The sequence below is a fragment of the Perognathus longimembris genome, chromosome 18 (assembly GCF_023159225.1).
Source record: "Perognathus longimembris pacificus isolate PPM17 chromosome 18, ASM2315922v1, whole genome shotgun sequence".
NCBI lineage: Eukaryota > Metazoa > Chordata > Mammalia > Rodentia > Heteromyidae > Perognathus > Perognathus longimembris.
This window is the reverse complement of record NC_063178.1, coordinates 43,943,910-44,088,088: the sequence shown is the minus strand read 5'-3', so window position 1 is coordinate 44,088,088 and position 144,179 is coordinate 43,943,910. Positions and strand designations below refer to the sequence as shown.

General features: G+C 41.0%; 1 pseudogene; it reads right to left on the bottom strand.

The window, feature by feature from the left end:
• Nucleotides 1–75,728: 75,728 nt before the first annotated feature.
• On the bottom strand, nt 75,729–124,566 carry LOC125366998 (annotated as a pseudogene).
• Nucleotides 124,567–144,179: the final 19,613 nt, after the last annotated feature.

Sequence of the window (144,179 nt, the reverse complement as noted above, 5' to 3'; positions counted from 1 at the left end):
ATGAGTTTGAATTCAAAGTAGGCCAAGGTCCAAACTGATATAAGGTCACAATTGATGTGAAGCCAAATGGGCATGAAGGTGTAATGAGTGTGAGGTCACAATGGATGGCTGTACAAAATAGACCTATGAAATTATAGTTGGTGTTAGGTTATGATCAACATGTCACAATGAGAAACTGTTACTAGTCATGATGAGGTCACATTAGGTACAGTAATTTTGAAGTTCTAATTAGAGGGTGCAGTGAGATACACACTTTGAGATATCAAAGGGTGTGAGCCACAGTGTGAGCAGTGCCCATGTTTCTGAGGTCCTAATGGCTCTGAAGTAGCAATGGGTTTGAGGTCACAATGTTCAAGAGCTTCTAATAGTGCTATAAAGCAATTGTATTTAGGGGTGTGTGATAACTATGCTTTAAAATCCTGATAGATATGAAATCATAAAGCATATGAGGGTCTAGTAAATGTTAAAAGATAGATTACAGTGGGTGTGAGATCAACATGTGTATGAGTACAAAAAGAGTATCAAGTTCTAATACAAGTATAAGCTCTGAGGGGAGTGGTCACAATATGTGAGACGTCATAATGGGTAGTAGGGCCTAATGGTGTAAGGTACAATGACTATGGGATCTAATGTCTGTGAATTATCAAGGGGTGTGTGAAGTCACAATGGGGGAGGTTACATTGGTCATGAGTCACAGAGGTATGAACCCATAATGGACATAAAGTCACTATGAGTGAGGTTCTGATGTGTGTGAGATCCCAATGAATTTTGAGGCCTTAATGGGAGTGGCAAATGTCATAGTGGGCAAGGTCCTAACAGTGTTAGAACATGTTTGGCAAGAGGGTATAATGGTCGTAAAAATAGGTGAGAATTTGTATAGGCAGAGATCCTGGCAGTTGTAAGGTCACAAAATGTATGAAGACACAATAAGTGTGAATTTCTTATTGGTGTGGGGTCAAAAGTGTATGAAGACCTAATGAGTGTTGTCATATGGATGTGAGTTTGCAAAGAGTATAAACTCCTAGTGTGGATTTGAGGTATAATATACATGAAGCCCTAATAAGTTTTAAAAGGTGTGATGTTATAGTGGGCGTGAGGTCCTAATGGATATGAAGTCACAGTGAGAGTAGAGTCATAATGGGGGCATGAGTTCCTAATAGGGTGTTTGTGGTGACAGTATTTGGGAGTTTGTAATGTGTGTGAAATGTTAATGGTCATGAGTTCACAAATGAATGTGATATCATAATCAGTGTGGAGAACTAATTATTGTGAGAATACAGTGTGTAGTCCTAATAGGTGTGACAGTGCAGTGTTGTTGAGAATATAATGGGCTTAAGGTTGTAGTGGATGTGAGTTCACAATGGATAGGAGGTTTAAGGTCTTCAAAAGTGTGATATCACAATGGGTTGAATTTCACACCAACCAAGAGATCCTAATGAGTGGGTGCTCACAATGGGCATATGGTCATGATTGGCATGTGTTGTTGATGAGATGTGAGGTGTTAATGGGTTTGAGGAACCAAGTAATGTGAATTCTACTAGGAAGTCTGAGACCACAATGAGTGTAACTCAAGGTGTTCAGAAGGTCCCAAAAGAGTGTTGTGACTGGGTTTCAGGTCCTAAACTGTTACAGGGAATGAGACCATCGTTGGGGGTAAAGTCACAAAGGGTTCTGTATGCTCCCAATATGCATAAATTCACTGTACATATGAGGTACAAATGGGCAATATGCATGAAGTCACAGTGGATATGAGATCACAATGAGTGTGAGTTCCTAATTTCTTTTAGTCCAAAATGGACGTGTGTTATTAACTGAAGCTGTGTATGAGGTGTGCCATCACATTGTCGTGAAGGAACATTGGCTGCAAAGTTCTATACAGAGTACGTAAAAAAGGTAATGGGGGTGTGATATCACAATGGGTGTGAGATTACAAGAGGTATGAGATTCTCACCAGTGTGAGGTAACATGGGTCTGAGGTATTAATAGGGGTGTGACGTCCTAATGTGTGTTAGGCTACAATGAGTGTTAGGTCATAATATGTGTGAGGTCACAATATATATAAGGTACGAATCAGCAACAGTACTAGCAACTGTTTCCTCTCAATGCATGAGGTCGTAACAGATATGAAGTCTCAACTGATGTGTGGTCACAATGGGTGTGAGGTTCTAATTTGTGTTAACTCATAGGGAGAGTTAGTTTGCAAAGTGCATAAGGTTACAGTGTGCAGGAATACTTAAAGAAGTCACAATCAATGTGGGTCACATTGGGCATGAAATCCTAATAGATGTAAAACCATAATTGGTGTGAAGACACTAAGGAATGGGGGTCCTAATGGTTGTGAAGTTACAATGGTATCAGTCCTAATGAGCATGAAGTTATAGCAGATGTGAAGGCTCAGTGGACTGAGGTAAGTTAGTATGAGATTCTAGTGAGCATGATGTTACAGTAGATATGAGGTCTTAATAGAGGTGTGAGATCACTATATAAATATTGAAAGTTAGTTCACAGTGAGACGGAAGGCACAATGAGTGTGAGGTCCCAATTGGTGTGGGGGTCATAGTGATCATGAGTGTAAATGTGTGTAGGTGACAAATGGTTTGTGAGGGTACAATGAGTATGAATATTGAATGTGAGGTTACACTGAGATTGAAGGCACACAGAATGAGAGGTCACGACTGGTGTGAGAGCCTAATGTATGTGAGGTCAAAATTGATATAAGGTCATAAATGTCATAAGATTTTCATGGATGAGAGGTTCTAATGAGGAATGTGAGTTTACAGTGTGTAGGGGGTCATTGGACATGAGAGTCTAGTGGAAGTTTCACGGTCACAATGGGCATGAGGTCACAATGGTGTGAGCTTATAATGCCGATACTAGATCAAAATGAATGTTAGTTCCAAATAAATGTTTAAGGTCAAACGATAAAGGGACATGAATTATTAATGATGATGAGGTCCCAATAAATGATAGATCACAACTCATCACAATCCCTATTCAGGTCAGATCACAGTGGGCATGAGATTAGAATTGTCATAGCTCATAATGGAGTTGGGTTCATACTGGGAAGGGACTAATAATGGGTGTGATATTATAATGGGGGTGAAGTTTTAGTGGCATATGTTCACCACTGGTGTGAAGCACTAATTGGCTTGAGGTGAAAAGGTGTATAGCACTAATGGATGAGTATTCATAATGTTATGAAGTCTCAATGTATATGAGGTGTAATGTTAGTGAGCTCATAATGGGTGTGAGTTCACAATGAAGATGTCATCATATTGGGTGTAATATCATAGTGAACGTGGAGTCACAAACATGTCATTCCACAGGTCAATGAGTTCTTAACAGATGTGAATTCATAATGCAGGTGAGGTCCTAATTGAACCCAAGGTTTCACAGGGTTTATATCTTAGGTGATGTAATGTTAACTCATAGAGTGTATATAGTGGGTGTGAGGATATAGTGTGTGTGAGGTCACAATGGGTATGAGGTCCAAATCCGCATAATGACACAGTGGGTATGAGGTTACGATGGGCATGAGATCCTACTGGGTGTGAAAGATCCTAATATTTATGGTCTAATGAGTATGAGATCACAGTGAATATGGGGTCAAATATTGTATGAGGTTCCTATTGGTGTGTGAGCTTCTAATAAGTGTACAGTGAATATGGTGTCATAATTGTTGTGAGGTCCCAATGTCTGTCAGGTCCTAATGTTTTGTGTGAATCCACATTGATAATAATGTCCTAGTAAGCCTGAGGTCAGTGGGGTTGTTATCCTAATGGATATGAGATCACAATGAGTGAGATCAAATAGGCTTAGCTGCTACTTGGTGTGAAGTGACATGGTTATAAAGTCACAATGTGTGTTACATCCTAGTGAGCAAGTGATCCTAATGGGTATGAAATAAAATTTGTGTATGTTCCTGATGAGAAGTATGAAGCCACACTGTATGTCAGGTCCTAATGGATTTGAAGGTAGAGTTGGCATTAGTCACAATGATTGTGAGGTCCTAAAGTGTGGGGCACACCTGCCCAGATGCCTTGCATCATTAAGAGGCGGTTCTAGCTGGCCCCGCCTCTTTTCCCAGCCTCGGACCGCATGTGTGCCAAGATGGCCACAGGTGATGAACCCAGAGACGGTCCTGGGGGCTGTGATGTAGATGTAGGCCACCCCTTAAGGAGGTCCCTCAGAGCTCCACCCTGATGGACATCTCAGGCATCAAATCCAAGCCCTACATAGGTGCCCGTATCGCTTCCCTTTTGCCGCCCTCTGACCCATGTAAAAGAATAGCTCATTGCTGCCATTAAACGAGTCTTAGCTCTGACTGGCTCCTGGATTGTCTGTGGGTCCTCCAACAAAAGGGGGGCTGGGGTGGCAGTTCGTCGGCCCTTTCCTCTTCCTGGCCTGCCCAGGTAGGGTGTGTTTTCCTGTCTCTCCAGCAGGACAGGAGAGCCTGGGAGGCTAAAAACCCCTGACACTAAAGTTCACAATAAGTAGGTATCTTACATCATAAAGTGCATAAGGTTGCAGTGGGTGTGTGGTCCTAACAGGCTTGTTGTCATAACTGGCTTGAAATGACAATGTGTGTGACAGTCTAACAGTGGTTGTAATGTCATGCATATAGTCACAATGACCAATAGGACCTGGTGGGTGTAAGTCATTACGCATGAGGCAATATCAGGTATTTGAGGTCCCAATGGGCATGAGGTCAAAATAGGTGTGGAATTTGTAATGGGCATGAAGTCACAATGGGTATGTGTTTCTATTTTGTTTGTGGTCCCAATGGGTTTGTAGTCCCAATGGGTATTATATCATAACAGGTATATGGTATACGGCTTAATTGGCCTGAATCTTAATAGGTAATTTCATGGAAGATATGTCCCAACCTTCCATATAGGGGATACTTAGAGGCCACTCAGAGGTGGGTGACTCAAGCCTCTTAGGAAGTCACAATGGGCATGTGCTTCTAATAGTGGATAAAGCTACTGTATTTAGGGGTGTGAGATAACTATGCTTGTAAAGTCCTAATGGGTATGAAGTCATAATGCATATGAAGGTCTAGTAAATGTTAAGACAGATTACAGTGGGTGTGAGATCATCATGAGCATGAGTATAAAATGAGTATGTGGTTCTAATAGGAGTATAAGCTCAGAGGGGAGTGGTCACAATAAGAGAGAGGTCACAATGATACTAGGGTTTAATAGTGTAAGGTGCAATGACTATGGGGCCTAATATCAATGAATTCTAGATGGGTGTGTGAAGTCACAATGGTGGAGTTTACATTGGTCATGAGTCACAGAGGTATGAACCCATATGTTCATAGAGTCTCAATGAGTTATAATCTAATGAATGTGACGTCCCAATGAATTTTGAGGCCTTAATGAAAGTGGCAAATGTCTTAGTGGGCAAGTTCCTAATGGTGTCAGAACATGTATGGCAAGAGGTTATAATGGTCATGAAAACAGGTGTGAGATTTGAATAGGCAGAGATCCTAAAATTTGTGAGGTCACAAAGGTATGAGGATACAAAAAGTGTGAATTTCTAATTGGTGTGGGATCAAAAGAGTACAAAGACCTAATGAGTGTTGTCTTAGTGGATGTGAGTTCATAAAGGTTATAAAAACTACTTTTTTGTGAGGTAAAATAAACATGAGGTCCTAATACTTTAAAAGGTATTATATTAGAGTGGGCGTGAAGTTCTAATAGACATAAAGTCACAGTGAGTGTATAGTCATAATAGGGACATGAGTTCCTAATAGGGTGTCTGTGGTGACAATATTTGGGAATTCCTAATGGGTATGAGATGTTAAAGGACCTGAGTTCACAAATCAATGTGACATCATAATCTGAGTGGAATTCTAATTAGTGTGAGATTACAGTGTCCTAATTGGTGTGACAGTGCATTGTGGTTGAGAATATAATGGGCTTAAGGTTGTAGTGGATGTGAGTTCACAATTGGTATGAGGTTTGAGGTCTTCAAAAGTGTGATATCACAGAGCCCTTCACTCTGTGTACCTAAAGCATACAGCAGGCACCAGGGAGAAATACTCCAGATGGCCACAGACAGACAGGGATTACAGGCTAAGCATGGAGGGGCTGAAATTGCATGGAAAGCTTGAGTACCCCACAAAAGATATTCCTACTAATGCCGCTAGAGCAGCTTCTCAAATTTAGGCCTTTCCCCCACCTCCCCCTGGCTCGAGCAATGTGCCATCTTTGACTGTGGCATAGGGTCAGAACAGACTGGAACTAAAGCAAGCCTAGGTAAAGTGTGGACAACGGGGGGAATCTTTGAAAAGGGCAAGAGGGACTGACCAGTGAGAGCCAGCTCCGCCCGGGAGAACAACCCCTGCCCAGGATGGTGGCTCATCCTTGGCCGTGGCTCACACACTCAGGTGAACTCAGTGAGCGGTGTCCCGCCCTGCCTGCCAGAATTTCTAAATTAATACTGAAAGGGGCAAGCAGCAACAGGTGGCCAGGATAAACCAGACGGGAGAACAAACAGTTCCCAAGACAGATTAATGATCCCATCACAGAGGAAGCCCAATTCCCAGCCTGAAACAGAGCTAATTCCATAGCCAGGTCCACCCAGAGGGCCACCCAGCCCATAAAGGAGGAACCTCACCCAGGCAAGTGATTCTCAGCCAGGTAAACCAGGCTAGAGGCACCCTCCCTGCTGAGTCCACAGCCTATTCAGAACCAGGGGTTAAAGGCAGCTGTCCCACAGCAGATGAGAAGAACCACAATTCTCCAGACTGTTCACATCCCCCAACTACAGAGGACACCCAAGTCCTACCTGCAAGCTGTGCGAATCATGGAGTCCCAGGATTTCAATAACAGGGGAGGAGGGTCAAAGTAGTTCCACCCCCTGAAAACTGAAATCAAATCAAACCAGCAAAACAGACTGCAGACTATCACAAGGACACCAGACTGTAGAAAGACCACCCAAACAAGGAAGACTCCATTTTTCAAAACATTTCTTTTACTTTTTTTTCTCATTTCTGAGAGGTCATTGGTTTTTGGTTTTCCATTTTTATTTGTTTGTTTTATGAGGTGGTTTTTTTTTTGGTTGTTTGTTTTTCTATTTTTTAAGACTTTTTATCAGTTTTGTGCATTTGTCTTTCGGTATTTTTTTCTTTATTTCTCTCTTCACATTCTCTTTCTTTAAAATTACTTTCCTATGAATAACACCTTCACTTTATTTCTGCTAACTTTCCATTGTCTATCATTTTAACCTTGTCCTTTATACTGATTAACTCTTCTCCAAATTTCCAGGTCACTGAAACTAAACCAAAATCATAACCCCCCCCCCCATACATCTTACTCTATTTTCTTTTCTACCTCTAACTTACCCTCCTTATTTACTTCCAGGACCTCCAGATTCCATTGACCCCTGGTTATTAGATACAGGGTATCCCTGCTCAACCCGAGTGATTCAAAGGGGTTCAAAGAGAAAGCCAGCCAGTCCAAAAAGAACATAATATATGAACAAAAATTGCTCATAGGGTTGTAACAGTAAGTAAGTAACTACTGAATACAGGGCACAGGATTGGTTGTTATATCAAAATTGAATTCTTTAGGAACACCAAATCTATTTTTATATACAAGTATACAAGGTATTTGTATATAATTGTGAACTTCTAAGATTTACACAATAGTGCTTAGTAAGGTCTGCTTTGGGTCTTAAACAGTGCTCACAGGTGCTTGGAGATTGGCATTTTCAATCCAAATGGGTAGAAGAAACACAAGAATGATGGCAAAAAAACGGAGTCTCATCTCCCTCTCAAAACAAGAAGGAAGCAGAGCAGTCAATCAAAGACATAGAAGAGAACCCTCAAAATGCTCTACAAAGTCTACTGATAAAAATGTTAAATAAAATGTTTTAATCCCTTCACTCAACTATTCTATAGCGTGAGAAGGCAAAGCAAAAATTAATAGAGAATTTCATGGCCTCCACAAATAGAAAGATAAATGAACTTCAAGAGTCAAATGAAAGATTTGAGAGACATCACTCAAAACCAAATTCATGAAGTAAAGAAGTCCATGCAGGACCTAACAGATAATTATTGCAAGGACATGGAAATCGTCAGGAAAGACCAGTCAGAATGGAAGAAGAGCCGAAATCAAGTAGTTAGCCTACAGTCCCAACTGGCTGAAGCAGAGGATCAAATCTCAGGAGCTGAAGATTCCCTAGAATCTATGGAGAAAGTTAAAAAATCAATACAAAACCAATCTAATCAACAAAACAGATCACTCCAGGAGCTCAAGACACAATCAGGAAGCCCAATTTAAAGCTAATCGGTGTTGAGAAAAAGCTAGACGAAGAAGTTAATGGAACAGGCAACCTATTTAAGAGAATATTAGCTGAGAACTTCCCAAATATACAGAAGGATAGGCCTATACAGATACAAGAATCATTTAGAACCACAAACTGACCAGACCAGAATAGGACATCCCACTGACAGATTGTTATCAAAACAGGATCAATAAAATCCAAGGAAAGAATTCTTAAAGCTGTTAGGGAGAAGAAAATAATCACATATAAGGGAAAAGCAATCAGAAATACCCCAGACTTCTCAGCAGAGACCATGAAAGCAAGGAGAGCCTGGAAGGAGGCATGCCAAACCCTAAATAAAAATAAATACCAACCAAGAATACTGTACCAAGCTAAGCACTCATTCATAGTCGAAGGTCAAATAAAAGTGTTCCACAGTAAGGTAAAATTGAAACAATATTTCTCCACCAAACCAGCTTTACAGAAAATAGTCAAAGATGTACTATACATGGAAAGTAATCAAGATCACAATACAGACAGAGAAATGAACCTTAAATAGAAAACCAGAATATTAGATTAAGAAATGGGAAGACACAGCTTTTAACAAGACAGAGATAATGAAAGGAAGAAACGATCATCTCTCAATCCTAACTCTCAACATTAATGGACTTAATTCTCCAATCAAACAACATAGGCTCATAAGTTGGATCAAAAACCAAGATGTATCTTTTTGCTGACTCCAAGAGACACTTCTATCCAATAAAAGTAAATATCTTCTAAAAGTGAAAGGCTGGAATAAAATCTACCAAGCAAATGTCCCCCATGAGCAGGCTGGAGTTGCAATCCTAGTATCAGATAAAATTGACTTCAAATTAATAATGGTAAGAAGAGACAAAGAAGGTTACTACATACTAATAAAGTGATCTCTCCTACAGGAAGATATAACCATCCTAAATATCTACACACCAAATACAGGAGCCCTGCTTCTTCAAAGAAACACTATTGACTCTAAAAACACTTATAGACCCTAAGACATTGAAAGATGGGGACTTTAACATTCCACGGTCACCACTGCACAGATAAACACGCCCAAAACTGAACAAAGAAACCACAGAAATAAACTACTGCATAGAAAATCTAGACTTAACTGACAACTACAGAATATTACATCCATCAACAACAGAATACACATTCTTTTCAGCAGCAAATGGAACAGTTTCCAAAATAGATCACATCTGAGTGCATAAAGAAAATCTGAACAAATTCAGAAGCATCAAAACCATTCCTTGCATTCTCTCAGACCACAATGGAATAAAATTAAAGCTCAACTCAAACAGCCACCATGGAAAATCCTACAATACATGGAGACTAAACAGCAAACTGCTGAACCATCAGTGGGTCATTGAAGAAATTAGAACAGAAATTCAAATGTTTATGGAATTCAACCAGATGAGTACCTAAAGTACCAGCTCCTTTGGGACAAGGCACAGTCAGTACTCAGAGGGAAATTCATATCTCTGAGTGCCTACACCAAAAAAATGGAGAAACAGCTACTGAACAACTTAAGGAAGCACCTTAATCTCCTTGAAAGAGAAAAACAAGCCAAACCCCGTCAATAAACAGAATCAAATAATTAAAATCAAATCAGAATAAAACAAATTAGAGACAAAACACCATCGAAAGAATCAACAAAACAAAGAGTTGATTCTTTGAAAAAATTATCAAGTTAGACCCTAGCAAACTTGACCAAAAAAGGAAGGCAGCACACCCAAAACAAAATCAGAGATTAAACAGGTAATATCACCACAAAACAACCAAAATTCAGAACACAATAAGTGACTATTTTGCAAATCTTTATGCCAACAAATTGGAGAACCTGGAGGAAATGGATGATTTCCTAGAAAAATTGATATCCTCAAACTCAGCCATGAAGATTTAAACTTCTGAACTGACCCATATCCAGCATTGAAAGAGAAATGGAAATAAGTGCTCTCCCATCCAAGAAAAGCTCAGGTTAACACTGATTCACAGCAGAATGCTACGAGGCCTTCAAAACAGAACTCACACCAATATTTCTCAAAGTCTTCAATGAAATTGAAAGACAAAGTTCACTACCAGACACATTCTTTGAAGCCAGTATAACACTCATCACAAAACCAGGCAGGGACTCATCACAGAAATAGAACTATAGACCAATTTCCCTGATGAATATAGATGCAAAAATCTGAACAAAATTCTGGCCAATCGACTTGAACAGGTCATCAAAAAAATTATACACCATGATCAAACTGGATTCATCCCAGGGATGCAAAGTTGGTTCAATATATGCAAGTCAATTAATGTTATCAAACACATCAACCAGAGCAAGGTAAAGAACCACATGGTTTTTATCTCTGGATGCGGAAAAGGCATTCGATAAAATCCAGCACTCTTTCATGCTAAAAGCCCTGGAAAAACTGGGATTCCATGGCACACTCCTGAATATAATAAAGCCAGTTTATGACAAACCAACAGCAAGCATAATTCTACATGGTGAAAATCTAAAGCCATTCCCTTTAAAATCAGGAGCAAGACAAAGATGTCCGCTCTCCCTCTTCTCTTCAACATAGTTCTAAAATTCCTAGCCAGAGCAATTAGACAAGAAGAAAATATAAAGGGGATCCACATAGGAAAAGATGAAGGTAAACTTTCTCTCCTCGCAGACGACATGATCCTATACCTAAAGAACCTCATTGACTCTACTCCCAAGCTACTGCGGCTGATCCAAAACATTGGCAAAGTTGCAGGATATAAAATAAACCCTCAAAAATCAATGGGCTTTCTATATGCTAATGACCCAAACGCTGAAGCTGAAATGAGGAAAGCAATTCCTTTTGCAACAGCCTCAAAAAACATAAAATACCTAGGAATAACCTTTACCAAAGAAGGGAAAAACCTCTATGATGAGAACTGTAAAAATATGAAAAACAAAATTAAGGCAGAACTAATGAAATGGAAACACCTCCCATGCTCCTGGTTTGGGAGGATTAACATAATCAAAATGGCAATATTGACAAATGCTATCTACAAATTCAATGCAATACCCATTAATATCCCAACGCCATTTTTTAATGAAATAAAGGAAGCAATCCAGAAATTCATATGGAACAATAACAGACCTAGAATAGCAAAAACAATCCTAAGCAGAAAGAACAGTGCTGGAGGAATTACAATACCCAACATCAAGCTGTGTTATAAAGCTATAGTTATAAAAACAGCTTGGTATTGGCACCTGAACAGGCCTGAAGACCAATGGAACAGAATTGAAGACCCAGAAATGAACCCACAGAACTACGCCTACTTAATCTTTGATGAAGGAGCTAAAACAATAGTATGGAAGAAAGATAGCCTCTTTAACAAATGGTGCTGGCAAAACTGGCTCAACACATGCAACAAACTAAAAGGAGATCCTTATATATCACCCTGCACCAAAATCAATTCCAAATGGATTAAAGACCTCGAAATCAAAACAGACACCCTTAAAACACTAAAGGTGGGCTGGGGATATAGCCTAGTGGCAAGAGTGCCTGACTCGGATACACAAGGCCCTAGGTTCGAGTCCCCAGCACCACATATACAGAAAACGGCCAGAAGCGGCGCTGTGGCTCAAGTGGCAGAGTGTTAGCCTTGAGCGGGAAGAAGCCAGGGACAGTGCTCAGGCCCTGAGTCCAAGGCCCAGGACTGGCCAAAAAAAAAAAAAAAAAAAAAAAAAAACACTAAAGGAAGGAGTAGGACAAACACTTGGGCTGCTTGGCACAGGACGGAACTTCCTTAACAAAGACCCAGAAAGGCTACAAATCAAAGAAAGGATGGACAAATGGGACTGCATCAAACTGCAGAGCTTCTGCATGGCAAAGGACATAGCTTGCAAGATAAACAGAAAGCCCACAGACTGGGAGAAGATCTTTACCAGCCATTCAGTGGACAAAGGCCTCATTTCTAAAATGTATGCAGAACTAAAAAAATTACCTTCTTCCAAAACAGAATCGCAAAGATCCAATAACCCCCTCATCAAGTGGGCTAAAGACTTACAAAGAGACTTCTCTGATGAGGAAATGAGAATGGCCAAGAGACATATGAAAAATGGTCTACATCACTGGCCATAAAAGAAATGCAAATCACAACATTGAGATTCCATCTCACCCCAGTAAGAATGTCATATATCAAGAAACCTAACAATAACAATTGTTGGAGGGGATGTGGCCAAAAGGGAACCCTACTTCATTGTTGGTTGGAATGTAAACTGGTTCAGCCACTCTGGCAAGCAGTATGGAGATTCCTCAGAAGGCTAAATATAGAACTCCCCTCTGACCCAGCAGCCCCACTTTTGGGTATCTATCCAAAAGACCACAAACAAAATCACAGTAATGCCACCAGCACAATAATGTTCATCGCATCACAATTTGTCATAGCTAAAATATGGAAGCAACCCAGATGCCCCTCAGTAGACGAATGGATCAGGAAAATGTGGTACATATACACAATGGAATTTTATGCCTCTATCAGAAAGAATGACATTGTCCTATTTGTACGGAAATGGAAGGACTTGGAAAAAATTATACTAAGTGAAGTGAGCCAGACCCAAAGACACATGGACTCTATGGTCTCCCTTATTGGGAACAATTAGTACAGGTTTAGGCAAGTTATAGCAGAGCATCACAAGGCCCAATAGCTATACCCTTATGAACACATAAGATGATGCTAAGTGAAATGAACTCTATGTTATGGAAACAATTGTTATATCACAGTTGTAACTACTTTCAACGTCCCATGTGTATCTGTAGCTTCTATTATTGATGATGTTCTTGTATCACCTTCCTGTGGTTGTACCTGCACTATCTTTGTAATCTTATCTGAGTATATTGGAAACCGTGTATACTGGTACTGGAAGTAGAAAATTGAAAGGGAATACCAAAATTGAGAGACACAGGGTAAAAAAAGAGAAACAACTACAAAAGCAGTACTTGCAAAGTTGTTTGGTGTAAGTGAAGTGAACACCTCAGGGGGGGGAAAGGGAAAGGGGGAGGAGGGGTATGAGGGATAAGATAACAAACAGTACAAGAAATGTATCCAATGCCAATGAAACTGTAGCCTCTCTGTACATCAGTTTGATAATAAAAATTTGGAAAAAAATAAAATACAAGACAAGGAGAAAAAAATATGAAAAAAAAATTAAAGCAGAACTGAGGAAATGGAAAAACCTCCCATGCTCCTGGTTTGGGAGGATTAATATAATCAAAATGGCAATATTGACAAAGGGTATCTACAAGTTCATTGCAATACCCACTAGTATCCCCAAACCATTTTTTAATGAAATAGAGGAAGCAATCCAAAAATTCATTCAGAACAATAAAAGACCCAGAAGAGTAAAAACAATCCTAAGCAGAAAGAAGAGTGCTGGAGGAATTGCAATACCAAACTTCAAGCTGTATTATAAAGCTATATAACAGCTTGATATTGGCATCAGAATAGGCCTGAAGACCAATGGAACAAAATTGAAGACCCAGAAATGAACCCACAGAATTATGCGTACTTAATGTTTGATAAAGGAGCTAAAAAATGGTGTGGGAGAAAGATAGCCTCTTTAACAAATGGTGCTGGCAAAACTGGTTCAACACATGCAACAAACTATAACTAGATCCTTATATATCACCCTGCACCAAAATCAATTCCAAATGGATCAAAGATCTCGAAATCAAAAGAGATACCCTGAAAACACTAAAAAAGCAGTAGGAGAAACACATGGGCTCCTTGGAACAGGACGGAACTTCCTTAACAAAGACCCAGAAATGCTATAAATCAAAGAAAGGATGGACAAATGAGACTGCATCAAACTGCAGACCTTCTGCATGACAAAGGACATAACTTGCAAGATAAGCAGAAAGCCCACAGATTGGGAAAAGGTGTTTGCCAGCCATACAATGGACAAAGGCCTTATGTCTAAAATATATGCAGAAATAAAAAAATTACATTCCTCCAAAACAAAACCGCCAAGAACCAATAGCCCCCTCAACAAGTGGGCTAAAGACTTACAAAGAGACTTCTTTGATAAGGAAATGATCATGGCCAAGAGACATGTGAAAAAGGTCACAATGGTATGAGTCCTAATGAGCATGAAGTTATAGTAGATTTCAGGTTTCAGTGGACTGATGTAACAGTTAGTATGAGATTCTAATGAGCATGATGTCACAGTAGATATGAGGTCCTAATAGACGTGTAAGATCACTATAAAATTATAGAATGTGAGTTCACAGTGAGAGTGAAGGCACAATGAGTGAGAGGTAACAACTGGTTTGAGAGCCTAATGTATGTGAGGTCAAAACAGATATGAGGTCATAAATGTCATAAGATTTTCATGGATGAGAGGTCCTAATGTGGAATGTGAAGTTACAGTGGGTAGGAGGTCATTGCACATGAGAGTCTAATGGAAGTTACACGAACACAATGGGCATGAGATCAAAATTGTGTGAGCTTCTAATGGGGCTACTAGATCAAAATGAATGTGTGGTCCAAAGATATGTTTAAGGTCAAACTATTATTTGGAATGAGTTATTAATGATGATGAGTTCCCAATAAATGGGAGAGCACAAATGATCACACTCCTTATTGAGGTGAGATTAGAGTGGGCATGAGATCAGAATGGTCATAGGTCATAATGTAGTTGGGTTTATACTGGGAATGGAATAATAATGTGTGTGAGGTTACAATGGGGATCAAGTTTTAGTGGGTTATGTTCATCACTTGTGTGAAGTTCTAGTTGGCTTGAGGTCAAATGGTGTGTAGCCCTAATGGATGAGATATCATAATGTTATGAGGTCACAATGTATATGAGGTATAATGTATGTGAGCTCATAATGGTTGTGAGATCACAATGAGATGTGGTCATATTGGGTGTAATGTTATAGTGAATGTGGAGTCACAATGATGTAAGGCCACAGGTGAATGTGGTCATAATAGATGTGAATTCATAACGCAGGTGATTTTCTAATAGAACCTGAGGTAAAACAGGGTGTAAATCTGAAATAATGTGATGGTAAGGCACAGAGAGTATATAGTGGGTGGGAGGACATAGTGTGTGTGAGGTAACAATGAGTATGAGGTCCAAATCTGCATGATGACATACTGGGTGTGAGGTTACGATGGGCATATGATTCTATGGGGTATGTAAGATCCTAATATATGTAAGGTCTAATGAGTATGAGAAAAAAAGAATATGAGGTCAAGAGTTGCATAAGGTTCTTATTGGTGTGTGTCTTCACACAGAAGTGTGAGGATCTAATATGTGTACAGTGAATATGCTGTCACAATAGTTGTGAGGACACAATGGCTATCAGGTCCTAATGGTGTGTGTGAATCAACAATGAGAATGAGATCATAATAATACTGACATCAGTGGGGTTGTATTCCTAATGGATATGAGATCACAATGAGTGAGATCAAATAGGCTTATCTGCTACTGGGTATTTAGTCACATGGATATGAAGTCACAATGAGTGTTAGGTCCTAATGACACATGATCCTAATGTGTATGAAGAAAAAATGTGTATGTTCCTGATGAGAAGGATGACACCACCTTAGATGTCTGGTCCTAATGGGGTTGAGATCACAGTGGGCATTAGTCCTAATTAGTGTAAGGTCCTAAAGGGTGTGAGGTCACAATAAGTAGGGATCTTAGGTCATAACGGGCATAAAGTTGAAGTGGGAGTGTGGTCTCAACAGGCTTGTGGTCATAACTGGTTTGAAATAACAATGTTTGTGACAGTGTAACAGTGGGTGTAAGGTCATACATGCTGTCATGATGGGCATGAGGCCATGATGGGTGTAGGTCAATAGGCATGAGTTCCTGTTAGGTATTTGAGGTCCTAATGGACATGAGGTCAAAATGGGTGAGGAATTTCTAATGGGCATGCAGTCGCAATGCGTGTGAGTTTCTAATGTGCATGTGGTCCCAATGGGTTTGTAGTCCCAATTGGTATTAGGTCCTAATAGTTATGTGGTATACTGTCACTTTGGCATGAATCTGAATAGGTAATATCATGTGGGTGTCAGGTCCAAATGAGGGTATGGGTATGATATCCTAATGAGTGAGTTCCTTATGTGTTTGAAAGCACAATGAGTTGTGAGGTCACAATGGGTGTTAGGTGTTAGTACATATGAAGCGACAATGTGCACAAGGTCACTATGGGTATGATATACTAAGGGGTGGGAGGCCCTAATATACAATGAAATTAGAGTGAATCAGGGGGTCACCATGGAAGTGAAGCATGAATGTGGAAAGTGGTCAAAATGGGCATGAAACCACATGGGAAGGAAGACACAATGGATGTGAGATCCTATGATTGTGAGGTCATCGTGGGTGGGAGGTCATAATGGATGGAAATTTGAAATAAGTGTAAGGTCACAGTGAGTATGATATCTCAAAGGGTGTTTTGTAATAGGTGTATGCCTAATGGATATGTGGTTCAAAATGGGAAAGATGACAAAATATGAGTGACATTCTGATACTATAAGACACAATGATAGTAAGGCCCAATTGGTTGTAGTGTCACAATAGGTTTGTGATCACAATGAGCATAAGGTCCAAATGGATGTGAGACCCTAATGGGATATGAGGTAAAAATATGCATGAGGTCACAATGATCACAACAAAGTCCTAATTGGCGCTACATGGTCACAATATTCGTGAGGTCACAATGGATCTGAGGACTTATTGGTATGAAGTAACTTTGGGTCTGTGTTCAAAATGGGTCTGATTGTCTAATAGGCAGGAGGTGAAAATGTGAAGGGCCCAGAAGGAATGAAGTCCTTGTAGGTGTGAGGTCTGAGTGGGTATGAGATCTTAATAGTGGCATAAAATTCTAATAGCTGACAAATACAAATGACTTTGAGCTCACAATGAGTACGAGCCCAACCCCACATCTTGGCTATGAGGTAAAATGAACTTGAAGTCTGAATGAGAAGACTGCAGTGACAATGGGCATGATGTCAAAATGGCCATTAACTCCTAATAGGAAAACAAGGGGTGTCAGAGTGGGTGTCAAATCCAAAGGGGGGTGGGAGGTCAGAATACATGTGATATTGTTATAGGCATGTGGTCCTAATATTTAGGCACAATGAGTATGAGATTACAATGGGTGTGAGATCCTAAATGCTATGATGTCACAGTAATATTGTAATGTGAGAAAATAGGGAAGCCACATTTTGAGAGATAAAAACTAGGAGTCTTTATTAAAAGGCGGCAACTGCATGGTGGAATCTTCTCTCAACGACCAGGAGTCAGAAAATACACTTAACATGGTCAACAAACTGAGCCATGAAAGCCAGAGAGGAGAGAAAGACTAATTCAGCTCCATTGGAGAACTGAACTGGGAGAAGAGCCATGAGACAGGACACAATCATGGAGACATGTAGCATGCTGAGCTGGTGGGGGCTTAAATAGGTTCAGGTCAGGAGGCAGAGTCACAGGAAACTCCCAGTCTCAGGCTCTGGACTGACAGGTTTAGTAACCTATCAAGTATGCCCATCATCTGAGGGGACGGACTCCACCTTCCCACACCATGAAAACATGATGCCAGAACTTAAATGGACATGATCAAGTACCAGCAGAACTTTTCCATCTAGTGAAGATAGGCCCCACCCTTCTACATAGGGTACAATTAGAGGCCACACAGAGGTGGGTGAATCAAGCCTCTTAGGAAGTTAAGGCAGAATCAGAGAGTTCTCTACATGCAAAGCTTTCATAAGGCTATGAAATCTGCACTTCTATGAAGCAGAGGCCTCCTAGCTCACCTTGAGCTGGGCACCTGCATTCAATGATTTGCCCCTCTCATCACTAGGCTTTTCATCACTGAGAGTAGAATTCCATACACCAGCAAGAGGCACTGAGATAGCTGCAAGAAGTGACATAGACTCAGCCTCCCTACATCATTAGGAGGTCCTGACAGAATTGAGGTCATAGTGGGTGTGAGTTCATAATGCATTGAGATCCTAATCGTTGTGATATGACAGTGAATTTGTGTCTAATGTGTGTGAGGGGACAGTGAATGTGAGAACATAATGAGTTTGAGTTCACAGTAGGCCAAGGTCCTAACTGATATGAGCTCACAATTGATGTGAAGCCAAATGGGCATGAAGTTATAATGAGTGCGAGGTCACAATGGGTGTGAGTACATAATAGAGCTATGAAATCATAGTTGGTGTTATTCTATCATGAACATGTCACAATGAGAAACTGTTCCCAGTCGTGATGAGGTAACATTAGCTATAGTTATTGTGAAATTCTAATTAGAGTGTGCAGTCACAATTGATGTGAGGTACACCCTTTGAGATCTCAAAGGGTGTGAGCCACAGTGTGTACAGTGCCCATATTTCTGAGGTCCTAATGGCTCTGATGTAGCAATGGCTGGGAGGTCACAATGGGCATTAGCTTCTAATAGGGGTATAAACCAACTGTTTCTAGGGGTGTGAGATCACTATGTTTGTGAATTGCTAATGGGTATGAAATCATAATGCATATGAGCTTCTAGTAAGTGTAAAGACACAGATTACACTGGGTGTGAGATCATCATGCGCATGACTACAAAATGAGTAAGAGGTTCTAATAGGAGTATAAGCTCACAATGGGAACTAGGGCCTGATGGTGTAAGGTGCAATGACTATGGGGTCTAATGTCTGTGAATTCTCAAGGGGTGTGTGAAGTCACAATGGGGGACGTTACATTGGTCATGAGTCACAGATGTATGAACCCATAATGGGCATTAAATCACAATGAGTGTGTTTCTAATGAGTGTGACATCCAGTGAATTCCGAGGCCTTAATGGGAGTGGCTACTGTTATAGTGGGCATTGTCCTATTGTTGTCAGAACATGTTTGGCAAGAGGTTATAATGGTCATGAATATAGGTGTGAGATTTGAATAGGCAGAGATCCTTACAGTTGTAATTTCACAAAATGTATTAGGATACAATAAGTATGAATTTCTAATTCGTGTGGGGACAAAAGAGTATGAAGACCTAATGAGGGTTGTCATAATGGATGTGAGTTCGCAAAGCCTATAAACTGCTATTTGTATGTGAGGCATAAAAACATGAGATGCTAATAATTTTAAAAGGTGTGATGATATAGTGGGCATGAAGGCCTAATGCACATTAAGTCACAGTGAGTGTAGAGTCATAATGGGGGCATTAGTTCCTAATTGGTTGTTTGTGGTGACAATAATTGGCAGGTCCTAATTGGTGTGAGATGTTAATGATCATGTATTCACAAATGAATATGACATCATAATCAGTGTGGAGTTCTAATTAGTGTGAGATTACAGCATGTTTTCCTAATTGGTGTGACAGTGCAGTGTGCTTGAGAATATAATGGGTTTAAGGTTGTAGTGGATGTGAATTCACAATGGGTATGAAGTTTGAGGTCTTTAAAATTGTGATGTCACAATGGATATAAGTTCACATCAACCATGAGATCCTAATGAGTGGGTGCTCACAATAGGCATGTGGTCACGATTGGGATGTGGTGCTGATAAGGTGTGGGGCATTAATGGGTTTTAGGTACCAATGAATGTGAGTTCCTACTAGGGAATGTGAGACCACAATGAGTGTAACTCAAGATTTTTATAAGATCACAAGTGAGTGTTGTGACAATGGGTCTAAGGTCTTAAAGTGTTACAGGGTATGACATCATGGGTGGGGGTAAGGTCTCAAAGGATTGTACATTCTCCCAATATGCATTACGTCACTGTACATATGAAGTCCAAATGGGTAATATGCGTAATTTCACAGTGGATATGAGATGACGAGTATGAGTTCCTAATTTGTTTTAGTCCTCAATGGGACTATGTTCCTAACTGAGGGTGTATATGAGGTGTGACATCACATTGTCATGAAGGCACATTGGATGCTAGGTCTTATACAGAGTAAGGAAAAATGCTAATGGGGGTGTGATATAACAACGGGTGTGAGATTACGAGGGGTATGAAGTTCTAAGCAGTGTGAGGTAACATAGGCCTGAGATATTAATAGTGCGTGTGAGGTCCTAATGTGTGTTAGTCTACAATATGTGGTAGGTCATAGTATGTGTGAGGTCACCAAATTTATGAGGTCCTATTTGGCAAAGGTACTAGCAAGTGTTACTTCTCAATGTGCCTGAGGTCATAACAGATATGAAGTCACAATTGATGTGTGGTCACAGTGGGTGTGAGGTTCTAATTTGTGTGAAGTCATAATGAGAGTGAGTTCACAAGGTGCATAAGGTTACAATGTGCATTAACTTAATGGAGTCACAATAGATGTGAGGTCACAATGGGTGTGAGGTTCTAATAGACCTAAAGCCATAATTGGTGAGAAGACACTATGGAAAGGAGGTCCAAATGTTTGTGATGTCGCAATGGTATGGGTCCTAATGAGCATGAAGTTATAGGAGATGTCATATCTCAGTGGACTGAGGTCACAGTGAGTATGAGATTCTAATGAGCATAAAATCACAGTAGATATGAGGTCCTAATACAGGTGTGAGATGACTATGTAAATATTTTATTGTATTTTAAAAGGTGTGATGATATAGTGGGCATGAGGGCCTAATGCACATTAATTCACAGTGAGTGTAGAGTCATAATGGGGCATAAGTTCCTAATTGGTTGTTTGTCGTGACAATAATCGGCAGGTCCTAATTGGTGTAAGATGTTAATGATCATGTATTCACAAATGAATATGACATCATAATCATGTTTTTATGCCTCACGTACAAATAGGAGTTCACAGTGAGATTGAAGGCACAAAGAGTGTAAGGTCACAATTGGTGAGGGGTCATAAGAAGCATAAGTGAAAATGGGTGTAGGGTTCTAATTGGGTATGCGCGTACAATAAATATGAATACTGAATGTGAGGTCACAGTGAGATTGATGGCACAATGATTTTGAGGTCAAACCTAGTGTGAGAGCTTAATGTATGTGATGTCAAAATGGATATGAGGTCATAAATGTCATAAGATTTTCATGGATGGGAGTTCCTACTGAAGAATGTGAGGTTACAGTGGAAGTCATTGGACATGAGAGCCTAATAGAAGTTTACGGTCACACTGGGCATGAGATCACTATGTTGTTAGCTTCTAATGGGGGTACTAGATCAAAATGAATGTGTGGTTGAAAGAAATGTTTAAGGTGAAACTATTAATGGGTGTGAGTTATTAATGATGATGTGGTCCTAACTAAATGAGAGATCACAACTAATCACATTCCTTATTGAGGTGAAATCACAGTTGGCATGAGATCAGAATGGTCATAGGTCCTAATGGAGTTGGGTTCATACTGGGAATGGAATAATAATGGGTGTGAAATTACAATGGGGGTGAAGTTTTATTGGAGTAAGTTCACCACTGGTGTGAAGTACTAGTTGTCCTGAGGTCAAATGGTTTGTACTCCCAATGGATGAGAGATCATAATGTTATGAATTCACAATGTATATGATGTGTAATATATGTGAGATCATAATGTGTGTGAGTTCACAATGAGAATGTGGTACTATTGCGTTTAATGTCATAATAATGTGGAGACACAATGATGTGAAGTCCCAGGTTAATGAGGTCTTAATAAATGTGAAATCTTAATACAGTTTAAGTCCTAATAGAACACAAGGTTACAGAGGGTTGAGATCATAGATGATGTTATTTAGTCATCCAGGGTATATACTGGGTGTGAGGATATAATGTTTGTGAGGTCCCAATGGGTATGAGGTCTAAATCTTCATGATGAAACACTGGGTATGAGGTTACAATGGGCATGAGATCTTACTGGGTGGCTAAGACCCTAATATATATAAGGTCTAATGAGTATGAGATCACAATGAATATGAGGTCAAAAGTTGTATAAGGTTCTTATTGCTGTGTCTGTTCACCCTCACAGGTATGAGGATCTAATAAGTATACAATGAATAGGCTTTCACAATAGTTGTGATGTTGCAATGGCTGTCAGGTCCTAATGGGGTGTGTGAATTCACAGTGAGAATAAGATCCTACTAAGCCTGAGGTCAGTGAGGTTAAATTCATAATGAACATGAGATCACAATGAGTGAGTTCAAATAGGCTTAGCTGCTACTGGGTGTGAAGTCACAGGGGTATGAAGTAACAATGAGAGTTAGGTCTTGATGAGCATGTGATCCTAATGAGTGTGAATAAACAATGTGTATTGTCCTAATGAGAAGTATGAAGTCACAATGGCTGTCAGGTCCTAATCTGTTTCAGATCACATTGGGCATTAGTCCTAATGAGTTTGAGGTCCTAAAGTGTGTGAGGTCACAATAAATAGGTAATTAGGCCATAATGGGCATAAGGTTGCAGTAGTTGTGTGGTTCCAACAGGCTTGTGGTCATAACTTTTTTGAAGAGACAATGTGTGTGACAGTGTAACAGTGGGTGGAAGGACATACATGCTGTCATAATGGCCATTAGGCCCTGGTGGGTGTAGGTCATTAGGCACAAGGTAATATCAGGTATTTGAGGTCCCAATATGCATGAAGTCAAAATGGGTGTGGAATTTCTAATGGGCATGAGGTCACGATGGTGAGTTTCTAATGTGTATGTGGTCCCAATGGGTTTGTGGTCCCAATGGGTTAGGTCCTAAGGGTGATATGGAATATGCTCACAATTGGCATGAATCTTCATAGGTAATATCATGTGGGTGTCAGGTCAGAATGAGGATATGGGTATGATATCCTAATGAGTGAGTTTCTTATGTGTGTGAAGGCACAATGAGTGTGAGATCACAATGGGTGTTAGGTATTAGATGATGTGAAACCACAATGGGCACAAGGTCACTACAGGTATGATATCCTAAGGGGTGGGAGGTCCTAACATGCATGAAGTCGCAGTGAATGTGGGGTCACTATAGGAGTGAAGCATGTATGTGGAATGTGGTCAAAAGGGGCATGAAACCACATGGGCAGGAAGACACAATGGATGTGAAATCCTATGATTGTGAGGTCATCATGGTTGCGAGGTCATAATGGATAGAAGGTAGAAATAGGTGTGAGTTCACAGTGAGTGGGATGTCACAAAGTGTGTTTCAAAATTGGTGTATGCCTAATGGATATGTAGTTCACAATGGGAAATATGACAAAATGGGTGTGACATTCTGAGAGTGTTAGACCCAATGATAGTAAGGTTCTATTGTTTGTAGTGTCACAATGGGTTTGTGCTCACAATGATCATGAGGTCCAAATGGATGTGAGACCCTAATGGGATATAAGGTCAAAAGATGCGTGAGGTCAGAATGATCATAACAATGTCCTAATTGGCGCTATGTGGTCACAATGTTCATGAGGTCACAATGGATCTGAGGTCTTATTGGTGTGAAGTGACATTGGTCTGTGGTCACAATGGGTATGATTGTCTAATAGGCAGGTGGTCAAAATGTGAAGTGCCCAGAGGGTATGAGGTCCTTGTAGGTATGAGGTCAGAGTGGGCATAAGATCTTAATAGTGGCATGAATTTCTAATGGCTGTTAAACATAAATGAGTCTGAGGTCAGAATGATTATGAGTGATGCCCCTCCCCGCCATGGCCATAATGTAAAATGGGTTTGAGGTCTTAACGAGAAGAGTGAAGTGACAACAACATGATTTCAAAATGGCCATTGTTAGCATTTCCCTACCTAGCCTCGGGGTCTCAGCTCCTCCCACTTGCCCCCAGATCCACCCATACCTAATGACCCACTCCTCTTCACTACCTAGCTACTTCCCATTTACCCCTAGATGAAGAAGCTGCCTCCTGGATAATGTACAATCGCCATATAGCTCCCTCTCCCGTGTAAACTATGGCCCCACTAATAAACCTCCTTATGAACCTTCTTCTCCTGTCTGTAACTATCTCCACATGGTCCTCTGTGATGGCCAAGACCTGTTCTTCCATTGGTTCAGAACCTGGGATAGCTTGCCCGGTGGATTTGCTCCCCCTTTTCTGGGGGGGTCCAAGCTGCTCTGACCAGCTCCACCGCCATTACGCCCTGCCACTTGTCTGTGTTCTGTTCGTGTCCTGTCTCCCATCTCCTGAACCTTCTCTGGTCATAGCATCCCACTTCAGTTTGCCATTGGAGCTAAACTGGTTTCTCAAAATTTGGCTTCTTCATTTCCCCGCAGGATAATCTGTGAAATTTTTGTTTGCTGCAAAGTTTTTGTTTTCTAGCTGACCACGTGGTTCTAAAATATGGGCAATAGAATATCATTTTGCCACTGGAATTCCAGAAAACTTAAATGGCCAATAAAAATATCTAAGCGCACCCCAAAGCTTGTGCACAACTGTCTGTCTGTCTGTCTGTCTGTTGGTAAAACATGTAAAAAGTGGCATCATGGTTTCAAATTTACTTGCTTTTAAAATTACTATTTTAACTTAGTTTAAATCTTGTGTTAAGCTGATCTTTGCAGACTGTGGGTGGAGTCACAGTGAATAGCCTTGAGGCATTCCTGACTCTTATCACCAGACTCCAAGCCAAAAGAAAAAAAAATCAAGGTTTTAAACCCAAACTGATCATGTTTGGGTGCAACCAAATGGGTCTATAAAAAACTCCAAAAGGTTCAAATATGCATCACATGGTACAAGTACAATGATGTAAAACAAGTGTATTATTCTTTATGTCCATCTATGCTAAAAGTCAAGTGTACATCTGTTCCTGACAATTCTTTGGTATAGACTGAGTGGCTGCTAACCTAGATTTTCCTCATCCAGGATTAATATTTTGCTTTGTAGGGTGCAGGTCAACATGTGTGGCTAGCTGCATGCACTGTGGCAGTCGTGGCTACAGGAAGCTGCCTCCACAGTCTGCTCCCAATCTGGCTGGTTTCACTACTAGTGATCTCTCTCTCCTCTCTCTCTCTCTCTCTCTCTCTCTCTCTCTCTCTCTCTCTCTCTCTCTCTCTCTCTCTCTCTCATGGGAAACTGCTCAGGGAATGTAGGAGTCCTGCGAACATTTTGACATGCCCAGAGTACTCCTGCCCTGGCTCTACCTCCTTCCCCCACCCAAGATTAGAGTTGGCCTTATTGCAGCCCTATCATGACAGAGTTGCAACCGAGAATTACTCCAAGCTTAAAACATCTGAGTTCTGTTTGGTGGCCACAGGGTTTCATTGGGTTAGCTATGGTGTCTTCCCTATCTAAGTCTCAGGAACTGTTGTGGCTGCTGCAGAGAGCAGACTTGGTTGGCCTTTGGTCTGCGTGGATTTTGTGACTAGGAAGATGGTTAAAGGGCAAAGCCTTCTAAAATCTTTTTAAAGTTGTCACCCTGCTTATACTGTTAGGGTACCAGCCTACAAAAGCCAGAGTACTCAGAGTAAACAACCAGGGAATACTGGGAAATTTCGAATGTCTTTAAACAGTCTGTGTAGAATTTTGCAGGCAGCCCAGCAGCAGGTGTGTGAGGCCTTCCTTCTGTTGTTTGTGTGTCTTCTAACATTTGTTCTTATTTCTAAGCCCTTGCCTTGTAAAATACCTGTCAAATTTTATCCAAGGACACATACACAGGTTCACCAAGGAATAGTTGCCACTAGCTACATTCTTCTGGACCAGCCATATCTCTCTCCTACCCCAACGTGCCCCTTGCCAGCAGGAAGTAGCCAAAGAAAATCAGCACCCCTTTTCACTTTATAGTTCAGAAGCCTGGAATGATATGCTTGTCTAGGAAGGCCACCATCTCTCTATGCCAGTCTGCACATAGGCTTCCTCATCCCCTTTGTTTTCCATGCAAGAAATCTCCAATCAGCATCTTCATCACCTAAATAATGGGCACACCTGGAGACAGTTACCTCCCCTTTCTCTGAGGGCACATCATGGACTGCCCCAGTCATGCCTCCTCAAATTGTGGGAGGTTCCAAGATGCTGAGGTCACATCTGCATTCACCGTGGCCACAGCTCCTCAATTTCCCTTCCTACTTAATTCCAACCCTGCCAGTGGTGAGCACATTTCTGTGGGCCTTCCACTGCAAGGTGTGCTGGCAGTTTGCTCTCCTCCAGTGAACTCTTTTCTGCCTGAGCCATGGGGTGGTTTCACTTCAGCAAACCTTACACAGAGTTCAAGCCCCAGAACCAGCAAAAAAAAGTCCTCTCAAATGAAGATTTGATTTCCATATAAGTATTGCAAATTTACAGATATGAGAGAATAAAAAAACCAAACTTCTCAGAAAGGCTCTGCTGCCTTTTCAGATGATGTTTTAAGATTGATAACGTGAGGAAAATGAGGCCTAATGAAGGATTCTTAGAAAGATCATATGATGAACGGAGAAGTGCCATCTTTACATCAAAGAGAGACAACAGGATACACTCGTTCCTAAGGATGCATGTCTCATCCCAATAAATAACACTTGTCTGACAGCATGTATGCCTTTCTGAGAGACTTGATTCCCCAAAGCTTAAGCAACCCCATACCCAAAATGCAGATAACAGGACGCCTTCCTTGTCTCAAGGGAAAGGACCTGTTTCATGGCAGGATGCATTCTTACTGCAAAGAGTGCCCCAAACACCCAGAAACTCAGAAAGTAACACCAGGAGTGATTAGAGCAAAGATAATCTGTCTTTACATAACTTTGTAGGTAGACCCCCTGCCTTTACCATCAAAATCTCTCTATCTCATGAGACCATGCACACTCTGTTATAGTGGGCTCCTGCCCTTCTGTTTGTCTGTCTGATTTTTGTCTGCTTCTCTGCTTGCTTGCTTGTGTGCTTACCTGATAAATCTCTGCCATAATTTTTCAACATCGTGACTTTTCCAGAAATCTTGTTCTGCAATAAAAGAACTCTAAGTGTGAAATGGAGAGGCTAAGTCTAGTTGGCTTCATCTTGGCTGTGTGGTAGTTAAGGAATTGAGGTTACCTGTTGCCATCTTGTCTTCCTGGTAAAGTAAGGTGAGGTCCTACCTCCCAGGTGAGGAGTACACCTGAATTCTGAGAGACAGGACAGGGACTTGGACAATAGTTTACCAGAGGTGCCAACCTTGAGTCAGAACCTCTCACGCTATCTTTAACTCTGCCTCTGACTTGACTTCATTTATGCCCATACCTGCTCAGATGCCCTTACACCATGCCTCTTGCCCTGTGTCTTCTGTCTGTCCTCCAGTCACCATGGCATTCTATATCAGCTCTCCATTTGAGTTGATCTGGTTTGTTGAAATTGTTTTTCTGTTCTTTTACTTTTGTTTTACTAATGTCATGTATCCGTTTTCTAGCCATGTTAAATGTATTTAAGGGACATGCAGTTCATTTCTTTGACAAAAAAAAAGCCTACCTGAAATTGTTGCTCTTCCAATAAAGGCTCCCAACTTGACTTCTCAAAATGTGAATTATCTGTTTTTGTATGTGTGTGACTGACTTGCCTTACAGTTGAAGACTCCCTACTTTTGAAGAAAAACGTCCTGAACCCTCACCTGGATCCAATGACAGTTTGACTACTAGATTGACCAAACTTGAACATAAACCGCAGCTAGGAAAACAAAAGAAAAAAATGAAAATGATTCCACAGAGAAAACCAAGGTAAATTTAATTTTATTTAAACACATTTTTTATCTAGAAACTGAAGTCAAACTTGGTTTGGGGATAACACTTTACTATTAATGATTTGAAATGGGTGATAAGCAAACTAATTTGAAATAAATTATGAACAAATGCCATTGTATTATAACACTATGAACTTTCTTGACAGTTAAATTAAAAATATTTTATAGCAAGTGTGGTTTATGTTTATAGTGTACACAGTAAATAAAAATGTGTAAAAAAAATACCCTTAGAATTTGCCTGCAATGGGAACATTGTTTACTTTCCTTACTTTTGGTAAACAATAAACTGAGACACTAAAATCCCAGGATGTTTTCAGAAGACCCCACTGTTGTGTCTTTTACAACTGGCTCTTCTCCATACCCATGTTCTGATAAATAAAAAGTTTGGGTCATTGGGGTTATTTTCAGGTTGGAGAAATTGTCTTAAGAGAGAAGCTTGGAGGATATTTCTTTTTTCCCTTTCAGTGATACAAGAAAAGCTGGGGAAAATGCATTTTTATTAATGTGGGGGGGCGGGAAATATATTTTCATTAGTGTGTGTTTGTGTGTGTGTGTGTGTGTGTGTGTGTGTGTGTGTGTATTACTCAAGAGACTGAGAACTGAGACTCGTCATTTGAAGCAAGCTGGGACTTGAATGTACATGAGACTTTCCTACAAGTAATCAAGTAATTATGGTAAAATAAAATTTCTACTGGGATATGTTATTACATTTCTCTGCTATTTTTCATTTAGGAATCAGAAATTAAAGGCAATCAGGAGCTTTTCTTAGTTCAGATTTTCTGTTTTAAGTCTCAGATTTATTTACTTCACCATGAGATGAAGCAACACCCATTCCTGAAGAATATCCAAGTTCACAATCCTGCTGAAGTTCAACGGATTTGCACGAAAAGAGGATGACATAACTGTTTGCCTTGATCACCAATCACTCAGAAAACCCAAGCTACAATAAACTGCTCAAATTTCTGTTTATTGTAGACTGGGATTCCTATGAGAAGGGTGATCATGACAGGATATAGGCTGTTCCGCCTAATATCTGCCTTCCTGTTTGCCAGCCTTCCTGCCAGCTTGCCTTCTTACCTGCTTGCTTTTGTGAATGACAGCCTGTCATCACCCATTTCTCAGAAATCACAGGCTACAATAAACTGAAAAGAATTACAAAACAACATAGCTGCTATTATGTCATAATTGATATTATTTGGTCAAACAGTCAAGCAAAATGTATAAGGGATTTGGGGACATGGTGTATTAATTATTACAAAGGCTTGCCTTCCCAGATGTTTTGCGAAAGTGCTCAAAGTTCTGGTTATTGTAGCCTGTGATTTCTGAGAGGAGGGTGATCATGAAAGGGTGTTGACTGTACTTCATTATGCCTGACAGTCTGCCTGCCTGCCTGCCTGACGACCATGATCACCCATCTCTCACAAATACCATGCTACAATAAAAAGAAAAAAATTATAACTAACATAGCTATTATTATGTCATAGTTGACATTATTTGCTCAACCCATCTGACTGCCCTTTACCACAATGTATAAATGATTTGGGTCATGTTGTATACATTGTTAAAAACCCTTGCCTTAGGGGCTGTGGATATGGCCTAGTAGAAAGAGAGCTTGCCTCGTATATATGAGGCACTGGGTTCGATTCCCCAGCACCACATATACAGAAAACGGCCAGAAATGGTGCTGTGGCTCAAGTGGCAGAGTGCTAGCCTTGAGCGGGAAGAAGCCAGGGACAGTGCTCAGGCCCTGAGTCCAAGGCCCAGGACTGGCAACAAAACAAAACAAAACAAAAACAACAACAACCAAAAAAACCCTTGCCTTAGCTGGGAATGTGGACTACCGGTAATGTGCTCGCCTCTTATACATGAAGCCCTGGGTTCGATTCCTCAGCACCACATATATAGAAATGTAGTTAGCGGAGCCAGCAGTTACTCTCACTTTAATCTCTGGCTGTGTTGCTATCACAAGGATATGCTAAGTGCAAGGACATTTGTTTACTAGTATCTCTGCCACTACTCGGAATTGCTTTGCTATGTCCGCTTTACTATGTCCACTGGAGTACATTCCAATGATAATCACCCTCATCCTGTCTTTACTGCCATCAAATGTTGCGAACTTCAAAGACTCTTTGTGTTCTTGAATTTTAGCAACCCCATGCTATTCCCTGGTTCCAAAACTGCATGTAAACTGGAAGTTAAGAATAAACTTGGGGCTGGGGATATAGCCTAGTGGCAAGAGTGCCTGCCTCGGATACACGAGGCCCTAGGTTCGATTCCCCAGCACCACATATACAGAAAACGGCCAGAAGCGGCGCTGTGGCTCAAGTGGCAGAGTGCTAGCCTTGAGCGGGAAGAAGCCAGGGACAGTGCTCAGGCCCTGAGTCCAAGGCCCAGGACTGGCCACAAAAAAAAAAAAAAAAAAAAAAAAAGAATAAACTTGCCTGCAGTCTTGAGTTACAATCTCGAGATGCAGACCTCCTAAACCCCATCTTTTGTCTCTTGTCTTCTTTTTTCTCTTATCTACCTTTCTTTTTCTTTAATCCTTGCCCCCTCAGTCAAGATTTCTTCTTCTCTTCCAGCTGGCTCGGCAGCGTGGTGGGATCTGAAAACCTGGGACGAAGGCAGAGGACCCTGATGAGGTAAGAGGACGTCCAATCACTTGGGAAAGAGAGAAGGAGAGAGTATGCAAAAATATAGTAGGGAGTAAAATATAATGGGACAAAGTAACAGTCGCACGCTGTACATGCAAGCCCTTAAAGGGACACTTCATGCCCGAGGAGTGAAAGTGGGGCAAAGTCAATTGGAATATTTCTTTCACTTCATTGAGGAAATATGCCCCTGGTTCCCAGAGGAAGGAACCATTAACTTAGAAGTTTGGCAAAAAATAGGAAAAAGGATTCAGGGACTTTATGACACAAAAGTCCCTAAAAAAAAAACCCAGTGGATGCCTTTACTCTTTGGGACTTCGTCAGAGATTGCTTAGATCCTAAACATGAATGGATTAAATTCAATCAGTCGACTGGAGAAACTGAACAGGGACCTGATGAGAGTTGCCCAGCCCCAGGAGCGTATGCAGCTGCCCAGGAAGAGCTGAGGAAATTAATAAGGTCTGGACCCACTGGGCTAGATATTAAGGAAGAGTCAGATGGCTCAGCAACTGAGAAAGAAATATACAATGAGCCTACTAAAGATAGATTGACCCATGTTGAGAATATGTTTAAAACAGTTATGGCTCTATTGTCACAGCTTCATCCAGAACAACAAACTCCTTTAAAGGTAGATACTGGTGAGCCCCCACCGACAGTCCTGGCAGACTTACAACTCTCCTGGGTGATGGCTGCTCACAGAGGGTAGGGACCTGAGTCTAGGGAAATGCTAACACCACTGAGGTAACTTCTCCTGACTGAGTGCTCTACTTCCATCCACCACGACAACAGATTTGAAACCCCAACCAGGGTGAGTGACCAATACCAGGGACTTGGATCAGATTTTCCAAATCTTGGATCCAAGTTCTGAGCCCCACTCCCAGGGAAGGCCACTGGGCTGCTGACCTTAAGCCACTGGGCTAGGTAATTGTGGGTGTTTGGAGTCAACTGATCTCTAGTTCAGCTCCGCTGATCACTCATCAAGTGAGGGACAATCTAAATTGCTTCAGGAAAGCTGTTCAAGTTTGAGCCCAATCTTACATATTTGGAATATTTTGAAGGACTTACCTAGCTTCTATGAGCGCTCAAGCAAATGAAGTTCTCTCTGTCTCTTTTCTGCCTCTCTCTAAACTCTGCCTACCTGCCTGCAACATAGGATAGGCTGGTTCTAGCTTCCAAAGGTACCAATATTTGTTTCACATCTGCTTTGAAAGACTCAAAGCGTCCTTTGAGTCTTGTTATTCTTGCTATTGATGGTAAGTTTGGAGACTCAGTTAAATTCTGCTTGTTTGGCGAAATCGTAAGTTGTCTCTAGCATTGAGCACATAGTCGACAATAGGATTGGTTGGAATGGAAGCCTGCCCATCCCCCAGGTGACAGGCATGCCAAATTCCTGGAGGCTGGGCAGGGACTTGGAGTCTCCAGCTCCTGGTAACCCTGCCCCCACTCTGAACTCTCTGTAACTGTGGCCTTGCAGTTCAAAAGTGCCTTGCAATTCAAATGCAGGAAGATGAAGGTGTCTTGCTGTGACCTTGCTGTTTGTGTTCTGTTCATGCCCTGTCTCCCGTAAGTTCCCCATGGGAGCTGAACTGGTTTCTCAAAATGTGGCTTCTAGGATAATCTGTGAATATTTTGGTTTGCTGGAAAAGTTTTTTTTTTTGTTTACTATTTAACCATATGGTTCTAGAATATAGGCTATCATTTGCCACTGGAGTTCCAGCAAACTTACATGGCCAATTAAAGAACAATTCTAAGCAACCCCAAAACTTGTGCACACTGTCTATATGTGTATGTCTGTCTGTCTATGTCTATCTGTTGGTAAAACTTAAAAACAAAACAAAAAGCAGGTTTTAAACCCAAACTGATCATGTTTGGGTGCAAACAAATGTGTCTAAGAAAAACTCCAAAATGTTCTAGTCAAGTGTACATCTAATCCTGACAATTCTTTGATATAGACTAAGATTTTGCTTCTCCATTTTTTTAAAATTTTATTTCCTATGCGCTCATAAACTCTTTAAGATGAAGGGACCAGAGTCATTTAGGATCAACTGCACAAATGTGACTATTAACCTAAATTTTCCTGACCCAAAATTAACATTTTGCTTTATAGGATGCAAGTTAACATGTGTGCTAGCTGAGTGGACTGTGGCAGTCTGTGGCTACAGGAAGCTGCCTCCACAGTCAGCTCCCAAACTGCCTGGTTTGCTCAGGCAATCTAGGAATCCTGTGAGGATTTTAACAGGCCCAGGCTGTCAAAGGCTACTACCCTGTCTCTGCCTGCCCCAAGATTAGAGTTGGGGTTATAGAAGGTCTATCATGACAGAGTTGCAACCGAGAGTCATTCCAAGGTTAAAAGCATCAGAGTTGTGTTTGACGACCACAGGGTTACATTGGGGTAGCATTGGTGTCTTCTCCCTTCATGACTCACAAACTGTCCTGGCTGCTACAGAGAGCAGACTTGGTTGGCCTTCAATCTGTGTGCATTTTGTGCATAGGAAGATGGTTAAAGACCCAAGCCTTCTAAAATCTGTTTAAAAAAAATGCCTTTAACCAGTCTGTGTAGAAATTCACAGGCAACCAGCAGGATGTGTGACAGCCTGTCCAGAAGACTTTCTGAGATGCTACCACAGCCTTACTGAGATGTAACCCATCTCTCCTGCTGGCCTGCTAATTTGGGAAGGAAGACACAGCCACTTCAGGTCCACTGAAGCTGAGACTTCTATTGTTATTCATTTGTTTTCTCTTTCACGTACCAGTAAGGTAAGGTTAAATAATAGGATTTGATTTAATGGCATATGGATCTCATTCAGTCTGCTGTTCTCTAAGTGTTACAACAAAATTCTGGCAACTATTTGTTGGTCAGTTCTTAACAACTTACGGGTAAACTCTACTCCTTTTGTTCTCTTGCTGCTTTAATTGGAAATAAAAAGGGCTTTTATGGCTAAGACTCTTTGGATTACAGTTGAAAGCCAGCCCAGGCAGAAAAAAATAAAAATCCCTCTTGGTCGTATTTTAGGTCTTTATTTACTAGTCAGAAATTACAGATTAAGACTTCTCATTTGCGTACCTTGCATGATTTTCAAAATTTCTGGGAGATATTTATTGGCTTTGCCCTTATCTAAACTTATCCACAGCTAAATTAAAACCCGTATTTGATCTATTAAAGAGAGACCTGACCCTACATCTTCCAGACAAATGACATCTGAAGCAGCTAAAGCCTTAAGCAGAGTAAATTCTGCCATTTCTTTTTTTTTTTTTGGCCAGTCCTGGGCCTTGGACTCAGGGCCTGAGCACTGTCCCTGGCTTCTTCCTGCTCAAGGCTAGCACTCTGCCACTTGAGCCACAGCGCCGCTTCTGGCCGTTTTCTGTATATGTGGTGCTGGGGAATCGAACCTAGGGCCTCGTGTATCCGAGGCAGGCACTCTTGCCACTAGGCTATATCCCCAGCCCCAAATTCTGCCATTTCTTCCCAACATGTAAATTATATTGATTACATATTCCCTTTGGAAGCACATATTTTAACAACACCACATTCTCCAACTGGGGTCCTCTGGCAGAAGGGACCTCGTTTATGGATTTCCTTGCCTGCTACTCCTTCAAAAATGTTAACTCCCTATTATGAATTGGTAGCCACCTTAGTCCATATGTGCCGAGTGGAATCTTGTAAGTATCTTGCATGAGATCCACAGGTTATTTACATTCCCTATACTTTACAACAGCAAGAATGGCTTTATATTCATTGATTCCTGGCCCATTGCTTGGGAAAATTTTATGGGCATAATTTCACATAATTATCACTCCAACAAATTACTTCACTTTGCCTCTTCCTACCATTAAGTGAGGGCAATGCTATTACAGATGAGGCTACTCAAATTTTTCTCACTCAAATTGACTTAGAAAATCAATCACATGCTGCCCACCATCAAAACAGTCGTGCCTTATGTCAGAATTTTCATATCACACGTGATGTCAAATTGTAATAACTTGTCCCAACTGTACTACCTTCCTACCTGTGCCCTCCAATGGCATTAACCCTCAAGGCTTAGTGGCCAACCATGTTTGGCAAATGGATGTTTCCCACATTCCCTCTTTTGGATGGCTCTGCTTTGTTCATGTTACCATAGACACTTACTCTAATTTTATTATGGCTACTCCTCTTAGCTGGGAAGCTAGCTAACACTGTATCTCCCGTTCCTTACGCTGCTTTGCTACTATGGGATTTCCTAAACATATTAAAACTGATAATGGTCCAGGATATCTTGGACGAGCTTTTCAAACTTTTTGCAAATCTTACCAAATTGTTAAATCTACAGGAATTCCCCCATAATCCTCAAGGTCAAAGAATTGTTGAACAGGCCAACGGTTTGTTAAAACACCAAATTTCTCAATTAAAAGGGGGGCAATTATACCCCTTCTCTCCTGTTAATATTCTTTCTCATTCTTTATTCGTACTAAATTTTCTAAATTTGGACTTTAATGGCCTTTTTGCAGCACAACAGTTCTGGGAAAAGAGACAGCAAAGAGCTTTTGCCCAAGTTAAGTGGAAAGACTCTTTAACAGGTGCTTTGCATGGGCCCGATCCAATATTGACATGGGGTGGAGGACATGTCTGTTTTTTTTTCATAGGATGAAAATGATGCCCGCTGGCTACCTGAGCATTGCATTTGGATTGTGGAAGCTCATCAGAATGGTACAAGCGCTGACCCACTGGGCTTAAGTGCCAGATCCCCCAATTGTGCACCCTGCGACTTAGGAAGGAGCTGAGGTATTCATCCATGTCAACAGATCAGCATACGGTACAGCTTCAGATCATTTTGTCCAACACATTTAAATGGGAGATATTGCAGCTTCTGTGGAACCCCTTTATGTTTTACAAGTGACTCCAACAGTTATATTCCAGGCTGTAATGTAATGCAATCCATAAATTATAGAATTTGGATTCCTGATAATAGTCAAGTTTATAACATACGAATGACTTCATTGCCTACTGGTTTCCCTGTACATGCTAATTCTACATCATCCTTCATAACACCTCGCTTCATCAATTCTTCTCAAATTGTAGAATCCATGGGAGAACTACACCCCATAAAGTTTAGACATGAACATCCTTTTGTAACCAATATTTCAGGAACTAATTCTCATTTGATAGACTCGTCCGGAGCAAATCTCACCAACAAGTACAACCCAGGTCAGTGGTGGATGAATGGACACATTCAACGTCATGTCTGGATGTTAGTGGCTTCCCTAAATAATATCTCCTGACCCACTTCTTCTTCTTTAAAAATATTATGAGTTGTTTAACACCTCTTTATGCCATTATGTATGGACTTTTTAATATTTTTATAGGAGCCATGTATTTCAATGTTACTTGTACTAACTGTTCTTTTAAAAATTGCTAGTATAGGGGCTGGGGATATGGCCTAGTGGCAAGAGAGCTTGCCTCGTATACATGAGGCACTGGGTTCAATTCCCCAGCACCACATATACAGAAAACGGCCAGAAGTGGCTCTGTGGCTCAAGTGGCAGAGTGCTAGCCTTGACCAAAAGGAAGCCAGGGACAGTGCTCAGGCCCTGAGTTCAAGGCCCAGGACTGGCCAAAAAAAAAAAAATTGCTAGTATAGTGATCTGACTGATTCTGAAATTGTTATTAAGCAGCCTCCGTTTGTCATGCTTCCTGTGAACATATCTGATGCTTGGTATGAAGAAACAAGTATTCAAGTGTTAAAACATTTAAAAGAGATCATGCGCCCTAAATGATTTATAGGGCTATTGAAAGCAAGCACTGTAGACTTTATTTCCTTAGCTGCCTCTGCTGTAGCAGCTACTGTGGCTTTAACAAATTGTACAGACAACTCATTATGTTAATCAGCTTGCTCATAATACTACGCAAGCCCTGCACTTTCAAGGCAGGATTGATGATAAGGTAGAACAAAAATTAGAAGCATTGTATGAGTCTGTGTTGTCTCTGGGAGAACAAATTTGTGCTTTACAAGCTTTGCAATGGGTGAGCTGTCATGCTTGGTTTGACTTTATTAAATCCATAAATATATTTATTTAAATTCATAAATATAATGGGTCGAGCTATCCTTGGGAACAAGTTGTAGGTATTTGGCACCATAATACTTTGTCCTTAGATCTCTTTCAACTCCATAGGCAAATAGCTGGACTAGAACAAGCTCCACCTCTGGATTCTGAAGTGGCAAAAACAGCAAAAGAATTGTTTGAACAACTTCAACAGTATATCCCTTCCTTGACTAATGTTAAGGGGTGCTAATGACATTGCTCGGACCAGGTATACTTTTGCTCATGGTTTTCCTATGCCTTCCTTGCATTGTATGCATATTGCAAAACTCTTTCATGAGTTTAGCCAGCCAGCTGCATAAGGTCAAGCAACAAGTGAATGAATTTTCCCCTGAGAGGAACCGCAGCCAGAGATAAGTACGAGGGTGTCTCAGTCTGCCCAACCTATGATACAGCCTTCAGCTTTGCTCTGAAGTAGATCCTGATGACAGGTAAGGAATGCTAGGTGACCCACGAAACCTAAAACAGGCAGGTTCGCTTCTTTAAACAAAGAGGGGGAGATGTAGGGACCGGAGCAAGCAGATATTCTCACTTTGATCTCTGTCTGTGTTGCTATCACAAGGATATGCTAAGTACAAAGACATTTGTTTACTAGTATCTCTGCCACTGCTCAGAATTGCTTTGCTATGTCCGCCTTGCTATGTCCGCTGGAGTACATTCCAATATATTAATCAACCTCATCCTGTCTTTACTGCCATTAAATGTTGTGAACTTCAAAGACTCTTTGTGTTCTTGAATTTTAGCAACCCCATGCTATTCCCTGGTTCCAAAACTGCATGTAAACTGGAAGTTAAGAATAAACTTGCCTGCAATCTTGAGTTACAATCTCGAGATGCAAACCTCCTGAACCCCATCTTTTGTCTCTTGTCTTCTTTTTTCTCTTATCTACCTTTATTTTTCTTTAATCCTTGCCCCCTAAATCAGGATTCCCTCTTCGCTGCCGGCTGGCTCGGTAGATAGAAAAAAGCCAGAAGTCGCACTATGGCTAAAGAGGTAGGGTGCTCGCCTTGAGCAAAAGAAGCCAGGGGCAGTGCTCAAGCTGAGCCCACACAACAGGATAGGCAACAAATACAAAACAAACAAGCAAAAATCCTTGCCTTCCCTGATGTGCTGAGAAAGTGTGCGAAATTTGGTTTATTGTAGCCAGGATTTTCTAAAAAGTGTGATCATGACAGCCTGTTAACTGTACCTCCTAAAGCTTCCATCCTGCCTGCCTGCCTGTGTGAGTGACTGCCATGATTTCCCATCTCTCAGCAATTCCAGGCTAGAATAAACAGAAAAATTTACAACATACATAACTACTATTATTTTATAATAGACATTATTTGCTAAACCAATCTAACTGCCCTTAAGCACAAGGTATAAAGGATTTGGGGTATGTTGTATATATTATTTAAAATGCTTGCCTTCACTGATGTGTTGAGACAGTGCAGGAAGTTCTCTTTATTGTATCATGGAATTTCGCAGAGAAGGGTAAACATGACAGTATGTTGACTGTACCTCCTAATGCCTCCCTGCCTGCCTGCCTTCCTGACAACTGCCTGTTTGACTGCCTGCATGCATTCCTGACTGCTTGCCTGAATGCATGCCTGCATACCTGCCCTCCTGCCATGATCCCCCACCTCTCAGACATCCCATGCTACAATAAACAGAAATAATTTCAAAAAACCATAGCTACTGTTATATCATAACTGGCATATTTGCACAACCAATCTGGCTGCCCTTAAGCACAATATGTAAAGGATTTGGGAGCATGTTGTGTACATTATTAGAAATCCTTCGCTTCCCAAAATTCTGCACAAAGTTCTATTTATTGTAGCTGGGATTACTGAGGGAAGGGTGATCATGACAGGATGGTGACTGTACCGCCTAATGCATGCATGCCTGCCTTCACACCTGCGATGATCAGCATCTGTCAGAAATCTCAGGCTACAATAAACAGAAAAAAATTACAATAAACATAGCTATTATTATGTCATAATTGACATTACTGCTCAACCAATATGACTGTCCAAAATCAAAATATATAAAGGATTGGGTGGCATGTTGGATTCAATAATAAAAATGCATGCCTTCCCAGATGTGTTGAAACAGTGCACAAAGTTCTGTTCATTGTCTCCTGGGATTTCTGAGAGAAGGTTTATCATGACTTGATGTTGACTGTACCTCCTAATGCTTGCCTGCCTCCCTGACTGCCTGCCTGCCATGATCACCTATCTCAGAAATCTCATCCTACAAAAAACAGAAAAAAAAATTTACAAAAAAAAACCCCAGCTACTATTTTGTCATAATGGACACTATTTTCTCAAACAAATTGACTGCCCTTAAGCACAGTATATAAAGGATTTGGGTAGGTGTTTGTACATTATTAAAGATGCTTCCCTTACCAGATGTGTTGAGACTGTGAACGAAGTTCCATTTATTGTATCGTCATAATTCTTACAAAAGGGTAATCATGACTGAATGTTGACTGTACCTCCTTATGCTTGACTGCCTGACTGCCTTCCTTCCAGCTTTCCTGCCTGCCTGTTTGCCTGACTGCCTGCCATGATCACCCATCTCTCAGAAATCACAGGCTACAATAAACAGGAAAAAATTGCAACACAACGTACCTACTATTATATCATAATTGACATTGTTTGCTCAGCCAATCTTACTGCCCGTAAGAATAATGTATATATGATTTGGGGCACATTCTATACGTTAGTAAAATTCTTTCTTTCACAGATGTTTTGAGACCATACATGAAGTTGTTTTTATTGTAACCTGGGATTTCTGAGAGTGGGGTGTTCATGAAAGATGTTGATTGTACCTATTAATGCTTGCCTGCCTGCCTGCCTGTCTGCAATGATCATCCATAACGAAGAAATACGAGGCTACAATGAACAAAAAACATTTACAAAAAACATCGTTACTATTATGTCATAATTGACATATTTGCTCATCAAATCTGATGGTCCTTAAGCACAGTTTATAAAGCATTTGATGGCATTTGGTAATAGTGTAATTAAAGCAAGATTCTATAGAAACATATTGAACAGCTATTTCTGCAACATCAACAAGAACAAGAGCTCAAATATCAGATGAGGGAATTTTATTTTTCTTTTCTTTTATTTTTTAATTTTATTTTATTTTAAAGGTGATGTACAAAGGAGTTACAGTTAAATATGTAAGGTCGAGAATAAATTTCTTGACAAGTTTGTTACCCCTCTCTCATTTATCTTCCACTTTCCCTCCCCTTTAGCCTTCCTCCCCAAGTTGTTCAGCTCATCTCCAACATAATGTCTTATTCCTGGGAATGTGGTTGATGGGTAGAGAAATTGCCTATCATGCATGAAGCCCTGGGTTTGATTCCTCAATACCACATACACTGAAAAAGCCAGAAGTGGCACACTTGGTAGAGTGCTAGTCTTGAGCAAAAGAAGCACAGGGACAGTGTGCAAGACCTGAGTTTAAGTCCCAGGACTGGCAAAAAATGGAGTTTTATTTTCATTTATATAAGAAAATAAAAGGGATGCATCGAGCCTTGAGTACCTTTATGGAGAGAGGAGCCTCCAACATATGTGATGAGGAGAGAATTGTATGTAAGCTTTACATTGAAATTCCAGTTCCAAGGCCAACATCATAAAATGTAGTGATTACTACTATCTTTTGAGCACATTTAGATTGAGAAACTGGAAAGAAGGGAACATAGGGGATGATAGAGGATGAAAGTACCTTTGTTTCTCTCTGCCATGTCTGTGAGTGTAAGGGTGAGTGTGTGTGTGCGGGCAGGCATGTGCATATGTGTGTGTACACACACATTCTGAAGAAATTCATATGAAATCAACAAGTCATTATTCAAAAAAGCATGGAGGCAAGATGGAAATCCAAATGAGGGACAAAGTGGTTCAAGAAAAGTATTTGTATGTGTGAAATAACACAATGGAAGTCTATTATGTTAGTTATGTCTTCTAAGGAGAAGAAAAAAGTGAGGTTGAAGAAAATCTAAGTGAACATACACAAACTAAGCAGTAACCTGCAAGTAACAATGAAGATATATTGAAAACGTTTTGCCAACATTGGCAACAATGTTTCAAAAAGCAAATATTAGCATTTGAGAGATTCAGTAGATGTTTATGAAAGCCAAAACGTAGAAATGCTTGTTCTTATATGTAATGACAGAATGTAAAGTTCCTAATGTAGACAGGAATGCAAAGAAGATATCTAAAGGCAATATATATATACAACAAGTTATTCCCAGACAAGCTCAATTAAGAGAATATATTTCACAAAACCTATTCTACAAGAAATACTAAAATATTCTGGCCAAAAGGCAGAACCACTAATGACCTGAAAAAGTATACATGAATATGTAAAACTTACCCATTAGAATGTGCACATAACGGGGCTGAGAATGTTCTAAGCATGTAAACATGTTAGCAAACCAATACACAATTCTAATGCAGAAGGAAAATTAAAATAACTTTACGTCATAATTACTGTAAAACAATGTAAATTTAGATCTCCAATACTAAATATGGTGGGAGGAATACAATGCAGTTGCAATTTGTATTTGATTTTAATATTTCATTTAAAATATTAAAAGATTTCATTATACATATCTGTACATTTTTACTCATGGACTGTGATCTATTACTTCTGTACGTGTTTTTTCTTTTTCTATCATCCGTATTACTATCCCAGGTGACTGTAATTATTCCAAAATAGCTTTCTGAAATCTATTTTAAGGTCCTTAATTATGAGAACATCTGTAATAGAGAAATGAAAACCCATAATTCAGAAATAAAAATACATTACTATTGGACTCAATAACCATGGAGGTCTCTAAAATTAGAGAAAGAGTGGAAGAAGTTTCTATAAATCTGGAGAACAAGTTACATAATGGCAGTAATGAGACGTGCTCTGTCAACAATGACTGGGAGTGGAAATGCAGAAAATGCTACCTGTGAGAACTAGAATGGCTGAATGAACAAAAACTCAAATCCAAATGATAGCTTGATTCCAAGATACTCACTTCAACACCAGAGGTCCTCAGTGATCCCAAGAAAAGAGTGGCATAGGCAGTTCAGGCCAATAAAAGCCAAAAGTAAACAGGAGATTCTGCAGTATGTCACACAAGTAGACTTCAATCAAAGCAATGAAAGTGGAAAATTTGTTATGCAATGATAGAAGGTATCAAATCTACAAGAGGAAATAGAAAGTCAGAATATATATTTCCACACTGTCCAAGCACTGAACTTTAGTAGAAGATTTTGAGATAGTCCTCAGTAGAATAATAGCTGAAGCATTTATGGAGAAATCATTCAGACGAAATCAACAGGGAAGCATCAAAGTTAATTTCCATGCTGACCAAGTGATTTTTCACACACATTAACATAACATGTCAACCAACTTATAAGTAAAACTTCTCTCTTAAACATACACAATGTTCTCAGTAGGGATCATGGAATGTGATAGGAAAAAAGAAAACAGCCACAATTTTTAATTGTCGAAAGTAGATTGAGCACACATGCAGATCACATGTAATAAGGATAGAAATTGATGTGGAAATTATGTATATAGCACAGGTATGGATTATTTATCAACCATAATTCAATAGTTAAATTATAATTACAGTAAAAAATTCTATTTAGTTAAATAATACTGCATGATAACGTGAATTGTTTTTCATGCCAAATTTCAAGATATGAACTGAACCTAGGAACAAATGAAAATAAAAAAAATTATCAGAATCCATGCATATAGTAAAGGAAGGCTTAAAAGGATAATATAATACCTTTTATTAACTCAATAGGAATGATATTGAACTAGAAAACCTACACTATATCTAAAAGAACCAGCAAACCAAACCCCAAATTAGTAGAAAGAATGAAATAATCAGGTTGAAGAAAAAGAAACAGAATCAAAACACAGCAGCATGGGCTGGGAATGTGGCTTAGCAGTAGAGTGCTTACCTAGCTTGCTTGAAGCCCTGGGTTTGATTCCTCACTACCACATACACAGAAATAGCCAGAAGTGGCTCTGTGGCTCAAGTGGTAGAGTGCTAGTCTTGAACAAAAGAAGCTCAGGGATAGTGTCCAGGCTCTGAGTTGAAGACCCAGAACTGGCAAAAAATAAAAATAAAATCTAGCAGCAATAATCAATAAAATAAAGAGGAGATCCTTCAAAAACAAAAGCTCAGGGAGAGTTCCCAAGCCCCGGGTTCCCAAGACAAGCACGATGGAAAGAAATATAAGCAAACATAGATGTGACATGTATCTCCTACAGCAGGAAATAGATTAATTCCTCTCCGGTCCATCTTGGCTCTTGATGGTGGAAAGCAACCTCAGGCTACAATTATCACACCAGCACTTGAAAAATAGTACAAATGATAGGGGCATTGACAATGTATTGGGCAACTGGAATCAAATAAACTTCTAGAATTTCTTGAAATGCCTCATAGCCATTTTTTCTTTTTCATACTTTTTTCTTTTCTCTCTTATTTTGTAGTCATTTATTAGTGATGCTCTCTAGTGCAGATCACAAGCCAAGGACACATATGTGCATAAGAAAAGTAGATCTTGTTTTGTGCAGATAAAATTGTTCCATAGGGATCATTGATACTGCGTGCCAACACCTGGATTTTGGGGTATATGTCTGGCACGAAATAATGATACAGTACCTAGTTTGATATGGTAACTACATGCCTACACAAAGAGAGAGAGGATAAACAGAGAGCCTAACAGAGAAAGAGAGATGGAATGTGTGTGAGCATGTACACCTGTGTGTTATGGTTTGAAATCAAGAGCCTGAATTCATTGTCCTCAAGGTTTTTTGCTGAAGGTTTGCACTCTGTCACATGAGACACAGCTACTGTTCCAAAGTTTGAGTGATTAATTGGTGATAAAATTCTCATGTATTTTCATGCCTGGGCTGGCTCCACATCTCAGTCTTCACCTATCAGCTTCCTGAGTAGTTAGATTTACAGCCATAAACCACTAGAGTGGGAGAAGAATTTTATCATGGTCCTCAAAATATGAGAGTAACCAAAGAAATCTTCTCAGATAAGTGAAATGCAGAGTAGGAAATGTATTTAAAGCCTTCTAGCTCTGAACTCTTGCTACAGACTTGGGTTGTTTGTCATAACGTCGCTTCATCATCCCTGGTGACAGCTGAGATGGTGGAGATTCAGGAACGTGGACATAAAGTGAAGAGCTTAACAGAAATGGAAAGGAAAAGCTATGTGAAAGGAAACCAGAGTCCTATCTGACTAGCACGCAGGAAATTACTCAACAACAGTTACAGTATAATATAATTAAACTGAGCTCTTTCCGTTGCACTAGGGATGGGAGGTTAGGTTAGAGAAGACTGACAGCATTCATGTGTGAGCTAGAGTTCCCTCATCTGTTGCCCAAACAGGAAATGGAAACACAACAATGTGTTACTTAGAGCATATTCTCTTTGTAGTTGGAATCATCGCTGTTACTGTGATCTGTTCCCAAGGTGGTGAGAGGGAAAACTCAGCAATCATCATATCGCCAACCATGAGTATTCGCTGCTTCATCTTGGAAAAGCAGCTAGTGCCGGCCAAGGACCTGACAAGGAGGGGGAGGTGGAGAAAAAGGATGTGAAAATGAAAGGGCACATCCCTGAAGCATCTGCCAACCTGAAATTCTCTCTGGAAGTGAGGCCCACAGTGTCTGGTATGTATATTCGTATATCTTTGTATAGGTGTACATGTGACTTTTTATTGACAGAGATATACACCGTTGTCCATCTTTCATTGTAGCATCTTGTGAATCCCCAGGAATGGGGCCCTCCATATGAGGACTTGCATCGAAGAAAAAATATTTTTTGGAAAACATGCTTGCCATTCTCCTTCTTCATCGCAGGTACTATGATTTCCTCTAAGATCACGGATAGTGAGACTTGGGATGAAGTTATTTTTTATATATTTTATTCTACATCTGTACCCAGAAACTTTTTGCATGAAATCTATTTGGGATCAAACAACTGGATTGCATCAGATGGTGCATGGAAATGGCCAGAATACAATCTGTGCAAATGAGATATCAACCAAAGTTATTAGTACATTGTATCCACAGGGTGAGTTCACACACCCAATGTCCATTACAGCCATCAGATATTAATAGTTGATTCAAGCAGGTTTCAATAATAATTCTATGTGCACAGCCCTCCTCAAATGGACCCTGAACTATTGCCCAAGGAAGCAGCAATGCTGACATTTCTCTTCAAAAGGTCAAGGTCAAGGCCAATGCCAAAATTGAGTTGTCCATTTCCATCCTGAACTTTTACCTTCCAACAGGTCATTTTTACTAAACTTTCTAACATAGAAATGGTTACTTTCCAGATACACTTCTCTGAGAACATAGAGTAATTGATGAAATTCTTCTTAATTCTATGTTTTCCTCTTGTCAAAATATATTAGACCCAAATTTCATGGAGAGTCTTTTTATCACCCTGGAGAAGACAGATACATCAGGGCAGTGAACACACTCTGTGCATACCTGCACTGTTGGATGTACATTATATCACAATCATCCATAACCATGCTGTGGCTATTACAAAGACATGAAGGACTTAACAGTACAAGAAATTTTAAAATGAAGCATATAACAAAAACCTTTCCAATGAGATTGATACTGGTCTATTATACCTGTATATTCATTGCATTATACAGGATTTTATCACTGAATTTAAAAATTCTTGGCAGTACATGTACAGAGGTCTTATTGAGACATGTCCATGTATGCATGCAATGGGCCTCAGCCTCACAAGGTAATGGCTGTTGTTGGGCTCTGGCTATATTTTTAAGGGCTGTCCTGAGAGACCTGCCTCTTCTCCCGCCATGGGGCTGCATGGCTGTTACCCATTCCTACGTTTTCCCCCGTGTCCCGAACCGGAAAGGCGGCTCTGACAAGCCCCGCCTTCTGCCTCAGGCATGTGTTTGTCAAAATGAAGCCAGGCAGAACCCAGTGGGGTAGTCCTGTGGGATGTGATGATCGCCCATAGAGGAAGTCCCGTGATGTCACTGTGATGGACAGCTCATTATCGGCCTATAGCCATGCCTAGTTAGCCACACCAAATCCCTCCCCTTTCTGCCACCATTACTGCTATAAATGTGGGTGTATTTCCCTAAGTAAACAGGAATTCCAAGAAGCTTTCCCTGAGAACGTCCGCCAGTCCTACGTCCTCATTCTTAAGTGTGAGAGGGAGGAGGGGCGTCTCGGGACTAAACACATCCAAGGCTTGCACATGAGGCTGCACTCCAGCTGATCCACCCACAGGACTGGGCAGAACACGCGCGAGGGTGAAAGGGTCTCACACAGGCTGTGATTAATACCATAAATATTTTTAGTTTCTTGTGAAATATACATACAGATTTCCATAATGGATGAAATTAAATTCCCATGATTTGTGTGTAAGTATGTTCTTTCTCTTATTCTTGGCAGCATTTGTAACTAGATAGTAAGCTAGACATTGTCACTGGAGTGAGATAAAATTCAGTGTCATTTGGCTTTGCATTTTCCTTATCCCAAAGATGTTTAGTATATTTTTGTATACTTTTGTGTGCCATGTATGCTTCTGGTTTTGAGAAATGTCTTTAAGTTTATTTTCCAGTTAGTCAGTAGTCCAGTTTATTTCATAGGAGTTTAGGTTTCTGTGCTTTCAGCATATTCTGGTTATTAATCCCTTACCATGTATTTAATATGAAAATTCTGTAGGCCATATATTGTCTGTTGGCTCTTTACTTCATGTGCCAAAGGCTTTAGTTTGATATAACCTCCTTTGCCAATTCTTGCTTTTATTTGCTGCCTGTACAAAAATTTTCATTGTTGTTGTTCTTTGTGCTGTAGTCCTTTATCGTAAGCTTTAGCTCTTTAATATTTTGGGGCTTGAAAAACAAGGTAAAAAAAAAACCCAAGGTCATGTGCAGCTTAAGCCTTCCTGGACATAGTATTTAGGAGAAGATGGTTGCAAGTATGATCACAGAGAAAGAAACTCTGTGAGTGGAGCCATTCAATGACCACATTCCTTGGCCTTCTGTGTCCTCATGTGGGACCTTTGCAGCCAGAGGGAATGTGGCTCACTCATAATCCAGAAGAAACTCTACAGCAAGCCTTTTCTTCCAGAACTCTGAGAAAAGCCCTTCATTGGAAGAATAGACCAAAAAAATGTAGCATATGCACACAGTGGAATTCTACACTTCCATCACAAAGTAAAATATTGTACCATTTGGAAGAAAATGGGAGGAATTAGAAAATATATACATATATATTAAGGAAAGTAAGCCAGACCCAAGTAAATCCCAGGTTTCATGGCTTCCCTCATTTATTGTAACTACTATATGCCTGTAAATTTACAACTAAACACACTGGATGGCAAAAGTAAAAAAGATACCCTTCAACATGATAAACAATCCAGGATACTAGATAAGAGGACCACAAAGGCTCAATTGCTATGTGCATGAGATAAAGAAGTCTTATTCATGAAGAGAGTACCAGATTCCTTCTGGAAGGAACAGCCTTAACCTAGATATAGACAAGGCACGTATTCTGAAAGGAGAAACTCTAGCCACACAGGATTATCTGGGAAGGAGATGGTTGTCCCTACACATTACATCAAATAAGCATGTAATGGCATTCCTCCAGTCACTGAGCATAAACAAATGCACACACACATACACACACACAAACTAGGCTAGGGCTCTCTATATGTATGCATATATATATATATATATATATACACACACACATATATGTTATTACAAAACAAACACACAACACACATATACATATATATAGAGAGAGAGAGAAAGAGAGATATAGGTATCTATATATATACACACATGCATAGGTGTATGTATATTTATATATGGTTGGGGAAGTAGAGAGCCATGTGGTTCAGGCAGAAAATAGTTTATTTGGGAGGGCCAAACTTCTGAGCTCTACTCTAGAGTAGGGCCTAGCACATAGATGCCTGACTACTCATGGAGAGATATTCCTTAAGGGACGGAAAGAAGGAGGCATGACTGACGTGAATGAGGGAGTGACCTCAGAGGAGGAGGAAGTGATCTCAAAGCCTAGAGGACCTCCACTGTCATGCAGGTAGGTGGTGACCTGTTACCTTGGCTACAGATACTGGTGGAAGACCAGGTGCAGTCTTGAATGCAGAGGGAACAAAGCGGATCGGGTCTATTTATGGTAAAAGATGAAGAGAATACAAACTAAAGGACCAATATTCCTGGGTAGACGTAAAATGTGTGCATATATATATATATATATACACACACACACATATATATACATATATATGTATATATGTGTGTGCATGTGTGTGCATATATATGCACACATACACACATGTATATATACATACATATGTATATATTAATGCATATATACATCTTTTTACTATATATACTATAGCTATATAGGTAGACTGATAGAAGACACACACACACACACACACACACACACACACACACAAAGAACCAAATGGAAATAATCCTGTCCTCTGAAAATTTTTGACAAGGCCAGTGTGCCTTGTACCTCTGCATTTCTATCTCAATTCAGCATTTGGCCTAGTGATTTTAGAAGTTATTGGAGTGATTTTCTTACAATTATTTCCTTGATTTTTTTTTTTCGAGAGACAGGGAGTATGAGGAGGAAAACACCTAATTATCTTACTTTGGAATTGTACTCATGTTCTGAGGAGCCAGGTACAGTTACTTCCTTTTCTATGCTAAAGAAGAGTCACTGCTTTCCATCCTCACTTGGTCAACTTTGAAATGTTTGAACTCGTTGTCATTTTCTTTTGTGATCTCTTCCAGATTGTGTTCTTCCTTGGTTGCGAGGCTCTGCATTGTCTTCTCTATTCTAATGGGAGAATCAGCTGTTTCCAAATACAGGGCTGAAAGGCATATTCTGGCTTTTCCCCCTATATATAGTTCACCAAAATGCTTTGTGATTTATCCTCAAAATACTTCTTTAAAGCATCTGAGTAGATGTTACCATGTAATGTGGGGCTGTATATCGTAAACGAAAAGAGGTCATTTATAAGAAGCAAGTGTAAATCAGATGTTGTGATTTAAGAGATCCATAAAATGAGAAGTTTGAGGTGACCTAGTATCAAAATAACCATGAGACATTAAGACTGTCAAGTACAGCATGGAATTATATTTTGTGCTTTTACATTGAACAAATAACATTTCTTATTTTACACAGGGCCATAGTAATATGTGTACATGAGTTTTGAGATACTGTGTAAAGTCTCCACTAGAGCAATAGTCACAAAACAATTCCATCAAAATCTCTGCATTTCCTTAATTTATTCCAATTCACCAACATAAATGTAATTTAAGTTGAAATAATTAAAAACAAAATTCCCCCCAAAAGTTGAATAAAATCTATACAAAACTCCCCCATCTCTGAGTCATTAATTGCTTAGGAAATAAAAATAAAACAAGAATATTCTACTCATTGATTAAAGAAATATTGTATTTATACAAAGTTTAAAAAGCTTTACTCAAACTCATACAATACTGGCAGTTCACTGAGACTTAAAATTTAACAAAAGAAAAACTGTGCTATTGAAAATGCAGACATTGGACAACTCTCTGTCACCTAGCAAAAAGAGTGTGATATTCTACTGGAACTAAATTAAAAAGTATGGCTGATCTATCATATTTAGCAGCACTTTGAGGAAGCACAAAATCTTCTGGGGCGTGGATAAAAACAGGAATAAAGAGCTAGGCACCCAGTGACTCATGCTTCTAATCCTATCTTCTCTCTGGAGACTGAGATCTGAGTATTTTGGTTCAAAGACAGAATGGTCATAATAGGCTGTGAGACTGTTATCTCCAGTCAATCACCAAGAAGTCTGAAGTGGATGTGTGGCTCCAGTAGTAGAGTATTAGCCATGAGCAAATTTTAAAAAATAGCTCAGGGACAATAAACAGGCCCTGAGATCAAGCTCCAAGATTGACACTAAAACATTAAAGGATGAGCCCTAGAATCTGTCTCTAGGCATTCCAACAGAGTGAGACCAATGGAAGACATTCTTAGGAGAGGAACACAATGGCACAATAGCTATGTGCATCCTATCATATAAAATGCTATTTACTGTAACGAATTCAAGTAAAGGAAAACAAAGGGTTTTTTTCATGGTTGTTATTTTTGTTTTCATTCCCTTTGTTCTTGTTGTTCATTTACTGTCTTTAGGAGTGTAAGTGGGGACACAGAAATGGAGGGACCAAGGGTAAACAAATGAAGCAGTGGTACTCACTGGACACTGTGTTGAAAAAGAAGGATAAAAATTGTGGGTGGGGATGGGAAGGAAAAAGTGGGACAGAGAGATGCATGGGGTGACATTGTCTAAAAAGAAATGTAATATATCTATGATGTTTGTAATTGTAATTCCTTTGTACATCACCTTTACAATAATAATAAAACAATGCAATAAAAGAAAATGAAAGACATAACATCTGGCTAGTAAAAACAAAACTCCTAAATACTTATTATTAACAATCTGCCTTCTGTGCATACCCAGAGTAAGACTACATTGTATCCCATTTCCCTCTGTCTCCAACATCTCTGTCTGTCCCGCTCTCCTACTCCACTCTCTCCACTTTTTCATTCCCCTCCCCCATCTCCTTTTCTCTCTGCTGTTCTTTTTCCCCTTTCCCCTCATTTTAGTCACAGTAAAACTACTATCAAGAATCATAACCCACGATTTTATCCTTTGAGATGAAGGGCCTCCTCGTTCCACTCTGTGATTTCTTGAGGCTATCTTGGTAATATCCTGCTGCTAACCCTTCTGGGTGCCTGATCATCCTTCTGGGATGGATGTAGCAGAAGAAGAGAATTTAGCAGTTTTATGTGTCATTATGTGTACACTTAGCCCTTTGCTTAGGACATAGCTCAAAAGACACCAAAACCTGGAATAAAGATTAAGTACATATTAACTAGAAGGAATGAAAAATATATAAGAAAAAATGTAAGCAATATACCCTTATTCATTGAAGTAACATTTCCATAATATAAACAACATAAGACTGGAAAATTACTATAGATTTAGTTCAAAAATTGTATATAGTAATCAAATATATGAGTTTAGTCTTACCAATGCTTATTTTGACTTTAATGTCTTTTATCCATGAAGATGTACAGACAATTTATGTCTGTCCTTAACAAGATGATGTAGCACATGGGGGAAAAATGCAGCCCAGGAGCCCTGTACTGGAGGCCAAGGTACAGAAGACCTCCACAGCCACCATGACCTTGCCCTTGGCACTGTGGTAGATAGGCAGGAAGTTGAGCCACACACTGCAGAACACCAGCATGCTGAAGGTCAGGAACTTGGCTTCATTAAAGGTGTCAGGCAGGTTCCTAGCCATGAAAGCCATAGTGAAGCTGGCTAGGACCAGGGAGCCCAGATATCCCAAGACACAATAGAAAGCAGTGAGGGAGCCCTTGTTACACAGGATGATGAGGAGGCCATGTTCAGAGTGTGTGTCTGTGTCAATGAAGGGAGGGGCGGTTCCCAGCCAGAGTCCACAGAAATTCACATGGATCAGAGTGCAGATGGGAATGATGAAGTTAGGAGACCCTGATACCAGCAGCCACTTCATCCTTCTCCCTGGAGAAGTGATCTTAAAGGCCAGAACCACAGTTACAGTTTTGGCCAAGACAGCAGAAACAGCTACAGTAAATGCAACTCCAAATGTGGTTTGCTATAGAATGTAGGTGACTGTGTTGAGACGGCCAATAAAGAGCAAGGAACAGAGGTAACAGAAGATGAGAAATGAGCAGGATATAGCTGAGAGCCTGATTATTAGCCTTGACAACGGGGGTGTTGTGATGTTTCACAAAGACCCCAAGAACAATTGCTGTGAGTATAGATAAACCAAGAGCCATACAGGCCAAGGCCATCCTCAAGGGCTCTCCATAAGCCAGGAAATTTGCAGCTCTTAGGAGGGACTTGTTTCTCTCTGTGTTGGCATACAGGTGATCTGGACACTTTACACACTGTTCCATATATACTGACAAAGACAAGTTACCATTATTCCCTTTCACTACTTAAAAAGAAATAAGGAAACCCTTCCATAGAAAAATATTCTTACATCAAGGCAGTTTATGACAGACCAACAGCAAGCATAATTCTAAAAGGTGAAAAACTAAAGCCATTCCCTTTAAAATCAGGAAAAGGCAGGGATGTCCACTCTCTCCCCTGCTCTTCAACATAGTACTAGAATTCCTAGCCACAGCAATTAGGCAAGAAGAAAATATAAAGGGGATCCAAATAGGAAAAGATAAAGTTAAACTTTCTCTCTTCGCAGATGAGATGATCCTATACCTAAAGAATCCCATAGACTCTACGCACAAGCTACTAAAGCTGATCCAAAACTTTGGCAAAGTTGCAGGATATAAAATAAACCTTCAAAAAGCAACGGCCTTTCTCTATGCTAAGGACCCAAAGATCGAGCCTGAAATCAGGAAAGCAACTCCTTTTGTAATAGCCACCCAAAACATAAAATACTTAGGAATAGCCTTAACCAAAGAAGTTAAAGACCTCATTGATGAGAACTTTACTTTAAAGGCTTGAAAAACAAAATTAAATCAAAACTAAGGAAATGGAAAAACTTCCCATGCTCCTGGATTGAGAGGATTAACATAATCAAAATGGCAATATTGCCAAAGGCTATCTACAAATTCAATGCAATACCCATTAATATCCCAACGCCATTTTTTAATGAAATAGAGGAAGCAAGGCAGAAATTCATATGGAACAATAAAAGACCTAGAATAGCAAAAACAATCCTAAGCAGAAAGAACAGTGCTGGAGGAATTACAATACCCAACTTCAAGCTGTATTATAAAGCTATAGTAATAAAAAACAGCTTGGTATTGGCGCCAGAACAGGCCTGAAGACCAATGGAACAGAATTGAAGACCCAGAAATGAACCCACAGAACTACGCCTACTTAATCTTTGATGAAGGAGCTAAAACAATAGTATGGAAGAAAAATATCCTCTTTAACAAATGGTGCTGGCAAAACTGGCTCAACAAACTAAAACTAGATCCTTATATATCACCCTGCACCAAAATCAATTCCAAATGGATTAAAGACCTCGAAATCAAAACAGACACCCTTAAAACACTAAAGGAAGGAGTAGGACAAACACTTGGGCTGCTTGGCACAGGACGGAACTTCCTTAACAAAGACCCAGAAAGGCTACAAATCAAAGAAAGGTTGGACAAATGGGACTGCATCAAACTGCAGTGCTTCTGCATGGCAAAGGACATAGCTTGCAAGATAAACAGAAAGCCCACAGACTGGGAGAAGATCTTTACCGGACATTCAAAAAGGCCTCATATCTAAAATATATACAGAACTGAAATAATTACCTTTTTCCAAAACAAAGCCGCAAAGAACCAATAGCCCCCTCATCAAGTGAGCTAAAGACTTCAAAGAGACTTCTCCGATGAGGAAATGAGAATGGCCAAGAGACATATGAAAAAATGCTCTACATCACTGGCCATGGAAGAAATGCAAATCAAAACAACATTGAGATTCCATCTCACCCCAGTAAGTATGTCATATATCAAAAAACCTAACAATAACAATTGTTGGAGGGGATGTGGCAAAAGGGAACCCAACTTCATTTTTGGTGGGAATGTAAACTGGTTCAGCCACTCTGGCAAGCAGTATGGAGATTCCTCAGAAGGTTAAATATAGAACTCCCATATGACCCAGCAGCCCCACTTTTGGGTATCTATCCAAAAGACCACAAACAAAATCACAGTAATGCCACCAGCACAAAAATGTTCATAGCAGCACTATTTGTCATAGCGAGAATCTGGAACAAACCCAGATGCCCCTCAGTAGACGAATGGATCAGGAAAATGTGGTACATATATGCAATGGAATTTTATGCCTCTATCATAAAGAATGACATTGTCCCATTTGTAAGGAAATGGAATGACTTGGAATAAAATTATACTAAGTGAAGTGAGCCAGACCCAAAGAAGCATGGACTCTATGGTCTCCTTTATTGGGAATAATTAGTACAGGTTTAGGCAAGTCATAGCAGAGCATCACAAGGCCCAATAGCTATACCCTTATGAACACATAAGATGATGCTAAGTGAAATGAACTCCATGTTATGGAAACAATTGTTATATCACAGTTGTAACTACTTTCAACGTCCCATGTGTATCTGTAGCTTCTATTATTGATGATGTTCTTGTATCACCTTCTTGTGGTTGTACCTACACTATCTCTAATATTATCTTAGTAAATTGGAAACCGTGTATACTGGTATTAGAAGTAGGAAATTGAAAGGCCATACCAAATTTGAGAGACACAGGGTAAAAAAAGACAAACAACTCCCAAAGCAATACTTGCAAAACTGTTTTGTGTAAGTGAACTGAACACCTCTGGGGGGTGGGCGAAGGGAAAGGGGGAAGATGGAGGGGGGTATGAGGGACAAGGTAACAAACAGTACAAGAAATGTATCCACAAAACTGTGTGGTGTAAGTGAACTGAACACCTCCGTGGGGGGGGGGGGGGAAGAGGGAGGAGGGAGGGGGGTATGAGGGACAAGGTAACAAACAGTACAAGAAATGTATCCAGTGCCTAACGTATGAAACTGTAACCTCTCTGTACATCAGTTTGATAATAAAAATTTGAAAAAAAAAGAACTCAAAGTCTTACCAACACACACACAAAAAAAGAAATGTATCCAATGCCTAACGTATGAAACTGTAACCTCTCTGTACATCAGTTTGATAATAAAAATTGAAAAAAAAGGGGGAATGGCTAATTAAAATATGCTGTTAGATTAAGGAAAACAAGGGAGTGGCATTTGTAGTTGGTTTAATATAAGGTACAGTTTCAAGTAAGGGGATGGAGTGGGCAATATAAGCTCTATCTGTATACAAATTAAAGGGAGTATTAGGTAACTGAATAAACACCTGTAAAACAGCAAAAAGCTCAACCATTTGTGCAGAGCGATAGGCGGATTGTAGGGAAGTGGCTAGGTTGTCAATAGTAAAGGCTGGTATTCTATTTGAGGTACCATCAGTAAACACAAGGGAAGCACAGGAAAGAGGTTGACGAGAAGTTTGAGTGGGGAAAACAAGGGATTGGTATTTTAAAAATTGGAGGAGTTTATCAGCAGAGTAATGATTATCAAAGATTCCTTGAAAGGAAATACAAGACACCATCCAAGCATCATCATTTTGCATTAGCCACTGAATTTGAGTGGGAGAATATGGCAATATTATTTTATCAGAGTTTCTGCCAAACATTTTTCTGCTATGTTCTCTTCCAACTTTAATTAATTCCGCGACCCAGGTGGCATAAGGAGTGAGAACTTTAAGCGGGGAGGCAGGTAAATGTACCCAAATGAGGGGTCCCTCTTGCCAGAAGACTGCAGTAGGTGTAAAGCTGGTGGCACAAATAATAAATTGGAGGGGTTTATTGTAAGAAATAAAAGTTACTTGTTGATTTGTGATGGCAGTTTCCACTATCTTTAAGGCCTCTTGAGCGGGGGCAGTTAGTGACCGACTAGAGGTTGGATTTGGGTCCCTTTTAAGGATGTCAAATAAAGGCTTAATTTTGCCAGTTGTTAGTTTAAGGTACGGCCAAAGCCAATTAATATCTCCCAAAAGTTTTTGGAAATCATTTAAGGCCTTTAAGTAACCAGTTTTAAAGTTTTAACTTGAATTTTTTGTAAAAGAATCTTATTATGAAAGAGTTCAAAGCCCCAAATCATGTAGAGAGGCTTTAACTGAATTTTGTCTGGAGCCATTTGAAGGCCAGCATCAGTGGAGGCTTTAGAAAGTTCTTGAGAGTGTTGTGCCAAGTCGCAAGAACACCCCCAAGAAGACCACCGAGATTCAGACACTCCGAAATGCAAAAGCAAGGCAAGGCTTTATTTAAGCGAGCTGCCAACTCGGGCCTCGTCCTACCCACCGACACAGCTGAGGTTAGGAGGGAGAGAGAGCCCCAAGCTGCGATTACACAGGGCTTATAAAGGCAAAGAACAAGGTTACAACAATCAGGTGTTCAAGTAAGCAAGATTAGGACATAGGTGCAAATCTGATTGGCTCTAAAATGGTGTTCCCTTGATCAAAGTTTGGCACCTCATTTCCCCCTTTTTTCTTTTTGGTACCTTGGGAGCCAATCATGGCTCCATTCTGTCCATTTCAATGGCTTGCATGTCTAAGGAATGATATAGAGGTAAGGCATGGGCCAGTAGGGCCAAAAGTAGTATCCGAAAATAACTCTGGTCCCTCGGTTTTAAAGGGGGGATGATGGGTGAAGATCACCCATCTTCTGTAATTTCTTCAGGCTGACTCAGGGGCGTTGACCTTACCTAGCCAGGAACCTATAACCTTAGTGTACTTTACCAAGGGACTGCAGGATTATTGCAAACTGAAAATTAACTTTCAGCTATACAGACTTACCATTAGCTGTATAGTGTTTAGTATCCAAATGTAAGCAACAAAATACATAAACTTCTCAGCTATGCTCTAATGGTCGTGTGGCTATACCCGTATTCCTGAGCAAGCCCAAAACTACCTAAGATAAGGGGGTCACCTCACTTTGGAGTGAGCTGCCAAAATAACATCAACACTAGCCAGGGTAGTAAGGAAAGAAGGCAAAAAGAAAATTATAACAATATTCAGTCTAACTTTCTTTTCCTGAGGCGAAGGCGAAGTGGCTGATTTGGGTGCTTGGAGACCTCCCATCCAGTACAGTAGTCATCGTCCAGGACAAAAGGTTCAGCTGGCCTGGCGTGGGAGCAATGGACCCAAGTGGTGATGCCATCTACCTTAAGGGCGGTGGGAGTAGTCAGTAGCACCACGTAGGGTCCCTTCCATCATGGTTCTAAGGATTTGGGGTTATGCCTCCGGACGAACACCCAGTCCCCTGGTCTGAATAAATGGGGGGTAGGGACAGAAGCAGAATCATATAATGCCTTAAGTTGGGGCCACATTTTCTTGTGCACGAGCTGCAAATAATCAAGTTTACACAAAAATTCAGTATCATCCAAATCAGCAAGCAATTCAGTCTGAAGGCTAGGGATAATGGGCGGAGGGTACCCGTACATTATTTCAAAAGGAGTAAAGCCAAGCTGATAGGGAGAATTTCTTACCCTAAGCAGAGCAAAAGGAAGGAGTGACACCCAGTCTGCGCCAGTCTCTAAGGCCAATTTAGTTAAGGTCTCTTTTAGAGTCCGATTCATTCTCTCTACCTGTCCTGAACTCTGGGGTCTATAAGCACAATGCAATTTCCAATCCGTCCCCAGTGCAGCGGCTATTCCCTGACTTACTTTTGAGATGAAAGCCGGTCCGTTGTCTGACCCAATGGTGGATGGGAAGCCATACCTGGGTAGGATTTCTTCCAGGATCTTCTTAGCCACTATATTCGCAGTCTCATGCTTTGTTGGATAGGCTTCCACCCATCCTGAAAAGGTGTCTACAAAAACTAGCAAATATTTGTATCCAAATTTTCCAGGTTTGATTTCTGTGAAATCTACTTCCCAATACACGCCTGGCCTATCCCCACGGAGGCGAACTCCTTTAGTAACTTGTTGATTGGGGGCATTGGTAAGCTGACAGGCCTTGCAATTTTTAACAATATCTTCAATAAGTTGATCTCCTTGTCTAATTTTCACTTTGGAGTGTCAGAGCAAGTCCTGCATTCTTCGGGTTCCCATGTGAGAAGCTTGGTGGATTCTTTTAAGGATCCCCTTACCCAGCCTTTGTGGCAAGATAAGTTTCCCTTCACCAGTTTTCCACCAGTCATCGTTTCCTTCTCTGTCTGTGGTTTTGTGGATTACGGGAATTTTTTTTTTTCCACTCCAAGTCTTCTTGGGAGTATTGGGGTACAGGAGGCAAAGCTCGTGGTCCTGGGTCTACTAGAGTCAATACTTTTGCTCTGGGCTGGAGGGCTGCTTCCTTAGCTGCCTGGTCGGCCAGATTATTGCCTCTAGTCACCGAATCGACTCCCTTTTGATGACTCGGGCAATGCATAATGGCAATCTTTGCTGGTTCCCATAGGGCCCGGATGAGGCTTAAAATCTCCTGTCTCTTTCTAATGGCCTTTCCTTCGGCTGTCAGTAGCCCCCTTTCTTGGTAAATGGCTCCATGGATGTGTACAGTGGCAAAAGCGTACCGGCTGTCTGTATAGATATCTCATTCCTTTTCCCATCTGTAAAGCTTTTGTTAGTGCCACTAGTTCTGCTCTTTGTGCAGATGTTCCCTGGGGGAGTGCCTCTGCCCACACTATCTCAGTGTCCGTAGTAACCGCCGCACTCGCATACCTTTTTCCATCCCGAATGAAGCTGCTGCCATCGGTGAACCAGATGTGCTCGGCATGTGATAGTGGTAAATCCAGCAAGTCTGGCCAGAGGCTATGTGCTTGGGCCAGGATCTGCTCACAATCATGCAGGGGTGCTTCCAGATCTGGATCCGGCAGCAGAGTTGCTGGGTTTAATGCTGTTGGTACACAGAAGCTGATACATGCCGGGTTAAGTTACAAGGTTTGGTAATGGACCATGCGGGCATTGCTCATCTATCGGTCAGGTGGTTGTTTTAGCACCCCCTCTAGAGCATGTGGAGTGGCCACAGTCAGATTCTGTCCCAGAGTCAACTTATCTGCATCTTTTACCAAGAGGGCTACTGCAGCTATTATTCTTAAGCACGGAGGCCACCCAGCAACGACAGGATCCAATTTCTTTTACAAGTAGGCAACCGGTCATCTCCAGGGCCCAATTGGCTGGGTGAGCACCCCTTTCGCTATTCCTTTCTTTTCGGCCACAAACAATGTGAATGGTTTATTCACGTCAGGTAGGCCTAAGGCTGGGGCTTCTAGAAGGCTTTTCTTGATTGCCTCAAAGGCTTTTTGCATCTGTTCAGTCCAATGAAATTCTGGGAGGTTTTGGGTGGCTTCATATAGAGGCTTGGCCATCTCAGCGAACCCAGGTATCCACAGCCAGCAAAAACCCACTGTTCCCAGGAACTCTCTGACTTGTCTCGCTGACTTAGGCACAGGAATTTTTAGCACAGTCTCTTTACATGCATCTGACAGCCAACGCTTGCCCTCTTTTAGTATGAAGCCCAGATAGGTGACTTCAGGTTTACAAATTTGTGCTTTTTTAGTGGAGGCCCTATAGCTCAAATTGCCAAGAGTCTTTAAGAGACTAGCTGTTCCCTTTAGACAACTATCCTTGTTTGGAGCAGCTATTAACAAATCATCTACATATTGCAATAGACTTATTTCAGTATTTTGGGAGCGGCACTCACTCAGGTGTTCATGTAACGCCTCATCAAAGATTGTAGGCGAATTCTTGAATCCTTGAGGCAGCCTGGTCCAGGTCAATTGACCGTTTATCCCGATTTCAGGATTGTGCCAAGTAAATGCAAAGTAGCTTTGGCTCTGTGAGGCTAAGGGCAGGCTAAAGAAAGCATCCTTTAGATCCAACACAGTATACCACACATGGCTTGGTGACATGGAGCTCAGCAGGATATATAGGTTTGGGACTGTTGGATGAATGTCCATTACTCTCTTGTTAACTTCTCTCAAGTCTTGCACTGGTCTATAATCATTGGAATTAGACTTTTTTATAGGCTACAATGGAGTATTCCAGGCTGACTGGATGGGCTTCAGAACTCCTAAATATAACAATTTTCTGATGTGAGGAGTGATCCCCTTCTTTGCTTCTAGTGACATAGAGTACTGGCAAACTCTTAATGGGTTGGTCCCGGCTTTAAGTTCCACAAAGATTGGAGGACGATGTTTTGCCAGTCCCATTCCCCCAGTTTCTGCCCATGCTTGGGGAAATGCCTGTAGCCACTCATTTTCCGGAGATTCAGGCTTGAGATGCTGGTATAGCCTATACTCTTCTTCTAACTTGCTGGTTATTAGTATACTAACAGGCTTTTCTCTTGAGTTCATTATAGAAGCTCCACTGCCTGTGAACTGTATCTGAGCTTTTATTTTTGTTAAGAGATCACGTCCAAGCAATGGATAGGGGCAGTCAGGGATGACTAAAAATGAGTGGGTTACCTGGCCCTCTCCCAAGTCCACTGTTCTTCGAGTAGTCCATTTATAGGGTTTAGTGCCGGTCGCACCTTGGACCCATGTTGTTTTAGTGGACATTGGCCTTCTTGGGGCTAATAATACTGAATTTTCTGCTCCTGTATCTACCATGAACATGAATGGATTCCCCTCCACTTTTAATGTTATCCTGGGCTCAGGGAGGGGATCTGAACCCGACTCCCTCAGTCACTGTCCTCAGCCATCTCTAAGGTTGACAACACACTTGATTCTACTTTATGTTTTCCTCCTTTTTCTGGGCAGTTTCTGATCCAGTGCCCCTCCTTCTTGCAATAAGCACATTGATTCTTCCCCACCCTTGGTTGGGGTTTGGGCTCTTGCTCCTTACTTGGAGAGGAGGACTGCCTAAAGTTTCCTGCCTGCATAGAGGTCAGGATTTCCCTGAGTTCCTTCTGTTGTTGTTCCAAAATCCTAGCCAGACTCCTTTCCTGTCTTCTTTCTCTTGTTTCTCTCTTATTATAAACCTTTTCTGCCACTGCTACTAGATCCCTAATAGATTTTTCCCCAAGCCTGTCTAGAGCCTGCAATTTCTGCTTTATGTCCGGTGCGGCTTGATTTATGTAGGCAAACATAATCATCTGAGCAGATTCCTGGGTCTCAAGATCATACAGGGTGTATTGACTAAAGGCTTCCATAAGCCGCTCAAGCTATACTGCCAGACTTTCACTTTCTCCCTGTCTGATATCATAAACTTTGGCCAGATTGGTAGGTCGGCGAGCTGCCGCCTTAAGACCTGCCAGCAGAGCCTGGCGATAGACAAGGAGTCACTCCCTACCTTCAGCCGTATTGTAGTCCCATGCTGGTCAGGTCTCGGGAAAACAGGTAGCAATCAAGGCAGAATCCGTGATGGGTGCTTCGTTGGGGACAGGGATAAGTCTCCAGGACGCTTCTTGGATACGACCTCTCTCCTCAGTGGTGAAAAGGACCTGTAAAAGCTGGCTACAATCATCCCAAGTAGGCTGGTGTGTGAAAAGTATAGTTTCAAACAAGCGAATTAACTCCTGAGGTTTCTCAGAAAAGGGGGCTTTTTGGGCACGCCAATTGTAAAGATCACTAGTAGCAAACGGCCAGTATTGGAATTGTTGTCGACCGTCTGCATCCACAGGACTTATAGGGCGTAGGGGAAGGGCAACAGATTTATGAAGAGATGTAATTCTTCAGCGCCGGCGAGTTGATTGAGCGGGGCCCTCTGGGGCGGAGGGCACAGCTGAAACATCTTGCTCAGAGTCCTCCTCTTGGAGAGTTAATTGGGGTGGGGCATATGGAGGGGGAAGCATTTCCTCCTCTGTGCTTCCTCCCTGGAGGACAGGTGGATATAATTTCTTCTCTCCCCTCTTAGGTTCTCTCTTGTCACCCCGTGTTTTTTGAGTGAATATTGGGGTATGGGAAGGAGTGGAGGAGGGAGTTGGTAAGAAAGGCCGAACCCAAGCTGGAGTGTCCCTGCCAACTAGTTCCCTCCAGGTGTCTATATAAGGAATCTGGTCTATATAGCCTGAACGAGGGGCTTTGATTAGGCTTTGGAAGGTACTGATCTTAATGATGTCAAAGCTTCCCTCAGGTGGCCAATTAGCTCTCTCAAGTGTAGGCCATTCTGACTTGCACAGGGTAATCCACTTTTCCTCCTTAAGGGCCACACCTCGGTTCTGAGCTATCTCCTTGATCTCCTTCCAGTGAGCTAGAGTCAAATCTAGGGGGCTAGATGGAGGTCCCCAAGATAGAACGTTACCCATAGCTCTGATCAGATGTTTAGTCCAAAAGGCTACAAAAGAAAAGAAACCAAAACAATTAATACAGAAGGAAAAAAACATAGGCAAGATCAAGAACAAGAAAAACTGGAGATTTCCCAAGTTGGCCCACACATCCTCCTGCAAGGATGCAGAAAGAGTGAATTCAAGTTAAAAGCGGGACTCCAGAGATCCCCCTTTAAGGGTGAGGAGTCTGGGACATCCCCCAGTCTCCCCAGGATTGTCAAGTAAGTGCATCTGCTTCGACAACCCCTTCAAGAAATAAGCAAAAGCAAGACAAACAAACAGGCACATTACAGGACAAGACAAATGAACAGGGCTGTTTTTTGTTTTTTTTTTTAACCTTCGGAGTTTGGGGTCTCGGGGTCTCTGGGGCTATCCCGGACGAGCCCCCAAATGTTGTGCCAAGTCACAAGACCACCCCCAAGAAGACCACCGAGATTCAGACACTCCGAAATGCAAAAGCAAGGCAAGGCTTTATTTAAGCGAACTGCCAACTCGGGCCTCGTCCTACCCACCGACACAGCTGAGGTTAAGAGGGAGAGAGAGCCCTGAGCTGCGATTACACAGGGCTTATAAAGGCAAAGAACAAGGTTACAACAATCAGGTGTTCAAGCAAGCAAGATTAGGACATAGGTGCAAATCTGATTGGCTCTAAAATGGTGTTCACGTGATCAAAGTCTGGCACCTCAAGAGTAGTAAAGAAGCTGATCAAAATTAGGGCCTGCTAAGAGTATGTCATCCATATAATGAATTAAATATATGGAGGGCCATTTTTGTCTAAATGGATCTATAATTTGAGCCACAAATTTTTGGCATAGGGTGGGACTATTTGCCATTCCCTGGGGTGTCGGGAGCTAACAGCGAAATTCACCCTGACTTCTGGCTTACTCTCAAGGGCGTGCAAGGTCACGGCTTAGGGAGCCAAAGTTTATCCTAACCTCTGGCCATGTTGTTATCTCAAGGACATGCAAGGACATGGTTCACTTGAAGGACAGTACTAATCCCAAGATGTTTTATTATGTCAACAGGAGTCTGTTATGTATACCATCCAACCATGACTTGTTTTACTGTCTGTTGTTATTTACCAATTTCAAGGCCTTCCTGTTTTCTTAAACCATGGTTAATCCTATGCTATTTCCTGGTTGTCAAACTGTATATAAGCTGGAATTTAAAAATATACATGGCTGTAGTCTTGAGGTTCAACCTTACGGCTACAGACCTCCCGTACCCCATCGTTGTCTCTTGTCTTTTTTCTCTTGCCTTATTTTTCCTTTTCCTTATCCCTGCTGCCCGTCAGTCAGGATTCCTGTTTCCCTGACGGCTGGTCCGGCAGGCTGGGGAGCACCTTCCACTGAAACCTTGGCATAGGGCCCTTAAAATTAGTCACATGCAAACTAAATGCAAAATGCTTGCGGTCCTCAGGGTGCAGAGGAATTGTACAAAAACAATCTTTTAGGTCAGTAACAATCTTACAATACCCCGCCGGAATAGCCACAGGAGTAGGGAGGCTTGGTTGAAGGGCTCCCATGGGTATCATAGCTTTATTGATTTCCCTAAGGTCCTGAAGTAATCTCCATATTCCTGATTTTTTTATTACAAAAATGGGAGTGTTCCAAGGAGAAGTGGTAGGTTCAATGTGGCCAGCAGCGAGCTGTTCCTGTACTAATGTTGTAGCTGCGGCCAACTTTTTGAGAGTTAAGGGCCATTGATCAACCCATACAGGCTCTGTCCTTTTCTCGGATACTTTGTCTGCATGGAGTACAGGAATGTCAACAGGCATTAGGATAAATTTTCATAGCCAATGCCGGAGCGATTGGTTTTTATATTAACCTGGATTGGTTCTTTAGTGCCCTGAGAGTGTTTACCTAGTCCTTGCCCAGGGCGAAAACCTTGATTAAGCATTTGTTGAGCGACTAATTCTTTAGGGCTACACATTATAAGTTTCATTTGAGACAAAATGTCGCCGCCCCATAAATTGACCAGAAGGCCTTCAACTACATAGAGCTGAACAGCGCCTTTATTTCCTTCCTCATCCTCCCAAGAGAGAAATTTTTAGCTCTGTAGGTGGTTAGAGGTTTGTTCTATCCCTTTGAGATGGGTCTTGGAGGACGTGAGGGGCCAGGGTATGGGCCAATCTTTTTTAGAAATAATTGTGGCATCTGCACCAGTATCCATGAGGCCTTCAAAGACTTTCTCATCTAGTTTTAATTTAAGAAGGGGTCTTTTTTGAGTGATCTCTTGTACCCAATAAGTATCTGAAAAACCAAAGCCATGAGGACCTTTTTGTAGTTTATAGCAGGGGCTTTTATTATTAAGAGGGAGTAATATCAACTGAGCAGTTCTTTGGCCAGGGGAAACAGTGATTGGCCCCTGAGAAGCGATGGCTAATAGTTTAATCTCCCCAGTATAATAATTATCATTAACTCCTGGAAAGATATTAAGGCCCTGAATAATAGAGCTACCACACCACAGGATGAGGCCAAAAGTGTCTGAGGGGAGTGGGCCAAATACCCATGTGGAGATAATTTGAGTTCCTAATTCGGGGGTTAATATTGTTTTGGAGGTAGCACAGAGGTCCAATCCTGCACTACCAGCGGTTTCCCGTCTAAGGGCATTAATGGTGGTTGGGGGGCTGATTGGGGAACGAACCTGACAATCCCAGGATTCTGTTCCATCTGATTTCTGGGGCCCTGGGGTGGGCCCCACATGAAGTTTCCCTGTTTGGGAGGCAGAGGATTGCCCTGTATGTCAGTCTTGGAGCAGCACCGAGAGGCCCAATGTCTACCCCGCTTGCATCTTGGACATAAGGACGAAGGAAGTGGTTTTTCAGCCTTAGCGGCTGTACACTCCTTTGAGAAGTGGCCAGGCTATTTACAGTTAAAGCAAGTTTTTGGTTTTTGTCCCTGGGTAAAATCCTTAAGAGCCGCACCTATGGCTAATCCAATATTACGAGAGGCTGGATCAATGTCAAAACAAAGCCTTATAAAGTCAGAAATAGTTTTGCCATGGCAATGAGGGCATATAGCCGCTTGGCAAGCAGAATTGGCATTCTCAAACGCAAGGTGTTGAATAAGTTCATTATCTGTCTCTTCCCTCCCCCTAAGGCAGCCTCGGTAAGATGTCCGATAAAATCATTATATGGCTCATGGGGCCCTTGCCGAATCTTGGCAAGGGAGGTCATAGCAGATCCCTGAGAGGGAAGGCTTTTCCAGGCCTTAAGGGCTGCATGCTGAATTTGAACAAGCAGACCCGGAGGAAATTTAGCCTGTTTTTCATTAGTATTAAATGGTTCATTGCCCAACAATTTTTCTATGGTCCAAGATTTAGAATGGCCACCAGCAGACATATTGTGGCTGGCTATGTCCTGACATCTATCAACATAATCCGCCTTCCATAGGAGGAAATCGCCCTGTGTTAAGGTGGCTTCGGTCAGCATGGCCCAGTCATTAACTGTAAGCCATTCCTCACTTAGCGATTCTAGAATGGAGATGGTAAAAGGAGCAGTAGGGCCATATAAAGAAACTGCATTTTTTAGTTCCATAACATGTCTGAATTTGAGGCCGCGGTATTTTTGAGCTCTGATGATCAAAGGCTCACTGTCCTTTTCCTCCTCTGAGCTTTCTGTCTCAGCAGGCTCTCCTGTCTGTGATACCTCTTTTTCACCCTCCCCTTTACCCTCTGCCTCTGCCTCTTCCTCCTTAGGTTCCTGAGTTGGGGTCTCACTGGGGTCATTCTTTGTTGATTTAATTTAGAAATATGTCACCGGGAAGGCGTGAAGGGTCTGTTTAGATTTTGGCTTAGTTTTGCGTAAAGAGGTGGAAGGAGATGTTAACTCTAAGTCAAGGTCTAACAACTGTTTAAGTAACTGAAACTTCCTTTTTGGCTTGAAGAATGGATTTTAAGGACTGAGCATCCCGGGAGAGTTTAACTGTTGCTTGTCTGGTTACTTCCTCAAGATCAGGGAAAATGGCAAGAGAGGGAGCACAAAAGGGAGGCACAGTATTGTAAAGAGGCGGCCATGTGACCGAAGCGGCCAAGAGGGGACCAGTCAGGATTATGGTATTTGGTTGCCTCCTCCCCTAAAGTGGCCCCATCTCCCGGTGGAAGCATCTCATCATTAGAGCCACCGGATTCTAAACCAGAAAGGACCGGGTAAGTGGACTTTGGACCCCTAGGCTGGGGATCACTGCTGACTTCAGGCATGGGAATGGAAACAGAAGGACAAGGAGACATAACAGGGAGAGGGTGGGGCATTTTAGCAGGCTCCTTGAGGAGAGAAGCCTGGATCCCTTTGAATTTTTCTTTTAGGAAAGTTTCACTATCCTCAACTATCTTGGAAACATCGGCCCAATAGTGGCGGACTTGTAGAACCTCATGTATAAGACTCCAATAGGAGAAGGCCTGTACAGGTATCTTCTCGGGACCAAAAGTCTGGTAATAGTCTTTAAGGCAATCACCAACATGACACCAACTTTGTTTATCTATTGTCCTTTCCTGTGGGAAGCATGGACAAATATCTTCCAAGAGTATAAAAAAATTCTCCTAAATCCTTTTTCTTAACCAGTGTTCCTCATGCCTTGAGAGAGGCTTTAAGCTCCCAGAGACACAATTCATGTTTGCTAAGTGTTTGTCCTATTCTTGCATTGCCTCTGTTACCTTATGGATCTGTATCGCAGAGGCCATTTCTGCAGTGATCTCAGTGCGGATCTTCACTCACCAGCTGAGTGGCGATCCAAGGGGTGGGGCATCTGCTCTATCAGGCTGAGGTTCAGATGAAACTCCCTTCCTCCAGCCCCATGTTGGGCACCACTCTGCCTGACCCGCGGGGATTTGTCAACCGGTACCCGAGGGGGAATTGACCTGAAGGAGAGAATACCAGACACAAGGAAGTAGAACAAGATAGGATTCTGATCAAGGTCTCAAATTTTATTTTTTGCATATCAGCTTATATAGTAATTAGCAAGGGGTGACTCACATAGAAAGGGTAGTCAGGTTGCTAGGTTAAAATACCATGGGATGCTCTGCCCTGGGACAGGGGCTGAGTCAGAAGGTTCACAAGATTGTTCATCAAAGTCATACAGAATGTTAGGTCTAACAGGCAAAGTTATGAAAACATCAGATATTCTTATCAGCTAAGTATTATAGTTTATTATTGTTACAGCATGACAGCTATTTTGGCTCCCAGCAGGTTACCTCCTTATAAATCATGTACACGAAAGTGAGCCCGTGTGTGCTTTGATCCAATTATGTCATTAATTCATACAATAAAGGATTTCCAACTCCAAGAAGGCAATATTTTTTTCTTTATTTTTATTTTTTACCTCGTCCCTCCTCCGCGCCCCCACCCCCAGGGCTTCCGCCTCCACATTTCCTCCTCCACCGACCCCGCACGAGTTCTACAGGTCATTTACACCATATTGGTTTGCAAGTATTACTGCTGCACCGGTTTGTCTTTTTGTCCTTTATCTCTTGGTTTTGGTATCCCCTTTCCCTTCGATAGTTGCGACACATATATACAATATCCAGGGTACTGAAATCATTTAGCATGCTATCAGGTGTCAAAGCAACAGGAAAGAAAGATAAGAGGCAAAGGCATCATTTCATGTCGCATGTTGAAAACAACTCCAATGATGAACCACATTCTTTCATCATTTGGCGGTTTTGTGGGTGGGAGTACTGACAAATGAATTCATGGCCTAGGCTCTGGCTATTCCTCAGCTCTTTCCATTCAATGTTGGCCCTCTAACATGAGACTCGGAAACTCCCCTTCTGGGATTTTCATGGTTCATTGGAGATTTCAAAACAAAACAAAACAAAACAAAAAACCAAACCTCAGGGGATCAGGCTTGGTTGGCTTTGATCTGTGATCCTCAGATCTCAGCTTCCTGAATAGTTACAATTAGCAGTGTGAACAAGCAGCCTGTGGCTGAATGACTATTTTTTTTTTTTTTGGTGGATTCGCTTTTCAAACCTGAGCTAGAGCACTGTCCCTAAACTCACTTGCTCAAGGCCAGCACTCTCCCTTCTTTGCTCATCTTTCCACTGCTAGTTTTCTGGAGGTTTGTTTTAGATGAGAGTCTCATACACATTGCAAGCGAGGATGATGTTGAACCATGTTCCTCAGATCTCTAATTGGTTGAGGAGTTCAGATTCTACGCAGGAACATTCCTCTGATTGTGGTATCCTGAGAAATGACATCTTCGTATTCATGTCTTTTGTTTCCTCTCTTTTTGCATTGAAATGATGGGTGGAAACAGTGGACTGTACCCTGTCACGTGGCGGCACCAGGATCTGGATGTTTGATCACAACCATTTGGAGAACAAACACTGTGCTCTAATTCTTTCCAGAGGGCATTCATTTCAGACTCTTGATGGACTGTGCACATGACACAGGAATCCCCAGAGGGCACAGAAGTTCCTGGCTTCCAGAGCTACAGTTGAATTGAAAAGCTCAGGATGACCGGTCGTTTCTCTTCCACACAAATGGAACGTGGAGATCTGCCCAGATGGAGAACTCTCTTATGGCCCAGCATTCGTTGTGATGCTGAGACGAAATTCCCAGAGAAAGGCGACCGACTACCCAGGCATAGCAGCAAGGCCATGAAGCCCCTCCTCTGTGAACACCCAGGAACCATCCGGCCCCAGGCTGTAGTATTGGAAACTGTCACAGTAACGACAGAAATAGGTACAGATCTGGACCTTCTGGGTTGTCCATACATCTTCCAGTGCCTGGGCCAAACTAGCCAGAACTTGGGTAAAACTGTCAGGGTCGATGTTCCCCGGGGACCCATAGCTCTCCAGAGGGGGAGAATAGATCGCTCGGCTCAACTGGCCCAACCTGGCAATGACTCCCAGGAGGCTGTGCAGGGTGTCCATGAAGATGTGGTTTCCATAGAAACTGAAGAAGCTGATCTTGGAGCACTGGCTCAGGGTGGGCAAAAAGCCTGAGACATGGGCATCACTGATTTTGCAGTCCTCCAGGGCCAGGGTCTCCAGGGTGCCAGCCACCTGCTCCAACAGGGCTCTCAGGGGATCAGGACTGAAGCTATCCATAGACAAATTCCGCAGCTGCAGGTGCTGGAGCTGTGTGGTGCAGGGACACTGGGAGAGAAACCTCAGGTCAGCTTCCTGAAGGTCACATGTGCTCAGAGACAAGGCCTGCAAAGGTGGCAGGCTCCTGAGGATGGCGGGCAGCTTTCCACAAAGGTAGAGGACTTCTCTCATATGCAGCTCCTGGAGACGCTGCAGCTGCTCCAGATGTGCCCCCAATTGGGAGGAATAAGAGTAATCTGGGGAGCTGGGAGCGTAGAAGTCACCACGCATATTGCAGAAAGTAAGGATGCGGAGGTTCTTCATCTGGCTCAGGTAAGGAGCAAAGGTTTGCATGGTTTCTCCATGCCACATTTCACTCACCAGCAGTTCCTGGATAGAGTCCAGACTCACGACCGACAGAGCCTTCTGGATTTCGCAGCTGGAGTCACACAGAATCTGCAGCTCCTTCGAGCACAGCTGGACTTGTTCTTTCTTCTCCAGGGCCCACTGGAGGAGGAAGGCTTGGAGATCCTCCTGAGCGCCATCGTCATTGGTCAGGTGGATGGTGATCACCAAGGGCTGCTCTTCAGCCACCCCTGTCCAGGGACTTGCTCTTGGCTTGACAGGCGGGACCTCTGGGTAGGACATTTGTGCCATGGCAGGGTACCCCGGTGTCCAGATCACTGGGTGCTCACCCTGCAGATCAAGGGCTTGCAGTTTCCACCGACGTGGGCGCTGCCTTTTGGCCAGTAGCAGATCAAGCCCACCCAGGACAGCCTTGAGGGTTTCTGGTTCTGGTGGCTGTGCCAGGTCCCCGAGGTGGAGGCAGGGGAAGGGCCAGGCCTGCACCATGGCCTTCAGCACCTCTCTGTGGCCCCCAGTGTAGGCCTCCACGAAGAGCGAAGGGAACAGCAGCAGTGGCAGATTGTCTAGGACAGAGGTGGCCAGGGCCTGGTTGCTCAGCATACTTTTCCCGGCGAGTCGCTGGAGCAAGGGTGGTGTCCCGGCGTTCATCTTGCTCGATGATATGCGGATATGGTGTGCAGGGCTCTCTGAATCCCAGCAGGGTCAGGCACTGACTGCAGGTCACTCCAGGACTCTGCTGCTGTTCTCTGAGCTCTGGGTATCTTCATACCCTCAGGCCCCGCCTTCAGGAGGGCACATCAGCCAATCAGAGAGCAGCTACTCTTGGCCTTATTGAAACACACCCAGTACAACTAGAAGGGGTGTCCCTCTCTGAATTAGGTCAAACCCTGCTTCCTGAACAAAAGTGATAGGATTAAGGGTGTGTTCCCCAACTGATCTTTGAAATGTAAATTACACTGAAGCAGAAACAATTCCCACCCACCTGTATCCTGAAACCCCTCCAGGCATTCCCAGAATGCTCCGATGCCCTGGCGCTGGGAAGGATGCCAGGAGAGGCCCCAGCAACAAGACTAGGGGTGAACGTTCCATCTCTGTGGGTTTTTCTTCATTTCTTTGTTCCTTCCTTCCTTCCTTTCTTCCTTCCTTCTTTCCTTCCTTCCTTCCTTCCTTCCTTCCTTCCTTCCTTCCTTCCTTCCTTCCTTCCTCCCTCCCTTTGCATTTCTTTTTCTTTCTCCCATTCTTTTCTCCTCTGTTCGGTTTCTCTTTCTTCTCCTTAGCATTGACCTCCTTTCTCCCTTTTCCCTTCCTTTCTTTGATCTCCTTTCACCCCTTTCCTTCTTTCGTACAATTTCATCCTTTCTTTTCCTTTCTACGTAGTCCCCTACCTGTTTGCCTGCCTCCATATCTTCTTCTTTTCTCCAGTTCTTTCATACCTTCCTTCCTCTTTCCTTCCTTCCTAAATTCACACCTTCATCCATTCCTCGTTTCTCTCATTCTCTCTTTGTCTCTCTGTCTCTCTCTTTCTCTCCTCTCTCTCCCTCTGTCTATCTCCTGGACCCTCTCTCACTCTCTCTTCCTGTTTGTCTCTTCCTTTCCAGAAGTGTGTCTTTGACTTAAGTAGTGGAGTGTGCTCATCGCCCACAGAAACCCATAGAAAACACCTAGCCCCCGATTTCAATCCCCAGCGCTGCCACAAATACAAAACCCCAACAATGATCTCCTTTCACCCCTTTCCTTCTTTCGTACAATTTCATCCTTTCTTTTCCTTTCTACTTAGTCCCCTACCTGTTTGCCTGCCTCCATATCTTATTCTTTTCTCCACTTCTTTCGTACTTTCCTTCCTCTTTTCTTCCTTTTTAAATTCACACCTACATCCATTCCTCGTTTCTCTCATTGTCTCTTTGTCTCTGTCTCTCTCTTTCTCTCCTCTTTCCATCTCACTCTGTCATTCTCCTGAACCCTCTCTCACTCTATTTGTTTGTCTCTTCCTTTCCAGAAGTGTGTCTTTGACTTAAGTAGTAGAGTGTGCTCATCACCTAAAAAAACCATGGAACACACCTAGCCCCAGATTTCAATCTGCAGCGCTGCCACAAATACAAAACCCCAACAATGACACATTTCAAAGACAACAATACCAAGACCAAATTTGGAAGAAATGTAGGGCAGATAGGAATTAATGTCAAATAAGGAAGCACCCCCCATTAGAGCAAGAGAACTATTTCTTCATCTCCCACACATTTTGGCATGGAGGCCTATATTTTTAAGGCACTCAATGTTGAGATTTGATGAAATTGTCATGGGAATGCTGTCAAACTTCATTGGCTCCTCTTGAATCTTAAGACGTATTCACTTCATATCCTCCCAGGTACACCAAAAGAAACAAGAATAGAAAGGAAGGGAGGAAGGGAAGAAGGGAGAAATGGAGTAAGGAAGGAAGAAAGGGAGGTAGGAAGGAAGGAAGGAAGGAAGGAAGGAAGGAAGGAAGGACAGGAAGGAAGAAGGAAGAAAGGAAGGAAGGAAGGAAGGAAGGAACTTGAGAGAAAGACAGAAACAGTCAAAGCAGGATGGGAGGAGGCAGGAGTTATGTTGGAAGAAAGCAAGGATGGACTGGAGAAAACAAGGTAGGCAGGCAGATGAGAAAGAAGGAAGAATGGAAGGATATGAAAAAAAAGGAAGCAGGGAAAGAAGTGAAGATTGGAAGGAAAGAAGGAAAGGCTGGAAGCTGGCAGACAGGTAGAAAAGAACCACAGCGCCACTTCTGGCTTTTCAGTGGTTCATTGGTGATGAGAGTATCAAGCACTTTCCTGTCCAGGTTGGCTTTGAAGTGTGATCCTCAAATCTCAGTCTTTTGAGTAGCTGGGATGACAAGTGTGCAACACCAGACCCTGGTGTGCTGTGTGTGCTTTGTTATTTCATTATTTTTATGATTTCCTTGGGTATCTATCAGTTGTGGAAATGCTGCTGGAGGGGATTCATTGTGACACAAACATAGCTAGGGTGGGTGTCTGAGAATATCAGCATAGGAGTGTGGGCAGAGCTGCAGACCTGTGAGGGGAGGGCGGGTGAGCAGTGCCCTTCACATGGCCTGTGATGGTTCATAACACTTTCTTTACACTGTGTCCAGCTGAACATCCCTCCCTGCTGTTCATGGTCCACTTTGAGAGATGACGAGGAGCATTTCACTGAAGCTACTTTAGGTTACCTCCTTATAAATCATGTAAACGAAAAGAGAGACCATGTGTTCTTTGATTCAATTATTTCATTTATTCATACAATAAAGGAATTACAACTCCAAGAAGGCAAGATTTTTTTTCTTTATTTTTATTTTTTACCTCGTCCCTTCTCCATGCCCCCACGCCCGGGGCTTCCACCTCCGCATTTCTTCCTCTACTGCCCCTCCAGAAGTCCAAAACACATAATGTATTACACATATACACACACACAAACACAATCATGATGACTGCTCCCTCCCTGGTCCTATGGTGTTCCTCACATGTGGGGGGCATGCATCCTGTGTTATATAATCAATATATCATATAACGTATTATTCACGCACACAATCCTGATGACTGCTCCCTGGTCCTGTAGTGTTCCTTGCATGTGGGTGTCATGTGCCCCCCAAACCCTGTTGCCTCAGAGACTTCCTCTAAATGGGGTCTTGTTTCCACCCCAGCGTTACCATTCCCTGCTTTCCTAGGCCTGGCTCTTGAATCTGGCTATTGCATGGCTTATTTTGTGGGTGATTGTATAAGAGGGGTCCTTCTTTCAGCAATGGTACATGTGAGGATATCAAACAGCTAAAATCAAAGAGCTGGGTTCCATAACTGGTTTTTCCACTTGCTATTTTGTTTAATGAAACTCACAGGTCCATCCGTAGCTACAAAAAAACTCCTCATGGTAGTGTCAGGGAGCCCCAACATCGGGTAAGATAATGAAGCTGTGGTGATGGAAATGGTAAGGGAGTTCAATCTCATCAGGAGCCATTAGGCTCACTCCCCCCGCCCCCACCCAGCCACACTCACGCAATCATTTCTATTAGGATTCTTTTTCTTTTTGCCTCTGCCCACTGGAACTGCCATAAAAGGCAATTTCGGGGGGGTGCAGCACAAAGGGGTCCCACTTTTCTTAAGGAGAAGAGAGGGCTCCCTGCAGATCGGAGGCCTGAAAGAAATAAAACCAGGCCACATTTCCATCCTCATGCTGAGCCATTAGCCATAAATTCAGCCCAGCCGGCCAGGGGCATGACATTTCACCTGGAAGAAAACAAGGAGGGGGCAGTAGCAGGTGCTTCTGTGAGCACACACTGCAATCCTACTCAGGAAGTTGATATCCCAAGGACTGAGGTTCAAAGCCAGACCGGGCAAGAAAGCCTGAAAAACTAGTTCGCACACACACACCAAAAAATTCACACTGGAGGCATGGCCCAGGTGGTAAAGCACCAGCAGAACAAGCACTGGATAAAGCCCTAGATTCAAAGCTGGTGATGCTACAAACAAACTTATCTAACAAATTACCATGTTCCCCAAGGCTGAACAAAGCACAGTAGAGAATCCCAACAGTTGAAACATTCTCACTGAAGCCAATCTGCACTTGTTCGCAACACTGCCTCCACTCCAGAAAAATGCCAAAGGGCTGGCGAGAGGGAGCATGGCTAAAATGGTAGAGCACCTGTCTAGCAAGCAGGATACCCAGAGTTCAAAGCCCCATCCTACCAAAATAATATAACTGTATACCTATATTGTATCTTATATTATTTATAAATATACAGAGAAAGCAAATAGAATACAGAATAAACATGGACACACATACATGCAAAGCACACATCATGTGTCATAACATTATAAAGGTCAACTAAATCTGCCATTCCCTTGAATTGCACAAAGATGAGATATGTATAAAAGAATAAAGAACTCTAAAAAAAAATTCTAACCATGTGCCAGGGGCTCACGTCTGTCATCCCAGCTACTCAGGAGGCTGAGATCTGAAGGGTTGAGTTTTTGAACCAGCCCAGGCAGGGAAGCCCATGAGACTCTTGATCTCCAAGCAAGCAAGAAGCAGCAAGAAGCCGGAAGTGGAGCTGTGGCTCAAGTGGTAGGGCACCAAGCCTTGAGCAGAGAAGGCCAAGAGAGAGGGCAAGTTCCTGAGTTCAAGTATGACCAATGGTGAACAGGAAGCAGACACTCCCAGGATTGAGCTAAGCCACAATTTCATACCTTTATGCCTGAATCCTTTCTTAAGCCAGACCTGACTTCACAGGTTCACTAAAGCTGCCCTCAGAAATGCTCAACAGCGATATAATTCTGAGCTAGGTGTACTACTCATCACAATTTTAGTGTTTGCATGTGCCACTGAAATGGCTTTTCAATGTTTGTCTGGCAGCAAGTGCATTAAAATATCATAACAACAATAGCGTGGCACATATTGGGAAGAATTAATAACTTGCCATGGGGCTGGGGATATGGCCTAGTGGCAAGAGTTCTTGCCTCGTATACATGACGCCCTGGGTTCGATTCCCCAACACCACATATACAGAAAATGGCCAGAAGTGGCGCTGTGACTCAAGTGGCAGAGTGATAGCCTTGAGGAAAAAGAAGCCAGGGACAGTGCTCAGGCCCTGAGTCCAATGCCCAGGTGTTGGGGGCTGCCCTTCCCCCAGCCCTGAGACAATGGGAAGGAGCCCCTCCCACCTTCCGGCCTCAACCGGAAGAGAAGCCCCCTGCTCCTGGGAGGCTAACACGTGTGTGCCACCATGATGGAGTTGTCCCTCCCAAAAAGGAAGTTTCATGATATCACTTGATGGACATGGTCCTTAGCCTATGACTTGCCCTTTGGCCAGCCCCCTTTCTTTCCCGCCATTACTTCTATATAAGTGCCTTTCCCTATTAAAGTTTTTGAGACGCATCCCACCACCGCAGCATGTCCCTGATGCCTTCCTTTTCGCCCCCGCTCTTGGTAACATGTGAGGGGACTGGGGGGGAGGGGAGGCTTCAGCAACCTTTCCTCAACTTAGTGCTTGTCCATGAGAGTACGCCTTTGGCCTTCCGCTGGTGGAGGGCAAGGCTGAGTGTTCTTTCATAGATTTTGGGGTTCACCATTCTCCCCGCATGATCGGGGAGAAGGGGATTGTTCAGATCCCGACATCTGGCGCCCAACGTGGGGCGAATCACATGGCCTGGAATTTTGGGGTACAATATTCCCACAGATTGTGCTAAGTAGGGTTTTAGAGGAGGGTCCTGCCCATCCAGATGGGGCAGAAGCATGGAGAAGGCAGATCTGGCATGGGCTTGCGGGACGTGGCGCCAGAGAGAGTTGCCCCGCCGTAGCAATTTGGCGCCAGGCGGGGGAGGGAGCGGGGTGCGCCTCCCGCGGAAACATGTCAGTGGAGCAGTGGGGCCGGAGTAAGAGGACGGTGACCCCAGGCTGTGGTCGGTCCTGCTCTGCGTGCCCCGGGCCAGACGGCCCAGCACCCGCAGTGGTGCTTGAGAAGCATTGGGTGGCCAAGCGCCGGAGCGGTTTGGCGTTCGCGGGCTGAGCGCAGAGTACAGTCTGGGCTCCGCGCGGCCCCGGGTTTGCGAGCTGCATGCGCTGGGGCCCGCGTGGCCACAGGCGGCACCGGGCGTCTAGTGCCATAGGGTTTGGACAGCCGAGCATGGTGGGCCGAGCACGGCACGGCAGGAGCATGGTTCTGCCACGTGGGAAACCGCGGCATGGTGGCAGCAGAGCTTTCGGGAGAGAGTTGCTTTTTGGTCAGTCTGAGGTGCTTACAGTGGCTGGGCGTAGCCTGCAGCCTGCCTGCGGCCCCAGCCTGCGGATGGAGTTAAAAAAAAAAAAAAGAGGAGTTAATGCTAAAGGAGTTAATGTTAAATTTTCTCTAGCTGGTCAATGGACACAGTGGGCAGCGTTGAGTGGGGCTTCGCCCCTGCGAAACAGCGCTGGGACGTTATCTTGCAGGCAGGGCGCGGCATGCAGTCTAGGCTCGGCAGGGCCCGTGGGTGGCAGCAGTGGCAGCAGCAGCCCGGAGTGGCTCGAACTGCTGCTGCCTGGCGACCGTGGTTTTGGGCGGAAACTGCTTTGTACCTGCCTCCCCCACTCCCCCTGCCTCTAAGGGAACAAAAGCGTTGATGGTCGTTAAGCTCAGAAATTCGGGTGTGTTGGTTGAATCCTGATTTCTCTGACTTAACACACACATGGAGCGCAATGGGGTCCCGCATATTGAAGGCGGGGTCCCACCCATTCCCCCAGGTGAGGGGCATGCCAGACTCCCCTGGGCTGGGCGGGGACTCGACTTAAGCCTCCAGCGATTGTGATAACTGCTGGGAGGGGCTAGTACCCTGCCTGCTTGCCTGCACGTTTTCTCTCTGTGTCGGACCTTGGCTGCAGGCGGGGTTAAAGCCAGGGAAAGCTTCAAACTGGGAACCAAAACAAAATATTAAAGGGAAAAACAAAGTTTTGATACGACAATAGGTAATTTGATTGAACTTCCATGTTTACCAGTTCAAAGACACGAAATCAACTGGAGTTTTTCTAGATGGATAAAAGGGTTTGCTTGTCCACTGTGATTTAAAAATTGTCATATTGGGAGTGTGTAATTAACAGGTTTCCTTTTTTTCTTTTTTTTAATTCAACCACGTGGTTCTATGATGGGCAAATTAATACCATTTGCCGCTGGAATTCCAGAAAATTTAAATGGCCAATCAAAGCAATTTTAAGAGCTCTCAGGTATTTTTTGTGTGTGTGTGCGCGCGCGTGTGTGGTTGTTGGTAAGATTTAAAAGCATAACAATAGGTTTTCAGCCCAATGTTCGATGCAAATAAAGGTGCCTATAAAAAATTTCCATAAGGTTCAAATATGCAACATGTGGTAAAAGTACAATGGTATAAAACCAGTATGTTATTTTATATTCAGTGTGTTAAGAGTTAAGGGTGCATCTAGTCTTAACAACTCGTTGGCATAAATTAAGATTTTACCTTCCCATTTTTCTCTCCTGTGTTCTCATAAACTCTCAAGATCAAGGAATTGGGATTGCTTCATACAAATGTGACTATTAACCTCAACTTTCCTGACCCAGGATTAATACATTGCTTTATAGGATACAGGTGGGCAGATGTGCTAGCCGCATGGACGGTGGCAGCCCCTGGATACAGGAAGCTGCCACAACAGTCTGTTCCCAAACTGCCTGGTTTCACTACTAATGATCCTTTGCTCTCTCTCTTGCATTGGAAGCTGCTCGAATGTGAGGATGTGAATAGTCCCATCCTAAAAGTTACTCCAGGTTAAATCACCATAGTTATATTAGTGGCCACAGAGCTAGCCAGGTGAATTTTGTGATTAAGAAAGTCTTTTCACCCTGCTTAAACCAGAAGGGCATCAATATACCAGAGCCAGAAATGCTGGGAAAAATTTTAAACACCCTAACCAATCTATATAGAAATTTTGCAGGCAACCCAGAGTGAGATGTGACAGTCTATCCAGAGATGCCACTGCAGCCTTGCCTAGATTTCTCCGTCGCATGGCATGGAACTTGCTAAATTGGGATGAGGGACACAGCCACTGCCGAGACTGAGGATTCCACACTGCTTTAACCCTTTGCCCTTGGTTGTCATTTATCTGTGTTCTGTTTCAATTGCCAGTGGGATTCAATGGTGTGATTCAAGTTGATGGCATATAAATCTCATGTTCTCTAAGTGTTATAGCAAAACCTTAACAAGCAGTTTTTGGTCAGTCTCAACGAGTTACAAATGGATTATCTCTGTTGTTTTTTCCTTGTTGCTCAATTGGAGATAAAAAAGGGCATGTATGACTAAGACTCTCTGGATAGTTCAAAGCCAGCCCGGGCAAAAAGAAAAATCTCTCTAAAATCCCACCTCCCAGTTAAACAGCAAAGAGCCAGATTGAGAGCTCAACTACAGAGAATGAGCAAAAGGCTGAAGCAGCACCGTGACTCAAGTGGTAGAGCACTAGCCTTGAACAAAAGTGCTCAGGGACAGTGCTCAGACCCCGAGTTCAAATATGGATGGGAAAATGCAATTCCAGCCACAAACGTTGAAATTCCTGGGACTTAGCCAGTCCAGGAGACAGAAAGGTGGAGTGGAGTGAGAGGAGAATGGTGCCATATTATCCTAAAGGGAGCTGCCTTGTTTCACCCTTTCAAAATGGATCAGAGCCGGGAAATCGAGAGAGATAATTCCTGTCCATTTTCTTCTTTTCGGACAGTTGTATATAGGTGTATATATATATTTATTTTTTGCCTCTGACTGGCTATGCCAAACCAGTTTTCTATCATTAAACACTTCTTTCAGTCATTTCTCCTTACCTGTTCACTTTACAATTGGGTTTATGCTCCAAAAGGAACAGTTCCTGGCTTATGCCCAGGGTTTGTTCTATGCCATTCATGCCAACCAGCTCTGAGAACTTGTCAATACTTTGCCTGACCTTTTCAAAGGTGTCTTTTGACAGAATAACATCTCTTGCTGAGATCACCAATTGGGAATTTGCCGTTCACAGCCGTCACCCTAACACAGGCCTGAACCCTGGAGGCACCAGCCTTGGAAACTTCTGGGTATGCCCAAAGATGCAGGAGGAGCTGGAGAAAACCGTAGCGCTCTCTGGCCCCAGTGACCATCCTCATGGTAATAATGGGAACTTTTGCCAGCTACACTGGACGGTGCCAGGCTGACCAGGGGCCCTTGATTTACGTCGCCCCCTTGACAGCAGGAAGTAGCTACAGAAGAAGAGACTTCCACCCATACTCCCTGCCTGGTGGCCACCGGTGTCATAATTTTAAAAAACAAAAGGGGGGGGGTATTCCCCAGGATTAATTAAGGATTCCCTAGGATTAATTAAGGATGATTATGCTTGTGTTAATCATCAAGAAATTTTAAATCATCCCGAATCAGTGTGAGATGGGGTACTGTATATGTGTTTTTCCAGATTGGAAAATTAAACCCAGAGCACCCACTCGGAGAAATGTTTTCTTGTTCTCTCCAGGAAAAGGAGGACCATGTTGGACTTCTGCTCTCCCATGAAAATATGGAAAATAGGACTGCATACGGTAGGAGGCAACCAAGCTTCCTTTCCTTGTTTGCTTTCTAGATTCCTTCTTGAGCATCTCATGGCTCAATGTTTTGCTGTGGCAATACTGCCTACAGCATCACACAAAGAAACTAAAGGAATTTTGCACCATGCTTCTTCCTTTCCTCTCCCCCTGCTGCTAGACTTGGGGAGTCCCATTGGAAAGAAAATAGGAGCTGAGGGTATTGACACTCAACCCCAATGTTTTATGATAGAAATGTTTAAAAAAGTAAACGCAAAGGTTTAGCACCTTGGCTTCAATGTTTATATAAAGATTGTTTTACTAATCACTTATGTTTGAGTTATCAGCTACTGTGAACTTCCAGGAATGCCAGAGTTTCAGCTTCCACCTCACCACCAAAAGAGGGCTGATGTCTGCACCTTCCTGCACTTGGCAGAAACCAGCTGAGGATTCCGACTTCTGGACAAAGCCAGACGGATGGACCCTTACCTACCCCTCACCCCAGTTTTGTGGAAGAGGCCCCACAGATCTTATGTCAGCATTTGCCCTATGCCCACACATACCATGTGGTTACAGCATTCCCTGCTCATTGAAAAAAACAAAAAGAGGGAGATGTTGGCAGCTGCCCTTCCCCCAGCCCCGAGACAATGGGAAGGAGCCCCTCCCAACTTCCGGCCTCAACCGGAAGAGAAGCCCCCTGCCTCTGGGAGGCTAACACGTGCGTGCCACCATGATGGGGTTGTCCCGCCCACAAAGGAAGTTTCATGATATCACTTGATGGACATGGTCCTTAGCCTATGACTTGCCCTTTGGCCAGCCCCCTTTCTTTTCCGCCATTACTTCTATATAAGTGCCTTTCCCTATTAAAGTTTTTGAGATGCATCCCACCACCGCAGCATGTCCCTGATGCCTTCCTTTTCGCCCCCGCTCTTGGTAACATGTGAGGGAACTGGGGAGAGGGGAAGCTTCAGCAACCTTTCCTCAACTTAGTGCTTGTCCATGTGAGTACGCCTTTGGCCTTCCACTGGCGGAGGGCAAGGCCGAGTGCTCTTTCATAGATTTTAGGGTTCACCATTCTCCCCACGTGATCGGGGAGAAGGGGATCGTTCAGATCCCAACACCCAGGACTAGCAAAACTAACAAACAAAACACTTGCCATGAATTAAGATTTTTTTCTCCCCCAATAAAATAAGGTTTGTTTATATGTTCTGGTATTTAAGTGATTTTTGGAGGAGGTCAAAACATAAAAGCTTCTGGAGGGGAGGTGCCAGCTAACAGTTCATCCTGCTAACCTGAAATCATAACAAAGACCAACACAATGGAGCTCTGTTTTTTCAGCTACTAAAAAGAGAAAAACAGATGAATGCCACACCCAGTATTTCTTCTAGAAATGGAAGGGTAAGCTCTCAAACTTATGGGAACATTTCCCACCACCCCCCTGCCCGCCCAGTGTTTGAGTGACCTCTAGTGGCTGCTTCAAATATGGCCACAGATTGCTTGTGTAAAACTCCAAAGTTCTAACACACACACACACGCACACACACACACAAACACACACTAAAACTGGCATCGCTGCTTTTCTTATAGCATGATTGGAAAACAGCATTAGCATGGAATAAGAATCACCAAGAAGAGGACTTGAGAAGAAGAGGGAAAGGAAGGTGAAGATATTCAAAGTACTTTAAGTAAGAAAATGGAAAAATGAAATCTGCTAAAAAAAAAAATTACCTTAAAAAGGGTGGAGAGGAAATGAGTGTTGGTGTCTCATGCCTGTAATCCCATCTACTCAGGAGGATGAGATCTGAGAACCCAGGTTCAAAGCCAGCCCAAACAAGAAAGCCCACTGAGAGTAATATCTCCAATTAACCAGCAAAAAGCTGGAGGTGGAAGCAAGGCTCAAGTGGTAAAACACCAATGATCAGAAAAATCCAAATGACAGCTGGAGGTTCTGATTTCAAGCCTCATTACCTACACATGTATACAACACATACACATACTCACACAGACACATGTACAAACATACACACACACACGTGCCACTACTGATTGAAAATCAGTAATTCTTATATGAAATTACCTTGCCACAGGTTTATTTGTATTTCTTAAAAATGGATATGAAAGCCAGGTGCTGGTAGCTCAAGCCTATCATCCTAACTACTCAGGAGGCTGAGATCAGAGGATCAAGGTTCAAAGAGAAAAGAAGAAAAAGAAATCCATTCCCATTCTCTCTGTTAAGCATGGGGAAGGGGAAGAAACAAGGACTGGAGAAGCACTTTGAGAACACAAAAGACCCAGAAACCCCATCTCCAAAGCAAAGGCACCATGGCCTCTGCCACGGCCTATTGCCCAGTCAGGAGCACTCCTTCTCCCAGAACACAAGCTATGACCTCCTCTTCTCTGTCCACTGAACAGCTCCAACTAAGCTCAGCAATTCCTCCACAAACTCCCAACAACAAAACCATCAGCCATAGCACAACAAAAATCCTCTCCTGGCCCCAAGTCCTTCCTCTTTCCCATAAAGGCCTTGGGATTCTTCTCCATTTTCACTTATGAGAAACTCCCGATGCAAAGGACAAAACATAACAACACATGAGAGCCAATCAGGTGGAAGGATAGCACATGACAACCAGTGAGGCTCGAGTGGTAGAGCACTAGCCTTGAGAGAAAAGCTCAGAGGCAGGGTCCAGGCACCGAATTTAAGCCAGAAGACCAGAGTAAAAAAACAAAAAAAAGCAATTAAATACTGGGGCCAATACATAATGTAAGACTGGGCAAGATTCAATACTGTAATCTTAGCTACTTGGGAGGTAGAGATTTCAAGGATAACAATTCTAACCCAGCCCAGGCAAAAAGTTCATGAGACTCCCAATGGTTAGGGGAAGTATTGTGTATCCAGCCACAGTCAAGCCCGCCAAGCTACATGTGAAGTAAAAACAGGCAGATCACAGTCCTGAAGTTAAAAAATAAAAGGAGATCTAGTCCGGCTGTATCATCCATAAATCAATCCTATCTGAAAAATAACCAACAAAGGACTAGAGGCATGACACAGTGGTAGAGCGCCTGCCTAGCAAACACAAGGCCTTGCATTCAAACTTGAAGACCAGCAAAAATAGAAAAAAGAAAAACCTTACCTCAACGACAGGCACACTCTCCTGGAGCTCGTTGGTATGGGAGGCAAGCAAGGCAATCATTCGAGTTACCTTCAAGCATCTACACAAGAAAAAGCACAGAACACAGGCTTGGAAAAGCAGGCAGGGAGGCAGGAAGCACCAAAGAACGCCTTCAAAGCTAAAGATGTCCATGAGAAAAAGGAGGGCGAGAAGTCGGGGCTGGCGTGGGGGGTGGGGAAATATATTCATTTGGTTCCATTGCAAAGACTACCAGAATCTTCTTTCTAATGCTTGACCTTACTTTTGCTTTTCCACCTGGCATGCTGCACCTACAAAAAGCAAGAGGAGCCAGGCAGTGGTGGTTTTCACCTGCCATCCTACGTTCTTCTGAGGCACAAACAGGCAGATCACAGTCCAGGCCAACCCAAAGAATACACGTAAGAATTCATTCAAAAATCAATGAATGTAAAAAAAAACAGCTGCAAGTTTAGCTCATATGAGTACAAAACACAGTGCTAAAAAAGAATGGGGGTAGGCGGGGAGAATTGTAGATCACAATCCCATTAAGATTGTAAATAACACCTGTGCTGAGCTGCTGGCTCACACCTGTCATCCTCAAGAGGCTGAAATCCGAGGAAGGAGGTTCGAAGCCAGCCCTGGGGAAGACAAATCTGAGAGACTTATCTCCAAATAACCAGCAAAAAGCCAGAAGTAGAGGTGTGGCTCACATGGTCCAGTACCAGTCTTGAGTGGACAAGACGACCTGAGTTCAAATCCCACTTTTGGTACATAGACTGACTGATCTTTTTCACAACAAATACACAACCGTTTTTGAAGTTTCTACAACTCCCCATAATCTCAAACTTTATATTTAGAGAATTCAGGATGACTCTCTTTTAACTCTTTATCAGTTTACAATCAAGCAGTCTCCAGAAATGGCCCAAGTCAGAGTTATCATTGCTCCACAGTATGTGCTCATTTAGGACTGTATGTGTGGCGTCACACAGTCTGCAGTAACTTCCTAAAATGGTGGGGCACACTTTACATGTACTTACACATCCCAGTTTGGAGCAATCCTTAAATGCTGGGTGAGCAGGTGGAGCTAGAATAAAAATTAAACATTGTACATTCAGTCCATCGACCACCACCTAAAAAGGAACATCTAAGTGAATAACTCAGACTAAGAGGTCAATGGTTGCCCACAGGAGGGAGCTAAGAACTTAAAAATAGGCAAAAAGCGCATGCAGGATGTGGAGAAAGATCAACACAGAACCTAGTGGCTGACGCCTATAATCCCAGCTACTCAAGAAGCTGAGATCGGAAGATTCTGGTTCAAAACCAGCTCAAGCAGATACATCCACCAAGAGACTCTTGTCCCACATGAAGCCACAAAAAAAGCTGGAAGCATAGATGAGGCTCAAGAGGTAGAGCTCCAGGATCAAGAAAGCCAAGGGAGGAAATGAGGCACTGAGGTCAAGCCCTAGTACTGGCACTGAAACAAGGCACTAGAATGTTCTGCCCAGGACCTCCCAGGGGGGAGTAGAGAAGGCGTGTAGCCACATCCTTGTGAGTCACCACCACACACCAACAGCATAGAAGGTTGAGCTTGGTGTGGGAGGTCGCCATGGTCTTCTAGGTAGAGTCTACCTTCGAGCAGGCTTGCTGCAGGAACTCATTCTAGTCCTGATCTTTCAGACACAGCAACTTCTCGGCTGAGACAGGAAAGAAGAGGAAAAGTGCTTAGCGGGAGAGGGAGGGTGGCAAAACCATAGCCCATGACTCCTCCACTATCATCACAACCACAATCAAAGCCACCAGTGCTCACTTGGGCCTGTCATCCTAGCCACCCAAGAGGCTGACATCTAGAGTAGCCACCCAGGAGGCTGACATCTAGAGTAGAATTCAAGGCCAGCTAGGGCAGGAAAAGTCTGTGAGAGTCTTTATCTCCCATGAAACACGCAAAAAAAGCCAGAAGTGGCACTGTGGATCAAGTGGTACAGTGCTAGCTCTGAGCAAAAGAAGCTCAGGGACAGTGCCCAGACTCGAAGTTCAAGCTCCAAAGCCATTTAAAAAAAGAAACACTGGTCAGAGATAGACATACTACATGGTAAACTCCTTGTATGACCTTTTCAAACCCAGAAAAAATAAAATTGTTAAATGCTACCAAAACAAAAACCAACTCTGAGTACATAATAAGAATTATCAATGCTAATAAGAAAACAATAAAGATCACAGAACAACTTTCAGTTTTGTAACTATGAACATTGTTTCATTCACTGACTTGCCATTATTTTTTTTCTCAGTGTGTATTTCATTTTTGTGCCGGTCCTGGGGCTTGAACTCAGGGTATGGGCACTGTGTCTGAGCTTCTTTTGCTCAAGGCGACTGCCCTATCACTTGAGCCACAGTACCACTTCCGATTTCCTGGTAGTTTGCTGGAGGTAAGAGTCTCATGGGGGTTCCTGCCTCAGCTGGAATCTTGATTCTGAGTCTTCTAAGTAGCTGGGGCTACAGCCGTGAGCCATGGTGTCCAGGTCCCTATTTCTTAAACAGACAAGTACTCCTGAGTGCTTGCTCACCTTGCTTAAAGCAGGGCACTTTTGTGGGGAGTTCAGACCGAGGTCCTTATCAGGATTTACAGCCACAGTGCTGTTTTTTGGGGTCAGAAAAGAACTTGAAAATATGCAAGAGTTGATTTAGTGGTATTCAGTTTTCCAAAGTTCCAGCCTAAGCCTAGTGCCAGCCTTGTGCAAAAAAAGCTCAGGGACAGTGCCCAGGCCCTGAGTTCAAGTGCCGGGACCAGTACAAATTATTTTTATTACATTCAAGAAAATGTTAGGGTATAATAAGGATATAGATTCTCATCAACATAAAAAGCTTTTAATTCATTTCTATTTACATAACACTGTGATTTTTGGGTGCCGTTAAGGTTATTGTATATTTCATTTAAAAATTCCAGGTTATTTTCTATGTGTGTTTTAAGTAGAAACTTTAAAATACTAGTTTTATTATTTTTTATACATAGGCTTGGATAGACAGGATGAACATAATAAAATAGATCAAGTACTTCATAAGAGATGAAAAATATGTACATCTTTATTTCAGCAAACACTTGAAAGTGAACTTTCATATTTGTGCTTGGAATACATTTATGATTCCATGGGCTTCTATACTACAGTTTTCAGTTTTCCACATCTTAAAAATACAACCAAGCTGGGCACAGTGGCTCACTCCTCTAATCCTAGCTGTCCTGAGAGGTTGAAAGGACTTTTGGTTCAAGGACAGCTGGGGATAAAGAAGGTTGGCAGGACCCCATCTCAACCAAGAAAAGCTGAGTGTTGTGGCAGGTGCTTATCATCTCAGACACACAGGAATGTAAACAGGAGGATTACTATCTAGGACAGCCTGGACAGAGAAGTCTACAAGAATCCATGGTAAGAGAAGCAGCTGAGTATGGGAACCTATGCCTGTTATGCCAGGAAGCAAACAGCAGGAGGATCCCAGTCCAGGTCTAAGTGAAAAGTGATGCTCCCTAATCTCAAAACTAGAGAGTCAAGAGGGCTACAGGTGTGGCTCAGGCAAGAAAGCACCAGGACTTTAGTTCAAACCCAATTACTGCCAAAAGGAAAAAAAATCAAAGACAAAGGACTGGGGACCTAGCTCAAGTGATAGAGCACCTGCCTAGCACACACGCCCTGAGTTCAAAATTCCGCACTGTCAAAGAAACAAAGATCAGACATTCATCCGTCATAGACTCCTTTACAGATTTTCTAATTTTCCATTTGACATAGCTCAGGAGAAACATGGATTCATTTAATTGGCCCCCATTGATACTCTAGAGCTCAATTCCGGGGGATTTACTGTAGAAGGAAAATAACAATTTTCATGAACAGAATATAAAGATTTTAAAATAAACATTGAAAGCCAGGAACCAGTGGCTCATGCCTGCCATCCTTGCTACTCCGGAGGTTGAGATCTAAAGATGACAGTTCAAAGCCAGCCCGGGCAGAAAAGTCTCTGAGACTCTTACCTCCAATGAACCACCAGAAAACCAGAAGTGTTACAGTGGTTCAAGTGGTTTAGTGCGAGCTTTCAGCAAAAGAGCTTAGGGCAGAACCCAGGCCCTGAGTTCAAGCCTACAACAGACAAAAAATAAAAATTTTAAATGTTTTTTTAAAAAGCTAATGTAGTCCTAAAGAGCAGCACACTCGCTGGCCACTCCTTGGACCTTTTGCTTGTTAACTCTGAGGACTCTTCAAAAAATTCCCTGGAATCTTGGAGCCCAGAACATTCTACGATGGTTCTGCTACTAAACAGGAGAAAGTCAAGGTAATCACACATAACACTGAAACTCTCTCTCTAGTTTTAGATGCAAATCTCAAAGTTGAACACACACAAAAAGTAATAATAATAAAGAATCGGGCACTGGTGGCTCATGCCTATCATCCTAGCTACTCAGGAGGCTAATATCTGGAGGATCTCGGTTCAAAGCCAGCCTGGGCAGAAAAAAGGTCCATGAGACTATTCTTTCCAAAGAACTAGCAAAATGCTAGAAGTGGCGCTGTAGCTCAAGTGCTAGAGCACAGGCCTTGAACACAAAAGCTCAGGGATAGAGCCCAGACCCTGTGTTCACTCCAGAACAGGACAGAGGGGAAAATCTGTAAGCTGAGAGGTAATCAGTTAGGAAATAAAAAATAGTGGCTTACCTTGCCTGGAGAAATGTCTCAAAACACAGTATCCAGGGTGTGGAGTTGGTGTAATCCAGCAATAATGTCAGCACCAAATGCTTAGACCACATCTTACAGAAAGCTTTTGTCCTGAGCAATAACTGTTTCTCAGGAGCTACCTGCAAGGAGTGGAGTAAAAGTCATCTCCATAACCCACCACCATATTAATGAAAGAGCGAAGGTGGATACCATGACTCACACCCATAATCCCAGCTACTCAAGGAAGCTGATATCTGAGGATCACAGTTCAAAGGCAGCCAAGGTAGAAGAAATAAATTAACTAATTAAGAGGCAGTGCCTATGCCCTGAACTTAAACCCAGGACTGAGGGAAAAAGCCTCTCTGATTTATCTGCCTGGGATGTCTTTGAACCTCAACTCTCAGATCTCAAGCCTCCTGAGCAGTTAGACTATATCAATATTTGGTGGTCCTTGATTATTATTCAATGTATACATAGAAGCATGCAAACTTACTGCTTTGTTTATTGCTGGTCCTAGGGTTTGAACTCAGGACCTGAGCGCTGTCCCTGTGCTTCTTTTTTTTCCTCAAGGCTGGTCCTCTACCACTTGAACCACAGTGCCCCGCTTCCAGCTTTTTCTTTTTCTTTTTCTGGGAAGTTAGTGGAGATAAGAGTCGCACAGACTTTCCTGCCTGGGTTGGTTTGAACCATGATCCTCAGATCTCAACTTCCTGAGTAGCTAGGATGATGGGTGTGAACTACTGGTGTCGGGTTCCATCCTCCCCCCATTACACTGCTAAAAATTAAAAGCTTTCAAGCTAAAAGACAAAGTGGCAATTGATATACCCATCTCCACTGTCTGGATTCCCAGAAAACTGTACAAACAAACTGCTGTGACACGAAATGGCCACTAGGTGGGGACATCTCCTAGCTCAACTTTTCCAGCTTTTCGTAAGAGCAATCTATTCAATAATAATAATAATAATAATAATAATAATAATAAACCACTATAAAAACGTAGTGTAGGGGGCTGGGAATGTGGCTTAGTGGTAGAGTGCTTACCTAGCATGTATGAAGCACAGAGTTTGATTCCTCATTAACAGAGACACAGAAAAAGCCAGAAGTGGCAATGCTGATCAATTGTAGAGTGCGAGTCTCCAGAAAAAGCAGCTCAGGGGCAATGCACAGGACCTGAGTTCAAGTCCCAGGACTGGCCAAAAAAAACAAAATCTGTAAGGTGGATGAGGCTCTGTCTTATAATTGTTGGGGGTGGGGGAGGGGCGGTATGTGCCATCACTGGGACTTGAACTCAGGGCCTCACACGTTTACTTAGCTGTTCTGCTCAAGGCTAGAGCTCTACCACTTGAGCCACAGTGCCACTTCTGACATTTTCTGAGGATTTTATTGGAGATCATGAATCTCATGGACTTTTCTGCCCAGGCTGGATTCAAACCACCATCCTCATATCTCAGACTCCTGTGTAGCTGGGATTGCAGGTGTGAGCCTCTGGCACCCGGCTCAACAGTTCTCTAATGAATCACAGTTTCACTGGATATTTAAGTACTAGCTGCCATTATGACTGTTTCCTTCCTTCACTGGGGCTCGTTTGCAGGCTGAGTGACCCCCGTGGGGCTGGGAACCGCTGCGGTGGGGACTAGGGGTTTCCAGGAATCCCCGCCATGTCACCCCACCCGCGTCACCCATCGGGTCAAGACTTGGGATCCACACTGGAGCACCCCGAGTTTCTTCTCTCCACCTCCCCACCCCCCACCCCGGGTCACCCAGGTCCGGGAACCCATGGGCCTTGACCTCAGGCCACACATGGAGTAGAGTATGAAGAGAAAGGCCGAGATCCAGGATTAAAGAGCAACCCGGGGTGTTGCCCGATACCTGAGGCGGCTGAGGGAGACACCATGCCGGCAAACAAACCCTTCAAAGGCCCGGTTCACTCACCATGTCATCGGCCTGAAAGAGAACAGAGAATCCATTTCAGAATTTCCGGCTCCAGGAGGCTCTGCCCCTCCTGTGGGCGGGTCCACTGGTCCGTGCTAGTGAGGGGGAGAAACCAGCCCGACAGCCCGAATGTGCATAAGTTGGAGCCAACCTCGCACGCACCCCTCACTCCCATCTGCATTTGGATCTGCCCAATGTGTTTCCAAGGTAGTGCAGGGCATGTGAGAAGATGAGTGGCGCTGATTGGTTGAGCAGTTTCTGTTTCTATTGGCTGGTGACTGGAAGTGACTAGCTAAGAAGGCCGCCCTTATGCCCCACCAGCCTTCACACTACTGATTGGCGGGAAGAAGGAATGGGAGGAGCATGTAGACTCAGCCCCACCCGCCCCAGCCCCGTCTAGGGTGATATTGGCTCTTCGATGCCCATGGCAGCTTACGGATGCAGGAAGGAACGGACGGCGCTGATTGGCTGATTCAAGCTCTCCGTTTATGATTGGCTACGGTCCCCAGATGACAGTTCCTATTGGCTACCAAGCAGACGCAGCTCCACTTCCAACTTTTTGGTGATTCCTTGGCGGCAAGGCTCAAGGTTTCCTGCCTGGGCTGGCTGTCAACCGTGGCCTTCAGATCTCAGCCTCCTGAGTAGCTGGGATGACAGAGAACGTGCTGTGCTTGGCGCCTCAGTAACTTTCTTTTAGAACAAGTCATTATTAAAATTTTTGCAGTCTTGGAAATCAAAGCCCCAGGTTCACGAATGCTGGGCAAAATGCTCTACCATTGATCTATAATCCTTGGCCCTAACTTGTCTTCATAAAGGCATTAAAAATTATACATTAGACTGAAGGGTTAAATTAAAGTGACTCTGTTCTGAGGTGTCAGTTTGTTGTTTACATTAAAATATAAATGACCCTGAGCATGCATAAAACCCAGGCTTGTTTGTGCTAAGCTGTTGAGCTGCAAATTCCTTAACAACCATAAAGTCAGACTCCCTGCCCCGCTTGTAAATTCCTAGAACAAAGCTATCTTAAAGTAAGGCTCCACTCTGTGCTGTGCATGGCCTTGGGAAAGACTGTCAATCACCCATTTGGAAGGACAGCCTGTAAAAACCCAGATAGCCAGGAAACTCCCTTGATAACCTTTGACGTCCTAGAATGCCCCTAGCCCCAAGCCAATCAGCCTTCAGTCCATACCCTAATTCTGCCCAAACACCTGTTTGCTGTAAATTTCATAGTTTTTGCCTTTATAAGCCCTGTAAAAATCTAACTCAGAGCTTCCTCCCTATCTCCGCTGCCTTGGTGTAAGGGACAAGGCCCGAGTTGCAGCTCCCCTGAATAAAGCCTTGCTTTTGCATTTTGGAACGTCTGGCTCTCGGTGGTCTTCTTGGTGGGTTTCTCTCGTCTTGGGCATTAGAAGACATTTGCCATTTTTCCACTTTCATCTTTTATTTTTATTTTTGTATCAGATCTGGGGCTTGAACTCAGGGCCTGGACACTGTCACTTAGGATTGTCATTCCAGGTTATAGTACTCCACCACTTGAGCCACAGCTCCACTGCCGGCTTTTTTTTTCCAATCCTGGGGCTTGAACTCAGGACCTGAGCACTGTCCCTGGCTTCATTTTTGCTCAAGGCTAGCACTCTTTCCTCTTGAGTCACTGCCCCGCTTCTGGCTTTTTTCTGTTTATGTGGTGCTGAGGAATAGAACCCAGGGCTTCATGCATGCTAGGCAAGCACTCTGCCATTAAGCCACATCCCCAGCCCACTGCTTTGTGCATGTGATTAATTGGTAGTAAGTGTCCCAGACCTTCCTGCCCTGGGCTAGCTTTGAACTCGACTCCTCAGATCGCTGTCTTCTGAGTGGCTTCGATGATAGGCATGAGCCAGAAGTGGCCCAACTGTTATTCCAAATTTTATAACGGATTATTTAACACATCTGGAATTGATTCCAGTGAACACTGGGTATTATGGTAGACTTTTATTATGGCTCAAAATAATTAGGTAATTATCCTAGCACACACACACACACACACACACACACACATACACAAACACACACACAAATTCCTTTTCTTCAGGAATTTATGATATCTTCCTTAATATACTCTAAACTTTTAAATAATGCATTAAAGTCTATACCTAGCTTATTAGGTCTGCTCCATTGAGCTATTTTTGCACTACTTGGAGACAGTTCTTAATTTCTGTTTTAATTTTTTATAATAAAGAAGGAAAAATTACCTACAGTGGCATGTGTGTGTGCTTGTATGAAATGTTTTTCTTTTTCTTTTCTTTTTTTTTTTTTTTTTTTTTTTTGGTGCCAGTAATGTAACTTGAACTTACAGCCTCACCATATCACTTGACTTTTTTCTGCTCAAGGCTGGCACTCTACCACTTAAGATACACGTCAACTTTCAGCTTTTTTCAGTTTAATTGCAGATAAAGAATCTCTCAGAGATCTACCTGGATAATTTAAATCTTGGCACCTCAGATCTCAGCCTCCAGAGTCACTAGGGTTATAGGCATGAGCCAGCAGCACCTGGCTTAAATTATTTTTAATTATCGTGTATAATGAGGTGAATGATGGTTCTATCCCAGTAAACATAGCTGTCTCTCATTCTCTCTCTCAACTCAGGGCCTCTTCCTACCAGTGCTAGCTGGTAGGCTAGCACTCAACCATCTCCAGACCTTTTTGCTTTACTTATTTCTCAGAATCTCATGTTTGGGTCTAGGGCCACCTTTGGATTGAAAGCAATTCTCTTACCCATAAAAACCATGTAGCTGGAGTTACAGGTGTGTACCACCATACCCGGCCACCATATTTCTCTGTGATTAAAGTACTCAGATCCTTTTACTCAACTTTTCAAATACACAGGTATTATGTTTAGCTGTAGTCATCTTACTACACATTAAAAAAACAGGAAATTTTAGTCTTTTATCTGGTCTCTCTCCTCCTTGGAATATCTGTGGTATAAACTTTAGAACCCACACATGGCTGAGAGATCATGGAGTAAACTTTGCCTTGGGTTCCAGCCCATGGCCCCAGGAGGAATAGTACTTAAACAGCATTCAATTAGCTGATGGTACCCATCAGGCAGGTGCAGGAGAGGGTATCCAATTAGCGGGGCTAAAAGATAAGTGGAAAGCTCAGGCAGGCTGCACAGAGCCTTTGGGTTGGTTCTGGAGACTGATGCATGTGAACCCCCCCCCCCCCAGGCTGTTCCATGAGCTTGAATTTCAGTCACATGGCTGTTTTCTTAGAGACATCCTGTTAACCCTTGCAGGACATAGGCCAGGGCAGTACCCTTCCTTGAGAGGCACCTTTCTCGTTTGGTTGCAGCTCTGATGACCTGGTCCGAAAACCTTGGCCAGTTTATTCTTCCCTCCAGGCCTCTGGACTGAATTATTGGGGACACATCACTCAACAAGTCCTAGTATCTGGATACAAAGCCACAAAAGTCAGCTGACCCAGGGCAGGTCCATTTCCCATTCCAGTAGCCAGGCATATTTTGTATCCTTAGTCCTGGGAAAGATAGACAATGTTTGATGGATTTCTTTGGGCATCTGAGCCAGCTTCAGCCACAATTCTGAATTTACTGTGAAATGGGGGAAAGGACAGATTTGAATGCATCTGTGAACACGGGGTAGCTTTCTGTCTGCCCAGGCAACAGAGCAAAGTAGCTATGATTTGGCGCATGTCCTCATGGAGAGAAAAATGATCTTAAACTTACATAAACAGGTGCCAGTGGCCCAGCATTCCTGTCATCCTAGCTACTCTAGAGGCTGAGGTCTAGACAAGGATGGTGGTTCAAAGCCAGCCCTAGGCGGGAAAATCCATGAGACTATAATCTCCAATGAACCATCACAAAAGTTAGAACTGAAGCTGTGGCTCAAAGCAGTGGAGCACTAGCTTTGAGCACAAAATCTCAAGGACAATGCCCAGGACCTGAGTTCAAGCCTCACCACCAGCACAGAAAGTAATAATAAAAATAAATATAAAACTCATCAGGTGAACATCTGCCCAGCATATGTGTGATTCTGAGTTCAAGCTCAGTACTGTGGGGTGGGGGTGGGGAAGTAGGCATACTGGAAATGTAAATATTCAAAGCTAGGAAGGTCCTATATATTTAGGCCCTTAATATGAGGTGTTCAAGCTGGGTACATACATCTTTATGACAGATGGAATTCAGCACCAACTTCCTGATAAGGGGCTTCTGTCTCAAGGACATTACAGCCTCTGACCAGGCAAAAATCTCCTTCTCGAATGGGGCTCCTTGCCAGGCACTTAATGGCTCTTGCCTGTCATCCCAGCTACTCAGGAGGCTGAGATCTGGAGGATCGTGGGTCAAGTCCAGCTGGAGGAAGAAAAGTCGGTAAGACTTATTTCCAGTGAGCCACCAGAACACCAAATGTTGTGCTGTAGCTCAAGTGGTAACATGCAAGCCTTGAGCAGAAGAGCTCAGGGACAGTGCCCAGGTCCTAAATTCAAGACCCATGACTGAGCAAAAAAAAAAGTGTGGGATGGTGGTGGTTCCCTAAAGAAGATAATCCCTTTCAAATTCCTGGGACTCACTCCTGTAATGGGCACTGTCGGGGTTGGCCACAGGATTTAAGTGGGTCTCACATAAATCTTTAATTTGATGCTAGTTCTGGGACTTGAACTTAGGGTCTGGGTGCTATCCCTGAGCTTTTTTATTTTCCCCCTCAAGGCCAGCACTCTACCACATTGAGCCACAACTCCACTTCTGGCTTTTATTTATTTTTTATTTTCTTTTTGGTGGTTCATTGGGGATATGGAGCCTCAAGGGCTTTCCTGTCAGTATTGGCTTTGAACTATGATCCTCAGGTCTCAGCCTCTTGCATAGCTAGGATGACAGGTGTGAGCAATCAGCACCCAGCTCTGTATCCCCTTCCTTTAAGATAGTCTTTTGTGTGTGCAATTTGAGCAGCCGAAGGACGTGATTTTGTTTTTGTTTTCCAAGAATAAAGGCAACTGTGTTTTCCTGTCACATTCCTTTAGTTTAGCCATCTGCCTCACTGCCATGTTCTTCTGTTCTCCAAGGAGGCTGCCTTTTCCTACCTGACTTCTTCCCTAATTTTGAGAAAGAGGAAAAAGGAGTCTATTCATCTTAGGTCCAAGGCTTCATTTGGCTATGTGTAATGAATTTAGGAACAGGGAGAAAATTTGCCACCGTGTGCCATGGGAGAGGGCTAAGTTTTGCTTGCTTTTCACTATCTTCACAGTGCAGGAACAGCTTTCCCTGCCTCTTCCCACATCTTATCCCACTTACACTTGCCACTAGGGTTCATGAATTTATTCTACCTCCTGCCTATCATCCTAGCCACTCAGGAGGCTGAGATCTGAAGATCGCAGTTCAAAGCCAGCCCCAGCAGGAGAGTCTGTAAGAGTCTTTTCTCCAATGAACCACCAGAAAATTAAAACTGCAACTGTAGCTACAAGTTCTAGAGTGCTAGTCTTGAGTGAAATAGTTCATGGACAGCATCCAGACCCTGAGTTCTAGTTCCATAACCAACCAACAGAAGAAGAAAGAAAGAAAGAAAGAAAGAAAGAAAGAAAGAAAGAAAGAAAGAAAGAAAGAAGGAAGGAAGGAAGAAAGAAGGAAGGAAGGAAGGAAAGAAAAAAATCTCTAGGCAAGATTTTTGGTTCATTCACATTAGGGAAAAAATAAGGCAATAATAACAATAATAATAAAGCTCTGAGCTGGGTATCAGTGGCTCAAGCCTGTCATCCTAGCTCCCCAGGAGGCTGGGGTCTGAGTGTGGTTCAAAGCCAGATGATGCAGGAAACTCTGCCCTTATCTTTTATCTCCCAGGAACCAACAAACAAGTCAAGAAGTGGAGCTGTGGTTCAACTGGTGGAGCACCAGCATTGAGTGAAAAAGCTAAGGGAGAGTGACCAGGCTTTGGGTCCAAACTCCAGTACTGGTACAAAAACACACAAACACGCACACACACACAACTCTGGGATACACAAGCAATTCGTTTCATGGGCAGGTATAGGGGGCGTGTGGTGGTCCTGGGGCTTGAATTCTGGGCCTGGATGCTGTCCCTAAGCTCTCTTTGGTTTAAAGCTAGCACTCTATTGCTAGATCCACAGCTCCACTTCTACCTTTTTGGTGCTTCATTGCAGACAAGAGTCCTACAGATTTTCCTTCCTCTGGCTGGCTTTGAACCGTGATCTTCCAGATCTCAGCCTCCTAAGTAGCTAGGATGACAGGCATGAGCCAGCGGCCCTGGCTTACCCTGCTTTTTGTTTGTTTGTTTGTTTGTTTGTCCCCCAGATAGACCCTCACACCTTTTGCCTGGGCTGATCTTGAATCTCAATTCTCCTGGCTTGGTCTCCCAATTGACTGGAATTACAGCAGTAAGCTCCCACACCCAGCCTTTAAAAAAATAGCACAAATAAACAGGAGTTTATTTACCTGAAAGTAGAACAAATATTGCCTGAGGAGAGAGAAGAGAACATGAGCTTCTATATTGGGATCTGAAACAGCAGCTAATCTCATTTTGACCTCTGGCTGTGTTGTTATCACAAGGATATGCTAAGTGCAAGGACATTTGTTTACTAGTAACTCTTCCCCTATCCAGAATTGCTTTGCTATGACTGCTGGAGTACATTCCTATGTTAATCAACTTCATCCTGTCTTTACTGCCAACAGATGTTGCGAACTTCAAAGCCTCTTTGTGTTCTTGAATTTTTGCAACCCTATGTTATTCCCTGGTTCCTAAACTCCATATAAATTGGAAGTTAAGAATAAACGTGGCTGCAGTCTTGAGTTACCATCTTAAGCTGCAGACCTCCCGAACCCCATCTTTTGTCTCTTGTCTTCTTTTTTCTTTTGTCTATCTTTCTTTTTCTTTAATCCTTGCCCCCTCAATCAGGATTCCCTATTTGCTGCCGGCTGGCTCCGGCAGAGTGGTGCCCTAACAGAGACCTGAACACCTGGGACGAAGGCAGAGGACCCCGCTGAGGTAAGAGGACAGGACGTCCAATCACTTGGGAACGAGAGTGGGAGAGAGTACGAAAAAGTATAGTCAGGAGTGAAATATAATGGGACAAGGCAACAGTCGCACTCTGTACGTGCAAGCCCTCAAAAGGACACTTCATGCCCAGGGAGTGAAAGTGGGGCAAAGTCAGTTAGAACATTTCTTTCACTTCATTGAGAAAATATGCCCCTGGTTCCCAGAGGAAGGAAACATTAACTTACAAGTTTGGCAAAAATAGGAAAAAGGATTCATGGACATGATGACACAAAAGGCCCTGAAAAACCCCAGGGGACGCTTTTACTCTTTGGAACCTGGTCAGAGATTGTTTAGATTCTAGACATGAATGATTAGATTCAATCAGTCGATCAGAGAAACTGAACGGGGTCCTGATCAGTGTTGCCCAGCCCCGGGAGCATATGCAGCTTCCCGGGAAGAGCTGAGAAAATTAATAAGATCTGAACCCACTGTAATGCCCAGATTTCAAGGCTCCCAAAGACAACCATCAGAGTCCAGAGACAAAGCCAAACCGCAAGGGTCGTTTTATTGGGAGTTTGAACCCGGACCCCTGCGCTCTCATTGCCAGTGTTGCTGAGAGGCCCAGAGCACAATCCCAGCACAGCTTTTATAGACAAGCACAGGGAAGTTGGGGAAGACCCCTGGTTACAAGTACATGATTGGTTGACATTTGCCCTGGTTTACTGGTAGCCTCAGGATTGGCCTGGGTCTTCCTGCTGAAGCACGGCACCAGACGGGCTTAACCTTGGGGTACAGCTCTGGGTGGGCCTCCAGGAGTGGTCACGTAGCCACATTCCTGGAGCCAGATGGTTCCTATCTCTTGTGCCCAGATCCGAGCCGGGTCTGAGACCGGGCACTTAGTCATGTCCAAACTTGAGTGGGCTCCTGGCGCGTCCCGGGCCAGATGGCCGTTATCTCCAATGCTCAGATTTGGGTATGTACAGAGTTCACAGTGGGGTGTGGGGGGGGCGTATGGTTACAGAGTAGCTATAGGAAGACTGCTGGTATTTTTCCACTTCCCCATGGGTTAGCAAGCAAAGGTACAGAAGCAAAATAGCTGTTAGGGGCATAATGGTCATTTTATTCTCTATGCACTTCACCACTGGGCTAGATATTAAGAAAGACTCAGATGGCTCAGACACTGAGAAAAAAAATATACAATGAGCCTCCTAAAGATAGATTGACCCATGTTGAGAGTATGTTGGAATCAATTATAGCCCTGTTGTCACAGCTTCATCCAGAACAACAAACTCCTTTAAAGGTAGATACTGGTGAGCCCACACCGACAGTCCTGGCAGACTTACAGCTCTTCTAGGTGCAGGCTGCTCGCAGAGGGAAGGGACCTGAGGCTAGGGAAATGCTAACACCACCGAGGTAACTTCTCCTGACCAAGTGCTCTACTTCCGTCCACCACAACTATGACAGATTTTGAAACCCCAACCAGGGTGAATGACCATTAGCCTGGAGCTTGGATTTTCCATAAAGCCTCTGGGATAGGTCATGGGGATTAAAGGCCCACGCCTTCTAAAATCTGTTTGAAAATGCCTTTAACCAGTCTGTGTAGAAATTTGCAGGCAACCAGCAGGAGGTGTGACAATATATCCAGGGGACTCTGAGATGCCACTACAGCCTCACCCAGATCCGACCCCTCTCTCCTGCCTGCCTCCATCACACATGACTAAAGAGGCCTGCTAATTTGGGATGGAAGACGCAGCCACTTCAGATCCACTGAAGCTGAGACTATTTAAATTATCCTGACCCTTTGCCCTCTTGAGTTTTATTCCTTTGTGTTCTCTTTCACCTGCCTGTAAGGTAAGGTTAAATAATATGATTTGATTTGATGGCACATGGATCTCATTCAGTCTGCTGTTCTCTAAGTGTTACAGCAGAACTCTGGCCTGGGCACTGTCCCTGAGCTTCTTTGGCTCAAAGCTAGTGCTCTATCTAAAACACTTTAGTATTAAAACAGGAGATTGTAACTGTTTCTACTGGACTGATATTTGTGATCCATCTCCCTCCACCTTTTGAGCACTGGAATTACAGGGGCATAACACTGGTTCTTAAATTACATTTTTAGATGCAAGCACAGAACCTCTGCCAACTAAAACGTAACAATTACTATTTAAAAGTGCTAGTAGCATCATATCTACAGAACCTATTAATGTGTGTAATGAGAATTCAAACAGAAATAAAAGAATAAAAGAAGACCAGATAAATGCAAGAGGGATATTCTATGTTCATGGATTGAAATATTTAATATTATTAAGGTATCAGTTTCTTCCATACAGATCTGTGAACCAGCATGGTTAGTATCTAAATGATAATATCATCATCATCAATATCATATGTCTTTGTTTAATGGGACCAGCCTATTCGTTGAAATTAAGAGAAATTGGAATTTGTAACAATTTGGAAAAATAAAGTCACAGAGAAAGAACTAATTTTAGTAGTTTGTCATTATTTACGAAATTATAGAATTTGAGAAAGGTTAGATATATGGAAAAATTATAGTTGAGAAGTAAACATTTATACATATAATTGATTGAATTTTTATCAAAACACAAAGGCAAGTAAAAATTAATCTAAATAGTTGATACAACTGTTTCTAAAGGTAAAGCCTAAGATTATAAAACTTGCAGAAATAAATATAGAAGTGAAATCTTTTTGACTAGTGGTTAGTATTTCTAAGGCAGAGGCTTTGTTTTATTGCAAAAAGAAGTAAGTTCAAGAAAAGTTATGAAACATACTTTACCACGTTGAGAACATTTGTTCTCAAAAGATACTTGCAAGCTGGATGCTGGTGCCTCGTGCCTGGAATCCTAGCTAATCAGGAAGCTGAGATCTCATGGTGACAGTTAAAAGCCAGCCTGGGCAGGAAAATCTGTGAAACCCTTATCTCCAATCACTCACCAAAAAATCCAGATGTGGAGCTATGGCTTAAGTGGTAGGTTACTGGCCTTGAGAAGAAAGCTCATGGATAGTGCCCCGGCCTTCCGTTCATGTCCCAGAATCAGCACACACACGCACAAACACACACACACGCACACAGACACACACACACGCACACACACACACCACTTGTGAGGGAACACTTAAACACTTAGTTTGGGCAGAAAATGTTTGGCAGAGGTGTTTACACGTCTCTCATGGAGGACATATCCAGATTATGAAATTTTTCAACACTGTGCTTCAATAGAAGTGATATATAATCAATGCTATTGAGATATTTAACATGGAAAAATCATTGTATGTCAAAGTAAAATAGTGTTACCAGTCATTAGGACAAAGGTTCTCCAGCACCTTTTTTCACAGATGGTTGTAGGCTCTCTGCGAGAGTGTGATGGTACAGTTCCTTTGGAAGACTATGGAGCGGGTTCCCATAAAATGTGCCATGCCCTTGCCATGGGATAAAGTCCTATTCCATAGAATTTGCTAACATCAAATGAAGTTCTATGATCACAGAAGAGCCTGTATGTAAATGGTATGTGGACTGAGTGTAGTCATCTTAAACTGGAAACAAGCCAAGTGCTTCTCCACTGGGGAATAGACAGACTGAGTACATCATAACGGGATGTTGCTCAGTATGGAAGAGAGAAAACCATGGATATGCAAACCACCTGGATGACCTCAAAGGTATTCCGCTCTGCAAGAATCATGGTCATAAAACAGCACAGTGCACATTTAAAAGTGGAGACAGGAATAGGTTACAGGTCAGGAGTAGGCAGGCTTTGGAAGTGGGGAGGACATCCACAAAGTCATATTGGAAACTTTCCAAGTCCTTCCATTTCCTTACAAATGGGGCAATGTCGTTCTTTCTGATAGAAGCATAGAATTCCATTGGGTATGTGTATCACATTTTCCTGATCCACTCATCTACTGAGGGGCATCTGGGTTGGTTCCATATTTTAGCAATGACAAATTGTGCGTGATGATCATTGTGCTGGTGGCTTTAGTGTGGTCTTGCTTGTAATCCTTTGGGTAGATACCCAAAAGTGAGGCTGCTGGGTTGTAGGGGAGCTCTATGTTTAGCCTTCTGTGGAACCTCCATACCTCTTTCCAGAGTGGTTGAACAAGTTTACATTCCTACCAACAATGTAGTAGGGTTCCCTTTTGGCCACATCGCCAGCATTTGTTATTGGAAATTTTCATTTTATTTTTGTGCCTGTCCCAGGGCTTGAACCTGGGACCTGGGTAACATCCCTGAATGTTTTTTGGCTCAAGGTTAGCCTTTTACCACTTGAGACATGGCTTCATTTCTGGTTCAGGTTTTTTTGTTTTGTTTTGTTTTTTTAATTGGAGGTAAATGTTTCACAAAACTTTCTACCAAGGCTGAATTAGAACCTGTTCCTAAGATGTCTGCCACCTGAATAGCTAGGAATACAGGCATGGGCCACTGGTGCCTGGCATGGATTACTTTTTGATGAGAATAAGTTGTTCAAAATTTTAACCTTGAAGAGGTGGTACATAATTATATATATTTGTCAGATCTCATAGAGTTGTCTTCTAAACTAGGTGATTTTTTAATATAAAAATTCAACTTAATATCTATCTATAATTAATGGTTCTTTTTTTTTTTTTTGCCAGCCCTAGGCCTTGGACTCAGGGCCTGAGCACTGTCCCTGGCTTCCTTTTGTTCAAGGCTAGCACTCTGCCACTTGAGCCACAGCGCCACTCCTGGCCGTTTTCTGTATATGTGGTGCTGGGGAAGTGAACCTAGGGCTTCATGTATATGAGTCAAGCACTCTTGCCACTAGGCCATATTCCCAGACATGAATATTTTTGTAAAAGCAATTATATCAATATGCTATACCAATATGTTTCTTTGTTGACCTATACAAAGATATACGTATAATATATTCATCATAAACAAGTTGTGATTATTTTAGTTGTGGTGAGATTTAATATATTACTTTATTTTCCATTGTATTCTTTTTCATTTCCTGGCACCATTTGTAGGGCTTGAACTCTTTGCCTTGCTTGGCATTTTTAGTCACAGTTGGAGTCCTTTGCCATGCAGGGCATGCCTTCAGTTCTGCACTTTTCTGTTTAATTGGAAACAGGGATCATTTATTTGTCTATCCTATTTGGAATTCAAACTAGGTTTCTCAGTAGCTATAATTATAGGCTTGAGATAGCAGAACCTGACTTCTTTCACTCTTTTAAAGTAATTCATCTCTGAGAGGTATGTACTGATTTTTCAGTAGTAGCTCATTAAAAAGTTTATTTTCAAAATGATGTACAGATGGGTTAAAGTTTCATAATAAGGCAGTGAGTACATTTCTTATCCAACTTGTTACCTCCTCCTCCATTTTTCTCCCACATTCCCCCTCCCCATTCCCCTCCCCCAGCATGAGTTGTACAGTTGGTTTACAGCATATAGGTTTGTAAGTATTTCTGTTGCATTGGTTCACCTTTTACCCTTTGTCTCTCCATTTTGATGTTCCTCTTCCCTTCCCTAGTTCCAATAAACAGATATAAAATACCCAGGGTACCAAAATCAGTTACAGTGGCATCAGGGGTAAAATCATGGAGAAGAAAGACAGAAGAAAAAAGGCATAATTCCACATGGCATGTTGAAAATTACAACAACAATGATAAACCACTTATTTCCATAACTTGGACTTCACTTTGCTTAGCATCATCTTATGTGTTCATATGGACACAGCTGTTGTGATCTTCTGCTAGGACTATCCTAGATGTGTACTAATTATTACCAATGAGGGAAACCATATATGTTTCATTGGGTCTGGCTCACTTCACTTAGTATTTTACTTTTGTTCTTTCAAAACCAAGAGTGAAAGCAAAGGTAAGAGGAGGTAATAAGTATCATCATAGAGTAACAAGGATAATATGTTATCAAGATTTTTTTCAAAATTATTTCTATGACCTTCAGAGTCACAAAAATCCCTTCTCCCCTGTCCATGACTCTGCAATCATCTGGGACCCACCATGATGAACTGCCCTTCAGTGGCTAATGACAAGGTGATGACATACTCTCAGCCCTTGTCTCTCACTATAGATTCACTTCCTAATGGACCTTATAAGCTATCTAAGTTAGGCTTTCATAAGTTGCAACTCAGCCTCACACTGGTGGCTCATTTCTCTAATCTTAGCTTCTCAGGAGGTTGAAAACCGACGATCCCGATGGAAACCAGCCTGGGCAGCAAATTCCTTGAGACTCTTATCTCCAATAAAAACTAATCAAGAAAAAGTCTGAAAGAAGAGCTCTTTCTCAGAGTGGTAGTGCACTCACCTTGAGCAAAAGATGCCCGGGGACAGTGCCCAGGCCAGTTATAACTCTCTGGTTCTTTAAACTAAGTGGCAAGGAGCATCTTTCCCCAGTCTCTGGGGCCTTGTACAGAACAAAAATAAAATTCTCAAGAAGCTAGATGTTCCCAGCCATTTATATTTTGTGATAAACAGTTTAGATCTTCCACTCATAGTGATAACTGTACCATATTTTATAAAATATATGCAGCTTATAAGTCAAAGCTATACAAATGAAAAAAAGATGTGGTAAAAATTGTTTTTATTTTCCAGTATGCTTCATTAAAAAGATACAATTTAATTAATGAACTGAAAGAACCAAATGATAGTTTTTGTCAAGGATATTAATTTATAGTTTACAAACACCAACTAAAACAATTAAAAATGATATAAATATATTTTAATTTCATATTTCTAATATTTCCATTGCTTTTGCTATGTATAAAAGATAGAACACTTATAATATTTTATTTTTCTTTAAAACTAAAATGTACAAAGAAGTGGTGATTTTTTAAGTATTAGGTAATAATAAATCATGCATGACAATTTGAGAAGTAAAGATAAAGTGATTTCTGAAGGAAAGATCATGAATGCAGTAGTAGTACTAGCAAAAGAATTTTTTTAATTTTTTTAATAATACCTACAGTTACCTTAAAAAGTTAAGTACAAGATTGTTCTTGGACTTTGAAAGGTTCCCCACACCACTGATTTCAAGCAGTAATTCAAAATTACTGATAGGATTATTACTTTCCCTCAGGAATTAATCAAACTTCTTTTAAATCGTAACACTCTGCATAGAAAAAAATTATGAATACGTTTTGTCATTGGGAATGAGGGAAATATTCACCCATAAACCAATGAACCCAAAGGAGGCCCAATTTCTCTGCTCACTAATGTGGACTAGGTATTTATTTTCAAATAATCGCTCTTCTTCTTGCAGAATGACAGTTTTATGAGTGAAGCTTTAAAACAATAAGTTGGTTCATGCCTGAAATGTGGGTATGAAATGGCTCACTAATTCTTCTTCCTTTACAAATAAGATTAGATGGCAAGTACTAGGGGAACAGATTACATTTATATTGTCTCTTAAAGCATTTTTGAAATAACTACTTTTTGCAATATAACAAATTCAAAATACCCCTGCTTTAATGCACTTCAACATAAATGATTTGTTATACTTATCTGGCAAAATAAATTATTGTTATTTTGCAGTGTTCAAATAATCCTGAGCTCTCTCTCTCTCTCTCTCTGTCTCTCTCTCTGACTGAACTACTTGTAAATGCCTCTTTAATCTTGTATTGTGTACACTGTAATGAATGATTTCATGATTACACACACAAGCACCCATGTACACATGAATACACACACATATGTATGCTAAGGCACTGGAGGAGTTAATATATAATTTTACATTCTGTTATTAAGCTGTACTCAATACACAAAGAAGAATTTTATGAAAAATGTGACCCAAATTACATGAGAAACAGAAACCTATGGGTTTTTTTTTTTTGTTCATTTCTAGACTTTCTCAATAAAGTAGGATAAGTCATAATGAATGACTATGGCTTATCATCACACTATAAAGAATATATTTATTCATAATTGTTAGGCTTATGAAAATCAGAAGTGTATTTTCCTAACTTGTGGATATCCCAGTAATCATCTTAAATGCCAATTTGCCCCGGCCCGCGGTGTTTCGTCAACAGGAGCCCGAGGGGGAATTGACCTGAATGAGAGACAAACCTGATTCAAGGAGGGAGACCAAGACAGCATTCTGATCAAGGTCTCAAACTTTATTTTTGCATGGCAGCTTATATAGTAATCAGCAAAGGGTAACTCACATAGACAGGGTCATTAGGTTGCTAGGTTACAGAACCGTGGGATGCTCTTTCTCAGGATAGGGACTGGGTAAGTTCACAAGGTTGTTAATTAAAGCTAGACCAGATGTTAGGCTTAACAGGCAAAGTTGTAAAAGTATCAAGTGTTCTTATCAGTTAGGTTTTAGAGTTTCTTTATGTTACAACATGACAGCCAGACCCAGATGTCCTTATCAGTTAAGTTTTTTAGTTTCTTTAAGTTACATCCCAACAGCTGTTTTGGCTCCCGGCACCAATTGAGGCTTGGTGTTTTTTTCCCCAATCAATAGTGTCAAAAATAACAGTAAGGGGGATGAGAATATGACCTAGTGGCAAGAATGCTTGCCTCGTATACATGAAGGTCTGGGTTCAATTCCTCAGCACCACATATATAGAAAAGGCCATAAGTGGTGCTGTGGCTCAAGTGGCAGAGTACTAGCCTTGAGCAAAAAGAAGCCAGGGACAGTGCTCAGGCTCTGAGTCCAAGCCCCAGGACTGGCAAAAACAAAACAAAACAAAACAGTAAGGATATTATCATAGGTTTTAATTCAAGTAACAATTTGAAATGTAATTTAAAGTAAATTAACTGTATCCATATGAAACTTGTTCTTTCAATATAACTTAATATTTTATTATTTATATATATACACATATGGACAAGTGTGTCTGTGTGCATTTTGGCAAAAAGTCATATATTCATATATACCATTGTACAGCTTTGCTGTTATATACTTGAGTATGGGCTAGATTTTCATGGTAGGACAAAAATGTAGACTCAAATGTTTGTTGTTTTTCAAAATGAAATTTTTTTAAAGTTGTCATTAAATATAAATATTGATACATAACAATTAAAATTGTTTAATTTTATTTATTGATTTGCCTTTTGACAACTGCAGAGACATCACTGAGTCTGAGTTCGGTGCTCTTCCCTATGCCTGGGCCATGCTGAGATTTCACTTTGTAATTAGAAGCAGTCCATGCCATTTGCCAGAGTTCAGAATCCTCAAACTTTGCTGTAAGTGCTGTGTTTGGTTAGTGTAGTAAATGGTAATAGCCATTTGCTATCTTAATTCTGATTATGCATCCAAGTTTATGATCAAAATAGAATATATTTAACAGTGATTAACAACCAACTTGCTCAGGTCCTTTAGATAATGTATCTGAGATCCAAATTAACACTTTCTCAAGTCCACTTATGAAACACATTTTTAAATTTAATTTATTGTAGTAATCTGATGTTCTAATGATTATTTCTAACACATACAACAAGTTTGATATTGAGGTCTTATAGTGAACATGTGTCCATAAAAATAAATAGTTTTTTTTTCCTTTTTGGTGTCTTCAGTGAGTCTTTTTTTTCCTAATATAGAAAAAATAATTGAATGTCTGTTAGACAATTAACTAATTTGGTTAGAAAACATAGTGTGGTAAATTTAGTTAGAAAGGGATAAGTTGTAAGAAGTGTGGAAATTTTGGTTTTGTCTGACTTCTTAATAAGAAGCTGGTTGTTTAAAAGCAGACATCAATGGATCCTTAATGAATGACAGAGGAAGTTTCCATACACTAAAATCAGTTACTGAGTCATGAGTGCTTATTTCCAAGACTTTGCAATTTCTAACTCTTCCTAATATCCCTAAAGTAAAACACCCACAGAGTTAGGTATTTCTTAATCTTTCTTCATGAAGTGCTAAGATACATATGTTAACTTGGATTTTTTACACCTCTCCAGGAGGAATCATAAAATAAGGCGTATTTTACTCATAACCGGACATATGGAATTGTAACTTCTTGCACAATCCCTTAATAAAGATATAACTCAAATGCAAATATAATAGTTCTGAGAATGCTTTGAGGTTTCGGGTTAAAATATGTATACCCTATTTGTTGATATTTTCTCTACACAAAGGTTTTAGGGCCACTGAGAATTTATGAAATTAATTCAATAATAACTTTCATTAGGTAAATATGAATTTATTTTGTATAAAGTGTAGAAGAGGATATACATATATATTTTGGTCATTCATGATTAAATTAATACATTTTGGGAATATTTTGGAATATTAACAGTGGTAGTTAATAAAACATCTGAATCTCAGCAATGCCAGGGAGAAATAATCCATTTTGTGCTTTTTGTATCACAGTCAATATACTGATTGTATTATTCTTAAAAGGAGTTGAGAATTAAAGAAACTGGTGACCAAGTGCAAAATTATTACATGAAAAGACAAAGAAAAAACTGCATTACCATATTAAAATCCTTCCCTCTTTGATGAGATTTTTTTAGGTTTTTTTTTTTTTTTTTTTTTTTTTTGCATGCTCTTGTCATTGCTTTAAAACCTCTTCACACTCATAATAGGTAGGGCATCAGTTCATGATCCAGCCCAATATGCATTGGTCATACCAAATAATCTAAAATACAGAAATAACCATTTAGTTGGTATTTTATTTATAGGTAGCTCACAATTTTTATATTATTTACATACTCTATATCACGTATTCTTTTGTCTCCAATTTGGCAAAAAGCAGTGAGCTTGTAGAAATCAACCAAATAAATGAGAACTGTTTATTTTGTTCTTTTTGGATTATTTACAGATACCTTCCAGAATAGAAACATGCTAGAGATGCCTCAGGGACTCTTTTTCTGCTGAAATTTCATTCTAACTCCACTGTTGACTTGATGACATCACTATTTCTCCAGGGTGTAAGATGATGAATGCATTTCTTTGTTTAGTCATGGTAAGTGTCAAGGCAGACATCAGTATGTCAAATCATATACTCTGCCTTGCTTGTAGTAGCAGAGCTTGTAGGAGTAGGAGCAGTAGCCTGGTTGCCTAAAATTAGAAGGTCCAAAGAAGTTACTTTGGCAGCAGAGAATGAATGAATGCAGTGAAGAACAGAAAATAGATTTGAAAATTCCAACTCCTGAAAGGAAAAGAGAAATAGGTCAGATAGCATAAAAATATGTTTTTGAAAAACTGCTCTAGTAAATAATATTTAAGTGTTTTAAACTTATGTGTAAGGACCAATATATAATACATAAAAATTACTTTCTAATGTAGACTTTCTTCTTTGCTCTCTCTCTCTATATGTATATATAGTAGATTTCTGTATAATAGACAAAAAGATTAAGTATTTTCATCATCTATGAAAGTCATTTCAGGATTAGTAATACCTCACAAAGTTGAATTTTACTTTTGATTCAGTCCAGAAAAAATTTGAGAGTACTTTTAAGAATATTTGTGTCTTTATACACACTTTAAATGATAAACATTAGTTAAAATAATTAAAGCATTTACCCTTTTCCAAAACGAATGACTCATTTAAATGGCATGTGAAGTTATGAAAGCAAGAAGTAAGAATATTTGTGATGCTATGAGTCAAAACACAGAAGTGATATTTTCATTAATTATAATTGTATGAGTTAATGATGCAATTAATCATTATTAGTAGTTAATACTAGGGCCTGCTAATTCATTTTGGAGTTTTATAACTAGGTTTCCAGTTAGATCAGCTTAGATATGTATGAAAATTTGTCAACCGCACATTATCGGAAGTGATGAAATTATTTATATTGTAAGAAAAACAGAAAAAAAAAATTCAACTTCCAAATGCTATTACAGTAGCTGCAAAACCCTAAGGTGATGTTTAGGATAGATTTGAAAAGACAAAGGCATGAATGTTTTTATAGAAGACCAATAGTAGTCTCATAAACATGTTTTAATACCATGAGGATTAGAAGAAAACTAATACTTTTATATGTTAATAAAGTTAATTTGCAGAACTTTTCCCATTGTTGGCAAAAAAATTGGTAATAAATTATTGAAATTGCTGATCACCTTGTTGCCACTTTATGAGGCAAGCACTCTTGCCACTTGGCCATATCCCCAGCCCTTGTTGCCACTTTATTTTATATTTGCAAAACAGGATGCAGAATTACAGTTAATTTGCACACTAATTATTGTGTCCATGATTCATACTGTTTTCAGTGGAAGTTAATATAAGTCATCCAATCAACTAGGACTCAAAATAAATCACGTTAAGGGTGTTTTTTTTTTTTAATATGGACCTAGAGATACATACAGTAGAACGTAAGCATAGTCACAGGCCCAAGCCACAGAGAAGGTAGAGCTCATGGTTGCTTTAGAATTCCCTGTATTCTTCAGTCAATTTCCAGTGGGAAAATAGTGACTTATTCCAAAAAAAGATCACTCATTAAAAAATTCTCATTACTAAAATTCTTTAATTAATGAATTAATTAATGTCACTATTGATATTTTACTCATACTTGCAAGAATGGTGCTCTTCCACTAGAGCAGCACCTCTAGACATTTTTGCTCTGGCTATGTGTGAGGTAGGCTACTACTTTGTTCCAGCAATGGCCAGGACCATGATCTTCCTATTTATGCTTTCCACTATAGTTAGAATGACAGTAATTTACCAGTTCATCAAGTATCACCATTGATTGTGTCCAGCTATTGATTAAAAGCATAGGCTGGCCTTGAATTACAATCCTATCTGTATCTACCTATCAAATAACAAGGATTACAGGCATGACTATTGTCACACTTCCGTGTTAATGATTGATAAGTTGCTTATAAATTAAAAGGTTTAGTCTTGCCTAAACTCACCCTGAAAACTCTCTATTTACTGTATTACTCTTTATGCAGTCAGTTTGTCTTGTTTGTTACACAGAATAATTTCTGTGTAAAACCATTTTAACAACTTAATCTACTATAAAAAAGGTTTAAAATTTTGTGGAAAATTTAAGATTTTTCTGTGCATTATTGAAAATAAAGCAATAATGAAAACATTGAATTCATTCTTGGTGAGAAATATTGTTAAATGTTATAATTGGTCAAAATAATCTAACAAGAATTTTTTTCTCAAAAATGTACCACATATATTATAAAATTTATTATTATATTTTGATTACATGAATCCTCAAGTATCTTTAAATGCGGTCCTTTTTAGAAAGATTAAGGTCTCCAGTTTTTCCTATCCCTCCTGTTCACTATCTTTCAATAATTTGATGATGTTGATTGTGACTTCAACAGTTTTACATCTTTATTTGGGAAGGGGGTGATGGGCAGATAGCAATGCAAGGTAATTAGAAAGGACAGCAGGTGAACTGAGATTTGGCCTTTGATTTCAATGTCAGCTCATCCACAATGTTTTGTCTTAAGAAGACAGAATTTTAAGTATGGTCTAGTGTCTAAACATTATAAAGTTTCTGGCTTCAGTAAAAAAAAAATGGCACTCACTATACTAGTAATCAGTATAATATTAAATTGCATCAATGGTTGCTAAAATTGATTCAATCATCAGTTTAGCAATGCCTGGTAAATATTGTTAAATAATACTAATAAAATTCGTTCACCACGCATTTCTTAGCAAGTGTAAAATAAAAATCTGAACAATAAAAGTAATCTTAGCAAACAAATAGAAGACATAAAAGAGAAGCAAATGATTTTAGAATGCAGAGACACAAGTGAAATGAAAAATGGCCTGGGCTCAATAGGAAAAGACAATGATTACAGGAGAAGAAAATCAATGAACTAGATGAAAGAACAATGAAAATAATGGAAGTAACAATGAAATAATAATAGTATGAAAGATTTTTAAATGAAAAAATGACATGAGTATGCTGTGAAATGACAAGAATTACATAAAAGTTATGTCATCACAATTCAAAAGGAGAAAAGTATTGAAGAACTGAAAAATGCCAAACGATATAATAACTGAAAAATTGAAAAATTTGGTAGAAGTGAAACTTTTGAGTAAAATACAAGATAAACGCAAAGACATTCTTGACAAGACATAGCAGATTCAAGCTTCTCAAAACCAAAGACAATGAGAAGTTTTGACAGCAGATATGAAGAAAATCTTATTATAGAACACAATTCAAAGACAGAAAATTATCATCAGAAAATGTAAAGTGTGAAGCAAGTGACTTAAGAATTCCCAACTGCTGAAAGATAAGACCTGTCAATATTGAACCTTGTATACAACAAAATATTGCTTCAGAAACCAAAATGAATTTAAGACAGTCTCAAATATAGGAAGTACTAACTTGAAAGAATGCTTCAAAAAAATAACTAAAAAAATGGAGCCAGTTTTTGTTGGTTTGGGTATCTCATATATGCAATCATAGCTACTCAGTAGGCTTGAGGATTGGGGGTAGAAGCCAGTCTGGCCAGTAAAGTTGGTGAGACTCTTATTTCCATTTACTCAGAAAAAAAATATTGGAAGTAGAAATGTGTCTCGGGGTGTAGAGCTCTAGCTTTGATCAAAAAAGCAGAGAGAGCTAGCTTCATTTGAAATAGGCCTAAATAAAAAGTAAAATAGCTGGAAATAAACCTATCAAAGAAAGAAAAAGGCCATTATAGCAAAAATTATAAAAAGAATTGAAGAAAGCAATCAATGACATCAGGAAATAGAAAGATCTCCTATGTTAATGTATAGTAGCACTAATATTCTGAAAATAGACATACTGCCAAAATGATCTAGAGATTTAACATGCTCCCAGTCAACATTCCAATGACAGTCTTTAATGAGACAGAAAACAATTCACAAGATCATATAGAATAACAAAACCTCCAATAGCCAAAGCAATTCTGTATAAAAAAGAGCAATGCTTGTAGTATCACAATCCCAGACCTCAAATGCTACCAAAACAGCTTAATATTAACACAAAAATAGACCCAAAGACTAATGCACGCACACACACACACACACACACACACACACACACACACACACACACAAATCCAGCAATAAAACCAGATCTTAGAGTTATCTGATATTTAATAAGAGACCCAAAGATACATCTACATCTTGGAAAAAAGAAGCTTCTTCAATAATTGGTGTTGGGAAAACTAGGTATCCATATTAAGCAAACTAAATTTGGAGCCTTATTAATAATCATGCGCTAATATCAACTCAAAATGAATTGAATATCTCAGTGTCAGACCTGAAACTTTGAAATTATTGCAAGAGTTAGTAGGAAAAACATTAAAACTTATGAGTATAGGCAGAAACTTTTTGAAAAAAATTCCCAGAGGCATAGCAGATAGGAGAGGGACTTGAAAAATAGTATTACCTCACAATAAATTTCTGAGTGGTGTATTGATGACTCATACCTGTAATCCTAGCTACTCAGGAGGGTGAGATGTAAGCATCACAGTTTGAAGCCAGGCCCAGTGAGGAAAGTCCATGAGATTCTTATTTCCAATTAACCATCAGAAAACTAGAAGTAGAACTGTGGCTCAAAGTGGTACAGCAGTATCCTCGAGTGAAAAAGCTCAGAGATAGTGTTCAGTCCCTGAGTTCAAGCCTCAAACTGACAAAAAAAAGTTTTGCATAGCAAAGGCCAGTTACTAATCCAAAGGCCAAGTCTCATTCTAAACAAATCTCCAAAAAGGAGCCCATATGTCAATATGTAAAACACATCTTATGACCTCATACCTCCTAATTTCATTTTACCCAAATGTCAGGGTCTCAGCCCCCAGCACTCTCCCAACCTGCAGGAGAGACAGGGAAGCTCGCCCTGATTGGGGTGGGCCAAGAAAAGTGAAGGGTTCATGCAGCGCCCACACCCAGCCCCACCTCACCGGAGGACAATCAGATGAAGTCTGGGAGAAATGTCTGCACATGAAATTGAAATAAGCTCCGCTCTTAAATAGGTCAGGAAGTGGCAGGAAGGGGAGAGGTGTACGCACACCTATCTAAGGACTGTGAAGGGAGGCCTGAGCTATCCATCAAGGGTGGAGGGCTGAGGGACAATCCTAAGAGGCGGCCTAATTCTACATCACAGCCCACAGAACCGCCTCCGGGTTCATCACCAGGTGCCATCTTGGCCACACGTGGTCCCAAGGCTGGGAGGTGAGGTCAGCTAGAACCACCTTTCTGGGTTGCAGAGTAACAGCCATGCAGCCCCAGGGCTGGGAAACAAGCAGGACCAGCTAATTGCTTCCGGGCATGCCCCACACCAAAGTGTATCATGAATCTATATGTCTATAGACAGCAACTATTTTTTTTAGCTTGGGAAAATCTAATTTAAGATAGTTTAAAATACGGAGAGTACACATATTAGAATCAGTGAATATACTACAGTGCAAGGTAGTTTTGTTGTTAAGAAAAAAGTGCAAACCCCTCTGTACATCACTTTGACAATAAAATTAAATTTTTAAAAAGTACACGAAGGCAGATGAATACAGCCAGACATTCAGAAAGAATTATCTCTGCCCTCTCTCTCTCCATTCTCTCTCCCCTCTCTCCCCCTCTGTCTCTCTCTCTCTCTTTTTCTTTTTTCCAGTTCAGATCCTCTGCCTTGTAATGGCCTATCTACTCAATCCAGGAGATAAGTGTCCCACGGGAAACCAAGAGTATTACACAAAATGCTTGAAATCTGAGGATCCTGGTGTAAACCAGCCTGGGCAGGAAAGTCCCTGAGACTCTTATCTCTAAGTAACCACCAGAAAGCTGAAAGTAATAGAGCTGTAGCCATTAGAAAAACACCTCAAGTTCAAACCTATGACTGGAACCCATGAAAACAAACCTCATGGCCCGGCTCTGCACTCCAGCTCCCGCACTCCAGCTCCCATTTCGCGGCTCTCGTGCTCCGGCTCTGCATCCCAGCTCCGTGTCCCCGGTGTCTGTGCCTGTAGGTCATTTGAGGAGCCCAAATGGTCATCTGAGGAGGTCTCCCCAGAACCCAACCCCAGATCTGTGAATTCAGAGACCCAGGACCATCTATGGCTTGTCCAATGTGCACATGGAGCTCATGGGACATTAGGCCTGGGAAAAAATGGGCATTACTCCAATCATTCAAAGAAATTCACAAGTTCAACAATATCTTAGAAAAAGAAAAAACTGTGAAATTAACATATGCTCTGTATTTGAAAAGCTAGGTGGCTGAGACTGACAGAAGTGTGAATGGAGCAAAGGAATCCAAACATCCATATGACTTCCTAAACGAGGTACCTGATGGTCCAACCAGCTGCTGACTCACATCATTATGTATTCTCCATGATAAACACAACCACACTAAAGAATCTCAGAAAGCACTAATGAATGTGCATTCATATTGCAACAGCAACTTTTTGAAGAGAGTCCCAGAAGCACAGTAGGTAGGAGAGTGACTTGAACAAATGGGGCTACATCAAATTAAAAGTTTCTGCACAGCAAAGGACATAAATATAAAGACAGCCAACAGACCATGAGAAGTTCATTATCAGGAATATATCTGACAAAGGTGTAATCCCCAAAATACACAACGAGCTCAAGAAAATAACTCCTCCCAAAGCTAATAAATTATTCACTAAATGAGCATTGGAAGTAAGGGGAGACTACTCAGTAGAAGAGGTAAGAATGGCATAGAAACATATGAGGAAATGCTCAATATCCCTGGACATAAAGGAAATGCAAATCAAAACAACTCTGAGATTCCATTACACTCCAGATAAATTGGCCTATGACATGAATTCAAACAACAAATATTGGTGGGGATGTAGGGGAAAGGAGCCCTATTGCACTGTTGAAGGGAATATAAACTAATACAACCACTCTGGACAGCAGTATGGAGATTCCTCACAAAACTAAGTATACATCTACCCTACAACCCAGCCATACCACTTCTGTGCATCTGCCCAGAACAACACAAGCCAGGTTGCTGTATAGACATTTGCACATCCACGTTCATTGCTGTACTATTTACAATAGTCAAGTACAGGAAACATCTCGGTTGCCCTGCAATTGATGATTGGATTAAAAAAAAGTGCGGTACTTCCATAGAATAGAATTTTACACAGCGATTAGAAAGAATAGTATCATTTACAGGGAAGTGGATGGACCTATAATAACTCATGTAAAGTAAAGTAAGACATCAGACACTATGTTGAAAATAAATTATCCAATTTGAGGGCTGGGATGGGAGTGAAAACCTTCAAGAGAGAAGGAAGGGGTAACATGTCCAAAAAGAAATGTACTCATTACTTGACTTATAAAACCTTAACTCCTCTGTACATCACCTTTATACCAATAAAAAAAAAGCAACGAATAGCTCAGAGACAGTGCCGAGGCCCTAAGTTCAAGCCCCAGGACTGGAGAGGGTGTGTGTGTGTGTGTGTGTAGAGGATGAATACAAAGAACCTTGTAACATTAGGGGGCAAAAGTAATGTGGTGGATAGAAAGATAAACATAAGTGTTCTTTTGAGTTTTCTAAACTATATTTCTGTAAGCCTGATAGCCCCCTTCTCCCAAAAGTTTAGCATGCCCCTTCCCTAGTAAACACTAGGCCCATTTAGTGAGGGCAGTAAATAATCAGCCTCCACCCCCTTTACATTGAGATGGCACTCCTTTGGGGCAATTACGACCACATAAGGCAACAAGATCCCCTTAGCATGACCTTCAGGCCTGGGCAGCTGCAGGAGCCCTTTTCTACCATTTGGAAAGCAGCCATAAATCCCAGGCCAACATGATGAAGCCTTTGATCTGCACATCCACACTGAGGTCCCCGCCTTCAAGACCTCCTAGGTTATATATGTCAACCCAGACAATAGGCCGCACTTCTCACTTCTCCCAGTGAGAAAGGGTCTTGCCGGGGCCCCCTTTGCCAGCAATGAACTTTTCCTTTGTTCTTCTATACCTGGATGTCTGCATCTGCATAGTTTCTGGAAATGTCTAATATATTCTAACAATTTCAATATTGAAAAAAGTTGTATTGTTTGGTGTTGATTTCAATGTATGTAGAGAAAATACTTTTTAAGTCTTTTTTCAGTTTATTTCCTAGTTTTACTTTTTGTCTCTGAACCTTCTGATAGTTACAAAAAATAGTATAATTTACCAGTCTGTACATTATCTATTGATTCTTTTCTCCCATAAACAACTTTGGCTCCTCTTAATTTTAAAAGGAGTTCAGTGGTAGCCAGGTGCCAGTGGCTCGCACCTATAATCCTAACTATTCAGGAAGCTGAGATCTGAGGGTCCCAGTTTGAAGCCATCCCTGGTAGGAAAGTGAGACCTTCTCTCCAAGTAACCACGCCAAAGCTGGAAATGGTTAACACTGTTGAAGTGCTAGCGTTGTATTGGAAGAAAATGGAGAACCCACGTTTTTTGTTTTTGTTTTTTTATTTTGGGTCGGTCGCGGGGCTTGAACAACGGGTTTGGATGCTGTCCTAGAGCGCTTCAGCTCAAGGCTAGCCTTCTACTACTTTGCAATATAGCTCCACGTCTGGGTTTTCTGGTGGTGAATTGGAGATAAGTCTTGGACCTTCCTGCCTGTGCTGGCTTTGAACCGTGACCCTCAGATCTCAGCCTCCTGAGTAGCTATGAAGGCCATAGAGGCAAGAAAGAACAAAAACAATACCAATAAACCAAGTCAGCTCCAATGGAGAGCTGAAGTGGGACGCCATGGTGACTGAGGAAAAGTCAGGAGACAGAACATAAACATGGAGACACACAGCAGGGCTTCGAGAAGATATTTTGAAGATATTCTCCATAAGCTAATATGAAATGTTACACATACATTTAGTAAATATATTGAGAAACATGCACATGCTTTTAGAAATACATAAATGTTATATTTATATTGTAAAACATACTGTGCATTACATATATTATAAAATGTAAAATAAAAGGACAAAGGGATATCAAATAAATTTTATCTAAAATTGATCTTATATACTGTTTTTGCCACTAGAATGTAACAATATATTATTGTGTTTGTCTATTTGTGTGTACATATCCTTGCACACATTTAAGTATATATGTATATATATGTATATATATGTTATTTTACATATGTAAACTACAATTCCTAATCACTGAAATTATATGTTGAGGTATATGATAGATAAAACAAATTTGGAAGAAAGCTTATTTCTGCTACTTTTTGAAGGCCTTGTTATATACACAAGGCTGGCTACTAATGTAAGGTCCTCCTAACTTAGCTTCCTGATTGCTATGGTTACAATATGGTGCAACCACTCTGGCTTAAAAACTTAAACAAAGATTAAAGAAGACATAAATGTGATTGAAAATAGAAAGACCATTCAACAAACAAATAAAACTAAAAGCTAGTTCTTTGAGAAAATAAATAAAATTGACAGACCCCTTGTAAGACTTACAAAAAAAAAAAAAGGAGAGAAGAGACTCATAACCATAAGAACAGGGACTCCACTGGAAAAATTACAACAAATACACACAATATTCAAACAATCATAAGGAATTATTTCCAGAACCTCTACTCACTAAAGAACAATAATTATTACAGAAATGGATCAATTCTTAGATGAGTATAAACTTCCCAAACTGAATCAAGAAGAAATAAATCAACTAAAAAAAATAACTTACAATGAGATACAGGGGGTAATCAAGAGCCTCCCAACAAAGAAAAATCCAGGCCTGGATAGATTCACCAATGAATTCTATAAAAACCTTTACTAAGGATCTAATACCAATACTCCTCAAACTTTTCCATGAAATAGAAACAGAGGGAGAAATCCCAAACTCATTCTATGAAGCTAATATTATACTCATCCTCAAACCAGGCAAAGACCCAACAAAAAAAGAGAACTACAGACCAATATCACAAATGAACACAGACGCAAAGCTCCTCAACAAAATATTAGCTAACAGGATCCAGAAACCGATCAAGAAAATTATACATCATGATCAAGTAGGCTTCATCCCACAGATACAAGGATGCTTCAACATCCATAAATCAATAAATGTAATTCACCACATAAACAGAGCTAAGACCAAGAATCACATCGGCATCTCAGTCGATGCCCAAAAAGCCTTTGACAAAATCCAACACCCATTCATGTTAAAAGCCCTAGAGAGAACAGGAATAGATGGAACATTCTTTAAAACAATAAAAGCCATATACAACAGACCAATATCATATTAAATGGGGAGAAACTAAAACCATTCCCCCTAAACTCAGGAACAAGGCAAGGATACCCACTCTCCCCACTTCTTTTCAATGTAGTGCTGGAATCCCTAGCCATACAAATAAGGCAAGAGGAGAGCATCAAAGGTATCCACATCGGAAAAGAAGAAATCAAACTATCCCTATTCACAGATGACATGATCTTATATTTGAAGGACCCAAAAAACTCAGTCCCCAACCTCCTAGACCAAATAAACCATTTTGGCAAAGTAGCAGGATACAAAATCAACCCACAAAAATCAGCAGATTTTCTGTACACCAGTAATGTACAAGCAGAAAAGGAAATTATGGAAATAATACCATTTACAATAGCTAAAAAAAGAATAAATCACCGAGGGATCAACCTAACTAAAGACGTGAATGACTTATTTAATGAAAACTATAAAAATCTAATAAGGGAATTCAAAGAGGACACAAGGAGATGGAAAGACCTCCATGCTTATGGGTAGGCAGAATCAATATAGTGAAAATGGCCATATTGCCCAAATTGTTATACAAATTCAATGCAATTCCCATCAAGGTCCCAGCTACATTCTTCGCTGAAATAGAGAACGTAACCCATAAATTCATATGGAACAGCAAAAAGACCTAGAATAGCCAAAGCAATTCTAGGCAAAAAAAAAAAAAAGAAAGAAAAAAGCAGTGCAGGAAGTATCACAATACCAGATTTCAAGCTCTATTATAGAGCCATCATAATAAAAACAGCCTGGTATTGGTAAAAACAAACAAACAAACAAACAAACAAAAAACAGACCTGAAGACCAATGGAAAAAGAATAGAAGACCCAGAAATAAAGCCGCGTTCTTACAGTCAGCTGATCTTCGACAAAGGCGCTAAAGACGTACAATGGAAAAAACATAGCCTCTTCAACTACTGGTGCTGGGAAAACTGGGCAGCCATATGTAGAAAACTCAAAGCAGACCCTAGCCTATCACCATGCAACAAGATCAACTCAAAATGGATCAAGGACCTCAACATCAGACCTGAATCTTTGAAATTACTGAAGGACACAGTAGGAAAGACACTAGACCTTATAGGCACAGGAAGGAACTTCCTGGAGTCCTAGGGGCACAACAGATAAGGGAGAGTCTCAACAAATGGGACTACTACAAAATAAAAAGTTTCTGCACAGCTAAAGACATAGCCACCAAACTAGAAAGACATCCAACCATATGGGAAAGGATCTTCACCAGCACAGGAACAGACAAAGGCATGATATAGGTCATCTACAGAGAACTAAAAAAAACTAACCCCCTCCAAGCTCAGTAAACCAATTAGGAAATGGGCAAAGGAGCTAAAGAGAGAGTTCACAGGAAAAGAGATAAAGATGGGAATGAAACGTAGGAGGAAATGTTCAACATCCCTGGCAGTAAAGGAAATGCAAATAAAAACAACCCTGAGATACCACCTCACTCCGGTTAGAATGGCCTATGCTCTGAACTCAGCCAACGACAAATGCTGGAGGGGATGCAGGGAAAGAGGAACCACTGTTGGTGGGAGTGCAAATTAGTACAACTACTTTGGAGAACAGTATGGAGGTTCCTCAAAAAGCTCAGCATAGACCTACCCTTATGACCCAGCCTTACCACTCATAGGCATCTATCCTGAACAACAGGTCTCAGGATATCAAAAAGACACCTGCACATCCATGTTTATTGCTGAACAATTCACAATAGCCAAAATATGGAAACAACCCAGATGCCCCTCTACAGATGAATGAATCCAAAAAATGTGGTACCTATACACAATGGAATACTATGCAGCGATTAGAAATGATAAAATATTGGTATTCACAGGGAAATGGTCAGAACTTGAACAAATAATGTTGAGCGAGACAAGCCTAGAACACAGAAAACAAAGGGGCATTATCTCTTTGATATATGACTGTTAAGGTGGGGATGGGGGGGAGACACTAGAGACCTGGTCTGCGAAACCAAAAACTTCTTGTTAAATGGTATTTCCACAGGTTTGTGTCAGCGACCTTACATTATGTAACTAAAACCAAACAACTACTCAACATATACAAGTAAAAAATAAACCTATCTTTGGATCACAATAGCTCAAAAGCTATGTATGTATGATCATATAAGACAAGGATAAACAAACTCTATTGTTGACGCTGTATTTAAAGTTCTAGTTGAATTTCCTTTGGCGTATGCCATGTGGCTACTGTGTATGTTTTTGGCACACTGTGTATTGTATATGGGTCTACCTGATCTAGGGAAGGGAATGAAAAACAAGGGAGTAAGATATCACAAGAAGTGTGCAAACTGCCCTACTATGTAACTGTACCCCTTTTGCAAAATACCTTGTCAATAAAATTTTATTAATAAATAAATTTTTTAAAAAAGAATCTCAAGGTACAATTTACTTATAAATTGATATGTTGAAATGAATCTTTTAGAAAACTACTTATAGATTAAAATGAATAAATTTACAATAAACAAATAAATACCAATGCATAGGTAGCATACATACATAATAACCAAATAATGGTATGTGAAAGAGAAAATTAAAATGGTGTGACTTCTTAGAATTAAGTCACAGTCCATAAAAACGAATATCAGGAAGCTGGTAGCTAAAATGTGAAAAGAAGATCAAGGAGAGAGGCACAGATGAATTAAGAGAGTAGGAGATGAAAATATTTATTAACATTTAATGCATATTCTGTGAAATTAAGAAAATTGAATGGAGAGATTTGTTTGGGAGGATGGGGGAGAAAATGATGAAATTGTTGATACTGATCAAAATGTAGTGTACTCATAAACTGACATTTTGAATGGTAAGCCTTTTGTACATTTACTTAAGAAAATAAAATATTAATAGATAAAATTACTAGAGTTCATTTGAATTAGTTAACATTATGTTCCATGGGAATCATTCTTGTTGTTTTATGGAACTCTCTTTGAATAATTTTACTTGCATTGTACATTGAAACCACAGTTTATTATTGTATACACCCATCCAACACATTTGAAAATATGTAGCTTATTTTGTATATTTTTTCAAATGCTGGTATGCAGATGTAACAATTTCAAGCACAGCTGTGATATGCACTGTGCTCATGCACTTTGCTCTCCAGTAGTGTGCAGTAGAGGCTACCGCTGAGTTCCTCAACACTGCTGTTATTTAAGTGCTTTTGTAATACTATAGCTCACCAAATCCCAATACTTCTTACCATTCCTCTTTAACTCAATTTAAAATATGAGTATACCTTTTGAAGGATAAACTATTTGAAACTTTAACCCAAATATAATAGCATAATGATTACATAACTGTGACCACTTCTGGTAATTTCCAGTGTGTTTGTACATAATTTTTGTTACATTGGTATTTTGGGGAAAATAAAGTAAGCATATTAAGTAACTGTTAAAAGTTTAGATTCCCCAAGGGAATTTGGTTTTTTATTGTTAATTCAGGAAATTATGCTAAAGCCTTGTCCACTCTGTAGTTGCTCTGCTGATTTTTCATTTATACTTTGAGAGAATATCTTGAGACATACTGCTATGTCTTTTCTGTAGATACGATATTTCTGTCATGAGGTTCTCCTCTTCATTTCTCGAACTGACTCTTGCCTTATCTCTGCATTCTAATGTTTGTGTTGCTGCAATTTATTTTTTGCCTTTTATGTGTTCAGTATGTTTTCCAGGTACTCTTCTTTCTAGCTTTCTATACTCTGCTGCTTTTCATATGCCTTTTAAAATAAAACAAAAACCTGACATTTTGATTCTGCTTTACCTTATGCACTGGCTTACATGTTATAAGCAGCATGAAGTCTAACACCAAAACAACATTATTTTATTTACCTGTATACCCCGATTAATTCCTTTTGCTGGTTACCTTCCATCCCCTCAGTGTATCTTCTCAAACTTTCCACTGTTCTCTTCCCTTTTAGCTACCTGATTTCCTTTGGATTGACTAGTATCGTCTCACATATTTTCCTTCTGTTAATTTTTAAGTTTTATAATTTTTGGCTAAAGTACTTTTCTCTATCTCCTTTTAATAAGTGATCATCTTAGTGATTACAATATCAACGTAATTTTTATTTTTTTCAATCGTGATTAGAGCGTGTTTTGAGGCCCCCTGGAGATTCTTGTGTATTTTTAGAGGTCTTACATAGTTAAAACTACTTAATGAAGTATATGATATTTATTTTTTCCTCATTTCTATCATAAATGTAGAGCAGATATGCTGTAGAAGCCAAATGATGACTGATATCACAAATAAATGTTCTCATGTGTTGTTTTCCTGAGGCTATATGCATTGTATTATTTGTTTTAAACAAATTGGTATATTTTAAATGGAGAGTTATATTTTCTTGTATAGGAAACATTAGAAATATAACTCCACTAAAAATATTTGAAATCTTCTCAAGTTTAAAATGTTAAGCAAACCTACAGCTGACTGAAGCCTGTACTCCTAGGTACTTTAGAGGAGGCTGAGACTTGAGAATCAAATTGACATCAGCTCGAGCAAAAAAGTCTAAAGGAATCCATCTACAATTAACCAGGAAAATACTGGCCTAGAGGCATGGCTCAAGTGGTGGACCCTTAGGAGTGAGCAAGAAAGCCAGGCAAGAGTGGAGGATCTTGAGTTCAAGCCCCATAATTATCACTAGAAACAAAGAAATATATTAAGGGAAACTTTTTTTAAAAGCTATGTTACTTAGATCTTTTCACAGAGAATATTTTGGAGATTAACACTTTTTTTCAAAATGAATCCATGACAACTAAAATATAATATTAAATGTAGCTTATATCATCTTCAAATAGTGCAGAAAACTGAGATTACTTTGTTCAAAACTACCTTCTACTGAATTTGAATATTTCTGTCAAATTATAATTAATAACAAATCTATGCAAAATTTTCATCTACTTTCTCTTTCCCATTTTTAGCATCTGTGTCTCTGCTTCTTCATTATGCTCGGTTCTTCACAATTGATTTTATCACTTAATTTCTACCTATTATTAAATCTGAATCTCATCTTCAGTTTCTGTTGTATGTAAAGTGTGGTCTGGCTCTCATTTTCATTCTATTCATTGAAGGTTAACTTGAATGATATGCTGCCTTACCTTGTTTCTTTTGAAAAATCAGTTAGCCTAATTGTAGAAATGTTGTATGTCATAGAAATGTAATATTTTGGCTTGGGAAGTGGCTCAGAGGTAGAATGGTTGTGTAGCGCTCACAAAGCCTCTTGTTCCCACACACACTACACACACATACACACACACACACCATAATTTTTTAAGCTTGTTGTTATTCTAAATGTGATATGCAGAGGGGGTACAGTTGCATAAGTAAGGTAATGAGTACATTTTCCTTTTTTAACCTAAAACAAAAATGCATCTTTTTGATTTAATTAACTTTAAGCGGTTGCCATTTAGCAAGGCAGTTTATGAATGCAGTATATCTTGATCAATGTGATGCCTTTCAACATTCTCACCCATTCCTCCTCTACCCATCCCTTTCCTCACTCTTACTTCATTTTGTAGGATATACATTGTATTCTTTTTTAAAATGTATTTTATAGGTATTGTAGAGATGGTATGCAGAGGGGTTAAGTTACATGTGTCATGTAATGAGTAAATTTCTTACTGAACCACATACAGTTTTTTTAAAGTACTGTTTTTTTCCCCCCCTGAATTTTGGCCATTTTAATATGTATTGCTTAACTGGTATTCTGAATGCTCATGATGAAGTACCACAGTGTGATTATAAGTTGGTTAACCCTTTTTGTTTGCGAATTTGAGAAACTTTTCATGTATTATCTTTTTAACTGTGTCTTCTGTCATCTTTTTCTGTCTATTGAAACTCAAAAGCATTTCATACTCTCATTGTAATTATTTTCTTTTATTCTTTGTTTTTCTCCAATTTTTGCCTATGATGGATTTTTTCTAGAAATTTTTAAAGAATGTTTGATAGTTTCTTCAATGATTAAAATCTGTTGTTAGCCCCAAGTATAAATTTTAACTATGTATCAATCTAATTTATAATTAAAGCACTTTACAACTTTTCCTGGTGAATGTTTCAAGTTCTTGTCTTATCTTCTTGCATATGGAAAGCATAGTTTATATACTGAAATGTTCCAACATCTGTAACTTTTCAGTTCACTTTTCTCATGTGCTATTCTTCTGATATACTTTAGGAGAAGCATACAAATTTTAATTTCTACATTCTTGCTTATTATTGTAGTGCTGCAGGAAACTTAATAGCAAAATTTGTTCATCTTTACATCTATAAATAAACTATTTCAGTTTCTACACGACCATGGATTTTCCTGTTTTTTTTTTTTCATATTTTAAAGTATATAGCACTTTAAGAATATTATTATTGGGCTGGGAATGTGGCTTAGTGGTACAGTGCCAGCCTAGCATGTGTGAAGCACTGGGTTCGATTTCTCATCACCACATAAACAGAAAAATCTGGTAGTGGTTCTGTGGCTCAGGAGTTAGAGTGTTAGCCTTGAGCAAAAAGAACCCAGGGACAGTGCTCCAGACCTGAGTCTAAGCCCCAGGATTGGCAAAAAAAAAAAGAAAGAAACAAACACACATACACACACACACACACACACACACACACACACAAACTATTGTCAGCTTTACAAGGAAACTTTAGTTGTTAAGTTGTCTGAAGTTGCTTAATGCAACACAACTACTAGAGGTAAAATCTAATTCCTTCCTATAGACCGTAATATGTGTGCATACATATGTACCTATATACACACACATACACATGTTTGTCCATGTCCTTATAATGTCATTTCCTTTATGAAATTGTTAACTACTCCGATTTCTCTTTGAAATTATGAGATTATTTGATTTTTTGTATATAACAATATATGTAATATCAAATTAGTGTTGCAGCTGATTTTTATGACTAGTTTCATTATGATGTAAAATTTAAAACACACACCAGCAATCTAAGAGATTAAAGAATATATAATTTAAAAAGGAGAGAACTTTAGTTAAAATTCTTGTTCTAACTTACACTAACTTTCATTCACTCATTAAGCTAATTTGTTGAAATCACAATTTGTTACTTTGCCACAGTTGCACTGGACAGGACCACATCGAACAACAGTACAGACAACCCAGCTGTGACAACCTTAGCAAAGAAAATCTAGGCTGCGCACTGCCTTGAGGCCAGAAGGCTTTTCAGTTTCACTGTCGTGAGCATGAGAAAGAATCCTAAGATTCCACTGGCACAGCAGCTGCCATGGAATCGGTGGAAGGACAGGAACAGGAAGCCCAGGACACTGGAGAGGTCACTTGTGGGATGAGATACAACTGTCAGGTGCACTACATTGATTATGTAGTTTACATACTAGGCTTCGGGGAATTTCTGAAGTAGTTTATAAGATCCTACATAGAATATGTGAATTACAGCCCAGAAATATCTACCTGGATCAAACTGGGTGTCATTGAAGGGAAGGCAGCCCACAGCAGCCAGGAGGAAGATGTCTTTGTGGGAGATGTTTTCTCTTTCCAAAAACACTTCTGGTACCCACAGACAATAACTGCTGCTACATTATGTAAAGTGAGAAACACAGGAACAGCCAATCTGGACAAGGCTCTGGACCCAGCATATATTATCCCCACAAACACCATGGAAGTGGGAAGCCACGTGGAAATATCAGATTTTTGAACAGCAGTTGATCTCCACCCAGCCCAGTTTATATGACACATGAAGCAAAACTGCACCAACAAATGTCTGCCACCCTTGGAATAAGATAGGGTAGGTAAATTTCAGGAAAGAAAGGACATACTGGAGGACATACTTGTTCTAGAGGTAAAAAGCCAGGTAGCAGATACAAAAGGTGAGGCCGAACAGGGTCCTCCTCATGCTCATCTGTCAGCTTGCCCGCCACGTCCAGAGATGCTTGTCCTGGGAGCCCCAGGCCTTCCCTTAGCTCTGTTTGTACGCATCTGTTTTCTTAAAGAAGTAGGAGTATCACACAATACTAGCCCAACTACACACCTATTCCATTGGCCATACTGGTAACACAGCAAAAAAAAAAGGAAAACTCAGTCACAAAATAAAAATAAATTATATCAGAGTGGAAGTGTATCTCCTCACATTGGGTTTTGTTAAGAGTAAAATGAATTTTAAATAGGTTTCATGTAATTAATACTTAGTTATATGTATGACTTTCACAGTAATTAAATAATGGAAAAGAAAGAAATGGCTCCTATCTTGTGGCTTTCTTTTGAAAATGGATCAAGTATCTCTAAGAGCCAGAGGCAAGGAGTAGCTAACATTGATACTTGATATACAAAACATAACAGCATATTCTATATCCATATGAAATAAAGAATTCGTCCAACATTTCTGTAAGGCCCATTCTGGCGTTTGGGCCTTCCAGATGTGTCTCTGTCAGTTATCTCCGTTGCTAACTTATAAATCTTCTATCTTCACAATAAAATGACCCTGATTGGAAACTAATCGGGGAGTCATTAGACTCTATAATAAATAAATATTTTATAGTAAAACCTGGAAACATAAATCATGCTATTTGGGTTGCATAAATGAGCACGTGCTAAATGGTGAGTAAAACACAAAGATTTATGAGAGGTTCATTTTTACATACTAAAGCAAATATGTTTTGGTATAATTTTGTCATAAATTAACTTAATAATTTTATCAAAGATCTTAATATAAGAAGATATAGAAATGGAATCTCAATGTTGTTTTGATTTGCATTTCTTTTATGGCGAGTGATGTAGATATGTCTCTTGGCCATTCTCATTTCCTCATCAGAGAAGCCTCTTTATAAGTCTTTAGCCCACTGGATGAGGGGGCTATTGGTTCTTTGCGGTTTTGTTTTGGACGAAGGTAATTTTTTTAGTTCTGCATATATTTTAGATATGAGGCCTTTGTCCTTTGAATGGCCGGTAAAGATCGTCTCCCAATCTGTGGGCTTTCTGTTTATCTTGCGAGCTATGTCCTTTGCCCTGTAGAAGCTCTGAGGTATAGATATACCCTTATGAACACATAAGATGATGCTAAGTGAAATGAACTCCATGTTATGGAAATGATTGTTAGATCACAGTTGTAACTACTTTCAACGTGCGATGTGTAACTGTAGCTTGTATTATTGATGATCTTCTTGTATCACCTTCCTGTGGTTGTACCTACACTACCGCTGAATCTTATCAGAGTATATTAGAAACCTAGTATACTGGTATTAGAACATGGAAATTGAAAGGGAATACCAAAATCTGGAGACACATAGTAAAAAAAGACAAACAACTACATAAGCAATACTTGCAAAACTGTTTGGTGTAAATGAACTGAACAACTCATTGGGGGGAAGGAAAAGAGGGAGGGGAAATGAAGGACAAGGTAACAAACAGTACAAGAAATGTATCCAATGCCTAATGTATGAAACTGTAACCTCTCTGTAATTCAGTTTGATGATAAAAACTTAAAAAAAAGAAGATATAGAAATACACTAGGAATTCTGTGTTTTGACAGTTTGAGTTTTGACAGTGCTATTGACTTTTCTCTCAGTTAGTTCACATAGATGGTGTGAAATGCAGGAGCACAATCCCCTGCAAGACAAAGTGTATTCCCCAGCATTCCTTGCCCTGCTGGGCTTGTCTTTATAATGTTGTCATAACTGATGGAAATCAATTGAATATTGCTAAATAGTACATTAACAATGTAACATGCTAAATGCAGAAGAGTTCACACTTTTCTGATATTTCATACTAGAAAATGTCCTGCATTACAAGGAATTTTTAGAAGAAAATTTTGGTTTTGAACCTATAAAATAAAGACCCAAATCCCAGTACATGTACACTCACATAGGAAAGGACTTTAAAAATATTTACAAGCTATGTAAGCATATACAGTTAATTGACTAAAAATAAACAAATTGTTGTACTAACATTTGAATATACAAGGAGTGGGAATTTTAAAGATTAATTATATATTAATCACCATGAATGTTATCGCTGTTTCTCAAAGAAACTTTAAAGAGCCACCATTTTCCAGTTGAAACTTTCCATTTGAAACTTTTAGTTGTTAGCAGTAAGTTTTCAATTTAGACTTGAACCATTATCAATAAACAAATCTCAAATTGTGCTGCGATGAACATTGATTTCCTGGTGGCTTTAGTGTGTTCTTCTTTGTAGTTTTTTGGGGAGATGCCCAAAAGCAGGGTGTTGGGTCATAGGGAAGCTCTATGTTTAGCCTTCTGAGGAATCTCCATACCGCTTGCCTGAGTGGCTGAACCAGTTTACATTCCCAACAACAATGAAATAGGATTCCCTTTTAACCACATCCCCTCCAACATTTGTTATTGTTAGTTTTCTTGATACAGGACATTCTTACTGGAGTGAGATGGAACCTCAATGTTTTTTTGATTTGCATTTCTTTTATGGCCAGTGATGTAGAGCACTTTTTTAGTGATGTAGAGCACAATTTGTCATAGGTAGAATATGGAACAAACCCAGATGCCCCTCAGTAGATGAATGGATCAGGAAAATGTGGTACATATACACAATGGAATTTTATGCCTCTATCAGAAATAATGACAGTTCCCCATTCATAAGGAAATGGAAGGACTTGGAAAAAATTATACTAAGTGAAGTCAGCCAGACACAAAGACACATGGACTCTATGGTCTCCCTCATAAGTAATAATTATCACAGGTTTAGGCAAGTCACAGCAGAGGATCACAAGAGTCCAATAGCTATAACCTTATGAACACATAAGATGATGCTAAGTGAAATGAACTCCATGTTATGGAAACGACTGTTATATCACTGTTGTAACTACTTTCAACGTGATATGTGAAACCGTAGCTTCTATTATTGATGATCTTCTTGTATCCCCTTCCTGTGGTTGTACCTGCACTATCTCTGTATGTTATCTGAGTACATTGGAACCTGTGTATACTGGTATCTGAACTAGGAAACTGAAAGGTGTTGGGAACCCTTTCATCCTCACGTGTGTTCCGCCCCATCCTGCCAGGCGGAAAGCTGGAGTGCGGCAAATCTTGGCGTTGTGTAGACGCGAGAATGCCCCTCTCCTGCCCCTGAAATGAAGGACACAGAACACGCAGGCATCTCGGGGTAAGCTTCTGGAAATCCTGTCCTTTTACTCAGGGGTGGGGTTTATATAACAGTAATGGTGGCAGGAAGGGGAGGGACTAACTGGATACTAGCGATAGGCTGATGAGCTGTCCATCACAGTGATGTCACGGAACTTCCCCCTGAGGCAGAGATCACAGCCCACAGGACCGCTCCCTGGACTTGGGCCGGCGCAATTTTGACACACGTGGCCGAGGCGGAAGGCGGGGCTGGTCAGAGCTGCCTTTCTGGTTCCAAACCTGGGGAAAAGGTAGGAGTGGCTAAGAGCCATGCAGCCCCAGCATGAGAGAAGAGGCAGGCCTCTCGGGACTTCACCTTAAAGGTATAGCCAGAGCCCAACATCAGGGAATACAAAAAATGAGAGACACAGGGTAAAAAAGACCATCAACTACAAAAGCAATACTTGCAAAACTGTTTGGTGTAAATGTACTGAACAACTCATGGGTGGGAAGGGAAAGGGGAAGTGGGTGGAAGGAGTGAGGGAAGAGGTTACAAACAGTACAAGAAATATATCCAATGCATAATGTATGAAACTGTAACCTCTGTGTATATCAGTTTGACAATAAAATATTTTTTAAAAAAACGAGTGCTCTTCTATGAGGTCCCAATAAATGAGAGACCAAAACTGATCACAATTCTTATTGAGGTAAGATCACAGTGGGCATGAGATCAGAATGGTCATAGACCCTAATGCAGATGGGTTCATACTGGGAATGAATAAATAATGAGTGTGAGATTACAATGGGGGTGAAGTTTTAGTGGGATAAGTTCCCCAGTGGTCTGAAGTACTAGTTGGCTTGAGGTCAAATAGTGTTCAGCCCTAAAGGATGAGAGATTATAATGTTATGAAGTCACAATGTATATGAGGTGTAATGTATGTGAGATCATAATGGGTGTGAGTTCACAATGAGAATGAGGTCATATTGGGGGTAATGTCATAGTGAATGTGGAGTCACAATGTTGTGAGGCCACAGGTAACTGAGGTCATAATAGATGTGAATTCATAATGCAGGTTATGTGCTAATAGAGACTGAGGTTACATTTGGTTTACATCTTAGTTGATGTGATGTTAAGTCACAGAGGGTATATAGTGGGTGTGAGCAAATAGTGAGTGTGAGTCCACAATGGGTATGAGGTTCAAATCTACATGATTACACACTGGTTATGAGGTTATGGTGAGCATGATATCCTACTGGATGTGTAAGATCCTAGTATTTATAAGGTCTAATGAGTATGAGGTCACAAGGAACATGAGGTCAAAAGTTGTATAAGATTCTTCTTGCTTTTTGTATTCACACACAGGTGTGTGAGGATCTAATATGTGTACAGTGAATATGCTGTCACAATAGTTGTGTGGTCACAATGGTTTTCAGGTCCTAATGGTGTGTGTTTGAATCTATAGTAAGAATAAGTTCCTAATAAGCATGAGGACAGTGGGGTTGTAGTCCTAATGGATCTGAGATCACAATGAGTGAGATCAAATAGGCTTAGCTATTACTGGGTGTGAGGTCACATGGGTATGAATTAACAATGAGAGTTAGATCTTTATGAGCATGTGATCCTAATGAGTATGAAGTAAAATATTGGATATATCTAATGAGAAATATGAAGCCACAATGATTGTCAGATGCTAATGGTTTTGAGGTGACAGTGGGCATTAGTCCTAATGACTGTGATGTCCTAATGTTTGTGAGGTCAAAATAAGTAGGTATCTTAGGTCATAATATGCATAAGGTTGCAGTGGGTGTGTGGTCACAACAGGATTGTGGTCATAACTGGTTTGAAGTGACAATGTGGTTGACAGTGTAACAGTGGGTGTATGGTCATACATGCTGTCATAATGCCCAATAGGCCCGGGTGGGTGTAGGTGAATAGGCATAATGTCCTGTCAGGTATTTGAGGTCCCATTGGGGATAGGGTCAAAATGGGTGTTGAATTTCTAATGGGCATGAAGTCACAATCGGTGTGAGTTTGTAATGTGCATGTGGTCCCAATGGGTTTGTGATCCCAATGGGTGTTAAGTCCTAATAGGTTTATGGTATACGGTCACAATTAGCTTGAATCTTAATAGGTAATATCATTGAGGGTGTCAGGTCCAATTGAAGGGATGGATATGATAGCCTAATGAGTGAGTCTCATGTCTGTGAAGTCACAATGAGTTGTGAGGTCACAACAATGGGTATTAGGTATTAGTTGGTGTGAAGCCACAATGGGCACAATTTCACTATGGGTATGATATCCTAATGGGTGGGAGGTCCTACTATGCATGAAGTCACAGTGAATGTGGGGTCACTATGGCAGTGAGGCATGAATGTGAAATGTGGTCAAAATGGGCATGAAACCACATGGGCATGAAGATACAACGGATGTGAGATCCTATGATTGTGAGGTCATCGTGGGTATGAAATGATAATGGATAAAAGGTAGAAATGAGTGTGACGTCACAGGGTCACAGCTAAATAGTCCCATCACAAAGGAAGCCCAATTCCCAGCCCAAAAAAGAGCTCTATTGCATAGCCAGCTATGCCCAGGAGGCTGTCCCGCTGAGGAAAGAGGAACCTCCCTCAGACAAGTGACTCTCAGCCAGGTAAACCAGGTCAGAGATGCCCCACCCTCCTGAGTCCACAGCCTATTCAAAGCCAGGCATTAAAGGCAGCAGTCTCACAGAAGACGACAGGAGCCACGGTTCCCAAGACTGTTCACATCCCCCACCTACAGAGGGCAACCAAGACCTACCTGCAAGCTGTGTGAACCACAGAACCCCAGGATTTCCCTAAGAGGGGAGTCGGGTCAAAACATATCCACCCCCTGAAAACTGAAAGCAAGTCAAACCAGCCAAGCATCAAAATAGACTGCAAACCATCTCAAGGAAACCAGACACTCTAGAAAGCCCACCCAAACAAGGAAGATTCCATTTTAAAAAACATTTTTAAACTTTTTTTTTCATTTCTGATTCCTCTTTGGATTTTTGTTTTCCATTTTAATTTGTTAGTTTTATCAGGTTTTATTTTTTTTTGGTTGTTTGTTTTTCTAGTTTTTTAAATAATTTTTCTCAGTTTTGTGCATTTGTCTTTCTTTAAAATTACTTTCCTATGAATAATACCCTCACTCTTTTCTGCTAACTCTCCATTGTCTATCATGTTAACCTTGTTCTTACTACTGATTCTACTCTTCTCCACATTTCCACATCACTGAAACTAAACCAGAATCATCACCACCACCCCCATACATTTTACTCTATTCTCTTTTCTACCTCTCACTTACCCTCATGATTTACTTCCAGAACCTCCACATTCCATTTACCCCTGGTTATTGGATAGAGGGTATCCCTGTTCAATCCGAGTGAATCAAAAGGGTTCATAGAGAAAGCCAGCCAGTCCAAAAAGAACATAAGAACAAAAATTGCTCATAGGGTTGCAACAACAAATAACTAACTACTGAAAACAGGGCTCAGGATTGGTTGTTATATCAAAATTTTATTCCTTAGGACCACCAAATATAATTTTATATACAGGTATACAAGATAACTGTACATAATTGTGAACTTCTAAGATTTACACAACAGTGCTTGGTAAGGTCTGCTTTGGGTCTTAAATGGTACTGAAAAGTGCTTGTAGATTGGCATTCCCAATCCAAATGGACAGAAGAAAAATAAGAAAGATGGCAAATAATGGAGTGTCATCTCCCACTCAAACCAAGCAGGAAGCAGTGCAATCAAAGACAAAGAAGAGAACCCTCAAAATGCTCTACAACGTCTACTTATAAAAATGATAAATGAAATGTTTGAATCTCTTCAGTCACAAACTCTAGAGCGTGAGGAGGCAAAACAATACTTAATAGAGAATTTCATGGCCTCCAAAAATAGAAAGATAAATGACCTTCAAGAGTCAAATGAAAAGATAGCTCCCCAGGTAAAGATTTGAGAAGCACTCAAAAACAAATTAAATACGTTAATGAACTAAAGAAGTCCATTCAGGAACTAAGAGATAATTATAGCTGGGACATGGAAATCATCAGGAAAGACCAGTCAGAAGGAAAAGAGATTCAAAATCAAGTAGCTAGCCTATAGTCCTGACTGACTGAAGGAGAAGACTGAATCTCAGGACCTGAAGATTCCCTAGAATCTATGGTGAAGCATCAAAAATAAATACAAAACAAATCCAATTGACAAAACAGATCACTCCAGGAGCTTCAGGATGCAATCAGAAAACCCAATTTAAGGACAATAGGTATTGAGGAAAACCTGAAGAAAGAAGTTAATGAAATAGGCAACCTATTTAACAGAATATTAGCTGAGAACTTCCCAAATATCCAGAAGGACAGGCCTATACAGATACAAGAAGCATTTAGAACCCCAATCTAACCAGACTAGAATAGGACATCCCACCAAAACATTGTGATCAAAACAGGATCAATAGAATCCAAGGAAAGCATCCTTAAAGCTGTTAGGGAGATGAAAACAATCACATATAAAGGAAAAGCAATCAGAATTACCCCAGACTTCTCAGCAGAGACCATGAAAGCAAGGAGATTCTGGAATGATGTATACCAAACCCTAAATAAAAATAACTACCAACCAAGAATACTGTACCCAGCTAAATTCCCATTCATAGCCAAAGGTCAAACATATCTTCCAAAGTAAGGAAAAATGGAAACAATAAATCTCCACCAAACCAGCTTTACAGAATACCCTCAAAGGTGTACTATACAGGGAAAATAATCAAGATTCCAATACAGACAGAGAAATTAACCCTAAATAGAAAGCCAGAATACTAGATCAAGAAATGGGAAGACACAGCTTTTAACAAGATAAATATAATGAAAGGAACAAACAAGCATCTCTCAATGCTAACTATCAACATTAATGGAATTAATTCTCCAATCAAATGACATAGGCTCATAAGTTGGATCAAAAATCAAGATCCATCTTTCTGCTTCCTCCAAGAGACACATCTATTCAGCAAAATAAACTTCTTCTAAAAGTGAAAGGCTGGAATAAAATCTATCAAGCAAATGGCCCACATAAGCAGGCTGGCATTGCAATTCCAGTATCAGATAAAATTGACTTCAAATTAAAAATGGTAAGAAGAGACAAAGAAGGTTACTATATTTTAAGAAAGGGATGTGTCCTTCAGGAGGATATAACCATCCTAAATATCTACACACCAAATACATCAAACAAACACTGCTGACTCTAAAACACTCAAAGACCCAAACACATTGATAGTTGGGGAAATTAACACTCCACTTTCACTTCTGGACAGTTTTTGGACACGCCAAAAACTGAACAAAGAAACCACAGAACTAAACAACTGCATGGACCAACTTAGACTTAGCCGACATCTACAGAATATTCCATCCAGCAACAACAGAATACACATTCATTTCGGCAGCAAATGGAATATTCTCCAAAATAGATCATATCTTAGGGCACAAAGAAAATCTGAACAAATTCAGAAGCATCAAAAAAATTCCCTACATTCTCTCAGACCACAATGGAATAAAATTAGAGCTCAACAAAAACAGCCACCACAGAAATACCAACAGTACATGCAGACTAAACAACACACTGCTGAACCATCAGTGGGTCATTGAAAAAATTAGAACAGAAATTCAAATGTTTATGGAATTCATCGAAGATGAGAACATAAAGTACCAGCTTCTTTGGGACACAGCAAAGGCAGTACTCAGAGGGAAATTTATATCTCTGACGGCCTACACCATCAAACTGGAGAAACAGCAACTCAACAACTTAAGGAAGGACCTAAATCTCCTCGAAAGAGAACAAAAAGCCAAACCCCAAATCAATAGACAGAAGCAAATACTTAAATTCAAATCAGAATTAAATGAATTAGAGACCCCAAAAAAAGAATCGAAACAATCAACAAAACAGAGAGTTGGTTCTTTAAAAAATCAACAAGATAGACTCCTGAAAAACCTGACCCCAAAATGAAGGCAAAACTTCCAAATAAACAAGACAGGTAACATCACCACAGAAAAAACCAAAATTCAGAACACAATAAGGGACTATTTTGCCAACCTTTATGGCAACAAATTAGAGAACCTGGAAGAAACGGACAATTTCCTAGAAAAAAAATTGATATCCCCAAACTCAACCATGAAGATTTAAACCTTCCAAACACACCCATATCCAGCATTGAAATAGAAATGGAAATAAGTGGTCTCCCATCCAAGAAAAGCCTAGGTTCAGACAGATGCACAGCTGAATTCTACAAGGCCTTCAAAACAGAGCTCACACCAATATTTCTCAAAATCTTCAATGAAATTGAAAGAGAAGGTTCACTAGCAGACCCATTCTGTGGAGCCAGCATAATTCTCATCCCCAAACCAGACAGGAACTCATCATGGGAAGAGAACTATAGACCGATTTCCCTTATGAGTATAGATGCAAAGTTTCTCAAGAAAACAGGTCATCAAAAAAATCATATACCATGATCAAACTGGATTCATCCCAGGGATACAAAGTTGGTTCAATATATGGAAGTCAATTAATGTAATCTACCACATCAACCGGAGCAAGGTAAGAACCACATGGTTATATCTCTGGATTTGTCAAAGACATTCAATAAAATCCAGCACCATTTAAGCTAAAAGCCCTGGAAAAACTGGGATTCTAGGGAACACTCCTGAATATAATAAAGGCAGTCTATGACAAACCAACAGCAAGCATAATTCTAAGTGGTGAAAACCTAAAGCCATTTCTTTTAAAATCAGGAGCAAGACAGGGATGTCCGCTCTCTCCCCTTCTCTTCAACATAGTACTAGAATTCCTAGCCAGAGCAATTAGGCAAGAAGAAAATGTAAAGGGGATCCAAATTGGAAATATGAAGTTAAACTTTCTCTCTCCTCAGATGACATGATCCTATACCTAAAGAACCCCATAGACTCTACACCCAAGCTACTACAGCTGGTGCAAAACTTTGGCAAAGTTGAAGGATATAAAATAAACCCTCAAAATGCCTTTTTATATCCTAATGCCCTGAGGACAGCATTTCCTTTTGCAATAGCCTAAAAAAAACATAAAATACCTTGGAATAAACTTCACCAAAGAATTTAAAGAGTTCTATGATAAGAACTTTAAAAACATGAATTAAAAAATAATTGAGGTAGAACTAAAGAAATGGAAAAACCTCCCATGCTCCTGGATTGGGAGGATTAATATAATCAAAATGGCAATATTACCAAAGGCTATCTACAAATTCAATGCAATACCCATTAATATCCCAACACCATTTTTTTAATGAAATAGACGAAACAGTCCAGAAATTCATATGGAACAATAAAAGACCCAGAATAGCAAAAACTATCCTAAGCAGAAAGAACAAATCTGGAGTAATTACAGCACCAAACTTCAAGCTGGATTATAAAGCTATAGTAATAAAAAAACAGCTTGTTATTGGCACCAGAACAGGCCTGAAGACCAATGGAACAGAATTGAAGACCGAGAAATGAACCCACAGAACTATGCTTACTTAATTGTTGGTAAAGAAGCTAAAAAAAATAATCTGGAAGACAGCCTCTTTAACAAATGGTGCTGGCAAAACTGGTTCAACACATACAACAAACTAAAACTAGATCCTTATATATCACCCTGCACCAAAATTATTTCCAAATGGATCAAAGACCTCGAAATTAAAACAGCCTGAAAACACTAAAAGAAGGAGTAGGGAAAACACCTGGGTTCCTTGGCACAAGATGGAATTTCCTTAAAAACGATCCAGAAATTCTACAAATCAAAGAAAGGATGGACAAATGGGACTGCATCAAACTGCAGAGCTTCTGTAGGGCAAAGACATAGCTCGCCAGATAAACAGAAATCTCACAGATTCGGAAAAGATGTTTACCAGCCATACAATGAACAAAGGCCTTTTATCTAAAATATATGCAGAACTAAAAAAAATTACATTCCTCCAAACAAAACTGCAAAGAACCAATAGCCCTCTAAGCAAGTGGGATAAAGACTTAAAAAGAGACTTCTCTGATGCGGAAATGAGAATGGCCAAGAGACATATGAAAAAGTGCTCTACATCACTGGCCATAAAAGAAATGCAAATCAAAACAACATTGAGATTCCATCTCACCCCAGTAAGAATGCCCTATATCAAGAAAACTAACAATAACAAATGTTGGAGGTGATGTGGCCAAAATGGTATCCTACATCATTGTTGTTGGGAATGTAAACTGGTTCAGCAACTTTGGAAAACATAATGGGGACTCGTCAAAAGGCTAGACATATGGGAAAGTGGGAGGGAGGAGAGGGGAATGAGGGACAAGGTAACAAACAGTACAAGAAATGTACACAATGCCTGAGGTATGAAACTGTAACCTCTCTGTATATCAGTTTGAAAATTAACATATAAAAAATAGAAATGTACCCAAGGCCTAACGTATGAAACTGTAACATCTCTGTTCATCACTTTTGACAATAAATAAGAGGGGAAAAAAGTGTAATATCACAGTGGGTAGAAGTTCACACCAACCATGAGATCCTAATGAGTGGGTGCTCACAATGGGCATGTGGTCATGATTGGCATGTGGATGAGGTGGGAGGTGTTAATGGCTTTGAGGTGCCAATGAATGTGGTTCCTACGAGGGAGTGTAAGACCACAATGAGTGTAATTCAAGATGTTCATAAGATCCCAAATGAGTGCTGTGACAATGGGTCGAAGCTCCTAAAGTGTTACAGTGTATGTGATCATGGTTGGGGGTAAATTCACAAAGGATTGTCCATGTTCCCCATATGCATAAGGTCACTGTACATATGAGGTCCAAATGAGTAATATTCGTGATGGCACAATGGATATGAGATCAAAATGAATGTGAGTTCTTATTTCTTTTAGTCCACAATGGGCCTGTGTTATTAATTGAGGGCATGTATGAGGTGTGACATAACATTGTCATGACGGCACATTGTATGTGAGGTCCTTTACAGAGTAAGGAAAATAATGCTAATGGGGTTGTTATATCGCAATGGGTGTGAGATTACAAGGGGTATAAGGTTCTAAACACTGTGAGGCAACATGGGCCTGAGTTATTAATGGGGGCGTGAGGTCCTAATGTGTGTTAAACTACAATGAGTGTTAGGTCATTATATGCGTGAGGTCACAATATTTATGAGGTCCTAATTTGCAGTGGTACTATCAAGTGTTAGTTCTCAATGGGCATGAGTTCCTAAGGGATTTTAAGTCACAATTGGTGTGTGGTCACAATGGGTGTAAGGTTCGAATTTGTGTGAAGTCATAATGAGAGTGAGTTGACAAAGTGTATTCATAAGGTGACAATGTGCAGGAACTTAATGGAGTCACAGTAGATGTGAGTTCACAATGGGCATGAAATCCTAATAGATGTAAAAACATAATTGGTGTGAAGACACTATGGAAAGGAGGTCCTAATGGTTGTGAAGTCACAATGGTATGAGTCCTACTAATGAGCATGAAGTTATAGTAGATGTCAGGTCTCAGTTGACTGAGGTAAAATTCAGTATGAGATTGTAATGACAATGATGTCACAATAGATATTAGGTCCTAATAGAGGTGTGAGGTCACTATATAAATATTGATTGTGAGTTCACAGTGAGATTGAAGGCACAATGAGTGTGAGGTCAGAATTGGTGTGGTGTCATAATGAGCATGAGTGAAAATAGGTGTAGGGTCCTAATGGGGTATGAGGCTGGAATGAATATGAATATTGAATGTGAGGTCACAGTGAGATTGAAGGCACAATGAGTGTGAGGTCACAACTGGTGTGAGAGCCTAATGTACCTGAGGTAAAAATGGATATGAGGACATAAGTGTCATAAGATTTTCAAGGATGAGAGGTGCTAATGAGGAATGTGATGTTACAGTGGGTATGTGGTCATTGGACCTGACAGCCTAATGGAAGTTTCACAATCACAATGGGCATGAGGTAAATGGTGTGAGCTTCTAATGGGGTTCTAGATCAAATTTAATGTTAGGGACAAAGAAATGTGTAAGGTCAAACTATTAATGGCATGAGTTATTAATGAGGATGAGATCCCAGTGAAAGGGAGATCAAAACTCCTCACAATCCTTACTGTGGTGAGATTACAGTGGGCATGAGATCAGAACGGTCATAGGTCCTAATGGAGTTGGGTTCGTAGTGGGAATGGAGTAATAATGGGTGTGAGATTAAAATGGGTCTGTAGTTTTAATGGGATAAGTTCACCATTGGTGCGAAGTACTAGTTGGCTTGAGGTCAAATAGTGTATAGCCCTAATGTGTGAGAGATCATAATGTTATGACATAACAGTGTATATGAGATGTAATGGATGTGAGTTCATAATGGATGTGAGTTCACAATGAGAATGAGTTCATATTGGGGGTAATGTCCTAGTGAATGTGGAGTCACAATGTTGTGAGGCCACAGGTAACTGAGGTCATAATAGATGTGAATTCATAATGCAGGTTATGTGCTAATAGAAACTGAGGTTACATTTGGTTTACATCTTAGTTGATGTGATGTTAAGTCACAGGTTTATATAGTAGTTGTGAGGATATAGTTTGTGTGAGGTCTTAATGGGTATGAAGTCCAAATCTGCATGATAACACACTGGGTATGAGGTTACAATAGGCATGATATCCTACTGTGTGTGTAAGATCCTCATATTTTTAAGGTCTAATGAGTATGAGATCACAATGAATATGAGGTCAAAACTTGTATAAGGTTCTTATTGGTGTGTGTCTTCACAAACAGTGGTGTGAGGATCTAATAAGTGTTCAGTGAAAATGCTGTCACCATAGTTGTGAGGTCACAATGGCTGTCAGACCCTAACGGTGTGTGTGAACCCACAGTGAGAACAAGATCCAAATAAGGCTGAGGTCAGTGGGGTTGTAATCCTAATGGATATGAGATCAAAATTAGTGAGATCAAGTAGGCTTCGCTGTTACTGGTTATGAGATCACATGGGTATGAATTCAAATGAGTGTTAGATCCTAATAAGCATGTGATCCTAATTGGTATAAAGTAAAAAATGTGAATGTTACTGATGAGAAGTATGAAGCCACAATGCATGTGAGGTCCTAATGGTTTTCAGATCACAGTGGGCATTAGTCCTAATGAGTGTGAGGTCCTAAATGGTGTGAAGTCACAATAAGTAGGTATCTTAGGTCATAATGGGCATAAGGTTGCAGTGGTTGTGCGGTCCCAACAGGCTTGTGGTCATAACTGGTTTGAAGTGACAATGTGTGTGACAGTGTAACAGTGGGTTCATGATGGAGCCTACCATCAGCAAAAAGAAATCATGATTGAGGGAGTGAGGATTAAAGAAAAAGAAAAATACAAGACAAGATACAAAAGACAAAAGACAATTGATGGGGGTTGGAAGGTCTGCAGCTCCAGACTGTAACTCAAGACTACAATCCCATTTATTCTTTTTTTTTGGCCAGTCCTGAGCCTTGGACTCAGCGCCTGAGCACTGTCGATGGCTTCTTCCCACTCAAGGCAGCACTCTGCCACCTGAGCCACAGCACCCCTTCTGGCCATTTCCCATATACATGGGGTGCTGGGAAGTCGAACCGAGAGCTTCATGTGTTGGAGGCAAGCACTCTTGCCACTAGGCCATATTCCCAGCCCTCATTTATTGTTTTTTGTTTTTGTTTTTGGTTTTTTTTTTGGCCAGTCCTGGGGCTTGGACTCAGGGCCTGAGCACTGTCCCTGGCTTCTTCTTGCTCAAGGCTAGCACTCTGCCACTTGAGCCACAGCGCCACTTCTGGACATTTTCTGTATATGTGGTGCTGGGGAATCGAACCCAGGGCCTCATGTATATGAGGCAGGCACTCTTGCCACTAGGCCATATCCCCAGCCCTCATTTATTCTTAACTTCCAGCTTATATGCAGTTTGGGAACCAGGGAATGGCATAAGGTTACTAAAGTTCAAGAAAACAAAAAGGCTTTGACATCAGCAATACCAGGTGGCAGGAAAGACAAGATAAAATTGGTTTTTCAATATACGTACAATGCAAGGAAGACATAGGAAAACCACCAGTAAAATTATCCCTGGGTTGAGCAATGTCTTTAGTAGCCACTTAACATTAGTCAAAGAAGGGATATAGTGTTGAAATTGTTCAAACCATTCCATTGCAGTCTTTGCCAATTCAGTGTCCAGAGGTAGAGCTTGTTCTAGTCCGGTATTTGCCTGTGAAGTTGAAAAAGATCTAAAGACAAATTATTATGGTGCCAAATACCATTAAGATGTGCTACAACTTGTTCCCAAAGATAGCTTGACCCATTATATTTATGGAGGGTTACACAAATAAAGTCAGAACCAGCATGGCAGCTCACCCGTTGCAAAGTTTGTAAAGCACGAATTTGTTCTCCCAGAGACAACACAGATTCATACAATGCTTCTAATTTTTGTTCTACCTTATCATCAATCCTGCCTTGATAGCGTAGGGCTTGCATAATTTTATGAGCAAGCTGATTAACACAGTGAGCTGTCTGCACACTTTCTGTTAAAATGACAGTAGCTGCTGCAGCGGAGGCAGCCAAGGAAATAAAGGCTACAATGCCTGCTATCAATAGTCCAATAAATCGTCGAGGGCGCCTGCGATCTTTCAAATGTTTTAACACTTGAATACCTGTTTCTTCATACCAAGCTTCAGATATGTTCACAGGAAACATAACAAACGGAGGCTGCTTAATAATAATTACAGAATCAGTAAGACCACTATACAAGCAATTTGTAAAAGAATAGTTAGTACAAGTAACATTGAAATACATGGCTCCTATAGAAATATTAAAAGGTCCATATATAATGGCATAAAGAGGTGCTACACAACTCATAATATTTTTTAAAAAGGAAGAAATGGGCCAAGAGATATTATTTAGGGCTGCCACTAACATCCAGACATGACGTTGAGGGTGTCCATTCATCCACGACAACCTGGGTTGTTCTTGTTGGTTGGTGAGATTGGCTCCCAACCAGTCCATCAATTGAGAATTAGTTCCTGAAATATTGGTTATAAAAGGATGTTCATGTCTAAACTTTATAGGGGTTCTCCTATAGATTCTACAATTTGAGAAAAATTGATGCAGTGAGGTATCATGAAGGACAATGTAGAATGTACAGGGAACCCAGTAGGCAATGAAGTCATTCGTATATTATACACTTGACTGTTATCAGGAATCCAAATTTGATGATGTATGGATTGCATTGTAGCACAGCCTGGAATATAGTTGTTGGAATCAGTTGTAAAACATAAAGGGGTTCCAATGCCAGAAACTGCAATTTCTCCCATTTTAATGTGTTGAACAAAAGGATCTGGAGCCATACTGTATGCTGATCTGTTGACATGAACGAACACCTCAGCTCCTTCCCAAATCGCAGAGTGTACAATCGGTGAATCTGGCATGTAAGCTCAGTGAGTCAGCACTTGTACCATTCTGATAAGCTTCCAAAATCCCAACACAATGCTCAGGTAGGCAGCGGGCGTTATTTTCATCCTGTGAAAAAACACAGACATGTCCTCTACCCCCTGTCAATATTGGATCGGGTCCGTGCCAGCCACCTGTTAAAAGGGTCTTTCCACTTAACTTGGGCAAAAGCTCTTTTTTCTCTCTTTTTCTAGAACCGCTGTGCTCCAGAAAGGATATTACAGTCCAAATTCTTAAAATTTAGTACAAATAAAGCATGAGAAAGAATATTAACAGGAGAGAAGGGGTGTAATTCTCCCCTTTTAATTTAGTAATTTAGTGTTTTAACAAACCATTGTCCAAGTAAGTTTTCCTGGAATTCCATTGGCAAAATGGTATTATTTTGCCCATATTTTAGAACCACATGGTCAGTTAGAAAGCAAAAAACTTTTCAGCAAACAAAAATTTTCACAGATTATATGGTGAGGAAATGGAGAAGCCACATTTTAACAAACCAGATTAGCTCCAATGGGGAGCTGAAGTGAGATGTTATGACCAGAGAAGGTCCAGGAGATGGGAGAGAGGATATGAACAGAACACAGACAGTGGGCTCACAGCAAGACACCTTCACTTTCCAGCATTTGACTTGCAAGGCACATTTGAATTGCAAGGTCACAGGTACAGAGTTCAGGGTGGGGGGCAGGGTTACCATGAGCTGGAGTCTCCAAGTCCCTGCTCAGCCTTCAGGAATTTGGTAAGCCCATCACCTGGGGAAGGGTTGGCTTCCATCTCCAACCAATTCTATTGTCCACCATGTGCTCAATGCTGGAGAAAACTTAGGATTTAGCCAGAAACAAGAAGAATTTAACTGAATCTCCAAGCTTAACAAACATCTCAATAACAAGAATAGAAAACCTTTCTTTGTGTCATTTAAAGCAGATGGTAAACCAATATTGGTGTCTTTGGAAGCTAGTACCAGCCCATCCTAAATCAAAGGCAGGCAGAGTTTAGAAAGAGAGAAGCAGAAAAAGAGAGAGAGACAGAGAGAACTTTGTCTGCCGGAGGGCTCATAGAAGTCATGTAAGTCCTGTAAAACATTACAAATTTGTAAGATTGGACTCAAATTGAGCAGCCTTTAGATTGTGCCCTTTCCATGGTAAGTGATTAGCAGAGCTGAGGAATTAAATACCAAGTGTCCTCGGTATTAGTCTGGTCAGCTGAAACGTAGGAGACAAGCATCAATGAGGTCATCACCACAGTTTCTGTGTCCCTGACTGAGCGGTGATCACTTACCCTGGGTGTGAGAGCAAATTTGTAGATTGTAGTGGTGGATGGAAATAGAGCACTTGGTCAGGAGAAATTAACTCAGTGGTGTTAGCATTTCCCTAGAATCAGGTCCCTCCCCTCTGTGAGCAGCCTGCACCAAGGAGAGCTGATTGAATTTAATCTGTTAATGTCTAGGATCCAAACAATCTCGGACCAGATTCCAAGGTGTAACCACACCCACTGGGGTTTTTTCAGGGACATTTTTGTTATAATGTCCCTGACTCCTTTTTCCTATTTTTTTTTTTTTTTGGTCACTCCTGGGGCTTAGACTCAGGGCCTAAGCACTGTCCCTGGCTTCTTTTTGCTCAAGTGTAGCACACTACCACTTGAAACACAGGGCCACTTCTAGCCATTTTCTGTATATGTGGTGCTGAGCTATTGAACCCAGGGCTTCATATAGAGGAGGTAAGCACTTTTGTCATTAGGCCATATCCACAGCCCCCTTTTTCTTATTTTTTTGGCAAACTTCTAAGTTGATGGTTCTTAACTATCAGAACCAGGGGCATGCTTCCTCAATGCCAACTTTCACTCCCTGGGCATGAAGCATCCTTTGATTGCCTGCACGTATAGTGTGCAGCTGTTACCTTGTCACATAAAATTTTACTCCTGAAGATACTTTCCGTACTCTCTCCCGCTCCCTTTCGCAAGTGATCGGACGTCCTCTTACTTCAGCGGGGTCCTCTGCCTTATTCCAAGTCAAACCACACAGAGGTGGGTGATTCAAGCCATTTAGGAAGTTAAGGGAGAATCAGAGCATGCTCTACATGCAAAGCTTTCCTAATGCTATGACATCTGCACTTCTCTGAAGCAGAGGCCTACTAGCTCACCATGAGCTGGGGACCTGCATTCAATGAATTGCCTGTCTCACCTCTAGGCTTTTCATCACTTAGGGGAGAATTCCCTCCACGCAGTAAGAAGCACTAGGATGGCTGAAAGAAGTGATTTAGACTCAGCCTCCCTACCACATTAGGAGGTGCTGACAGATGTGAGGTCACAGTGGGTGTGAGTTCACAATGCATTGAGTCCTAATCACTGTGATGTGACAGTGAATATGTGTCTAATGGGTGTGAGGGGACAGTGAGTTTGAGTTCACAGTAGGCCAATGTCCTAACTGATATGAGGTCACAATTGATGTGAAGCCAAATGGGCATGAAGTTATAATGAGTGCGAGGTCACAATGGGTGTGAGTACATAAAAGAGCTATGAAATCATTAGTAATTGTTAGGTTAAAATGAACATGTCACAATGAGAAACTGTTCCCAGTCATGATGAAGTAACATTAGGTATATTAATTATGAAGTTCTAATGAGAGTGTGCAATCATAATGGCTGTGAGGTACACACTTTGAGATCTCAAAGGTTGTGAGCCACAGTGTTTGCAGTGCTCGTGTTTCTGAGGTCCTAATGGCTGTGAGGTAGCAATGTGTGTGAGTTCACAATGGGCATGAGCTTCTAATAGGTTGTATAAAGCAACAGTTTTTAGGGGTATGAGATCACTATGCTTCTAAAGTCCTAATGGGTATGAAGTCATAATACATATGAGGGTCTAGTAAATGTTAAGACAAAGTTTACAGTAGGTGGTAGATCAAAATGAGCATGAGCACAAAATGATTATGAAATTCTAATAGGAGTATAATCCCAGAGGGGT